Source organism: Monodon monoceros, unplaced genomic scaffold (assembly GCF_005190385.1).
Source record: "Monodon monoceros isolate NGI ecotype Baffin Bay Population unplaced genomic scaffold, NGI_Narwhal_1 Super_Scaffold_20, whole genome shotgun sequence".
Lineage (NCBI taxonomy): Eukaryota > Metazoa > Chordata > Mammalia > Artiodactyla > Monodontidae > Monodon > Monodon monoceros.
In genome coordinates this window covers 51,793,393-51,937,571 of record NW_021703777.1, presented here as the reverse complement: position 1 = coordinate 51,937,571, position 144,179 = coordinate 51,793,393, and the positions used below count along the sequence as shown (strand labels likewise).

Here is a 144,179-nt window from a genome sequence, read left to right as displayed (position 1 = left end):
TCAATGAAATCTGGAAAGTTTAGTGTCTAAACCAATGAACATTTCATTAAAGCATGTATATGTGTAGGGAGGTGGTGAGTAAAGGCTTAAAAAAAGTATTCTAGAAACCAGTCATTGAAGATTATTATAGAGCTAAAGAATTTGGATATTAGCCCAAAAGGCAAGTACATTTCCACAACCAACTTGGGTCATTTGTTAAAAACAGAGTTTCCTGAGCCCTATTCACAAATAAGTAAATCAGAATCTCTGCCAAATAAGCCTCCAGAATGCACACTTGCAGCTAGCTCCCCATGTATTGTTTGCCACACTAAAATTTGAGAACCACTACATAAGTGGTTGGAAACTATTAAATGGTCCTGAAAATTTTTGAGCAAGGGAATCACCAAATTATGTCTATACTTTAGGATGACTAATCTAATGACAAAAGGTGGTATACATATAATAAAGGAAACATTATAGACAAGGCAGGAGATAGGTTTAGGAGGCTGAATCAAGAAACAATGAAGGCTGGGATAAGGGTGGATATAAAGCGCTCTATCTTGTCATATAAAACACAGGACAGAAGTAGAAATCTAGGATTTTATAACAATAATATCTAAGAGGATGAAAGAAAGGACAGCTCTAGGAAGACTAGGGTTGTAAGCCTAAGTAGCTTAGGTACTTAGAGGTAAGGTAGTCATAAGGAAAATCTTGCTGGGCATTTAACAGTGGATTCAGACTGGGACATGTTGAGTTTGAGATCCTGGTAGGACACCCAGAGCAAGATATTCAACAGTTGGTCTGAACTATAGACTGGAGTCCAAGAGTGAAGTAAGAGCTCAAAACACAGATTCAATATTTTTCTGGATAGAGATGATGGTTGAAGCAATGTGGGTGGGTAACACTTGGCTGTTGTCTAGCCAACACAGGCCCTAGGGGAAAGTCACACAGAATCAGTGAACTTAATGAGAATATAGAAGTTAGAAATTGAAATTGTATTACTAATGATATCATTTCTTGTATTGTTAAGTTTATGATAGTTTATATTATGATCTGTAACTAAAATTACACCTCTGGGCCTTTTATATAGATTTGTTTTAAAACTAAAAACAAACAGCCCTTAAAATGTAATTATAATGAATACCATAATTTTCAGTGTAGAATCAAGTAGCATAACAGCCAAAGAAATGTGTGACTTGAGGCATATTGATCCTTACTATCCCCAGTATCTTCTGTGTTCATCTTTGCAATTTTTTTTTTCAGGAGTACATTCTCAGTTTTCTTCATATGATGTCCATTGCTCATAAACTTTTTGAGTGTTTTCATCTTGACAGTCTATCTTACCTTCACTTGATTGTGTGGCTGGATATAGATTTTAAGTTCAAAAATCCTTTTATCTCAGACTTGGAAGGAATTCCCTTTGTCTTACACTTCCCAGTATTGCTGATGAACTGTCTGAAGCTGATTCTTGTTCTTTTGTAAGGATCTTTTTTTATTTCTCTCTGAAAGCTTTTAGGATTTCCTTTTTATCCTTAAGAGTTCAGAAAGTGTTATCAAAATGTTCCTAGATGTTATCTTTAAAAATTTCTTTCTCCTTGGCTCTTAGAGGATTCTTTCAATCTGAAGACTCTTCAGCTCAAGAAAATTGTCTTTATTGTTGTTTTTCTCCTTTCCACTGGTCTGTTCCTTCCTTACGGAATTTCTATTAATGCTGTACTTTCTGAATCTATCTACTATGTCCCTTAACTTGTCAATCATATTTCTCATCTCTTTATTTTATTATTTATCTCTATCTTTCAAATTGCCAATTGCTTTTTCAACCATGTCCTTTCTAGTATTTATCACATCTACTGAATGTTTAAATTTCTAGTATCTGTCTTATCCTCTGATTGCTTCTTTTTTTTTTTTCTTTCACTGATAGCCATGCTTTTGTTTTATGGATTGAATTTCTTCTTTTGTACTTCTAAAGACACTAACTGGATTTTTTTTTTTAATTTTAAAAATATTTTCTTCTCTTATCTGAATTGTTTCTGTCTCTTCCAGGATGGTTGTTGTGTTAGTTCATCCTGATCTATCTTTTTCAGGCTATATTTTTTTCCTCCTTGTACAGGTTTCTTCTGCAGTTTGGTTCTTCTATCTCCCTAAAAATCCTTTCATTTGAAGATGAGGGTGGGTTTCACATAAGGGCATGGCATTTGTCAATAGGCAGGCTTCTCTGTAGGGTGGATATCCCGGGAACCAACCAACAGGGAGACAGGGCTGCCATTTGACAAAATAAGTACATAAAGTATTCTAGCATTTTATACCCATGGATGCAGCTGCCTGTCCTTTAAACTTTCCTCTGTATCTATTTTTGAGGACCCGAGCTCTGTTCTACTTCTTTCTCAGGGTACAATACCCAAACCAGGAACCTGTTCAAGAATTTGCTCCATAATATTGATATACTGTACCTGGCATTTAATAGAAACAATGAAATTACCTTGCTGATTATTATTACTATTATTATTACTATGACAATTTTTAGAGTAGTTATAGATTTACAGAAAAATGAAGTGGAAAGTACAGAGAATTCCCATATGCCCCCTTCCCTCCTAATACACCAGCGTTTCCTCTATTATTAACATTTTGCATTAGTATGGTATTTTTGTTACCATTGATGAACCATTACCTTGCTTTTCTTTCTTTTTTTATAAATTTATTTATTTTATTTATTTATTTTTGGCTGTGTTGGGTCTTCACTGCTGCATGCGGGCTTTCTCTAGTTGTGGTGAGCGGGGACTACTCTTCGTTGCAGTGCGTGGGCTTCTCATTGCAGTGGCTTCTCATTGCAGAGCACGGGCTCTAGGCACATGGGCTTCAGTAGTTGCGGCACGTGGGCTCAGTAGTTGTGGCTCACGGGCTCTAGAGCACAGGCTCAGTAGTTGCGGCGCACGGGCTTAGTTGCTCCGCAGCATGTAGGATCTTCCTGGACCAGGGATCAAACCTGTGTCCCCTGCATTGGCAGGCGGATTCTCAACCACTGCACCACCAGGGAAGCCCCAACCTTGCCTTTTTTTATTGAGGTATAATTGACATGTAACAATATATTAGTTTCAGGTGTACAATATAATGATTTGATATTTGTATATATTGCAAAATGATCTCCACGATAAGTCTGGTAAACATCTCTGTCACCATACATAGTTACAATTTTCTTTTCTTGTGTTGAGAACTTTAAGATTTACTCTCTTAGAAACTTTAAAATGTACAATACAGTATTATTAACTATAGTCACCATTCTGCACATTAGCTCCCCAGGACTTATTTATTTTATAACTGGAAGTTTTTACCTTTTGACCCCCTTCACCCATTTCACCCGCCCCCACACCCCCCACCTCTGGCAACTACCAATCTATTCTCTGTATCTATGGGCTTTGTTTTTGTTTTAGATTTGTTTTTGATTCCACATATTAATTATTCCCTGCTTTGCATATAGGCATCATGTCTTCTCTGATTCAGACCTTTCAATACATAATGATTATATATATTATAATATATACATAGAGATTATATCTATATTATATATTATGTATATTAGATTATATATTATATAGATACATACATTCTTTAAAAATAATAGATATATATACTGAATTTATTTTGCTTTATTATAAATTTAGCATAAAATAATATTGATATTATAACAATAATTAATAATGCGTCCTTGAGCTTACACATTCTAATGTCCTTTCCGCTCACAATAAAAGTTAGTAAATCATTAAGTCCTTTGGATCCAGGGGCCTGATAAGTACCAACTTAAGCCAAGAGAATGGGTCTAATAGGTCAAATCAAAGATAATTTTACTGAGAAAGTAGCTGTTGTGCACTTACTAGATGCCTAGGCATAAGATGGACATTATTGGAAGATACAAAGAATTGTAAAGAATCATCCTTATTTTGGCACATGTATGGGTTATTTTCCTAATCAAATGTAAGCTTCTTATAGGAGGTTACTGGGTCTTATATATCATTTGTATTTCACAGTTCTAAGCATTAGGCAATAAACCACTCAGCACCTGTTTGTACACAGTTTTCCATTAGAAATGGCATATTCTACCAGTCCTTAGAATGGCTTTCCTTAGTTGTGAATCAACTGCAAATAATCACAAAACATTTGAAATTTAAACCAATTAGAACTACTAATTAGGAAAGAAAGTAAACTGAAAGAACATTTGGATTGCACTTTATAATGTGCAAAATTCAAATCAAAGTAAGTAGAAAAAAAGAATCTGTTACTTTTTTGACATTGTCTTGGCAATGACTTCTTGGATATGACACCAAAAGCATACATAATAAAAGCAAAAATAAACAAGTTGGACTACCTCAAACTAAAAATCTTCTGCATAGCGAACAAAACAATCAACAGAATGAAAAGGTAATCTACAGAATGGGAGAAAATATTTTCAAACCATATGCCTGATAAGAGGTTAAGATTCAAAATATATAAAGAACTCATACAACTCAATAGCAAAAAAAAGGGCAAAGGACTTGAGAAGACAAATGGCCAACAAGTATATGAAGATGCTCAATGTCACTTAATCATCAGGAAAATACAAATCAAAATCACAATGAACTAGCACCTCTTACCTCTTAGAATGGCTGTTATCAAAAAACAAAAGACAACAAGTGTTGACAACAACGTGGAGAAATTGGAACCCTTCTACACTATTGGTAGGAATGTAAGAAGGTGCAGCTGCTATGGAAAATGATATAAACTCTCCTCTCATCCAAATTAACCTGGAGTGTCCTATCAACTTATGGTGGTTTAAACATAAGAAGCAAGGCACTGCAACACCTGATAAGTCATAGGTATTTTAAAGAGGCTCAGATTAATGAATTTATCTAATCTATTGTTATGTGGCAGAAAAAAATGCTGAGGAAAAAGAGAATAATAAATGTAAAAGGCTGTAAAGGATGTAAAAGACAGAGCCAAAGGAGAATATATTTCGCATGGGTTGCCAATAGTAAAAGCAACATTGAGACAAAGGGGTTGAGAAAATAAAGGGAAAAATAAGGGCAAGTTGTTTTTACATTGCGAACTAGGGAATGGTTTTATAAAACAGCATTTGGCAGTTTTACAAAGTAAGCATAGTTATACCATACAACCCTGGCATCACATTCCTAGGTATTTGACCAACTGAGTTGAAAACTTATGTTCACACAAAACCTGCACACAAATGTTTATATTAGCTTTATTCATAATTGCCAAAAACAGCAACCAAATGCCCTTCAGTATGTGAATGGATAAACAAACATAGATGCATCCATACAATGGAGTTTTGTTTACAAGTAAAACAATGTATCTATCAAGCCACCAAAAGGCATGTAGGAATCTTAAATGCCTATTTCTAAGTGAAATGAGCCAGTCTAAAAAGGTTACATACTATATGATTCCAACTACATGACATTCTGAAAAAAGCAAAACTATAGAGAACATAAAAATATCATTTTTTGCCAGGGGTTCAGGCAAAGGAGGAGGTGGTTAAATAGGCAAAACACAGGGAATTTTTAGGAAAGTGAGGCTATTCTGCATGATATTGTAATGGTAGGTACATGACACTACACATTTATAAAAACCTATAGGAATTCACGGTACAAATAGTTAAATTATACGTATGCAAACTTTTACAGAACTATTTAGGTCAGAGTATCTCCGGGTGGAATGCAGAATGTGACAAAACAATCTAACTATATTAGAAATGCATCAAACAACCTCACTGAAGGGGGTGAGAGAGATATGGGTGCTGACCCAAGAATGAGTGGAGTCTATAAGACTAAAGGCAAAAGAAACGGTATATAAGCAGTGTACTCTAGCTGATTGTTTCCTATGAGGATATAAATTAACAACTCTGAAAATGCTATACGTGTTTACTGGAACTGAACAATTGGTGACAGCCAGGCTCTTCATTGTCCTAATGAGAGCTTATAGATAAACAAAGGGAGAAGGCTAGAATGATCCATGTGGTAATGGATTAGAGTTGGAGACATCAGTATGAACTCATGTTTAGCTTAATACCATACAAATGGTTATGTATAGAAATATTTGTAGACATGTGTATGTACACAGGTTAGTATACATACATATATTATACTGCTCTATAAGCTGAGAGGGCTTATAAGGAGCAACATCTGGTAGTAATGAGTACCTCTAGCACCCAGATTTTGTCTTCTACTACCATTCTCTAATAAGAGGAACCAGGGTTCCTTGGAGAAATGGCTAATACTAGGACTAGGACAATACAAGATGAGCCTGGAGCATCTCACAGTGCCAGAAAGTAATAAAGTGCTAAAAAATAAAAACCAACAACAAAAAAACCCATAAAATAAAACTCACAAAGATGTCAAAGAGACACAGGAACAACCTGAAGGACCTCCAAGAGCTGAAGCTAGAGTAATTTGAGCAATAAAATAAAGTAATATTTGGTTATAACCTAAAGTATAAAGTAAATATCCATTGAGTCCATACAGATATATTTGAATAAATGAATAAACATGAGAGAAGGGACAAATCTCCCATGAAGAGGAATTCCTAGTAATTTATGTAGGTATTCCACCCTCAAGGAAGGGAGCATTAACTCCCCACTTCTTAAGTACGGGCAGCCTAGTTACATCACTCCAGAGACTACAGTATGGAAAGGGAAAAAAGGAACTTCATCTCAGAGAAACACGACATAGGCTACCTCAGCCTGGTGATTAGGTCAACATCAACAGTGGTAAGTCATGTTGAGAGTATGACTTGAAATTATATGATGAAAATGGCATTTTACCTCTGTGTTCTTCCTCCCAAAAACCCATAACTTCAGTATAACCATGAGAAAAATATCAGAGAAACTTCAAGAGGCATTCTACAAAATGTCTTACTAGTACTCCTCAAAACTGTCAGGTTCATCAAAAACAAGGAATGTCTGAGAAACTATCACTGTCATGAGGAGCTTTAAGAAAATCTTACAACTAAATGTAATGTGATAACCTAGAAGGGGCCTTTGAAAACAAAAAGGACATTAGGTTAAAATTAAGGAAATCTTAATAAAATTTAGATATTAGTTAATAATAATGCATCAACATTGTTTTATTAATTGTAACAAATACACCAAAATAATAAAGGAAACTCAGTGTGAAGTGAGCACAGAGAACTCTCTGTACTATCTTCATAACTTTCCTGTAAACCGAAAACTTCTAAAATTTTAAAAGTTTATTGAAAAACAGTTAATAAAAGACTATTTCAAATTCCATTGGGCTGTAATACAAAGGGCTCACATTCTTCTCACATGGAAGTTTGATTCCTTACACTAAACAAAGAACTCTCAGCTTTTGAGACACTGGAGGCAAAGGGAATATGGAATGTCTATTGGAGGAGGAAAGTCAAAAAAAATCAGTCATATCCTAATCTCCAGTTGCAGAATCAAGGACAGAATATTTCTTCCTTAATGTATCATTCATGAATTTCATATTAACTGTCATCCCCTCTCTCTGCACTCTTTACCTTCAAAGTACATATATTTGATGCCCTGTTGGTAATTAACATTACCACTTAATCCTTGAATTGCAGAATATTGAGATAGGGTCACTATAGCACTGAAGGAAGAATTGAGATCACCTAATTAGACTGTGTTCCTTTGGAGAGGAAGAGTGTACTTATATTATGAACAATTACATTGATTGGAATAATTTTGGAAGTTTACATCTAGGAAGGTGGATATACTTGCCTATTAGGCAGCCGAAAATTAGGTTGTAGTGCACATATATTTGAGTTTTAGCTATTTCCTTGATTTCCAAAAGCCCAAATAATTGTGGTCTCTCTGCCACTGGGTGTGGTCTTGGCAGTTTTGAGCATTCAATGGAAGCTTATGAGAGAGTTGAAGGTAAGATGGATGGAGTAGCAGCAATGGTGGCAGTGGTGGTGGGAGCAGTAGAAGCATCAGTAGTGGAAGAGATTTTATTTAGCTCCATGCTTAGTCCAGGTATTATCCTTTACTGACCCTAGTTCACCAACTCTATTATTTCCAAGCACTATCATCTACCCGCTACCCTTCTAATCAATTCCTCTTCTGTTTTATGAGAGTTTCCATTTCTTTTTTTTATTATTATTATTATTTTTTTTTTTTGGCTGCGTCGGATCTTAGTTATGGCACGCGGGCTCTTTGTCGCCGCGCACAGGCTTCTCTCTAGTTGTGGCATACAGGCTTCTCTCTAGTGTGGCATGTGGGTTTCCTCTCCTCTAGTTGTGGCGCATGGGCTCCAGAGCACATGGGCTCTGTAGTTTGCGGCACACGGGCTCTCTAGTTGAGGTGTGCAAGCTCAGTAGTTGTGCTGCACAGGCTAAGATGCCCTGTGGCATGTGGGATCTTAGTTCCCCGACCAGGGATCAAACCTGTGACCCCTGCATTGGAAGGCGGATTCTTTACCACTAGACCACCAGCAAAGTCCCTCCATTTCTTTTAACAAAAAATATATTTTCTATGTTGTTGTAAAATAAATAAAGATGAATGATATATATAGATGTAATTATATATACATCATATACACATGTATGAATATATATGGAAAAAAAGAAGGCACAAGAAACATCAAGGAAAGTTATTTAGCTGCAATATGAGTTTCGCATGCGAGTATATTGCATTTTTTTCTAAACCCTAAATATATGTGCTTGTTATATAGCAGATCCTTCTTCTTTTTCTCTTTATCCATCCAGTATCACTTGTCTGTCTGGATTGTGTGCCAGTGTTCCACAGCCCATCCCTGCCAGAAAGGCATTTGCAGAGATATAAGTTGTCAGCTCTGGGTGCCTCTAAGTATGTGCCTTTCCTCTAAAAATTCTATTTTCAGTTGACAGTATAGCACTTTCATCTTGTTTCCTGTCTGAATTAAAGGGGAAAAGAAGACCTAGATAATCTCAGTTGACATAACCTGTGCTGCTTAACAAATTAGTTCTCAGGAAAATTAATGATGCATCCAGCCATAGGCAAGCTATTTGGATTCCTCCTTTTCCTACAGTGATAAAATAAATGAACAATGGATGTTTTCTAAGCAGCAGCTGACAAATTTATTTGTTTGCAGAAAACAGACTTTAAAACACTTACTCATGAGGTCCCATTTCCAACATTAGTACTCATATCAACATAGGTTGGTCAAGGTCCAACTAAGTTTAATATTCAGAAGAGATGGCTCATTCACACACATCCATGATAGCTGTTAACACCAAGGAACTAGTTACAATCTTATGTCTAAAACTAGCATAATGTCCTCTCAAGTAAAGCACTGGTGGTAATGTCTTTCATAGACTGATCCAATAAAAATAGAAGAAAAAAAAAAAGTTAAAATCAAGAATCAGAATTCTTTTCTAATATTTCTTTCCTTTTCTTTCTACTTTATGTTATAGTTAAGGTACTGCATTTTAAAATTATGTATATTATAGACTATATTATTAATTTTGTTTCAAGGTATTAAAGGAGCAAAACAAAATATTTGTTATGGAAATGGGGCTTTCGGTCTTATACAGTTTTTTTTCAGATTTACTGAGGTATAATTGACAAATAAAAATTGTATACATTTAAAATATACAACTTGATGTTTTGATAGACTTAATACATTGTGAAATGATCTCTGTAATTAACTAATAAACATATCTATCATCTCATATAGTTACCATTATCTTTTTTGTGAGAACACTTAAAATCTACCCGCTTAGCAAATTTCCAGTATACAATACAGTATTGTTAACTACAGTCACCATACTGTACATTATCTCTTTAGAAGGAAGGAGGAGGGATGGAGAGAGGCTGGGAGAGGGGAAGAGAAGTGACAGAGACTGTGTGTGCCCCACAAAGCCTAAAATATTTACCATCTGACCCTTTACAGAAAAAGTCTGCCTATACTGTCCTTGTTATAAAGTTTCTGATTTCCTTCAATAAAGTTGTTTCTAGACTACCTCATTTACTCCTACTCAGCAGTTTCAATTTACAATCCTGGAATTTCTTGAAGCTATTTATTTTCATTAATTTGGTTCATATCATAAAAATTATGAGTAAGAATTGCTAGAACATACTCTAACATCAGAGAGGTGATACTTTTACTAATGTAAAATTCTCTTAAAGAGAAGAAAAAGCTAAATGTTGAAGAAATAAAGAACAGAACACGTGTAAAAAATAACATCATTACCAGTTGCTCAAAAAAATGAAATGCTTACATGAAAATCTAACACAACATGTACATGACTTGTATGCTGAACATACACAATGCTAATGAAATAAATAAAAAACATCTAAATAGATGGAGATACAGTGTTCATGGATTGAAAGACTCAACATAGTAAAGATGTCATATTTCCCCAAAACAATGTAAGGTTTAATACAATTTGTATCAAAATCTCAGAAAAATTATTTGTTGATATAGACAATTTTATTCCAAACATATATATGAAAAGGCAAAGGAACTAGAATAGCTAAAATCATTCTGAGAAAGAAGAACAAAATGGGAAGAGCCACTCTATCTGATTTCAAGACTTATTATGTAGATATACCAACAAAGACCATGTGGTATTAACAGAGGGGTAGATACAATGGATCAATGACACAGAATACAGAACCCAGATCCATACAAATATGCTGAACTGATCTTTGACAAAGGTGCAAAAGCAATCCAATGGAAGAAAGATAGCCCTTTCAAAAATGGTGCTGGAGCAACTGGATATCTACAGTCAAAAAAATGAATTTTGACCTAAACCTTAAACGTAAAATGTAAAACTATAAAACTTTTAGAAGATAACATAGGAGAAAATCTTTCGGAGCTAAGGATTGGTCAAGAGTTTGTGTGAGGAGTGACATTAGCATACAGTGTGATAAAATAGGAAGTCCCCATTCATAGTCTCTCTCAGCAACAATATTTTGGCAGCCATCCATAGGAAAAAATAAGTGGCTTTGTGGGAGCTTTGAGATCTGGGTAGGAGATTATGAAACCCCAATGGAATCCAAGACCAAAGACGGCTGTCTTGCGAAGTCACACCCAGGTCCAGGTGGTAGACTTGCTCACCATGGTCCTGGCTACAGGCAAAACTGCCCTGCCCCCTGCAGACCCAGCTACAGCCCTGTTTGGACTTGTTCCTGACACCAACCCATGCCCACGATAAGAGGCCCACCAATCTTGGTCCCGGCTGTGGACCCTGAAGCAAGTGGACACTGAAACAGTCAGTGACCAGGCTCCAGCGCCTCTTAGCCATGGTCCTGCCTAGGGACCAAGTGGGAGACAAGAGTATCAATGCCCCAAGGCAGGTCCTCCAACACTGGTTCAACTGAAAATCCTGAAACAGCCCTGTAACTCAGCTTCAGCCTTTCTCAGCCACAGGACTAAAGAAATTGAGGAAGACACAAATAAATGGAAAGATATCCCTTCTTCATGGATTGGAAGAATTAATATTGTTAAGATGTCCATACTACCCAAAGCTATCGACAGATACAATGAAATCCCTTTCAAAATTTCAATGGCATTTTTCACAGAAATAGAAAAAACGCTAAAATTCATATGAAACCACAGAAGTCCCCAAGTACCCAAAACAATCTGGAAAAAGATGATCAAATCTGGAGGCATCATACTTCCTGATTTTAAACTGTCTTACAAAGCTATACTAATCAAAAGAGTATGGTATTGGCATAAAATAGACACATAATCCAATACAACAGAATAGAGAGCCATGCATATACACTAAACTAATCTTTAACAAGGACCCCAAAAATGCACAATGGGAAAAAAGTAGTCTGTCCAATAAAGGGTGTTGGGAAAGCTGGATATCCATATGCAGAAGAATGAAGTTGGAACCTTATCTTACATCATACACAAACATTAATTCAAAATGAATTAAAGACTTAAGTGTAAGACCTGAAACTCTAAACTTTTAGAAGAAACACAGGGGAAAAGCTCCTTGACATTGGTTTTAGTAATGATTTTTTTGGATTTGACAGCAAAAGCACAGGAAAAAAGCAAAAATAATTAAGCGTGATTACACCAACTTAAAAAGCTTCTGTACCATAGAGGAAAAATTCAACAAAATAAAAAGGTAACCTATGGAAAGGGAAAAAATAAATCTTATACTTGAAAAGAGATTTATGTCCAAAATATATAAAGCATTCATACAATTCAATAGCAAAACAAAAAGAAAAGAAAATTTAAATTAAAAAATAACCCAATTAAAAAATGGGCAAAGCACCACAATGGACATCTTTCCAAAGAAGACATACAAATGGCCAACAGATATATGAAAATGTTTTCAACATCACTAATCATCTGGGAAATGCAAATCAAAACCACATGAGTTATTACCTCACATCTGTTAGGAGAGCTATTATCAAAATGATAAAAGGTAACAAGTGTTGGCAAGGGTGTGGAGAAAAGGCAATCCTTGTGCACTGTTGGCGGGAATGTGAAGAGGTACTGCCTTTATGGAAAACAGAATGGAGCGTTCAAATAATTAAAAATAGAATTACCATATGATCCAGCAATCCCTCTTCTGAGTATATATCCAAAGGAAATGAAATCAGGATCTCAAAGTGAAATCTGCATTCCGATGGTCTTTGCAGCATATTTCCCAATAACCAAGATAATTATAAATTGAGAAATAAATATATATATGTGTGTGTATATATATAAATGTATATATATATATATATATATATGAATATTATTCAGCCATAAAAAAGAATAAAATCCTGCTATCTGCAACAACATGAATGAACCTTGGGGACATTATGCTAAGAGAAGTAAACCAGACACAGAAAGACAAATACTGTATGATCTCAGTTACATGTTGAATCTTTAAAAAAAAAAAAAGTTAAATTCATAAAACTATAGAATGGTGGTTGCCAGGAGCTGGGGTGGGGTAAAGAGGGGGATGATGGTCAAAGTGTTACAAACTGTCAGTAATAAGATGAGTAAATTCTGGGGATCTAATGTATAGCATGGTGATTATAGCTAATAATATGGTATTGTATACTTGAAATTTGCTAAGAGAGTAGATCTTAAGTGTTCTCACCACATACACGCAGAATATTAACTGTGTGAGGTAATGGATGTGTTAATTAACTTAATTGTGGTAATCATTTCACAATGTATGCTTATATTAAATTATCATCTTGTATACCTTAAAAAATAAAATAGTTTGCTTGACACTGAAAGCATGATCTATAAAGAAAAAAATCCATAAATCAGACTTTATCAAGATTTAAAACTGTGCTCTTCAAAAGACCCTGTTAGATGATGAAAAAGCATGCCAGAGACTAGGAGAAAATATTTGCAAACCATATATCCAAAAATGATTCATATCCAAAATAAATTTTTTTATTCTTTTCCAGTTTTATTGAGATATAATTGACATACAACATTGTATTAGTTTTAGGTGGATATATTTTTTAAATAATCAAAATTTAACATTTAAAAAAATCCAGGGCTTCCCTGGTGGCGCAGTGGTTGGGAGTCCGCCTGACGTAGCAGAGGACACAGGTTCGTGCCCCGGTTCGGGAAGATCCCACATGCCGCGGAGCGGCTGGGCCCGTGAGCCATGAGTCTGAGTCTGTGCGTCCGGAGCCTGTGCTCCGCAACGGGAGAGGCCACAACAGTGAGAGGCCCGCGTACCGCAAAAAAAAAAAAAAATAATAATCCAAATAGAAAATGGTCAAAAGAAGAGACATTTCACTGAAAAGGATACATGGGTGGCAAACAACATATGAAAAGATTTTCAACATCACTAGTGAAATGCAAATAAAGATTATGATGAGATATCCCCACTTATCTATTAGAAGAACTGAAAAAAAACTGACAATAGCAAATGCTGGTAAGGATGCGAAGAAATGGATATTTCATATGTTGATTGTGAGAAAGTAAAACAGTACAACCAATCTAGAAAACAGTTTAGCAGATTGACGTGGTAGAAATACCATATGTATTTCTGTGCATTTACCCCAAAGAAATGAAAACCTACATTTACAGAACAACCTATACACAATGTTCATATTATCTTTATTTGTGGTACATCCATACCAAGGAATACTACTAAGCAATAAAAAGAAATGAGCTAATGATATACACAACTTGAATGGATTTCAAGGGCATTATGCTAAGTAAGAAAAAGCCAAAGGTCATATACTATATGATTCCATTGATATAACGGTCTCTAAGTGACAAAATTGTAGAGATGGAGAATAAAGTAGTGCAGGAGGTTAAGATTAGGGGAGTGAAGGGAAGGGGAATCTATGTGATTTTAAAGAGGCAGTATGCAGGAAAGCTTTGTGGTGATAGTTCTATATCTTGACTGCAGTGGTGCTTACACAAAGTTACACATGATAAAATGACATGCAACCACACACATACACATTATACCCAGGCAAATTTCCTATTTTGGGCATTGTACTATAGTTACATAATATGTAACCATTGAGGGAAACTGGATGAAAGGTACATCCATTCATCAAGTAAATGGATAAAACTTGGAATACTACTTGACAATTAAAATGAACTATTACAAGCATCATGAAACTTTTGTGGTGATTGCCATGATGGATGTCTATTGAATTTGCTCTCCCTCACCAACTATAAACTAGCGAAATATAAAAAGTAACTATGTGCGGGCCTTGGAGAACAGTGCAGGGCTGTGATTCTTGAAAGGCATAAGGTTAGCTCCAAAGTTTTATGCGCTTTTCAAAACTGGATACAGGATAGAGTTCAAACAGAGCAGAAGTCTCGCTGGGCAGAAAAAACAGATTATAATTTGGGGCTGTTGAGACAGCTGGAATTGTGGAGCAGGATATCAGAGAAGAGAAACCTGTATTGAAAACAGAGCTCCAGAAATATGCATGGGGTACCCAAGAGCAATGCTGTGCAATAGAACTTTCTGCAATGATGGAAATATATATATCTGTGCTGTCCACTATGGTAGCCACCAGCACTGTGTGGCTATTGAGCCACTGTAATGTGGCAAGTGCAACTAAGGAACTAAATATTTTATTTTGTTTAAATTTAAATGTCTACAGCATGTAGTTTCTGGCTATTGTATTAGCCATCACAGACCCAGAGTTTGGATGAGTAACTGGCTGCAAATGTGCAGAGCAAAGTTCTGTGAGGCCTTTCTGTGCCTGGCTTATTTTACTTAGCATAACATAGTCCAGGTTCACCTATATTATCACAAATGGCAGCATTTTCTTTTTAAAGACTGAGTAATATTCTATTGTATATACTGTATAGGACATCTCTTTGTCAGAAGAGATCTGATTAATATGTCCATTCATTAAAAAATCTTTTCTAAATATTAGAGTCACTAATCAAAATAATTCAACAGAGAACTATGGTAAAAGGTACATCTATATTACTTTCCTTGGGCTATGGTAACAAAATAGTACAAACTAAGTGGCTTAAAACAAGAAAAATGTATTGTCTCACAATTCTGGAGGCTAACAGTCTGCAGTCAAAGTGTAGGCAGGGCCATGCCCTCTCTGAAACCTGTAGGTTTCACAGTAATGCTTCTGCTTAGAACACATCATTCTTAAAAGGAGAGTCAGTGTGAAAGATCATTAGAAAATAACTAAGGCTTTCTTCTTAATGTTACCAGATGTACTAAAAATATGTAGAAAACTAAAGAGTTTTAGGGGAGAAAATAGTTAAATATCAGAAACGAACTGCTGGCAGCTATTCCTGAAGTTATTTTAAATATCCTCATATGAACCAGAAAATCTTCATTCCATTTGTCAGAATTATAATTCAACAGTGTGCTTTAAATTTTGCTCTTATTTTAAAAATCAATGCAAATGTATTACTTTTCATGTGAAACTTCCTAGGCCATTTTCCACTATATTCCTCAATGTCTCCAAAAGAAGTTATAGAGCTTGGTATATGAATAAATTTTTTAATCATTAGAGAAACTGGTATACTTACTTTCCCAAGAGTTATATGACTGGATGTATTTCCATCTTTACTTAGACTGGCCAGAATTTTGTTCAGTCATCTGCAATGGCTTGATATTTTTTTAAGTGAAGCATTTATTTTATTGATGTAATTTACAGTCAAATGCATAAGTACAGTTCAATGAGTTTTGGACAAGTACATCTTACACCTAAGTAACCCACAGAATTTTTGTCACTCCTATTCTGTTCAAGTCTTTTCCTATCAACCCCACTTCCATCCCTTGGGCCACTATTCTATTTATCGCTGTAGATAGGTTTTATTTGTTCTAGAACTTTATACATATGGACTCATAAAATCTTGCACTCAGCACAATGGCTAATATTCAGGCACCATGGTATGTCTATCAGTTGTTCATTCATGTTTTATTGCTGAGTGGTATTCCATATGAATATATCACTTTATTTTCCTCTGGATGGACATTTGGGTTGTTTTCTGTTTTGAGCTATTATGAATAGTTGCTACGAATACTCTTGTCAAGTTTATAAATGGACATATGCTTTTATTTCTCTTGGTTGATACCAATGATGGAATCGCTAGGTTAAAGTATATGGTTAACGTTATGATAAACTGCCAAACACTTTTCCAAAGTCATTTCATCATTTTACACTCCCACCAGCAAATTATGTGAATTGCATTTGCTTCACACCCTTGTTGACATTTGGTGTTATCAGTCTTTAATTTTAGCCATTCCAAGTAGGTTTGAAATATCTGTTTATGAAGATAAGCTTTATTTTATGTTATGTTTAGCTCTTTTGTTTTATGTTATATGATCCATCTCGAATTAGTTTCTTTTGTATAGTGTCAGGTTGGGGTCAAGATCAATTTTTATCCTATATGGACATCCAGTTGTCTTTATTAAAAAGACTCTGTGAGTCTTCTAATTTTGTTCAAGATTTTCAAGACTGTTTTGCCAATTGTATTGTAGGTTCTTTAAATTTGCATATAAATTTTAGAATTAGCTTCTCAATATCTACTATATAAATAGCCTGCTGGGATGTTGATTGGGATTGCATTGATCTTTAGGTCAATTTAGGAAGAATTCTCATCTAAACCAGCATTATGTACACTTCAGTGAACATGATATATCTCTTCATTTATTTAGGTCTTATATTTCTCTTGGTCTTATTTTATAATTTCAAAATAGAGATGTTGTTCATCTTTTGTTAAATTTATTGGTAAGCACTGCATGTTTTTTGATGCTATGGTAAATTATATTATTTCTCTAATTTCATTTTTCAAGGTTTTTTTTTTGCTGATATCTAGAAGTACAAGTGATTTTTATATATTTAACTTTTATTCTATGACCTTGCTAAATTCACTAGTTATCACTTTTTTTTAAGATTGCTTAAGATTTTCTATGAATGTATTCTATATATACCATCACACCTGTGAATACAGACATTTCGACTTTTCCTTTCAATCTTTATGCTTTATATTTCTTTTTCTTGACTTATTGTACTGGCTAGGACATCCAGCAAAGTATTGAATAGAAACAGTGAGAATAGCCATCCTGCTTTGTGGCCGTTAATGGCATTCATTTCACCTTAAAGTACAATGTCGGCTGTAAACTTTAAAAAAAATTCCTTTATTAGACTGAGGAAGTTCTTTGCATTTCTAGTTTGCTGAGTTCTCTTTTTAAAATCAAGAATCAATTTATCTGTGTCTATTAAAATGATCATATGGTTTTCTCACTTATAATTCACCACTTGGTGAAGTACATTTTTTTCAAATTTTGATCTCCCTTGCATTTCTGGAATAAAGCCCACTTTGTCATGATGTACTATTCTATTTATATATTGCTGTATTCAATCTCTTGATATTTTAAGGATTTTTTGTGTATCTAGGTCCCTGAGGGAATATTTATCTGTGGTTTTCTTTTTTTATTACAACATTGTCAAGTGGTGGTATCAAGGTATACAGGCCTTACAAAATGAGTTCAAAACTATCCATTCTTCTGGTAATCTCTGGAAGAGTTTATAAAAGATTGATAGTACTTCCTTCTCAAACGGTAGAAAGACATACCAGTAACATCATCCAGGCCTGGAGTTTGCTTTATGGGAAGATTTTTAATTATGGTTTTAACTTCTTTAATAAGTATCACAGTATTCAGATTTCTTATCTCTTTAGTTTTGATAAATTTAGTTTTGAATTTGCCTATAAGTAAATGTTCAACTTGATTTGCATAAAGTTTATAATATTTTCTCCTTCAACAATTTTCTTGAGATTTGACATAAAACATGCTTAATACAAAAATGTTTAATACAGTATCTGGAGCACAAATTATGCTATATAATTATTTTTCTTTTTTTCTTGTTCATTCTTGCTAAGCTTTTATCAGTTTTGTTGTTCTTTCAAAATGATTAACTTTTGGTTTCACTTATTTTTCTCTATTGTCTTTTTGTTTCTAATATTTCACTGATTTTTGATCTGGTCTTTATAATTTTCTCTGTTCTGCATACTTTGGTGTTATTTGCTCTTCTTTATCTAGCTTCTTAAGCTGGATGCTTAGATTATTGTAAAATTTCTTCCTTTCTAATTCAACCATTTAAAGCTGCACCTTAATAAACCATTTTTGTTTTTGCTTAATTTAAGCCATTTTCTAATGTCTTAAATAACCCATTGGTTATTTTGAAGTGTCTCATAAACTCCAACTATTTGAGAGTTCCCCAAATTTGTTTCTCTGTGTTGATTACTAATTCAGAGATTTGCTAAGTTTTTCCACAATTTTAGCCTTTGACAGCCATGTGGTTTCTATTGCAATTTCTCAGTTCTGCTGTTGAAACATGAAAGTAGCCATAGACAATAGGTAAATGAATAAGTGTGGTTATGTTTCAGTAAAACTTTATATACAAAATGCAGTGAGCTGGATTCAGCCTGTAGGTGTTTTTTGCCATCCCCTGATGTGGACACTTTGTACACTTCAATACTTTAACATTTATCTAGATTGTTTGATAATCCACAGTATGATCTTGGAGAATGTTCCATGTGTATTAGAAACAAATATGTTGTCTGTTGTTGGGTAGAATATTCTGTATGTGTATTAGAAACAAATATGTTGTCTGTTGTTGGGCAGAATATTCTATATCTATTAGAAAGAGCTGGTTGACTGTATTGTTTAAGTCTTCTATATTCTTACTGATTTTCTGTGTAGTTTTTCTTTCCATTATTGATAGAAATATTGATAACTCATTCTGATGAATATCTATTTCTTTTTTAAATCTGCCAATTTTGACTTCATGTATTTTGAGACTGTATTGTTAGGTTCATATTCATTTACTGTTGTTATATTTTATTGCTGTATTGACCCTTTTATCATTATGAAATATCACTTTGTAATATTTTCATATTAATGTCTATTTCTCTGATATTACTATAGCCACTTAAGCTGTCTTTTATTTACTGTTTGTCTGGTACAGGCATACCTCAGAGATATGGTAGGTTCAGTTCCAGACCACCACAATGAAGCAAATTTACAATAAAGCGAGAATGTAAGTCACATGAAATTTTTGGTTTCCCAGTGCATATAAAAGTCATGTTTTCACCATGCTATAGTATATTAAGTGTGCAATAGCATTATGTTTTTTAAAAATGTACATACCTTAGTTTAAAAACAACCCTGTTGGGAAAATAATGCTGATAGACTTACTCAACAAAAGGTTGTCACGAACCTTCAATTTGTAAAAAAAATGTAACATGCAAAGCACAGTAAAGTGAAGTGCAATAAAACATGGTATACCAGTAGATCTTTTTCTGTCATGTTACATTCAACCTATTGTGTCTTTGAATTAAAAATGGCTCTTATACATACTTGGATCTTGAATTTTAAAAATCCAGTCTAACAATCATTGCCTTTTGATTGGAGTGTTTAATCCATTCACATTTAATGTAAATATTGGTAAGATTGGATTCATATCTCCCATTTTCCTTTTTCTTTTCTATATCTCTCATGGGGTTTTGCTGTTATTCCTTTATTCTTCCCTGCATTATTTTGGGTTAGACAATCTTTTTAGTGTACCATTTTAAATATACTGAATTTGTATCTTTTTCTTCCTGTTACATCATTTTTTTAATTTTAAGAAATATTATTCTAAAAAAAATTAATAGTAGGTCTATTCCAAGGTTTCTTAATATCTTCTGTGACAACCCACTCAGAAGGCAGAAAACCACAAAGTTCTTCACGAAGAAATGGTGCAAATGGAATGTAATATTGCATTACTGCACTGTCTAGAATACAAAATGAAAACAAGGAAACTCAATTCTTTCATTCCTCCCCAGATCACTTTTACTGAAGAACTGCTCACTTAACATCCTAGGTGTTCTTGTGTTGAGATCTGCTCCTATTATCTTGGAGCGATGAACCTTCTCAGGGAGCATAATGAACATGCCATGCCTAGAGCTGTCCTGTGGGAGAGCTGAAAGGACAAGCCCTCAGCATCACACATCAGTCCACTAGAGAAATCATGCACAAAACTATTTTTCTGCAAGATTCTCCGACTTAACAATTTTAAAAACAGCTACAATATAATTGAGATCACATGGGCACTGCACCTAGTAGACCTATACACAAACATTCCCTGTTCACACACATTCAGCTTCAGAGCGACAACACCCTGGACAGTCAAAGGCACAATCACATTTTTAAAAATTAAGAATGAGAAGTAAGCACAACAGGCATATGCACAATGGCAGAGAATCCTGTTCTTGGTAGGATACTTGAAGGAACCATAGCTATCTCAACAATCTAACATTTTACATTAGTAGTTTCCCATACAACAGTTAAAAAAAACAAAAACCCTACCAAAAAACAATCCAAACATTATTTCTTTTTTCTTTAATTAACCATAGTACTCTAAGTTTGGTTGGTGATATCATGAGACTTTCTAGCTAATGTTCTTGAGAAATTTTTCTAGTTGCAAGATGCCTCACTATGGAGTCATTAATTAGTAAGCTCAAAGTAAACCCTGAAATGGATATAGAAATTTGTGAGACAATCACATAGTTCCCACAATTTGAAAAACAGATTTAAGGCAGATGGTAACACCAAAAAGAGCCAGTCAAGTATTAAAAGGCACTCTGGAAATGGTTCATAGCAAAACCTAATTTTCTATTGGTTTTCATCATATGGGTGAAACTATTCAGTTAGTAGGCAACAGATAGGGTGCAGCATGATTAGGCCTCACCAAGGCAATACCCCTCTGATGTGGCCACAGAAGGAAAATGACTTCTGGTGCCATGTGGCTTGTACTCATCCACAGCAAGACAGACTAGTCCCTCAAACCACTTGTGTACCTGGGAAAAGATAGTAACAGTACTTCCATAAAAGGTAAAGACTAACAGGAACCTATAAGCTCACTCTGGAAAAATGGGAAAATGTAATGGAAAAGGAGCACCATATGCTGATTTTTACTGGAGGAATTTATTGGTCATGTACACACCATAGGAAAATTACACTACCCCAAAGGTAATGCAGAAAAATTAAATTCATAAGTATACATTCGAAGTAGGCAAATATATGGTACATGTTTTAAAAACAGAAAATACAAAAATAATTTCACTATGAAATATGCTTTGATTTGCATGTGACTTGGTACTTCATATTAACCAGGTCCAACTGCTCTAATAAATCTCTATTATACATATTTTAGAATACCTATTTTTAAAAAATATCTTTTTAAGCCAAAACATAAAATCTACATTTGTGCATCCATATATGTTATCCTCCTTAGTATCTTCATAGATCCAAGATGCTAAAAGATTAATAACATAATTTTTTTTAAAAAATTTCAAGCCACAGATTAACAAATATACTTCAAGTTTTCTGGATTACACTACTAAAAGCAACTTATATTAATGTACACTGGATTTTCAGATATAAATACCAGTCAATGGTATTTACACGAATTTACAGAATGCCTTAACTTTTCTTAGTTCAAACCCTGTAATTTGACCCTAAAATTCATAAGCATAACCCTTTCTGTGCTTTAAGCTGACACACTGACTTTGTAGTCTACACTTTGTAAGACAGCAGGTAACTCTAGCACAGAAGAAACTATATAATGTGGCATGGGGGATGACTTCAATGGCTCCATTCCATTTTTATCTTTCCAGACTGTTGCCTTCAGCCCTGCATTGAGGCCTTCTTGAATATCGGTTTCTAGTGTGTCACCAACCATCACATAGTCCCCAAGCTCTACTCCGAGGAGATCACAGGAGTAATAAAATATGGAAGGTGCTGGTTTCTCCACTTTCTGCTCTCCATCTACAACATTAGCATCAAAATAGGACAGACAGGCACAAGCCTCGATCTCCTTCTGGGTCTGTCTTTCTCCATTTGTTAATAAAAGTAGGCAGACATCCTTTTGAAGTTCAGTAAACATGGCTTTGACATCTGCTAGTGTCATATGCTGTAAATATGTAGATTTCCACAGAAAATAACATCCTTCAGTCAGTTTCCTATTGGCTGCACCACCTTTGGTTTCCTGGATTGCTTCCACCCAGTGTAAAGTCCTGAGGTCAGTAATGCATGTATTAGAAGGATGAAAACATTCCTTGCTGAGTTTAATTTGAACTTGGCACAGATGACTTCAGCCTCTTCTTCGAAATGGTATTTTGATTGTAAGAGCTTTATCACCTCCAACATGCCCTTCCGACTCACCCTGGGCATGTTGATGAGTATGCTGTCCAGGTCAAAGAAGACAGCCCACACCTGGCTCAGCCCCATGCCACTGTTGCCTGCATGGTGCACTTTGTATCTTTTGAGTTATTACTTTAATGGCTGCTGTAGATATTTCTATATTCATGTTAAATTTATCCTAGTCTCTGTCAGGTCACCGCTAACTTCATTTTGGTAAAAATATAGCAACTTTGCATCTGTGTAGCTTCATTTCTTTTCCCCTTTTAATCTGTGCTATCGTTGTGTAGATTATAATATGCATATATTTGATTGTGGATTTATATATCCCAACAAGTTGGTGTTACAATTATTGCTTTGAATTATCTTCTTTTCAATTAAGAGAAAACATATAACCAATCTTTTATATTTAATACCTTTGGTACTCTTCATTCCACCCTGTGTATCTAACTTATCATCGGGTGTGTTTCTTTTCAGCCTTAAGAACTTCAGTGTTTCTTACAGGTTAGGTCTATTAGCAACAAATTCTTTCAATTTTTTTTATACCTGAGAATATTTTCATTTTAACTTCATTTCTGAATGAATGTTCCACTTGATATACAATTCTGGGTTTAGTTTCTTTTGTTCCAGCACTTTGTGTCATTCCGTTATCTTCTGTCCTCCACCATTTCTGATAAGAAGCCCATTGTTAAACATATTATTGTTCCCTTCTATGTGATGAGTCATTTTCTCTGGCTCCTTTGAGGGGTTGTCTCTTATCATTTTGACTATGTTGTTTCTAGTTATGGTGCTCTTTTTACTTACCCTACTAGTGATTTGGTGAGCTATTTGCATCTAAATGTTAATGTTTTTAATCAACTTTCAGAAGTTTGGAGCTATTGTTCAAAAATTTTGTCTCCTCTTCTCTTTCTCTCCTCTCCTTTGCCAACTCCCTTTATACATGTTGGAATGCTTGTCATTGTATCACAGGTCTTTAGGGTTCTTCTGCTCATTTTTTCAATCTTTTAAAATTCTTTGTATACTTTCTATTGATATATCTTCAAATAAATGATCTCTGCTACCTCAAATTTGCTGTTAAGTCCATCTAATAATTTTTATTTTTAATTCAGTCACACTTTTTAACTCTAGAATTCAAATTTGGTTATTTTTTATAGTCTATATTTCTCTATAGATTATACATATATTTTTTTTTTCTGTTGACTCATTTTTAACGTTTTTACCTTTAATTCTTTGAGCTTGTCTATTAATTCCTGGCTGAAGTCTTTGCTAATCTAACATCTAGGCCCATACAGACTCAGTTTCCATTAGCTGCTTATTTTTTCCTTAGTACATTTCACACTTTTCTATTTCTTTGCATGTCTAATAATTTTTGGCTGAAAACTGGACATTTCAGGTAATTTATTATAGCAACTCTAGACTGTGTTTTACATCTAAGGAGTGTTATTTTATCATCTTGCCCATACTCAAACTGTGGAATCTATTGGCCTGTGATGTAGAGCTATTGGCTGTCTCTGCTCATTTTTTCAAATTCTTTATTTCAATTTTTATCCTGGCTCCCCAGGGGTAGCCTGTCTCTGAACAGCTTAATAGTCAGCTAATGATTTGGACAGAAGTTAACATCACACACTTTGAGTCTGTAAGACTTCTACCCTCTGCTAACTGTTCTCTGTGTGAGATGGGAGATATATTCAACATTGCAGCCAGTTCTCAAGTCCCCCTTGGCTTTCACTTTTTGCCATGCTCTCTCAAGTCCACCCTGTGCATGCATCATTTCTGAGTTAGACTGAGATGCTTGGTGTACAGCATGTTTTGATATACTTAGTGGAATGATTACTACAGTCAAGCTAATTAGCATACCCATCTCCTCACAGTTTTCCGTGTGTGTTGTATGTGGTGCAAGCACTTGAAATCTACTCTTAGCAAATTCCAGTATACACTAGAGTATTAACTATAGTCATCATGTTGTACATTAGGACTCTAGAACTTACTCATTCTATATAACTACAACTTTCTACCCTCTGAGCAACCATCTCCCCATTTTCTCCACCCCCCCCACCCCCCCGCGCCTGGTAACCACTGCTCTATTCTCTGCTTCTATGAATGTAATTTTAGACTTCATATATAACTGAGATCATTTTCCAAAAAAGACATACAAAGGGCCAGCAGGTAAATGAAAAGATGCTCATCATCACTAATCATCAAGGAAATGCAAATCAAAACCACAATGGCTTATCACCTCAAATCTGTTAGAAAGGCTAGTATCAAAAGGGTAAAAGATAACAAGTGCTAGTGAAGATGTGAAGAAATGGAAACTTTTACACTGTTGGTGGAAATATAAAGTGGTACAGCCTTAATAGAAAACAGTATGGAAGTTCCTCAAAAAATTAAAAATAGAACTACCATACAATTCAGTAATCCCTCTTTTGCATATATATCCAAAGGAAATGAAATCAGTACCTAGAAGAGATATCTGCACTCCTATGTTCATTACAGCATAACTCACAAGAGCCAAGATAAGGAAAAATTCTTGAAGGCAATTAAAAGTGCTACTCTGGTGAACATATGAATGATAAGAAAGTAAAAGAGCCTTACTGACATGGAAAAAGTTTTAGTGTTCTGGACGGAAGATCAAACCAGCCACAGCATCCTCTTAAGACAAAGCCCAAACCAGAGCAAGGCTCTAACACTCTTCAATTCTATGAAGGCTGAGAGAGGTAAGGAAGCTGCAGAAGTCTGAAGCCAGCAGAGGTTGATTCATGAAGTTTAAGGAAAGAAACTGCCTCCATAACATAAAAGTGCAAGGTGAAGCAAGTACTGATGTAGAAGCTGCAGCAAGTTATCCAGAAGATCTAGCTAATTCATGAAGGTGGCTACATTAAGCCAACAGATTTTCAGTGTAGACAAAAGAGACTTATGTTGAGAAAAATGCCATCTAAGACTCATACCTAGAGAGGAGAAGTCAATGTCTAGCTTTAGTTTCAGAGGACAGGCTGACTCTCTTTAGGGGGCAAGACAGCTGGTGACTTTAAGTTGAAGCCAATGCTCATTTACCATTCCAAAAATCCTAGGGCCCTTAAGAATTATGCTAAATTTACTCTGCTTGTACTCTATATATAAATAGAACAACAAAGCCTGGATGACAGCACATCTCTTTACAACATGGTTTTCTGAGTATTTTAAGCCCACTGTTGAGAACTACTGCTCAGAAAAAAATGATTCCTTTCAAAATATCACAGCTCACTGACAACACACCTGGTCACCCAAGAGCTCTGCTGGACATGCACAATGAGATTAATGTTGTTTTCATGCCTTCTAACACAACATCCATTCTGAAGCCTATGGATCAAGGAGTAATTTTGACTTTCAAGTCTATTAGTTAAGAAATATAGTTCAGGAGGCTATAGCTGCCATAGATAGTGATTCCTCTGATGGATCTGAGGAAAGTAATTCAAAAACCTTCTGGAAAGGATTCAACATTCTAGATGCCATTAAGAACATTATTTGTGGGAAGAAGTCAAAATATCGACATGAACACAGGAGTCTGGAAGAAGTTGATTACAACCCTAATGGATGACTTTGAGTGGTTCAAGACTACAGTGGAGGAAGGAACTTAAGATGTGGCAGAAATAATAAGAGAACTAGAATCAGAAGTGGAGTCTGAAGATGTGACAATTGCTACAATACCCTAAGAAAATTTTAACAGATCAGGCGTTGCTTCTTAAGGATGAACAAAGAAAGCTGTTTCTTGAAATGGAATTTATACCTGGTGAAGATGCTGGAATGACTGTAGAAATGACAAGACTGTTGAAATGATGACAAAGGATTTAGAATTTTATAGTTGATAAAGCAGCAGCAGGGTTTGAGAGGGCTGACTCCAATTTTGAAAGAAGTTCTACTGTACTTAAAATGCTATCAAACAGCAATGCATGCTACAGAGAAATCATTTGTGAAAGGAAGTCAATAGATGCAGCAGTTGATCATTATTATTATTATTATTTTTTTAATGGTGGCAGTATGGTTTATTAAGCTGTACCTTAGTATAGGTGCTGGGGCTGGCCCATGGTGCTCTTAATGTACAAAGCCTGTACATTCTGCCAATTTTTCTTGAGCAATGACACCAGGAAGTTAACAGCTAAGTGGATGTTGTACACAAGCTCATCATCTGTCATCTTCATGTGGGCAACAGCCTCTGTCAGATACAGCACTCCTTCATCTGGAACTTGATCATGGACTTCACCTCATCAACTCTGGCCACCATGTTCTCACTGGGGGTCAGCAAGGGAACTTGCCAGCATTATTAAGGCCTGGGCCCAGGATTCATGGGATCTGCTTGATCACAGACTCTGGAGCCAAAAAGGCATCATACTTCTTGGCCATCTTCTTGACAAGCTTCTTATTTTTGTTGAGTTTCTTCAACACCTCAATGCCCATGTGGGAGATTATCCACAGCCTTGGCCTCATCACAATGCTGCTGGTCCCCCGAAACATATATGGAGAACTTGGGGCGGAGAGTGGACTTAAGCCTGACGGTGCTGAGAAGGGTTTGTCCTTCTGAGGTCATAGTTCTTCAGGCTGATCTTTAGCTCCACCATCTCCAAAACCTTCTGGCGCTTGCACTGGTTCCCGTGTAGGACTTTCCACACTGCTTCGTACAGGGTGGCACGGGAGACTTTGCTGCTCATGGTGCCTCACACCGCAATAACCAGAAAAAAGCTATTGTCTTATTTTTTTTAATTGCCATAGCCACCCCGATCTTCAGCAACCTCCACCCTGATCAGTCAGCAGCCATCAACCTCAAGGCAAGACCCTCCACCAGCAAAAAGATTATGACTCACTGAAGGTATCAATGATGGTTAGCATTTTTTAGCAATAAAGTATTTCTTAAATGAAGCTATATGCATTAATTTTTAGACATAAAGCTACTGCACACCTAACAGATGACAGTATAGTGTAAACGTAACTTTTATATGCACTGGGAAATCAAAAACTTCGTGACTCACTTTATTGCAATATTCACTTTATTGTGGTGGTCTGGAATCAAACCCACAACCTCTCCAAAGTATGCCTGTATATCACTGGGAGCAGTGATTTTGGTGTTCTTTTCATGTTATTAAAATACTATGAATATGGGTATCACTACAGGCTATGTGTATATTCGTGGAAAAATTAGAAGATACATATGGAAGTTTGAAATGTTTATTGAAACAAGTACACAACACTGAATATTTTAAAACATTACAAATAATCACAACATCTCACTACACAATGTGTTTTATATGTATGTATGTAAATATATATATACACACATATTTAAACTTTGCTTCATCTTTCAACTTTTTATCTGCGTAAAAAGAAGAACACTTTCCTCATTCAGGAGATTTCTGATGTTGTAATAATTACCTAGAAATAAAGTGATAAGAAAATTAAAAATTATTTCCATAGGAATCATTCCCTTTTGATTAAATGTTTAGTCATCACTAAGACCTATTACAGTATATAGAGGCAAATTTTTTAAAAAAATCATGTAACAACAAATAACTCTTATTTAATTCCATGAACTGAAAAATCCAAGGACCATCTGTGATCCAGATAAAGCTTATTAAGCTTACATCATTTTGATAATGAGTGCAAAAACAAATTAGACAAGGGTGCAGATAGGAAAAAAAAAATCTCCCTCTGAACCCAATCATGTTTTGGGGTGTTTTTTTTGGTTTTTTTAATTGAAGTATAGGTGATTTACAATGTTATATTAGTTTCAGGTATACAACAGTGATTCAATTATTTTTATAGATTATACTCCATTTAAAGTTATTGTAAAATATTTTCTATATTCCCTGTGCTATACATTACATCCTTGTATCTTATTTATTTTATACCTTGTAGTCTGTACCTCTATTCCTCTTCCCCTATCTTGCCCCTTCCCTCTACCCCTCTCCCCACTGGTAACCACTAGTTTGCTCTCTGTATCTATGAGTCTGATTCTGTTTTTTATATTCATTTGTTTGTGTTCACAACAGTGTTGGCACATACAAAGGACTATATAAATATAGCTATTATTATTGTCTCCTTTCATTAGAATGTAAGCTCCATGAGGGCAGGGATTTTTTTATGTATCCCACACCCTTAGAGCAATGCTTGGTAGACTCTCAATCACATTTGTTGAATGAATGAATGAATGAATGAACAAATTAAAATTCCTATCTCCAAAGACTTGTGCTCCAATAGCTGATGAAGCACACTATTCTGTATGTTTAAAATAACCAACTAAAAACTGTTTGACTACATAATGTCTTTGAGATAACATAGGGGAATAATTTTCTTTCTACTCTGGATACAACGTATCTTCTATTTTTATATTCAGCAATTAGCAACTCATTCAATTTTCATGTACCGAAACACTGATATACTTATCTAATAAAAAAAATTAAAAGAAAATATGCACCAAATTTCTTTGGCATCAATCACATCATGCTTCATTTTGACCACTGTGGCTTCCATTTTCATGGTGCTCATGAGCAACTATATAAGTATTCAACTATACAAAAGAAAAGGTTTTTAATTATTCTTACCTGAAGGAACATAGAATGAATCCCCAGTTGTTATTACATAAGGTGTTTCGTGTAAGGTACATAAAAGGTCACCAAAGTTAACATAAAAAATCTGTAAAATTAAAAATTATAATCTCATTTCAAATTGTAACACCACAACAAATACACTCCAAAGAAACTTAAAAGTAAATGTGGTAGGCAGAATAACAGCCCTCCAAAGATATCAATGCTCTAATCTCCAGAATTTGTTATGTCACATGGCAAAGGAGACCTCGAGATGGTGAGATTATCCTGGATTACCTAAATGGGCCCAATCTAATTACATAAACCTTACTTGAAAGTGGGCAATTTTCCTACTGGAAGCAGACGAGAGATGAAGCAGAGGAGAAGTCAGAGAAATTTGAAGCATGAAAAGGGCTTTCACTGTTGCTAGCACTGAAGTTAAGAGAGCCATAAGCCAAGGAGTATAGACTATTTCTAGACACCCCAGCCAACAGCCAGTGAGGAAACAGGAACCTCAGCCCTACAGCCACGTGAAACTGAATTCTGCCAACAACCTGAATGAATTTGAAACACTCATTCTAAAAGCCTTCAGAGAGGAATACAGATCTCACAACACCTTGATTCCAGCCTAGTGATACTCTAAACAGAGTACTCAGCCAAGCCCACCTGATTTCTAACCTACGTAACTGTGAGATAATAAATGAGAGTTGTTTAAATTTGTGGTAATTTGTTAAAGCAGTAATAGAAAACTAGTACAGGAAAACATTTCTTTTGTTCTTCCTTACTATTTACCAGTTTATGAAAATTCAGAACCACTGTAAAGAATATCACTTAGCTATACTAGAAAAATAGCTAGGTTTTATGTACACCTCTTTAAAGGTTACATGCTTGGTATATGTAACTTAATCTGACTGACGAATCAAAGAGAGAACAAAAAGCAAAAAAAAAAAAAAGTACATTTAAACAAGCATCAACATTAAGTAAGAGGATAAATATAGTGCTCAGTCATACAGGCTTCCATATTCAAACACAGCAAATTTTACATTTTAAATATAGACAGCACCTGGCAATGACCTATTTTTTTGACAACTAAATACAAAATGTAGGGCCTTCAAACTCTGAGATTCAAATTCTGAGATTCAGCCATCAAGAATATTTTGCCTCAGAGAAATATGCCTTCTCCTTTTCTTCTTACCACTTTTGTAAAATGGGCCTAAAATACCAGAAAAATGAGAGCAGCTAGCACTTATCCAGCACTTACCCCATGCCAGCCACTGTTCTAAGCACTTCATTTTTACTCATTTAATGTATGCATCTACCAATGAGACAGTACTATTTTAATAGCTTTTCACAGATGAAGAAAATGAGGCACAGAGAAGTGTAACTTTCCAAGGTCACAATGTAAATGGAAGAGCTGGAATTTGAACTCAGGTACTTTGATTCCAGAATCCATGTTCTTAGCCACTACAATATACTCTCTCAATGGAACACTCTTAAAGGGTTCTAAAGGTATTTTTATAATTTAATAAAAGAAATATATTTATTACATCCAAAAAAATTTGCCTAAAAAAAGGAACACACACACTACCCAGAAAGTCAAGCAGGTATTTATAGATGTTTTTTCCTTATCTATTCAATTTGGCTCTCTATGCACACCTCTCCCCATTTCTGCAAACATTTTACTAAGAATGCTTTTGAAATACACAAAAATAGAATGATGACCTCCCATAAATAAATATTGAACCGTGATACCCTGTTCTTTTCAAAGTCTGATTCCCCCATTCCATATTATTTTGAAATAAATGCCCAGCATCATAAACCATCTGTAAATATTTCAATGTGTACTGAAAGACCAAAGTCCTTTTTTAAAACGACAACACTGTTGTCACACATAAAAATAAATGAATATTTAGTGTTAAACGCCCAGTCAATATTCAAATTTCCAGTTGTCTCTTCAATGTCTTACTTTTAAGGGTTTGTTTGAATTGGGTTCCAAGTAAGAGTCACATATGGTCAGTGCTTGATCTATCTTTTAAAGCACTCAATCTATTGAGTGGTTGTCAATTTGGGGGTGATTTTGTTCCCTCAGGGGACAATTGGCAATGTCTGGGAACATTTGTAATTCTCACAACTAGAGGGGTACTACTGGAATCTAGTGCGTAGAGGCCAGGGTTGCTTCTAAACCTCTTACAATGCACAGGATAGCCTCCCTACAACAAAGAATTATTGAGTCCAAAATGTCAATAGTGCCACAGGTGAAGACCCTGATCTCTATACATTCCACGTGGTTGTCTTTTTTATTCCTTGCACCTTATTAAAGAAATCAAGCAGCAAAATTTGTTTTAAAAATCTTTACACAGCTGGATTTTGCTTATTACTACGCCAGGTTGTCATCTGAAAAGTCTGCCATTCTTTATTTCCTGTAAATTGGTGGTTAGATCTAAGGACTTAACTTCAGGTGGTTGTGTGTGGGTTTTGTTTTTTTTTAAAGAAGGTGGGGAAGGCAAGACTACTTCATAGACAGTGTTGTATTCTTCCATCAGGAGACACATAATGTCTGGTTGTGCTCTTTTTAGATGTTAGTAGACAATGATGCTAGAACCAATAGTTTATTGGGTGTTGTAAAATGGTAATAGTCCATTCTAACATTCATTCTTCATTTATTAATTGGACTATTTCTAAAAAGGATAAACTTCCCCATATCTATTATTTGATTACCTAGTAGTACAGTTTATATGAGAACAGCAGAATAAATGTTTAATTATTTTCCTTTACTTACCATATTTGTCAAAGTGAGTTGGCTTCCTAGAATTCTCCGACAGTGATGAATTTTTTCTTTTTGTAGTAGCCTTACAAATTCATGGATTTAGATATAATTGATGTGTATCAATCCAATGAAGTTATTCTTATTGATACTCAAGTTTTCATATCTTTGTCCAGAGACAGCATCTTCAAGTTGGATCCTGAGACCTTATGACCCAATCCTAATGGTCTTTGATAGTCTGCTATCAGGTATGATAAATATTCCAAGCTCAGTCCCAGGCCTGGAATCAGACATTTCTCTAAGGAACTCTGGTTCCTTTAAGTGTGTTGCTGTCACTTTTTTGATTTTTTACCTCTGGAACAATTATTGTCTAGTTTTTCATATAGTTCTACCTTTTGATTTATTTGGGTTTTTTCTCTCTTCTGGTTTTTGACTGGTCTTCCACATCACTTAACTTTAATATTTTCCATTTCTTTTTTTTCTAAAAACATTAATTAATTTATTTATTTGGCTGCATTGGGTCTTAGTTGCAGCATGTGGGATCTTTCACTGCAGTGCGCAGGCTCTTTGTTGCAATGCGTGGGCTTCTCTCTAGCTGTGGCGCATGGGCTTAGTTGCCCCACGGCATGTGGGATCTTAGGTCCCCAACCAGGGATTGAACCTGCATCTGCTGCATTGGAATGCAGATTCTTAACCACTGGACCACCAGGGAAGTCCCAATATTTCCCATTTCTTAATACCCTTTTGTTTTCTAGGAGAGCTCCACAACAAACTCCCATAGTTAATTTGTTCATTCTTCTGTGGTTTGAATTTAACAAATCTACCACTGCTACTTTCTCTCTTACTCATTATCTAGACCTGAGTTTGAAAGAAAGAGTTAATGGCTTATGCTGGTTCTCCACCTTGCCCTTTTGTTTCTCAAAAGCATATATTTAAAAGTGTGCTTCATTTTGTAAAAATGTAAAAATACTCCCCTTGTTATTTAAAAAGAACCTTTAAGTCTAGTTTTCATTATAAAAACTTAAAGGCAATATTTAGAAGAAACAAAACTAAACTATAATCACCTACTGACATGTTATTTTCTATAGTTCCTTCAAGGTTCTGTCATTTTCATTTTTAATTTCTACTCAGAAAAATATAAAAAGAATTTTCTACTTTTCAGTTTCCTTAAATATTTATCCTAAAGGTGTTCCTATATGGCTATTCTGCAAAATAATATACTTAAATTAATATAAAAATGTTTAGTATAGCACCTGGAACATGTAAGTGCTATATAACTGATTATCATATATAATGGTTTATCTCATTACTAAGTCAAAATATAATATAACCATTTTTTTCCTGCAGCACACATTTCAGTGATTTCCAATTTTGCAATTACTGTCTATGTTAAAATAAAGAGCTACATATGTTCAAACACTTCCAAACATTTACTATTCAATATTCCTTTTTTAAAGGAATAAAGGCATTATAGCTTAATGGGTAACTACAGTTAGTTCAATGATGACATTTCATAATGCTTATTTTCATTATTAATTGTTCCTTAATGATTACACAGGGATTATCTATTACTTTAGTTAGTTTAATATGTTATATTTACTCTTTTAATACCACCTGGAGATCTATGACATTTTAAGATTGGATTAAAGAATATTTTTAAATACTTTAGATCTGGATTCTACATACTATACTGATGTAGCAATAAATTATTCTTTTACTCTTATGTGTATCTTTTCCTTTCCCTGCCTTGATTTGCCCTTCTTAGTTAATAAAACTGAAGGGTCCTGATGCTCTTTCTGTTTCTCCTTTGTGGGCTTTCATTTTATCAGTAAAAAGAACTGTTTTGAACCATGATTTCACAGGTTCCTGAAATGTTACTTACTGAAAGATGTACCTCAGATGTGACATGTTTTAAATGCTGGTATATTAAATATTCTTTAAATCTAGTGATTTTCAAAATCTTTCATTTTCAAATTCAAAATGCAAAAATTATCTGATATAAATACAATGTTATAGGGGTGTGTGTCTCCAGTGAGAAAGAGACAGAGAGACAGACTCAGAGAAGAGAGACTCACCTTGAGTCTATTTATAACTTCAGCCAATAATACTGCTATATACAGTAATATATTCTTTAATACTTATTGAAGCAACTAGCTCCCAGTCCTCAATCTGCTGTTACACTTAATCTCAATAATCCCCTCCAGCTCTAAAATTCTAATGATTTGTTTGCAAAACTAATTTGAAGGATTCTTTTTTTTTTTTTTTTTTTTAATTTTGCGGTACGCGGGCCTCACTGTTGTGGCCTCTCCCTTTGTGGAGCACAGGCTCTGGACGCGCAGGCTCAGCGGCCATGGCTCACGGGCCTAGCCGATCCGCGGTATGTGGGATCTTCCCGGACCGGGGCACGAACCCGTGTCCCCTGCATCAGCAGGCGGACTCTCAACCACTGCGCCACCAGGGAAGCCCTCAAGGATTCTTTTAAGTAAAGACAATTCCCTAAACTTCTGAATCTCAAGCCTACACTGCTATGCACAAAACAAGTACTTTTAAACAGCCATTGGTTGACTGAATTTAAACAGATGAAAAAAACTAAAAAAATTATCTGTGCACTATAGTAATCATATATCATTTCTGAGGAAATAGCATTTTTAACGCTTCATCAAGTCCAACAAATCAGAGTTGTGCCAAGAGCAAAACATAAATATATGGAAAAATACACTCACCAATGTGTCTAGGCCTACATGCTGCTTTCCCTTTTCTTGATGTGGTCCTAATATCAATTTTCCAGTAGAAAAAAATGGTGTATCCAATGTTTTATATACTTTCAACTCACCATGTTCAACACAAAATTGGTATGTATCTCGTGGCCTTACAAGATCTAAGGGAAAAAAAATAATATAAGTACAAAGTAATAGCAATGACATTTCTCTGACACAGCATATACACACATATATAGACATAAACCTGCCTTAGAAAGATAGATGTGATTAATATCACTGACTCTGGAGCTAGAATGCCACAGGTCAGATCCTATCTCTGTCTTACAAGCTGTGTGAACTTAGCCAAGTTGCTTATCCTCTCTATTTGTGCCTACATTTTCTTTTCTATAAAATGGGGTAATAATACCTCATCTATGTTAGAGCTGTGAATATCAAATGACTTAAAGTGTGTAAAGTATTTAAAACACTGGCACAAAGTAAGCATTAGGTAAGTCTTGGCTATTAATAATAACAATGGTAGTATTACTATTTTTCCCATAATAGCTCAGACAGAAAACAAAATCAGCTAAGAGATAAGAAAGGATTCCTATCTTTAAAAAGTTTAACATAGCCACAATACAAATGTATCATCATCATGTCAATAAATTCCTTCGTGCTTGCTTGACTGATTATTAAATAACAAGATTTTAATTTATTTATCAGGTAAAGCCTGTAAGTAACCGGAGTTCTAACTGTAGCTCACAAATTACTATATCACTTTTTTTTTTTTTTTTTCGGTACGTGGGCCTCTCACTGTTGTGGCCTCTCCCGCTGGCGGAGCACAGGCTCCGGACGCGCAGGCTCAGCGGCCATGGCTCACGGGCCTAGCCGCTCTGCGGCATGTGGGATCTTCCCAAACCGGGGCATGAACCCATGTCCCCTGCATCGGCAGGTGGACTCTCAACCACTGCGCCACCAGGGAAGCCCTACTTAGGAAGCCCTAAGCACTTTTTAATTTCCCTTTTACTTACAACCTTTTCCAGACCTGTAATTAATATATTTTTCTATCATCAGCTTCTGACTGTACTCCCACAGACTACAGGATATAGAAAATACATAGGCTCAAGAAACAAAAACATGAATTCTTGACAACACACAACTTTTTTAACCTGATACAGTATAGCAATGTTTTTAGTTAAGACACTTCACTAAACAAAATTCTCTGTGCTTCTACCTCTGTTGCCAAATAAACAATCTGGAATATAGAAATAACTTTGCTACTTAAGATATCAAATGGAACTTATGCCATAGTCAAAATGTTAAGTGTAAATACTGCCTCTCTGGTTTGAGATATCTGTCCTCTGACTTGGGATAAATAGTCCCAAGTACTCACTGGTACAGTCATAACAGTTGTTAAAATATTTAAATATTTCCTGTATGTATATATTCCCTGGTTGGTAAATAGCTGAGTGTCCCCTACTTAACCCCACCACTCTATAGCCCATCCCTTGGGACCTCCCATGTTGTCCTAGACACTAAATGTTTAATGCCTATTAAGTACAGAAGGCGGCTTCTAGGACCCTGTACCAGCCTTAAGGTTCAGCATGGCATTTGTTTGGCTGACTGATGCCCTTGCTAGTCATCTCCAGAAAGGTTTTATACCCCAGATACCAATATTGGCATCTCACAGCACCAAAGGCTGTCTAAATCCTGCCACAATCCCCATCTGGTCTCACAGTAAGAGTGTATCCAGGAGTCTGCCAGTTAACTTGCTAGATTTCCCCATGAACAGCCCCAGTAAGAGTGTATCCGGGAGTCTGCCAGTTAACTTGCTAGAGTTCCCCATGAACAGCCCCTGTCCGCTTGTGTCCTCATGGTCAAAGAAGTCCTGGACCCTAATGGCGGAGACAACACTCCTGATGGTAGCACTTGTATCACAGAGGACAAATGCATGGTACTATATGTACCCTGGAGGTTGTCTGCCATCAGTTCCCCTAGTGTAGTCCTCATACAGGCTGCTTAGTTGAATTAGACTCTCTACTAGACTTTGGCTCTGAAAGATCTGGGGAGAGAAAGGGAAAGCAGACAAGCCAGACTTCAGTTTGTCCTTATTAGTTGTTAAATTAAGTATTCTCAATATCAACCCTGATCTTACCCATAAGAATAATCTCTCGTGTTTCTGGGTCCTTTACCCTCGTTGGCTGCAAAGGATCTCCCAGAGGTACATTCAGATTTTCCACGAATTTATTCTCTGCAAAAGAAATACCACTGAAATCTTACTTAAAATTCTTTTCCATTAAAAAAAATCTAGTATGAAATACAGCTATGGACAAGTTGTAAATGAAAATTGCCAGAGGCGTATCTTTTTCCTGTTTATCAATGACCGCTTTGATAAACAAAAATTCAAAAATCACAATGATTTACCACAGAAGCAAACATCCTAAACTTATTTTCTGACAACTTTTGAATTCTTGCATCATCAAGAAGTTAAATGGTGTTTTGCATATTCTCTAAGAGAGCTGAAGTATACAATACACTTTAAAAAGAATTCTTTAACATGTTTATTTTAACCATAATTCGAGCACAGAAAAGATAAGCTTCATTTGACAGGTCAATTTACTCAGGTGGAAATGTTTTACACTCTGCTATTAATGATTTTTTTAAAAGAATAAAATTAGTTTACTTTCAAAATCTGAAAAAAAGTGGACATTAAAAAGATAATTTACCCTGAAGTAGTAGTATATCTGAAGCTTTTAGAGATATATTTCAAAATTTGCAAAGAGCTACTTCTCAAAGCACTGTTATAAAATAAGGAATAAGTTCATACTTCTTTCATCATTATCAAGACAGATCCTTTTCCTATTAACTATTGTATTGACTCTTCCCAAGTTTCCTTTTGCTTTCCTTTTAGATGATACTTTGTCTGGGGACAGTATTCCACCAATCACAAATCCTCCTGAAATTTAACCAAAAAAAAAAAAAGGTAAATTATCATACCTGGCAGAGTGAAAATCTTGAAACAAAACTCATTAAATTAATACAGCACGTTTCCTTTCAAAGTATCAAAGAATACATTAGTTTTACCACACTCTACAGTTAAAAATTCAAACAACATTTGAATAGAGACAATTTCAGTTGTCTCTATCCTAAATCTAGAAGCACTGATGAGACATGACTGAATGATCTCTGTTGCTTGAAATCAAGTCATCAGTGGAAGTGTAAAAAACAAAGAACACAAACATCAGCAATGAACTATTTATAGTAATCCACATGTCAGTTTAGTCCTTTGACTCAGAAATATACACCAAAAGAAAGGAAATAACTTCATGATAACACTCACTATACTTTCTTTCCCACCCTCTACAATTTTTGTAGAAAAATATAAGAAAATAGAATGAGAATAATAATGGGGAATACTTAATCTTTGACAGTTATAATTTTCTCATGTTCTGATCTAATGCTTCATTTTATGCAATTAAAAACCTTGCTAGGTAGTATAAAAATAATAACACTCTATCAAGCCACATGCTCACCTCAAATTGCTACCAAAAAGAAAACAAATCAGCATCTCTATAGTAATCAGAGAAATCTGGACTTGAATCTATTGTCACATTTTTGGAGGATGATGATTAAATAAGGTAATGTATGTAAATACATAAGACAGCACTTGGCATGTAATGTACCTAAATAAATTGTAGCGATTATCATTATTATTGAGACACTAAAGCATAAATTTTACCAGATGGCCTTCCTTGATAATCTATTCGCTCCCCTCTCCAATATTCCAAAGGTTTTGATCGTGTTCTCATGGTCCTGCGAACATGTGGTGTGTTGGAGGGCAATACTGTAAAAAGACATCAGATAAAAAATGCACATATATGTTTAGTTGGATGATACTCTGCAGTGAAAAGATTGATATTACTTTCTAGAACACAAATGCTTTTAGACAAAACACTAGAAAAACAAATTTTAAGACATATTTGTGTTATTAAAGAAATGCTAAGCTACTAGATTGGAAAAGGTTTAAAAACATGGTAACATTCACGGTTAATGATGTTAAAGGTACACCGGAATTCTCATATATTGTAGGTAGAAATGTAAACTGATTGATGACAATTTGACAATACCTATAATTGTAATACTGTTTGACGTAGAAATTTCATCTTTAGAAAATGAGTTTGCAAAATATTCACAAAAATGGGCAAAGATATAGGTGTTAAGTACATTCATGGTAGTACTGTTCATAATAGAAACAGAAAAGAAAAAGCAAAAAGCAAACTGAAAACCACCTAAATGCTCCACAATAGGAAGTTTATAAATCAGGGGTGGTTATGTATACATGTGTTTGTGTGTATACACACATATCTATTCGTTTTATGTGAACAAGGCAAAGTTCTATATACTAAGTTTGTTGGCTACATAATCAACTTCCTATGTTCTTACTTACTTCTGGTTTGCTGGAGTTGTCCAATTCTGAAAGTGGTTTAACAAAATCTCCCAGTCTAACTGTATTGTTTAAATTAAAATCTCCTTGCTTTTCCTTAGTTTTTTTCCTTTACACATTTTAGTTGCTAGGTTGTTTGGTACATAGTAGTTTATGATTTTTCTATCTTCTTCATAAAGTGCTAATTTTATTATTACAAGTCCTTCATCCTGTTCAGCACTTTTAACCTTAAATTTCAATTCACCTAATATTAAAAAATATACTTTCTTTCTGTTTATATTAGCCTACTTAATTCTTTGATAATCTTCTATTTTAAAACCTGTTTTAAGTATTTCTTATAAACACATAGGTAAGTTTGTTTTGTTTAACCAAATCTGATAGTCTCTATCTTACTAGAGGAATTCAATCCATTCACACTTATTTAGTATAACAAGTAATACACATCTATTTATTTCTTCCATTTTACTTTATATTTACAGGTTATTTTACATCAGTGATTCTTTTTTTCCCTCATTCTCACTGGTTTGGTCAGAATACCATTTCTTCCTCCATACCCCAAACCTTGGTCATTTCAAAGTTTACTGTGCTTTTTCACTCTAATATTGGTTACCTTCCCATTCCTGACACTCAACAGTCATACTCATTTCTCCATCATTATATTAAAAACTATATCCCCGGGGCTTCCCTGGTGGTGCAGTGGTTGAGGGTCCGCCTGCCGATGCAGGGGAGACGGGTTCGTGCCCCGGTCCAGGAAGATCTCACATGCCGCGAAACGGCTGGACCCGTGAGCCATGGCTGCTGAGCCTGCGTGTCTGGAGCCTGTGCTCCGCAACGGGAGAGGCCACAACAGTGAGAGGCCTGCATACAGCAAAAAAACAAACAAAAAAAACTATATCCCCTACCAAGATGTTATCATCTCCTTTTTCTCATTTAGTAAAACGAAACTTTTAGACTACTTTTATTACCCCTCTTCCACTCCTACTCTCCTCCCCACCACACCAAGTTTTGTTAAGATAGTGTGGATTTCAAGCTATCACTGCAAAAATCCTTACTTAGTACTTATAAATCCCCAATCATATTAGCATTTAGTAGTAGACACATCCTAAGGTGTGAGCAATGAGACACACCTTTATATAATCCCCTTCCCTGGGATACATGTGGAACCTATGACACACCCAACACAATATGGCAAAAGCAATGGGAAGTCACTTCTGTGATTACATCATGATCATACATATAAGACACTACCAGAAGGAGAGAAAAATTCTTCCTTGCTCACTTTGGAGAAGCAAGCTGCCATACTGTGAAGGGTCTATGAAAAGGGTCATGCGACAAGGAACTGCAGGTGACCCCTAGAAATCGAGACTAGTGGCCCATGGCTCACAGACACCAAGGAAACATGTACCTCAGTCCTACAATTCCAAGGAACTGAATTCTGCTAACAACTACATGAGCTTGTGGTGGTTAACAGGACCTCGAGCCTCAGGTAAGATCATGGCCCAGGCTGAGACGTTGGACTGCAGCCTGTGAAACCCTTGAACAGAGGACCCAGCTAATTTGTGCCTGAGCTCCTGACCCACAGAAACCAAGGGATAATAATGTGTGTTGTCTAAACAACTAAATTTGTAGTAATTTGGTACACAGCAACAGAAAACAAATATACATTGTTTAAGTTTAACCACATATATTCAGAATCATTCCTCAGCACTGTTTCCTCTCTTTGAACTCATTTTTTACTTACATGATAGTTGGTTAGATTACCTTACATGGATATTTTACATAGCGGAAGCTAAACTTAATCTTGCGCTATCTGCAAAATAAATTCACTTATCAGAAAGAAAGATATCGTGGCTAGTTAAAACAAAGGACTGTAATGCATTTCTTTTTTTTTTTTTACCATCTTTATTGGAGTATAACTGCTTTACAATGTTGTGTTAGTACCTACTGTATAACAAGGTGAATAAGCTATATGTATACATATATCTCCATATCCCCTCCCTCTTGCGCCTCCCTCCCGTCCTCGCTATCCCACCCATCGAGGTGGTCGCAAAGCACTGAGCTGATCTCCCTGTGCTATGCAGCTGCTTCCCACTAGCTATCTATTTTATATTTCGTAGTGTATATATGTCAATGTTACTCTCTCACTTCGTCCCAGCTTACCCTTCTCCCTCCCCGTGACCTCAAGTCCATTCTCTACATCTGCATCATTATTCTTGTCCTGCCCCTAGGTTCATCAGAATCTTTTTTTTTTTTTTTTAGATTCCATATGTGTGTTAGCATACGGTATTTGTTTTTCTTTCTGACTTACTTCACTCTGTATGACAGACTCTAAGTCCATCCAACTCACTACAAGTAACTCAATTTCATTTCTTTTTATGGCTGAGTAATATTCCATTGTGTGTATATGTGTGTGTGTGTGTGTGTGTGTGTATATATATATATATATATGCCACGTCTTCTTTATCCATTCATCTCTTTATGGACACTTAGGTTGCAGTCATGTCCTGGCTATTGTAAACAGTGCAGCAATGAACACTGTGGTACATGACTCTTTTTGAATTGTGGTTTTCTCAGGTATGTGACCAGTAGTGGGACTGATGGGTCATATGGTAGTTATATTTTTAGTTTTTTAAGGAACCTCCATTCTGTTCTCCATAGTGGCTGTATCAATTTACATTCCCACCAACAGTGCAAGAGGGTTCCCTTTTCTCCACAACCTCTCCAGCATTTATTGTTTGTAGATTTTATGATGATGGCCATTCTGGCTGGTGTGAAGTGATACCTTATTGTAGTTTTGATTTGCATTTCTCTAATGATTAGTGATGTTGGGCATATTTCCATGTGTTTGTTGGCAATCTGTATATCTTCTTTGGAGAAATATCCATTTAGGTGTTCTGCCCACTTTTGGACTGGGTTTTTTATTGATATTGAGCTACATGACCTGCTTGTATATTTTGGAGATTAATCCTTTGTCAGTTGCTTCATTTGCACATATTTTCTCCCATGCTTAGCACTGTCTTTTCGTCTGGTTTATGGTTTCCTTTGCTGTGCAAAAGTTTTAAAGTTACATTAGGTCCAATTGTTTATTTTTGTTTTCATTCCCTTTACTCTAGGAGGTGGGTCAAAAAGGATCTTGCTGTGATTTATCCCATGGAGTGTTCTGCCTATGTTTTCCTCTAAGAGTTTTACAGTGTCTGGCCTTACATTTAGGCCTTTAATCCATTTTGAGTTTATTTTTGGGTATGGTGTTAGGGAGTGTTCTAATGTCATTCTTTTACTTGTAGCTATCCAGTTTTCCCAGCACCACTTATTGAAGAGGCTGTCTTTTCTCCATTGTATATTCTTGCCTCCTTTATCAAAGATAAGGTGACCATATGCGCATGGCTTTATCTCTGGGCTTTCTATCCTGTTCCATTGATCTATATTTCTGTTTTTTTTGCCAGTACCATACCGCCTTGATTACTGTAGCTTTGTAGTACAGTCTGAAGTCCAGGAGCCTGATTCCTCCAGCTCTGTTTTTCTTTCTCAAGATTGCTTTAGCTATTCGGGGTCTTTTGTGTTTCCATACAAATTGTGAAATATTTTGTTCTGGTTCTGTGAAAAATGCCATTGGTAGTTTCACAGGGATTGCACTTAATCTGTAGATTGCTTTGGGTAGTATAGTCATTTTCACAATGTTGATTCTTCCAACCCAAGAACATGATATATCTCTCCATCTGTTTGTATCATCTTTAATTTCTTTCATTAGTGTCTAATATTTTTCTCTATACAGGTCTTTTGTATCCTTAGGTAGGTTGATACCTAGATATTTTATTCTTTTTGTTGCAATGGTAAATTGGAGTGTTGCCTTAACTTCTCTTTCAGATTTTTCATCATTAGTGTTTAGGAATACAGGAGATTTCTGTGCATTAGTATTGTATCTTGCTACTCTACCAAATACATTGATTAGCTCTAGTAGTTTTCTGGTAGCATCTTTAGGATTCTCTATGGATAGTATATCATCTGCAAACAGTGACAGTTTTACTACTTCTTTTCCGCTTTGGATTCCTTTTATTTCTTTTTCTTCTCTGATGGCTGTGGCTAAGGCTTCGAAAACTATGTTGAATACTAGCGGTGAGAGTGGGCAACCTTGTCTTGTTCCTGATCTTAGAGGACATGGTTTCAGTTTTTCACCATTGAGAACGATGTTGACTGTGGATTTGTCATATATAGCTTTTACTATGTTGAGGTAGGTTCCCTCTATGCCGACTTTCTGGAGAGTTTTTTCATAAATGGGTGTTGAATTTTGTCAAAAGCATTTTCTGCATCTATTGAGATTATTATATGGTTTTTAATCCCTCAATTTGTTAATATGGTGTATCATTATTAATTGATTTGCGTATACTTAAGAATCCTTGCATTCCTGGGGTAAACCCCACTTGATCATGGTGTATGAACCTTTTAATGTGCTGTTGGATTCTGTTTGCTAGTATTTTGTTGAGGATTTTTGCATCTATGTTCATCAGAGATACTGGCCTGTAGTTTTCTTTTTTTGTGACATCTTTGTCTGGGTTTGGCTTCAGGGTGATGGTAGCTTTGTAGAATGAGTTTGGGAGTATTCCTCCTTCTGCTGTATTTTCGAAGAGTCTGAGAAGGATGGGTGTTAGCTCTTATCTAAATGTTTGACAGAATTTGCCTGTGAATCCATCTGGTCCTGGGCTGTTTATTGGAAGATTGTTAATCACAGTTTCAATTTTAGTGTTTGTGATTGGTCTGTTTATATTTTCTATTTCTTCCTGGTTCATTCTCGGAAGGTTGTACTTTTCTAAGAATGTGTCCATTTCTTCCAAGCTGTCCATTTTATTGGCATAGAGTTGCTTGTAGTCTAATCTCTCATGATCCTTTGTATTTCTGCACTGTCAGTTGTTACTTCTCCGTTTTCATTCCTAATTCTGTTGATTTGAGTCTTCTCCCTTTTTTCTTTATAAGTCTGGCTAATGGTTTATCTATTTTGTTTATCTTCTCAAAGAACCAGCTTTTAGTTTTACTGATCTTTGCTATTGTTTTCTTCATTTCTTTTTCACTTATTTCTGATCTTATCTTTATGAATCGTTTCCTACTGCTAACTTTGGGTTTTCTTGTCCTTCTTTCTCTAATTGCTTTAGGTGTAAGGTTAGGTTGTTTATTTGAGATTTTTCTTGTTTCTTAAGGTAGGATTGTTTTGCTATAAACTTCCCTCGTAGAACTGCTTTTACTGCATCCCACAGGTTTTGGGTCATCGTGTTTCTGTTGTCATTTGTTTCTAGGTATTTTTTGATTTCCTCTTTGATTTCTTCAGTGACCTCTTGGTTATTCAGTAGCGTATTGTTTAGCCTCCATGTGTTTGTATATTTTACAGTCTTTTTCCTGTAAATGATATCTAGTCTCATAGCATTGTGATCAGAAAAGATACTTGATACAATTTCAGTTTTCTTAAATTTACCAAGGCTTGATTTGTGACGCAACATATGGTCTATCCTGCAGAATGTTCCATGAGCACTTGAGAAGAAAGTGTATTCTGTTGTTTATGGATGGAATGTCCTATAAATATCAATTAAGTCCATCTTGTTTAATGTGTCATTTAAAGCTTGTGTTTCCTTATTTATTTTCATTTTGGATGATCTATTGGTGAAAGTGGGGTGTTAAAGTCCCCTACTATGATTGTGTTACTGTCAATTTCCCCTTTTATGGCTGTTAACATTTGCCTTATGTATTGAGGAGCTCCTATGTTGGGTGCATATATTGTTACAATTGTTGTATCTTCTTCTTGGATTGATCCCTTGATCATTCTGTAGTGTCCTTCTTTGTCTCCTGTAATAGTCTTTATTTTGTCTGATAGAAGAATTGCTACTCCAGCTATCTTTTGATTTCCATTTGCATGGAATATCTTTTTCTATCCCCTCACTTTCAGTCTGTATGTGTCCCTAGGTCTGAAGTGGGTATCTTGTAGACAGCATATATACGGGTCTTCTTTTTATATCCATTCAGCCAGTCTGTGTCTTTTGGTGGGAGCATTTAGTCCATTTACATTTAAGATAATTATCAATATGTACGTTCCTATGACCATTTTCTTAATTGTTGTGGGTTTGTTTTTGTAGTTCTTTTCCTTCTCTTGTGTTTCCTGCCTAGAGAAGTTCCTTTAGCATTTGCTGTAAATCTGGTTTGGTGGTGCTGAATTCCCATAACTTTTGCTTATCTGTAAAGGTTTTAATTTCTCCATCGAATCAATTAGATCCTTGCTGGGTAGAGTAATCTTGGTTGCAGGTTTTTCCCTTTCATCACTTTAAATATGTCCTGCCACTCCCTTCAGGCTTGCACAGTTTCTGCTGAAAGATCAGCTGTTAACCTTATGTGGATTCCCTTGTATGTTACCTGTTGCTTTTCCCTTGCTGCTTTTAATACTTTTTTTTTGTATTTAATTTTTGATAGTTTGATTAATATGTGTCTTGGTGTGTTTCTCTTTGGGTTTATCTTGTATGGTACTCTCTGTGCTTCCTGGACTTGATTGTCTATTTCCTTTCCCATGTTTAGGAAGTTTTCAGCTATAATCTCTTCAAATATTTTCTCAGACCCTTTTTCTTTCTCTTCTTCTTCTGGGACCCCTATAATTTGAATGTTGGTGCGTTTAATGTTGTCCCAGAGGTCTCTGACTGTCCTCAATTCTTTTCATTCTTTTTTCTTTATTATGCTCCCTGACAGTTATTTCCACCATTTTATTTTCTAGCTCACTTGTCTGTTCTTCTGCCTCAGTTATTCCGCTATTGATTCCTTCTACAGTATTTTTAATTTCAGTAATTGTGTTGTTCATCACTGTTTGTTTGCTTTTTAGTTCTTCCAGATCCTTGTTAAATGTTTCTTGTATTTTCTCCATTCTGTTTCCAAGATTTTGGATCATCTTTACTATCATTACTCTGAATTCTTTTTCAGGTAGACTGCCTATTTCCTCTTCATTTGTTTGGTTTGGTGGGTTTTTACCTTGCTCCTTCATCTGTAACATATTTTTTTGTCCTTTTTTTTTTTTTTTTTGATGGGTGGTGCTGTATTTCTGTCTTACTGGTTGTTTGGCCTGAGACGTCCAGCACTGGAGTTTGCAGGCACTTGGATAGAGCCAGGTCTTGGTCCTGAGATGAGGACCTCCAGGAGGCCTCATTCCGACTGATATTCTGTGGGGGCTGAGGTTCTCTGTTAGTCCAGCGGTTTGGACTCGCAGCTCCCACCACAGGAGCTCAGGCACGACCTTTGGCCTGATGACTAAGATCCCACAAGCCTCGTGGCGCATAAAAAAAAAAAAGAAAGAGAAAAGGAGCAGTACAATATCAAAGAATAAAAAACAAAATAGGTCTTCCCTGGTGTCGCAGTGGTTGAGAGTCCGCCTGCCAATGCAGGGGACATGGGTTCGTGCCCCGGTCCGGGAACATCCCACATGCCACGGAGCAGCTTGGCCCATGAGCCATGGCCGCTGGGCCTGTGCATCCGGAGCCTGTGCTCCGCAACGGGAGAGGCCACAACAGTGGGAGGCCCACATACCGCAAAATAAATAAATAAATAAAAAATAAAATTAGAAAGATAAAAAATATATCAGGAAAAATAAAAGTATAATAGAAACAACCAGTCACTGGGGGTTCATCCTGTCCCCTTAGGTGTCCGTGGTCCCCCACCAGTGCCTGGTAGGTGCCCTAGTTGTGAGGAGACATGAATTCCACATGCTCCTAGTATGCCATCTTGACTATGCCTGCCTCTGTAATACATTTCTGAAAGGCTATATATATTATTTTATTCTTCCAGAGTTACATACGTGAGTCGTGGTAGTCAGGTTTTGTTGGGTTTTTTTTTCTCCTTTATATGTAACTTTTCTGTCTGGAAGCTTTCTTCTATCCTTGAAATTCAGGAATTTTATTCACTTATGTCTAGAGATGTATCTTTTTCATTAATTCTCTCTGGCAGTTGGTAAACTTTCTCAAATTGCAGATCAAGCCTATCTTTACTCCAGGGAAGTTTTAATTGTTTTTTTTTTTTTGTTTGTTTTTTGTTTGTTTTTTGCGGTATGCGGGCCTCTCACTGTTGTGGCCTCTCCCGTTGCGGAGCACAGGCTCCGGACACCCAGGCTCAGCGGTCATGGCTCACGGACCCAGCCGCTCTGCGGCATGTGGGATCTTCCTGGACTGGGGCACAAACCCACGTCCTCTGCGTCGGCAGGCGGACTCCCAACCACTGCACCACCAGGGAAGCCCAGAGAAGTTTTAACTAGTACTTTCTTTAACTGTTTTCATTCCTCCATCTGTTTCTTTTTTCCGGAAATCCTGTTATTTGCATGTTTTATCTGCTGTCTCCATGTTATTTCCACTGCATATTTTTTTTTTCATTGTTTCCATCTTTTTTTATATTTCTGTTCTGATGAATTTCTTCAATGTCAATACCAGCTACTAATTCAGCTCTCAACAGAAAATATATTTACTTTCAGTTCATGTACTGACTCTTTAAACTGAAAAATTATGCTTTAGCAACCAGAAAGCCTTCTATGATATAACTAGATCTCTGACAGTACTCATATTTCCTTCATTGTTAAAATTGTTATCCATCTACTACAATGGTTCTAGCACACCAGAAGCTGCCTACTGTTGCTAGGCATAATTCTTGATTTTCCTCTCTTGGGTTGCTGGAGGCCCTGCTCAGGGACACTTTTATTTCTCTTTGCCTACTCTGACTCTAGGCATATTCCACTCCAAGACAAGCATTAAGCACCGAGAAGTATAGCAGCCTCTCTTCACATGGGCCTACAAAATACTAACTGACAAGATGTGAGGTTCTGGTTGAAGCAATTAGAAAAAGCTTCATTCCTACAGGTTCTCTTCAGGTACAAGTGTAGAAGCCTCAAGTATAGGGGGAGAGATAAAAAGCCACTCCAGTTCCACAAAGGTGAGAGGTCCCATGAATCTTGACCAGCAAATATCTCTTTGAAAAGCATAGTTTTAATCCTCATGTGAGCCTCTCCATGGATTCCTTAGCTCCCAGCTTACTTATCCTAGTTACTGCTTTGTTTAGGTGTGAACTGGAAAAAACGGGAGAAGTTGTCAGGGATGCCATCTACCTAGCAGTTACATTTTATAGAATTCTCCACCCTAGCTTCTTAGCTTATCAGCTCCCTACTATAGAGCAATGAGTGAGAGGATTACAGGCTTCATAAATGGACGATAAAGAAACTCAGTGGCCTGTGATGATTACCATGAAATTCATGAAAACTAAATACAAGTTTTACTTTCTCTGACAATTAATCCAAATAATATTTTCCCCCTGCCTGAGAAAAAATTAAGTTATATTTAGAAATAAAGGTTTTATAATATGAAAATATTAAAAGAAAAGTAATCTTACCTAATTTGTGATGCACCTTGTTCTCTGGTGTTGAGTCACACCTTTTTACTCTTGAATCATCTGCAAATTGCAGAAGCAATATCATGAGCAATGGCCACTAATTTCATGTTGAGTTAAAGTGTGCTACTCAGTCAACTTCAGTATAAATATTTTAAAATAAAATTCAACCTGAAAATACATTTTTTTTCTTAGAAAATAACAGTTCTTTACTTGGATGCATACTCCTTTTTTTTTTATAACATCTTTATTGCAGTATAATTTCTTTACAATATTGTGTTAGTTTCTGGTATATAACGAAGTGAATCAGCTATATGCATACATATATCCCCATATCCCCTCCCTCTTGTGTCTGCCTCCCACCCTCCTTATCCCACCCATCTAGGTGGTCGCAAAGCACTGAGCTGATCTCCCTGTGCTATGCAGCTGCTTCCCACTAGCTATCTATTTTACATTTTGTAGTGTATATATGTCAGTGTTACTCTCTCATTTCATCCCAGCTTACCCTTCTCCCTCCCCGTGTCCTCAAGTCCATTCTCTACGTCTGTGTCTTTATTCCTGTCCTGCCCCTAGGTTTATCAGAACAATTTTTTTTTTTTTTTTTTAGATTCCATGTATATGTGTTAGCATACGGTATTTCTCTCCTTCTGACTTACTTCACTCTGTAGGACAGACTCTAGGTCCATCCACCTCACTACAAATAACTCAATTTCGTTTCTTTTTATGGCTGAGTAATATTCCATTGTATACATGTGCCACATCTTCTTTATCCATTCATCTGTCAACCTGACAATACATTTTATTACTCCCTTTGCTTTTCACTGCTGAGAAATGAAGGCTAGTGAAAATCAGTATAATATGTCTCTAGATTTTGCTACAGTGAATATATCTTAAGACGATAACAGTTACAAGTAACAAAAAACAAACAGGTTTTCTATTGCTTGTGGACTTTAAGTGAAATAAGCCACTGGGTGGATAAAAATGCAAGGAGTGATAATGAATAATTACTGTGTTAATAAAGTAATCTATGATTCTTAAAGTTGTAAATAGTGCAACCATACTGAATTTACTTAGCAGTGTGACAATCAGGTCAAGAGTTCTAAACTTTAGTGTGATAAATAGCATCTAAACATAACAACCATCAATTATTTCCCTTCCTATGCACAAACGCTGTTCTTTATCAAGAGGCAAAGTTTAATTGCCTTCTCCTTGAATCACCACTGGCCTTAGTGAGTTGCTTGACTAATGGAATGCACAGAAATGACATTCTGGGACTTCGAAAGCTAATTCCTCAGAAGACATGCAGGTGCCACCTGGATCTCTTGGAACTTCAGTCTGAGGAAAGACAGCCATCATTATGAAGACTGATTACCCCAAGACTGCCATGCTGTGAGGAAACCCAAGATAACCAAGTGGAAAGGCCATGTGGAGAAAAAGAGATGCTTGGCCAGCCCCCAATTATTTCAGCCACCCTGGCAAGGTACCAAATATATGAGTAAATAAGTCACCATGGATTTCCAGTCCAGCTGATATTTCAAGTGACTCCAGCCCCAGCAGCTTGCATCTAACTACAAATGCATGAGAGCCAAAATGAGAATTGCCCAGCTAATAAACTAAGTCAACCCACAGAACCATAAGAGCTAAATCGACTGTTGTATTAAGCCACTAAGTTTGGGATGTTAAGTTATGCAGCAATATGAAACTAGAATACTTTATATCCATGAACCATCTTAGATTTTTAATACAATTTTGTGTGTAATATACATTTCCTGAAAAGCAGGTCTAAGTTTTCATTACATTCTCAGCTAAAGAGTAGGTTTCTTTTTTGGGATCATGAAAGTGTTCTAAAATTTACTGTGGTGATAATTATAAACTACTGAATTATATACTATAAATGCGTTAATTGTATGGTATGTGAAGTACATCCCAATAAAGCTATTCCAAAAAATAAATATATATATATACAATTTCCCTTGTACTTCCCACTATAACAAGTAGAGGATTAATCGTTCTTGGAAATTTTCCTATAGCAGTGGGCTCTGGAGGCAACTGTGGGAGACAAGAGAAGGAACAAAGCAAATGAATAAATATACTGAGGATAATGGGAGCCAGGCTTCTCACTATCCTTGAGAAAGGATTTATTAAAATGGAAAAGGGAGGGCTTCCCTGGTGGTGCAGTGGTTGAGAGTCTGCCTGCTGATGCAGGGGACACAGGTTCGTGTCCCGGTCCGGGAAGATCCCACGTGCCGCGGAGCGGCTGGGCGCATGAGCCATGGCTGCTGAGCCTACGCGTCTGGAGCCTGTGCTCCGCAACGGGAGAGGCCACAGCAGTGAGAAGCCTGCGTACCACAAAAACAAAACAAAACAAAAATGGAAAAGGGAAAGTCGAACATGCTGGACTGGAGTTGGAGGTACTGATGTGAACTCATGGTTTCTAAATACAGAAACACCTCAGAGATATTGAGAGTTTGGTTCCAGACCACTGCAATAAAACAAATTTGGCAATAAAGTGAGTCACATGAATATTTTTGTTTCCCAATACATATAAAAGTTATTTTACACTATAATGTAGTCTATTGTGTGCAAAAGAATTATGCCTAAAAATCAATGTATCTTAAATACTTTATTGCTAAAAAGTGCTACATATCATCTGTGCCTTCTGCAAGTCACAATGTTTTTTTACAATAGTAACAAAGATCACTGATCACAGATTACCATAATATAATAATAATGAAATATTGTGTTAACTACCAAAATGTGACACAGAGATACTAAGTGAGCAAATGCCATTGGAAAATGGTGCCAATTGACTTGTTTGATCAGGGCTGCCTGCCGCAAAACTTCAATTTGTAACAAATGCAAAATCTGTGACACACATTAAAGCAAAGAGCAATAAAGCAAGGGATGCCTGAATAAATACAGAAAGAAGATACAGATGCTTGTGTATGTACAGTGTACATATATATGTATGTGTGTGTTTATCTATTTCCTATCTCAGTCCACTGAGAGAACCTAAAAGCCGTGATATCCCAGTAACAATGAGTACACCAAACACCCGGATCTAAGTTTCTAAATGTCATCCCTCCACTAGGTTCCTTTGGAGAAATAACTGATTCCAGAGTAGAGGCAAGGGAAGGAGCCTGGAACATCTTCTGCCAAAAAATAAGACAGTATTCAAAAAATGACAGGAACATGACAACAGGTCTCAGGAACCAGTTGAAAGGATGTCTCCTCCTGGCCAAATTTGGCACAATTTGAGTACCAGAATAAATGATAAAGATTATAACCCACTGAATAGAATAGGAACCCAGTAGTAGTCCATAATAATATAAATAAATGAATAATGAATAAATAAATGGGGAAGGAGTAAGTAAAACTATTTCTTATAGGATGCCAACTAATTAACAGAGAAGAAATTAGGGAAATAGAAAATAGTAATTTGGTACCACCATTAGCGGATTCAGGTGGGAATATTCAAAAGATGCTAATACTGGTGCAGAGGTTTGAAAAGGGACAAGTTACTAAAATAGAATATCGTTCCACAAAATACTTATCAATTACCAAAGAGAAAAACCCTGAGTCGAGAAACCTGGCAGACAATAACTTGAACAGGTGATGAAGATTAAAATCACTAGTAGAGGGGTTCCCCGGTGATGCAGTGGTTAAGAATCCACCTGCCAATGCAGGGGACACCGGCTTGAGCCCTGGTCTGGGAAGATCCCATATGCTGCGAGGCAACTAAGCCTGTGTGCCACAACTACTGAAGCCCGCACACCTAGAGCCCGTGCTCTGCAACAAGAGAAGCCACTTCAATGAGAGGCCTGCACACCACAATGAACAGTAGCTTCCACTCGCTGCAACTAGAGAAAGCTAGCACGCAGCAACAAAGACCCAACACAGCCAAAAATAAATAAATAAAATAAATTTATTTTAAAATTAAATAAATAAGTAAAATCACTAGTAGAAGATGAGTCAGCACTGTTTGCCTCCTAATGTGATGCACAAAGAACGCAGCCATTTCTGTAGTATTTCTGTTAAATATGCATGGCTCATATCTGATCATGAGGAAATATTAGAGACACCCAGGTTGAAGGTCATTCTAAAGAATGAAAAGCTCTTTAAAAAAGTGTCAAGGTCAGAAAAGTTAAAAGAAGACTAAAGAACTATTCCTTATTGAAAGAAACTGACATGAGACCCAAACACAGTCCATGATCCTAGATTGGATCCTGAACCAGAGAGAAAAAGGAACACTGATGGAACTGCTGGTGAAATCTGCATGGAGTCAGTGAAGGAAGACTAGTGTTATATTAATGCTGATTTCCTGATGTGGATGGATGAAGAGTGATTATGTTCTTGTCTTGCATCATGTCTGCACATACTCACACAATAATATGTATGCGACTTGCACTCGAACAGTCCAAAAAAAAAGACTAATAAACATGTATAAACATTTATGTAGAGATGGCAGGGAGGGAAATGAAACAAATATTGTAAAATGTTGGAAATTATGGGAACTGGATGAAGGGGATATGGTATTTGAGTAAATTTAAAATTATTTCCCAGAAGAGTATAAAACAAAACAAAGCCAAACACAGAGACAACTCCAGAATTTCAAAGACTAACAAAGCCTAATAAGCATGAAAATGGAAGAAACAGGTTATTTACAAAAAATAAGTAAGGCTGGCTTACAATATCTACTCATAAGCATTAGCTATCATGAGATAAAAGAGCAGTAGCCAAATAGTTTAAAGGACAAAAAGATTGTGACTCAAAAGACTTTTACTATTTGACTAGTTGTTCATTGTGATAAAAAAGAAAGTTCCTGAGTCCTTGCTAGCATGTGTGAGACTTATCTACCAACTTTACAAAGAAGTAACAAAGCGTATCTGTTAAACATTTATTAAAGGAAAAATACACTGACAGAGCAAGTCAAAAATAAAAATTCAATCATGCTGTTTGAAGCCACTCTGCTTTAGTTTGGTAAAAAAAAAAAAAAGGTTAAGCAAAAGGAAGAAAAGAAATATAAGAAACAAAAACAAACCAAAAGAAAGCAGGGAGTCACAATGTTAATATTAGACAAAAAAAGACTACAAAGTAAAAGCATTGTAACATGATCAAGAAGGTAAATTTGACCAAAACAGGTACATTCCATATGCAAACTTACATGCTCAGTAAGAGCGCTGAAATGTACATAGTAAAGACTGCAGGAAATAGGAGAGACAGACCACTGCAAAGCAAACACTTTACCGTCAACTCTGGCGATACTTAACAGACCTCACAAATGATAAGGATACAAAGGATAAGAATAATATGAAATACAGAATGTCCAAATCTAAGATCCTGTTCTTTTCCCCCAAATCTGCCCTTCTCTAGTAGTTTCCAAATCAAGAAATGACAACGCCATTCTTCCAGGTGCTCAGGCCAAAAACTTTAAAGTCCATTATCCTTGACACCTCACTTTCTTTTACACCTTACATCCCATCCATCAGGAAATCATGTTGACTCTACCATCAAAAACACCTAAAATCCTACTACTGCTCTCCACCTTCCACTGCTAACCCCCTAGTCCAAGCTACCACCTCACAAGGGGATTACTAATGTCTCACCAACTGGTCTCCCTGCTTCCAACCTTACACTTGCCCCCTTCAAACTTATCAGTCCACCCCTAATGTGTATTCTACAGCAGCCGCAATTATTCTGTTTATAGGTTAGTCATGTCTCTCTTCTGCTCAAAATCCTCCAATGGCTTCCCATCTCTCTCAGTAAAGCCCGAAATCCTTATAGTAGCCTTTAACATGCTATATGATCTTTCATTCTTGTTAGCTCTGTGACATCATCTCCTACTACCCTCTCCCTCTCTTCCTCAACTCCAGCCTTCCCAGCCTCCTTGGTGTTTCTTGATCAAAACCTTTGCCCTTATCTTCTCTCTGCATGAGGCACTATTTCTCCATAGAGCTGCATGATTTGATTTCTCACCTTTCTCATATCTTTGCTCAAATTATCACTTCAGTAAGACCTTTTCTGCCCATCTATCTAAAAATGTAACTCGCATTTCCCACCCTAAAAATCACTGCTTTATTTTTCTACTCTCAACATCCAACAAATCACAAGTTTTGATATCTTTTTCCCTTAGAAGAATGCATAGTAAGTATTCCATAAATATTTAAGAATTTCATAAATATTCAAAGTATATTAAAAATATATATCCATTTACATTAACAAAATAATGAGTGTATATATATTTTTAATCCATATCTGTACACAAAAAGTAATATTCTCTTTTTCAAGCATCCATGGAAGAATTACAAAATTCTTCCATGAATTTTATGTGTTCTAAGCATACTCTAGAACACAAAGAAAATTCAAAGAATTAATAATACAGGGCAAAGTTATCAAGAACAATGAAATGAAACTATAAATTATTAACAAAAGAACAAAACAAAACACAACTTCTTAGGATTACAGCCAACACTGCATAACGAACATATACCAGGTATTAAAACTAAGCAAAGAATGTGTATTCATCTTTGTATCAATCTATGCGATTAGAATTGATATCGCCAGTTTACAAATAAGGAAGTTGAAGCTAAGAACACTGAAATTTCTTACTCAAGATAACAGAGCTAATAAGTGGTAAAGCTAGATTCAATCCCAGGTTCCTGACTCTGGAGACCAAACTCTTGACTAATGTACTCTTTTAAATAACACCTGGGTCAAAGAAAAATCACCACTATAATTCAGAGTGTACAACAATAAGAACGCTCTATTGAAAAAAAAAAAACCTTTCATTTTAAACTAAAACTATACTCCAGAAAATTCAGCTTTTTCTTTACCAAATAAAAAGCAGAAAAATAAATATAAAAAGCATTCCACTTAGAGAAAAATAATAAAGTAAATCTAAACAAAAGGGGAAGAAACAACTTAAATGGAAAAAGAATTAGTGAATTAGGAAAGGGAAAAACAGTATAAGAGATTATATTTCAAGCACATTCTTCAGGGACATAAAAAATTATAAAACTCTCTATTAAGAGGCATTTTAAAAACTTCAACACTTAGCTTCAGTAATCATCAATATATGTCTAATCTTGCTTCATTTATACCCTTATCAGCTTTAAAATACTGCAGTATGTGTCTTAAGTGCCAATTATATTATTATGTCCTACTTCAAAGAAAGGACTGTCATTCATCTCTCTCATTCTTTCTCCCTCTCTCTCTTCTCCCTCCCTCCCTCTCTCACCCAGGTATAAGGTCTTAGAAATCTCTAACCATAAAGTAAGGTTCTTAAGGGTAGGTACTCAATACATATTTGCCACAAAAATGTCACTGGTGATAATTTAAATAAAACATAGCACACCTTACTTCACATGCATAACACTATAAAAATCAAGACAGTAGAAAATAAATCATAACTTACTCAAACTTTCCTGAACTTCATTATCATCCACATCTGAATTATTCATTCCAGACGTTAAATAATTCTTGAGCCTAGAAGGTCCACTTAAGAAAAAAAGGTAAACCACAAAATTTGTGCATTTATATCTAATATATCTACCTTAATGGTCATTTTTATCCTAAAACTGCCAAAGGTTTTTTTCTTATAAAATATTAATAGTATACTTATTTGCTGCATAAAACAAAAAATCCACAATTTAATACCACATTTGACTTGTCCAACATGGTAATACTGAATTTTATAACCTTTTAAACTAACTCATGAATCAGAGTTACAAATTTAAGTCAACTCAAATAACACTCTTTGATAAAAATCAAATCATAAGAAATAAAATTACAAATAAATCAGCTTATCTTAATTTTTTTTTAAACTACAGGCAAAAACAAGCAATTTAAATATAGTTCAGAAGCTGTTCAGAGATGATTCAGTTTATCCCAGTCCTAGATCCTCTTCCTCCTATTATGAGCCCAAGACAGGCCTAGTGGTCACAGGCTCCCAAAGAGTAAAGAAATCTTAGCCATCCCTTCAAAGTCTGAAAATCTGATATAATTTACCATTCTTTCATTTTGAAAAAGGGTGTATGACTTCAGATATTAGGAGACTAGGTTAATTTTGCTCACTGAGTATGCTCTCTTTAAACTTACATCCACAAATTCTTAGATGACACCCCTTTCAAAAGGTACAGCCTAATTCTAACTCCCCTCTTCTGAGTGTGGTATGGACTTAGTGACTTGTTTCTAGTGAACAGAATAAAGTGGAAGACTTCAAAGACTAGGTCATCAAAAGACACTATGGCCTCCATGATAGTCACACTTTCTCTTGGATCACCTGCTTTGTGGGAAGCCAGCTAGCTACCATACTGAATACCCTTATGGAGAGAGCCAAATGACAAGAAACTGTGGCCTCTAGCTACCTTATAAGTGGATCCTCCAAGTTCTAGTCAAGCCTTCATAGGACTGCAAATCAGATAGATATCTTGACTGCTATACCTCATGAGATTCCCTGAGCCAGAACTAGCCAGCTAATTCTCTCCCAGATTTCCACCCACAAAAACTGTGAAATAATGCTTGCAAGGCACTAACAAAATTAATATTAAGCTTTGAGAGTAATTTGTTACACAGCAATTGGTAACAAATACAGTGAGTAAATCCTATTATCCTTAGAACACATGCATACCTTCCTTCCAAAACTGAAGTCCCAGGCTCTCTAGAATCCAAGTTTGACTCTGCTCGTGTCTTGCGTGTATATCCGCTGATCTGAGACTTTTGATGAACATTTTGTGCAGCCATACTATCTTGATTCTTTGAGCTTCCTGTACCTCTATGAAAATGAAAAGTTTGTAATTTTTTACATTTCTTCAAAAAATATTTCTTCTAGAAACATTACACAAGGTGGGTAGACAATATAACATTGGCTATAACAAATATCAGATAACCTTGTTCAGGTCCTAAAACTTACAACTAGTCCAGGAAGGAAATTTGACTTTAGAACCTACCAAGAGTTCTAATTTGAAAAATTCTGATAAAAGAAATGGTACAGACCTGGCCTGAGACAGACATGATGATAGAAGGGCACTGGGAGACATTAACTACAGGCAGCTCATGATGTATACTACACAGTTAAATCTATCACAGTTTTTGTTAAAAATCCACAAACAACTGAAATTGTTTTATATGATACCTCTACTCAGCCTACTAAGGAACAGCAGAGTGCTCAGAGGGACCTAGGCTCATCTCTTTGGTAGCTGCCAGCTAACTAGCTTACCCCAAATATATGCAAACAAGATACATTATTCCTAGACTGCATAATTCTCTCTCCACTCTCACATCTTACAAGTCCTATGTTTTAATTTGTTTCTTGACTCAGTCTACCAGCCTATTCTTATCATTTGTGAAAAAAAAGTCTTTAGTTATGTTTGCAACATAACTAAAGAGCATCCAAACTTCTGAGTATTCTTTGATAGTTTATTTCTGGAGTTTCTAGTCTCCCTCTAGGTCCTACCTTCAGAGTCAAAAGAAAAAAAAAAAAAGGATTATTAGAGAATACTATAAACAACTGTATGCCAACAAATTAGATAACCTAGATGGAATGGACAAATTCCTAGAAACACACAAATTACCAAAACTGATTCAAGAGAAAAATAAACAACTTCAAAAGACTTACAACAAGAGAATAAATCAGTAATCAAAAAACTACCCAGAAAGAAAAGCCCAGGCCCAGATGGTTTCACCACTGAATTCTACCGTCATTCAAAGACTTAATACAAATTCTTCACAAACTCTTCCAAAAAAGAAAGGAGCACTTTCCAACTCATTTTATGAAGTCAGTGTTACCCTGATAACAAAACTAGACAAAGACATCACAAGAAAACTACAGCCAAAAAAAAAAAAAACCGAAACAAAACAAAAAACCCTCAGAAAAACTAGCAACATTTTATCAACAACAAAAAAAATGTATCACACAATCACCTCAGTAGATGCAAAAAAAAAAAAGCATTTGACAAAATGTATCTTTTCACTACAAAAACACTCAACAAACTAGGAATAAAAAGTAACTTCCTCAACCTGATAAAAGGACATCTATGAAAAACCCACAGCTAATAACATACTGAATGGTGAAAGACTCAATGCTTTCCCCCTAAGATTAAGGACAAGATAAGGAAGTCTGCTACTGTCACTTCTACTTAGCATAGTACTAAAGATTTCAGCCAGGACAATAGTGCAAGAAAAAGAAAGAAAAAGCATCCAGATTGGAAAGGGAGAAATAAAATTATCACTATTCACAAATGACATGATCTTGTACTTAGAAAGTCTCACAAAATCTACTAAAAAGCTCTCAGAACTAATACATGAGTTCAACAAGATTGCAGGATAAAGATCAAAATACAAAGATCAATTGTATGTCTATACATTTGCAATGATCAATCCAAAAATAAAATTTAAAAAGCAATTCCATTCACAACAGCATCAAAAGGGGTACTTAGGGGGGATGAACTTAACAAAAGAAGTGTAAAACATATTCTGAAAATACTGCTGAGAAAAATTAAAGATCTAAATAATAGGACAAACACCCCTGTTCAAGGATCAATAGACACTGAAAAGATGGAAATATTCCTCAAACCAATAGATTCAACGCAATCCATTTCAGAATTCTGACATCTTCGCAGAAATTGACATACTGATTCTAAAACTTATATGGAATTGCAAGGGACTTAGAATAGCCAAAATATTCGTGAAAAAGAAAAATCACACTTCCTGACTTCAAAACTTACCTCTAAGCAATGGTAATCAAGACAGTGTGGTTCTAGAACAACAACTGATATATAGACAACAAGAAAATTGAGAATCCAGAAATAAGCCTATACATCTATGGTCAGCTGATTTTCAAAAATGGTGCTAAGACCATTTGACAAACAGTTATGGGAAAACTGGATAGTCACATGCAAAAGAATGAAGTTGGACTTTTCAAGCATATACAAAAATTAACTCAAAATGGATCAAAGAATTAAATTTAAGAGCTAAAACTACAAAACGCTTAGGAAAAAAACATGGGAGTAAATCTTCCTGAACTTGGACTGGGCAAAGGATTCTTAGATATGACACCAAAAGTACAAGCAACAATGGACAAAACAGATCAATGGAACTTTATCAAAATTAAAAACTTTTGTGCTTCAAAGGACACCATCAAGAAAATGAGACAATCCAAAGAATGAGACAGAAGATTATCAAATATCATTTATTTGATGAGACTTGTATCTAGAATATATTAAAACCTCATACAATTCAATTTAAAAAAAAGACAATCCCAAAAAAATCAGGCAAAGGATCTGAGTAAATCTTTCTCTAAAGATTGGCAAATGGCCAATAAGCACATGAAAAGATGCTCAACATCATTAGTCTTCACAGAAATGAAAATCAAAACCACAATGAGATGCTATTTCATACCAACTAGGATGGCTAGAATCAAAAAATCAGATAATAACAAATGCTGACAAGGATGTGGAGACACTGGAAACCTTAAACACTGCTGGTAGGAATATAAAATGGTGCAGATGCTTTGGAAAACAGTCTTGCAGCTCCTCAAAGGATTAATGTAAAGTTACCATATGACTCAGCAATTCCATTTGTACACAAATGTTTATACCAGCATTATTCATAATGGCCAAAAGGTAGAAACAACCCAAATGTCCAGCAATGGATGAATGATAAACAAAACATAATGTAACAAAATGAAATAGCACTCGATCATAAAAAGGGATGTATTACTGATACATGGTACAACATGGATAAAACTTGAAAATACACAAACTAAAAGAAGTCAATGCAAATAAACTCATACTATATGATTTCACTCATACGAAAGTCTAGGATAGAGAAATCTGTAGACAGTAGGTTAGTGGTTCTGTAGAGTTGCTGGGGAGGGGAACAGGGAGATGATAGCTAAAGGACCCTAATGATGAAAATGTTCTAAAATTGACTATTTTGATGGTTTGCACTATCAGTGAATACAATAAAAACCAATGAATTCTACACGTCATGAGTGAACTATATATGAGTTATACCTCAATAAAGCTGTTAAAAAATCTAATGTAGTAAACTTCTGTTCCAAATGGCTATAGAAATAATACAAAAATTAAGTGCTTATACAAATTTAAAAAAGCTTAGAGAAATTCAAAGATTTCTAGAGGGTAATTGCTTCTTACACTTTAAATGCACTAGCTCTTTAAGATTTTTTTTTTTCCTAAACGCTTTCAGAGGGGAATAAGGGTGTTAGCTTGTAGTTTAATTAATGACCATAGTTACTAGGTTATAAGAAGCAAAAAATATCACTTTATTCAAGTTAAAATTTTAATATCTGTTACTTGTATAAAGGAGAAGTTCATGTAATATTTTTTCCACGTAATATTTCTAATCAGGAAGACTCCTTAGACAAATTAGACATATTCATATTTTAATGTAATAATGTCTCTTTTTTTTTGCCTTTCCTAAATACAGAACAATAATACTGTTAACATGCTTTTTAAATCTAAATTATCTTTGAGGTTTCCATGAGAGCCACTGAGTAACCACAAAGATTTATCTTCCCACCTTATGGCAAGTAGAATACCAAAATAATTACATATTTGATCTTTTATTTATAGTAAGTAGCTTAATGACTATACAGGTTAACTAAACAAATGTCTCAAAGATCTTCCTTTCTATGAATCCAGATACCCAACAGGCTTTCTTAAGTAGATACTGTAGCAACTATCAACTTTGTATATTTCTCATTAGACTAACTCCTTCTCACTGTGCATAAGATAAGATTTGTTTTAGGGGTACTAGCTCAAATTCAGAAACTCAACATAAAAACTCAATTTTTATACCTTAGTATTTCTCTCAACCCATAGCTAAGGCTTATCTGCTTTGTTTAATAAAACAGTTATTTATCATTATTAATACATTCAAGTAAAAACAGTTAGACTAATAAAAGACCTACATATCCAATGACACACTATTTAACCTAAGTGTACCTTATTCATATGTAAAAAGAGAGCTAACACCTGTCCTATCGACCTCTTAAGATTCTTAATGAAAATCAAATGATATTAAGGAACAAGCTAATATAAATATGGAAGTCTGATATAAGACAGAGAGGGCATTACAAATCAGTGGGGGGAAATTCACTACTCAATGAACTGTTTAGATAGTATGCACTATAATGACATACACTAATGTATTTTAGAGCACTCTATCATTTATTTCAATACATCCCCACCACCTGCAGTTTCTCACACATAATATGTATTATTTTTTTAATGAATGAATGAGTGAATGCTCTATCAAAAAGCAAAAATGCATAAGAACAATACTTACCTCAGTACATTGTCAGGACTGATGAGAATTTATTGAAAGCATCTAGTGAATATTTGATACAAAGTAAGCACTAAAATATGTTAACTAATCATCTTATGGGGATAGAATTAAGATGTATTCCTGATTATTGTAATTACATTAACCTCATTTACAAGAAAGCAACTCAATGATACACTTAAAAGTGATTAAGAGGGCTTCCCTGGTGGCGCAGTGGTTGAGAGTCCGCCTGCCTGATGCAGGGGACACGGGTTCGTGCCCCGGTCCGGGAAGATCCCACATGCCGCGGAGCGGGTGGGCCCATGAGCCATGGCCGCTGAGCCTGCGTGTCTGGAGCCTGTGCTCCGCAATGGGAGAGGCCACAACAGTGAGAGGCCCGCATACCGCAAAAAAAAAAAAAAAAAAAAAAAAAGTGATTAACATGATAAATTTTATGTTATATGTTTTTATCACAATTTTAAAAAAGGGATTGTTAGGCGACAATAATGCTTACCTTATTAAATTTATCACTCACACCCCATGTGCTATATATTATTCCCCATTTTAATATGAGGAAACATTCAGAGTACTATTTTGCCTGGGGTGTCACCCAGCTAATGGCAGAGCGTGGATTTACCAGCAGGTCTGTCAGACTGCAGACTCCTTTATGCTAACAATGATTAAATAACATAGACAAATTATTAAATCCCAAACAAAAATAACTGCATTGTACACATAAGAGACATTACCTAGAAGGATTAAGGTTTTTCTTCTCAGCTGGGTCTGCCTCACCACTTTCCAATGACTCATTCTGAGAACCACCGGAATCTTTAGCATTTAAAACCTTCTGTGTTCTTGAGCTGCCTTCATCAGCTCTCTTCTGCCTTTTAAACGGAATAGTTTTTTTCCCAGTATTCTTAGATGATTGGTTTGTTTTTTCAGCAGGTTTTTGTTTACTGTTATGATACAATGACAATTCACTTCTTACTGAAGAATTGCTAGAAAAAGGACCTAAAGGATTAAATGATAACCTAAAGTTAGTATAATGTTTGATTATTTGGCTCACTAAAATACCAACATGATTTATATTTTACATGTAAACACATACATACCCCAATCTCATAGGCTGTATTTGTTTTCTTTTTTTTTAAGATTTTTTTTGATGTGGACCATTTTTAAAGTCTTTATTGAATTTGTTATAATATTGCTTCTGTTTTATGTTTTGTTTTTTTTGGCCCCGAGGCATGTGGAATCTTAGCTCCCCGACCAGGGATCGAACCCGCACCCCCTACGCTGGAAGGCAAAGTCTCAACCACTGGACTGCCAGGGAAGTCCCTCATAGGCTATATTTGTTTTCAAGTTAAATTCATAAACTATGCAGCTCCTCAATTTATAGATACACGTACCAAACCTTTTAAATTTATCACGAGTTTCCAAAACCACCCTCTCTGGCTCTGCCCACTACTCTTCTAGTCATCCTTAAGATCCTGGTATTTCCCCAAGGTCCCAGCTTCATCTTCTCACTCTATGTACCTTCTCTGAGGGACCTATCAACCCATAACTTTAATTACTATCTACATGCTGATATCTATAATATTCACCTATCACTCTCCCCCAAATCTGCCACTCTGGTTTTATTTCCTATCTTAGTGAAAAGTATAACTAACTACCCAGATGCCTAAATCAGAAATCTGAGTCATCCAAGACTCCTGTCCCTATCCACAAGCAATCCCTAAATCCTGTCATTTTACTGTTTTTTTTTTTAATGTCTCTCAAATCCTCTTCTTTTAAGCTCTGCTGCCTGTCATTAGCAGGGCCTTCCCCACCCCCCCACACAGTACGCAGGCCTCTCACTGTTGTGGCCTCTCCCGCTGCGGAGCACAGGCTCCGGACGCACAGGCTCAGCGGCCACGGCTAACGGGCCCAGCCGCTCCGCGGCATGTGGGATCTTCCCGGACCGGGGCACGAACCTGTGTCCCCTGCATCGGCAGGCGGACACTCAACTACTGCGCCACCAGGGAAGCCCTAGCAGGGACTTTTATCATTTCTTATCTGGATCATTAAAACAGCCTCTTAACTGATCTCCTTTCTCTAGGCTTGCCATTCTTCAATCCATCCTTCACACTGCTTCAAGGATCATCCTTGGAAAACACAAACTGAATTATTACAATCCTGGTTAATATCTTTTTGTGATTACCTATAGCTTAAGGATCAAGTCTAAATATTTTCAATTCTAATTTATTACTATATCTAGAGTGCTTATTTCATTAATCGTAACTCTCAGCACTCTCCTCCAAACAGACAAATCAAAAAAAAAGGCAGTAGTCACTTAGCTGACTCCTAATCCAATCTTCAGGAAGCCTTCTCTAATTCCCAAGGCTAAATTAGGTAGTTTTCTCTCAGTCCTTTGACAATGTTTATCATACATCTGATTGTTTACTTATCATTCTCTTCCAGCAGACTGGCCTTAAGACCAAGATTGATGTTTTACCTATCTTTATATTCCTCATGCCTAACAGCAAGGGCAGGATTATGGTGAAGCAAGAGTAGCCTAGGGTAGAAAAAAATTTTTTCCCAGTTTTACTGGGAAAAAATTGACATATTAACACTGTACAAGTTTAAGGTACAGAATACAATAATTAATATATGTATATATTGCAAAATGTTTATCAGAGAGTATATCTTAAAAGTTCTAAGGAAAAAATAAAAATTCTAACTAGGGTGGAAAATTTAAAAAGGTGTTTACTCCAAGTCACTCACACAACCCTAAGACCAAGTGTCTCCTTAAATTTCCCATTCTAGGTTGCTCATTTGCCTCATCTAGACCTGGCCCAGCCTAACACCATTCCTGCCTCACAGTGGAAACTCAATAAATGTTTCTCGACATATATGAAAAAGCAGGAGGGTCACATGTACACTACAGGCCGTAGATCAAGAGTCAAGAAATCTGGGTCCCATTATTTTCCAATTCTAGCACAAAGGTCTATAACCTTAGGAGGAACGTATGTTGCTTTTCTATGCTTCAGACTTAGTTTCTTCTTCCATCAGATGAAGGAGTTTGGTGATCTGTAAGCATTCCTCCACTTCTGTGACTCCCTACTTGATCAGCAACCCAACATGTCTCAGGACTGATACGTTTCAGGTCTTTTTTTGGTAAATTTTGGAGTTCCAGCATGCTTATCCAAGCTCTGTAAGATTTTTATTAATCCATATATTTACATGTTCATTGACCATAGTAGTTTCCAGCAACATGGGGCAAAAAGATGAGTTCTCCATAGGAGTAACGGTAGTAGTTAACATTTTAATACTAAGTATATGCCATTTAATACTTATAACAACTTAATGAGGTGGAAGTATTGGTAATCACATTTTACAGAGTGAGAAACTGAAAAAAGTAATCTCAAAGAGGAGGAATCATAATTTGAACTCAGATCTAACTCAAAAATCCAAGAAGAGCTGCAACAGAATAAACATTTCTTACTGGATTACAATTCAGTAATTCGTAGCAACAAGACCTCACAGATACAGTGCCACACATGTACTAGTCTCTCACTTACTGATTTAAATGCCCCACTCGATAGTATCTACATATGTAAATGTTACCTTACCATATACCAATCTTTCCATGATCATCTCCTTTAAAAAATTCTACCGAAACAATAAATGTTTCATATTATACAGAAAAGAGCTGGCATAGCAGGCCTAAGAATGCTATCCTTTGAAAGGCCTGCTTGCAAAGTTAGCCCTTAGCCCTTGGGTAGCATGTAGGCACTTGAATTTCAGGAGGGCTCCCATCATTTCATAACTGGTAAATGTGGTTTAGTGTGCCTAAACTGCTTGTGCAAAAAATATGGTTTATGACGAATACTTGCTTTTCCTTCAGGGAGCCTGTAATTTTAGGACATGCTAGACAGAGGGTGCCTAGGCGACCATCGCCAATAAAATCTTGGGCACTAAATCTCTAATGAGCTTCCTTGATAAACACTTTACAAACTTGTCAAAACTAGCTAGAGGAACTAAGTGCCTCCTGTATGAATGCACTGGGAGAAGACTCTTGGAAGCTTGTACACGAGTTCCTTCAGACTTTGTCCATGTAACTTTTCTCTGCTGATTTTGCTTTGTATCCTATCACTACAAGGTAACTTCAGACATCCATTATCACCTTTCCCACTTCACTTTTACCTGATGACCCTGCTTACTATTCCACTGAGAAAACAAAAATGTTCAGAAGAGTACATCTTCACTGTGTGGCTGAACTACACTGACTCCATTTTGTCAGTTCCTTCTTAGTCCCACAGTACCATCCCCTTCCCCTCAGTGTGACTGAGCTTTAGCCTCCTCAAAAGGAATATGCCCAAGCCAGATATGTTCCCTATCAACTTTTATCCTTGCCTTAATCTGATATGAAAACTGGAAGAATGCCTTTACTGACTCAGATGGTTAAATGAGACCCTCGGAGGGGAGGAAAAGCCCTGGTTCCTATCTGTGCAGATGTGCTTCTCGCTAGTAGTCAGAATCTATTTTTAGCTCTGGCCCCTTTAAATCTCCCTGTACCCCTTTTGGCTGTGCGGAGTGCAGCTGCGAATGCCTCTAGATCATCAACCACCTGATCCTGCCTTTACAACCAAAATAAACTTCATAATTGTACTTTATGGAGTTGCCTGGTTTTTCAGTCTCAAAGTTCCTTCTCAGTTTGGAGGATATTATTCGATGTCTCCACTGCCCAACATTTACCTTCGCACCATCAACTCTACAAACCTATTTCTAAGTGTTGCCATATACCCTCCCTTTCCTCTTTTATATGATATACTGTCCTTGCTCCTGTCTAGAGCTAACCCTTTTACTATGGACTGGACCACACCCTACTCCTTGCCTACACAAGGATTGTGATCCTATATTTATCCTCTACCTTTCTACAAGGTCGTTTTAATGAGTAGATAAGCTGATGTAGTAGTATCTTGCATATTAAAAGAGAGAGAGACACCTTCCCTTGACCCCACATCTGCTATGTCCCTTTATCTTACTCTCTTTCCTACCTCACTTCCTACACTCCCTTGAACCCCACCTCCAATCAGGCTTTTGGTCTCATCATTCTACAGAAACAATTTTTATCAAGGTGACCAACAACCTCCATGTTGCCAAATCCATATTGTCAATTCTTAGCTCTCATCTAATTCAGGCCATGAGCAGTATTTAAAATAGTTCATCACCCAATACTTAAAATGCTTTCATTACTTCACTTCCATAACCCTAAGTTCTCCTCATTTTCCTTTAACCTCACTAACTGCTCCTTTTCAGTCCTTTTGATGGATCTTCCTTTCTCTTCCCTACTCCTAACATTGGAGTCTCCCAGGACTCAATTATTAGCTTTCTTTCTTCTCCAAGTATAGTCTATTACTAGATGATTTCAAGTAGTCCTGAAGTTTTAATGATCACCTCTATATTGATAACTCCCTAATTATATGTCCTCCCAGATCTTTCCCCCCAACTTTAGACTCATTTTATCAAGCTATCTCCTCAATATATCTACTTCGATATCTAATTAACATATTACAACGTAAAATCTTGATATCCTTCCCAAATCTGCTTCTCTCCTATCTTTCCTCATCTCAGTAAACCTTTCCTCACCTCAGCAAACAGTAGATCCATTCTTCTGCTTGTCCAGGCAGAAAAATCTGAATCATCCTTGAAGCCAGCTCTCACTCCAATTCATCAGTACTTTCTGTGACTTACCTTCAAAAATATCCTGAATCCAAACATTTCCATTCTCTTCCCTCCAACCACCTCCTAACTACTCTCCATGCTTCCATTTTTGCCCAGTCCTAGTTCCCTCCCTACATTGCAGTAATAATAATCCCTTTAAAAGATAAGTCAATCAGGTCACTTTATTGCTTAAAATTGTCCAGCAGCTTCCCAATACACTTTGTCTAAACTCATTATCACAGCCTGCTTCTCTGACTTCATCTGCCCTGGCTTACTCTCTTCTTCAGCCATGCTGACTTTTTGACATTCCTCAAGCTTTTCCAGCATGGTCCATCAGTACTTTTATTATACTAATACTGTTACCTTGGTCTGGAATGCTCCACACCAAATTATTTACATGGCTCCCTCCTTCACTTTATTCATATATGTGCTCTGAAAGATCCTAATCAACTCTTACTGCTACCTTTTACAAAAACAATATTCTGCTCCATTCTCCTATCTACTCCCAGCTCTGCCATTTACTTCCCAACTCTAATCTTTATGTGCCTTGTTTTTCTCAATTACCCATCACTGAATGAATTATATATCTATATTGTTGATCTTCCTCCAGTAGAATGTAAGTCCTAAAAGAGCAGCAATTTTTCATTTTTGGTTTTATTCTTCCACAGCTGTATCCCTATATCTAGAATACTGTATATGATAAAGCCTCATAAATATCTTTATAATTAATTGATTTAATATTTCTATTGATAATCCAATTTAAAGTTTTCCTCATGAGATTTTTCTCAAGAGAATGGGAGTATAAATCAAACATAGAGGCTCTTATGGAATGAACATAATTTAAATAAAAATACTTACTCTGCTCTGATTTTACCACCCACCAATTAGATGGACGTCTGGAAATTCTCCGACTTCTTGTGACAGTTGAAGTCAATTCTTCAGGTACAATTTTGTTCTTCTTGGACCCATCTGAAAAACGCTTCTTTTTGTGTTCCTTATCTTTTTTCTGATTCTCTGCATGAGGAACATTGGTGCTACCTTTCTTGCTTCCTAAAATAAAGAATAAAAACAATTCAAAATCTACTGCACCAAAGAATATTCAGAAAACCAGAGCAGATTATAAAAAAGAACCTCTCAATTACAGGAACTTCTTAAATTTATTCTGTGGGCTTCTTTTCATCTCTATTTTTTAAAAGTCACATGTTCTCAATAAAATCTACAACTTTCTCTCAGTTAAATGCAAACTTTTCACATCTCTTGATAACTAACATATACTCCTGAATCAAAAAAAAAAAAGTATACTCTGAAAAGGAAAAATGAAATATATGACTCCTTCTACTACTAAAGTCCCCTGTAAAAAAAGGTTAACTACTGCTTTTCTTTTTTAAAATAATTCATGATTTTTGTCAATCTAATTTATGGAAGAGAATATTTTAAGGAAGTTTTCAGTAAAGAGATCTTTCCTATATGAAGGAAAAAAGATTGTTTCTTTAAACAGAATTTAAAGAGGAAAAATAATTTTTAAAACAATGAATATGGCAAGCAATAAAAAGCTAATGAAAAGGTTTGGCATCAATAGTAACTTCATTTTACTACACAAGCAGGTAGATAAGAAAAGATCTAAGAAAAGGGACAGATAAATTCTAGTTTTGTTTTTGAGACTGACAACCAGGAAGAAGGGGAAATCAGAGAAATAGAAGCTATTTTAATACAAATATTACATCTAAAAGATGTACAACCACCAAAATGAGTTTAAAAATGGAAATTTTCTTTTTTTCAGAAGATTTAAAACATTAGATGTTAGTAGATGTAATGAAAAATTTTCTTGACCGATGAGTAGATCAAGAAACTAGGATTTTTGAGTTTCTGACACAAAGATTTCTATGAGATCCAAAGAAGGAGTTAAAATCACAGCAAGTAGGAAACTCATAGAGTAAATGAACTGCATAAAAGTATATAAGACCAGGGGCAGTGGCCAAGATGGTGGAGTAGGAAGACCCTGAGCTCACCTCCTCCCACAGGCACACTAAAATTACAACTATTTACAGAGCAACTATTGATGAGAACAATGTGAAGGCTAGCAGAAAAGACCTCCCACAACAAAAGATATAAAGAAGGAACCACAAGAAGACAGGTAGAGATAAGGCAGTCAAGACCCAGGGTGGGCAACCTACAAACAGGAGGATAATTACAATTGCATGGTTCTTTCCAGGTAGCCACAGGTCTGAGCCCCACACTGGGCTCCCCTGACTAGGGTTCCTGTACCAGGAAGACAAGCCCCCCAAAATGTTTGGCTTTGAAGGCCAGTGAGGCTTACTTTCACAAGAACCTGAGGGCTACAGGAAATACATACTCCACTCTTAACAGGCAAAGGCACTGTAATTAAAATGGCAAAATCTCAAATACTCCAAGGCCCAGGGCAGAAGCAGTAATTTGAAAGAAGCCTGTGTCAGAATCACCCGCTGATCTTGGAGACCCTCCCAGAGAGGCAGGAGGCAACTGGAGCTCACCCTGGGGACACAGATTTTGGAACCTGGCAAGCACAATTTTGGAATCCTCTCTCTAGCTTATTAGTGCCAGAACCCAGATCCTCCCACCCGCTGGTTGGCACCGGTCCTGGGACGCCCGAGGCCAAGAAGCTAGCCTAGTGGGGACCCAGCCTTACTCACCAGTGAGCCAGCACTATCCCCTGGACTCCTGGGACCCCACAGCCAACCACCAGGATTCAGCTCTACCCACCATCAGGCTGACACCAGCTCAAGGAATACCAGGGCTCTACAGCCAAATATCCCAGGACCCAGCTCTGCTCACCAGTGAATGTACACCAGCTCCAGGATACCCTGGGCCTCATAGCCACCCATGTCAGGAACAGGTCCCGCCCACCAGCAGACAACATCAACCCCAGGAACCACCTCCCCAGGCCACAGCCCCATACACCAGCAGGCCAACAGTAGCTCCAAGACCGCCAGCACCACACCCAGCCACCCCAGGACCTGGCTCCGCCCACCAGCAGCCAGCAGCCTCCACATTATGCAGGGCCAGAAAACCAACCAGATGGGGGCAAGCCTGCCTACCAGTGCACCCACAGTAATCAATCTGCCACAACTGAAGGGCCAACTCAGCCCACACAGGGCACCCCTAGAGCATACAGCTTTGATGACCAGAGGACAGGTCATTGCTGGGCACCCACTGGACATCTCATAAGGAAGGCCACTTCCCCAAGAACTGTAACCAACCTACTAAACACATAGAAATAAAAAGAGAATTAGGCAAAATGAGGTGACAGAGGAATATGTTCCAAACAAAGGAACAAGATAAAGCCCTAGAAGAAATGAAGTTAACCCATTTACCCAATAAAAAGTTCAAGATAATGATCTTAATAAAGATGCTCAAAGAACTAGGGAGAATGGATGAACACAGTGAGAAATTGGAAGTTTCTAACAAAGACTTAGAAATTATAAAGAAGAACTGAACAGAGCTGAAGAAATACAATAACTAAAACTAAAAATACACTGGAAGGAATCAACAGCAGATTAGATGCTACAGAGGTATGGATCAGTGAACTGGAAGACAGAATAGTGGAAATCATTCAAGCTGAAGAGAAAAAATAAAAAGAAATGAGGACAGTTTAAGAGATATGTGGAACAACAACATCAAGTGTACTACCACTCACATTATAAAGGTCCCAGGAAAAGAGAGAGAAAAGGGGCGGAGAACATATTTGAAGACATAATAACTGAAGAGTTCCCTAATGAGGTAAAAGAAACAAACGGTCAGGTTCAGGAAGCACAGAGAGTCCCAAACAAGATCAACCCAAAGAGGACCACAGTAACACACAATGAAATTAAAATGGCATATGACCCAGCAATCCCACTCCTGGGCATATACCCAAACAATTATAGTTTAATTAGAAAAGATGCATGAACCCCTATGTTCATAGCAGCACTATTTACAATAGCCAAGGCATGGAAACAACCTAAATGTTCACTGAAAGATGAATGGATAAAGAACATGTTATATGTATACAAAATAGAATATTAGTCATAAAAAAGAATGAAATAATGCCATCTGCAGCAACATGGATGGACCTAGAGATTATCATACTAAGTGAAGTCAGAAAGAGAAAGACAAATACCATATGATATCACTTCTATGTGAATCTAAAATACAACACAAATGAACATATCTATGAAACAGAAACAGACTCACAGACATAGAGAACAGACTTGTGGCTGACAAGAGGGAGGGGGAGTGGGGAGGGAAGGACTGGGAGCTTGGGATTAGCAGATACAAACTATTACACATAGGATGGATAAACAAGGTCCTACTGTATAGCACAGGGAACCTATATTCAATATCCTGTGATAAACCATAATAGAAAAGAATATGAAAAGAATGTATATATGTATAACTGAGTCACTTTGCTGTACAGCAGAAATTAACACAACACTGTAAATCAACTATACGTCAATAAATTTTTTAAAAAAACAAGTTAAAATGGCCCCCCAAAAAAAAGATTAAAAAGAGAATATTAAGAGCAGCAAGGGAAAAGCAACTAGTTACATACAAGAGCACTTCCATAAGGCTACTGGCTGACTTTTCAGCAGAAATTCTGCAGGCCAGAAGGGAGTAGCACAATATATTTAAAGTGACAAAAGGGAAAAAACCTACAAACAAGATTATCCGGCAAGGCTATCATTCAGATTTGAAAGAGAGATCAAAAGTTTTATCGACAAGCAAAATCTAAAAGAGTTCAGCACCATGAAACCAGGTTTATAAAAAGTGTTAAAGGGACTTTAAGTAGAAAAGGCCACAACTAGGAATATAAAAATCATGAAAGGAAAAATCTCATTGGTAAAGGCAAATATACAGGAAAGGTAGTAGATCAACCACTTACAAACTTAGTAGAAAGGTTAAAGGACAAAAGTAGTAAGTCGTCTATATCCATAACGTAGTTATGGGATAGTAGTTAAGGGATAAATAAAACATGATGTATATACGATGTCAAAAAATTTTAAGCACGGTAAATACGGGGTAAAATGCAGGGTTGTTAAAATGCGTTCAAACTTAAGAGATCAGCAACTTAAAATAATCATGTAATACATATAGATTGCTATATATAAATTCCATGTTAACCACAAGCCAAAAAGCCATAACAGACATATACACAAAAAGGAAAAAAGAAGCCAAACATATCACTAAAGGTAGACATCAAATCACAAGGGAAGAGAGCAAAAGAAGGAACAAAAAATAACTACAAAACTATTAACAAAATGGCAATAAATAAATAACTATTAATAATTAAGTGTAAATAGACTAAATGCTCCAGTCAAAAGAAATAAGAGTGACTGAAAAATAAGACCCATATAGATGCTACCTACAAGAGACTCACTTCAGATCGAAAGACACACACAGACTGAAAGTGAGGGAATGGAAAAAGGTGTTCCATGCAAATCAAAAGGAAGCTGGGGTAGCAATACTTATTTCAGACAAAACAGACTTTAAAACAAAAACTCTAACAAGAAACAAAGAAGGACATTATATAATGGTTAAGGGATCAATCCAAGGAGAAGATATAACAATTGTAAATATATATGCATCCAACATTGAAGCACTTAAATATATAAAGCAAATACTAACAGATATAAAGGGAGAAACTGATAGTAAAAATAATAGTAGGGAACTGTAAACCCCACTTACATCAATGGACAGATCATCCAGACAGAAAATCAACAAGAAAACACTGGCCTTAAACGACATTAAATTGGATGGAATTAAAAGATATATACAGAACATTCCATCCAAATTTTGTGTGTCCATGGAACATTCTGCAGGTTGGATCACATGGTAGGCCACAAAACAAGTCTCAGTAAACGTAAGAAGACTGCAATCATATTAAGCAACATTTCTGACCACAGCGCTATGAGACTAGAAAACAAGTATAAAAACACAAACATGTGGAGGGGATATGGAAGAAAAGAAATAGGGGAGGGAAACTAAGAGGTACAAAGTTCCAGCTGCAAATAAATGAGTCATGGGTATGAAACATACGGTGTTGGAATATAATCAATAACTATGTAACATCTTTGTATGGTGACAGATCTTAACTAGATGTGTCATGGCAATCAGCTTGAAATGTATAGAAATACTGAATCACTATGTTGTGTGACAAGAACTAACACAGTGTTGTAGTCAATTATACTTCAAAAACAAATAATCTCATAGAAAAATACATCAGATCTGTGGTTATCAGAGGTTGTGGGGGTGGAAGGAGAATTGTATGAAGGCAATCAAAAGGTACAAACTTCCAATTATAACAAATAATTACTAGAAATGTAATGTACAACATGATAAATATAATTAATACTGCTGTACATTATGTATTACAGTTGTTAAGAGAATAAATCCAAAGAGTTCTCATCACAAGGAAAATAATTTTTTTCCACTTCCTTAATTCTGTATCTGTATGAAATGACAGATGTTCACTAAGCTTACTGTGGTAATCATTTCATGATGTATGTAAGTGAAATCATTATGCTGTATACTTTAAACTTATATAGTGTTGTATGTCAATGATATCTCAATAAAACTGGAAGGAAAAAACAAACAGAAAATAGTATATAAGGCCAACAGAGTAGGCATATATAACCACATAATTAAGTATTAAATTATACAGAATAAAAAGAAGACAGGACAGCATAATAGGGGTTGAAATCTGGACATACAAGACTAGAGCTATCACTAAGAAGGTAAATTTGGGGAACTAATTCAGACAGAGTTGATATCTAACGCAAAGAAAAAATGTTCTCAAGGTATGAATGTAAAGGAAGAACAGAAGGAAAACTATTGAACTTGGGAAATATAGAGACCGTCATCAAAATTTATAGATGAAATGAGAAAAAGTAATCAATAAAAAGATACAGAAGGAAATCAAACACAGAACATGGAGAACCAGAATATTACAGTACCAGAAGTTAGCTGGTGCTTAATTAGGCTAGAATGAAAACTACATCTTAGTCATCTTTATTACCTATAACATATAACATTATGTTTGGTACACAGGCTCTCAATAAATACGCATCAAAATAATGAATTCAGGTTGAAGCCTATATTTCACTAGGCAGTGATACTGGCCAAACTGCTACCCAGCATGAGCTATTTTAGATACTATCTAAATTTTGATACTCAAAATGTGGTTCACACAAAAAAAATGTGGTTCACAAACCAGCTATACCAGCATCACCTGGAATAGACTGTTTACAAATACAGAATCTTGGGTCCCACCCCAGACCTACTAAATCAGTTTATTAATCAGTATTTTAACAAGACCCTCAGTGAATTCAAATGCACATGCAAATATGAAAAGCACTGTTCTAGGTGCTTTAGTCATTCTCCCAGTTAAATTTGACTGGGGAGTAGAGGGATAAAGGATAAAATGAGCCAAATTCTGTCATGAATTTGAATCTCTAAGGAGAGCAGTATCACTCTCTGATTCTACTTTAAGAATAAGTTACAGGATTTGGCAGTACTTTAAATTTGGGATAAAATACTGATAAAAGAGAACTGATTCATGCTTATAAGGTATATTCACCTTAATTATACTGAACCAGGCACAGAAATTTTAATTAAAAAAAGAAAATAATCTATTTTACCAATATTATGCTTAATAGTATCAACCAATACTTTCGAAGTGATGATAATGGAAGACATTAGAAGAGTTACCACAAAGTAAACCTTGTCAGTAAATAAGATCTTTTAGGGAGTAGATACAGAAAATAATAAAGAGTCAATTTACAAAACACTAAAGCAAGAATGAGAACTTTCAACATGGTTGACAGTGATTAGTAGTTTAAGGAATTATTTGTACAACAGCAAAAATCCTCACTGATGAGCATCATTTTCCAGCCCCTCTCCAATCTCATCTCTCTTCTCCAACTTCTTTTCTTCTATTTCTTCCCTTCTTGTTCCTCCCTTACGCTTCTCAAAAATATCCTCAGGAACTGCTCTAACAAGTGAGAGGTGCTTATGATGACAGAGATTATTGTCCATGTTCATGAATTGACTCAAACACTAATGTGAATAATGATTTAAAGCAAAAGAATGTGAGGGGGAAAATGTTATCATCAAAGATTTATTCAGACAGTAATATAGGGAAAAAAAAATCTTACAAAGTAAAAAACAAACCAATTAAGAACATCATTTCAGAATCCAGTTCCAGATCAGGAAAGGTTAAAAACTGAATGACAACAAATTTAGAAAACTAATAAAAAAGGAACATATACAGAAAATAAAGCTGATATATGAAACAGCTGGTAATGTGAAGAGAGGTGACTTAGAACTGAGGAGACATATGTCATAAGCAGGGAAACAACCAGAAAAGAGGTGACTACTGTAGAAAATTTTGTATATTTATATGTACAGGAATAGGATTCTGAAGGTGGGCATTTTTAAATAAACACCGCAAAAATATTCATTCAAAATAGAGTAATACTTCTGTCACTGTTGATAATATATTCCAGTGACCCACAGAAATGCTAAGGCTAATATACAGGGGCTATTTTAGGAATAGGACAGATATAGTCCCTGTTCTCATGGAACTCTCAGTCCAGACTCTAGAGTACAAGACAAATTCAGCAAGTAATTATATGTCTGAAAATGAAGAGTGCTATTAGAGCAAATATAGGAACATACCAGGTTGAGGGATAATTATCAAGTAAAGTGATATTTAAATTGAGTACAAAGTTTGGTAAGGAACCCAGAGTATATTTAGGAAAAATTTTCTAAGTAAAAGGAAGAGGGCTTCCCTGGTGGCGCAGTGGTTAAGAATCCGCCTGCCAATGCAAGGGACACGGGTTCGAGCCCTGGTCTGGGAAGATCCCACATGCCACGGAGCAACAAAGCCCGTGCACCAGCACTACTGAGCCTGCGCTCTAGACCCCGCGAGCCACAACTACTGAAGCCCATGCACCTAGAGCCCGTGCTCCGCAACAAGAAGCCACGGCAGTGAGAAACCCATGCACCGCAACAAAGAGTAGCCCCCGTTCGCCGCAACTAGGGAAAGCGCGTGCGCAGCAACAAAGACCCAGTGCAGCCAAAAATAAATAAATTAATTAATTAAAAAAAAAAAAAGGAAGGGCATATTTAAAGGCCCACTTGTGAAAGTGGTCTGTTCATGAAACTGGAAAAATTTCATTATAAAGCAACCCAGGAGATGAATCTGAAGAGGAAGAGAAAAGTGAGAGGGTATGTGCATAAACTGCTACAATACTCTAAGAAATAAATTACTCTAGTTTCGCTAAAGGGAGTAGCAGGAGGAATGGAGAGAAATAACAGATTTGAAAGCTACTTAGGAAGAAGTCAAAAGACTTACTGACTTATATGGTTTGCTAGGTAAAGAAAACAGGAGCTAAAGATGAATCAGATTTCTTTCTTGAGCTAACAGATTTATTATGGCTCCATTTATGAAGATACTGAAAACGAGAGGAGGAAGAAGTTTGGAGGAATTTAGTTTCCAGCATGTTCAGCTTGAGAAGCCTGTGAGACAACAAAAGTAGAAAAGTTAATTTGCTCAATCCAGGTCATCAGTTTAGGCATTACAAGAGTATGTCAAGTGCTTGTGAACTAAAGGAAAATTATCCTCAGAGTAAAATATCTTTGGAATTAAATTATCTCAATATTTTTAGTCTTTGAAAACTGATGTGGTTGGCAGAATAACAGCCTCCTAAAGATGCACCCACCCTAATCACAAAATCTGTGAAAACATTATCTTACGTGGCAAGAGACTTCAGAGATATGATTAAGGTTATAAACCTTAAAATAGTGAGATTATCCTGGATTATCCAGGTTGGCCCAATCTAATGACATGTATCCCTAAAAGCTGTGGTAAGAGGGAGAGAGATGGGATGATGGAAGAGAGGCAAGAGAAATTTGAAACAATAAAAAGGCTGGCATTGCGGGTTTTGAGGATGTAAAAGGGGAGCCATGATTTAAGGAACATAGGTGATTTCAAGAAGATAGAAAAAGCAAGGAAATAGATCCTCTCCTAGAACCACCAAAAAGGAACAAAAAACCTTGTCAACACCTGGATTTTGCCCCAGTAAATTCCATTTCAGACTCCTGACTCACAGAACGGTAAGATAATAAATGTGTGCTGTTTTAAGCCACTAAGTATGTAGTAAGTTGTTATGAGAGCAAAAGAAAATTAATACAGAATGCTATATTCACTAATGAACCTAGATAAGAAAAATTTAATATACATGAAAATTAGTGTACAATATATAGCAAGTACTCAATAAGTCTTTAACAATAGTTTCAGAGAGTATCTTGCAAGTACACTTTCTTGATGTAATGTTTTTTCCTAAGAAATTATAGATAAATCAAAATTTTGTACCTTCAAATTTTGTGAATTCATATTGTACTTAAAGAACTAGTAAGAAAAATGCTTTCTTGTAATGTTAACTATCACCTTCAGTTTAGTCAGATTCTCCATGTTGTATTTCCTTAAAATGAACAACTGCTAACAAGAAACTGAAATAAGCAAAAAAATAAAGAATAATTCCAATAAAAAAGATGTGGTACATGTCTGACATTTATAAGAGGGCCACAAAATAGGTCACTTTTCCTTCTATTCTAAGCAGAATTTTTCAAATATGCAAAGGCACATACAGGCAAAATTGAAGTCTGACAACTATTATTTCAGGTGATATAAAGTCTATGTTATAGACTATACAAAAAGAAAGCTAAAATAACTGAGTGGTAACTATATTAAAGTGGAATTTTTTAAATTAAAAACTAGCTTAAATATTGTGCTTTAATATACTCTCTCTTCCCTCTATATCCACAATAGAGTATAGTATATTTAGAACCTGCAGGCGCAAAAATATTTTTGGTCAAGAAAATTTCCCCATTAAGTAACAGTTTTTCCATCTGAACATCAAAAACGTTTTCACTTATTTCAAAACTTCTTGATACAGCTGAGAAAATATGGGCTCTATGTTGGGACAGATCCTGGACCAATATTTAACTTCTTTTGAGTGTTATCTCCTACCATATAGGATTGTTGAGAAGGATTAAATTATATTATGCACACATGAAGTGCAATTACATTTGGTGTTTTCTATTCCATTAACTATTCTGGAGAAAATTCTTTCTGTAAAAAATACCTTTTCTATTACTTAAAAAGTGATATATTTCAACACACATTTATGATAAAAACTCTCCAAAAAGTGGGCACAGAGGGAACATTCCTCAACATAACAAAAGCCATATATGACAAACCCACAGCCAACACCATACTCAACAGTGAAAAGCTGAAAGCACTTCCTCTAAAATCAGGAACGAGACAAGGATGCCAATTCTCACCACTTTTATTCAACATAGCTTTGGAAGTCTTAGCCACAGCAATCAGGAAACAAAAAGAAATAAAAGGAATCCAAATTAGAAAGAAAGAAAGAAAACTGTCACTGTCTGCAGATGACATGATACTATATATAGAAAATCCTAAAGATGCTACCAGAAAACTACTAGAGCCAATCAATGAATTCAGTAAAGTTGCAGAATACAAAATTAAAACACAAATCTGTTGCATTTCTATACATTAACAACAAAAGATCAGAAAGAGAAATTAAGGAAACTATCCCATTTACCATTGCATCAAAAAGAATAAAATACCTAGGAATAAACCACCTAAGGAGGCAGAAGACCTGTACTCCAAAAACTGTAAGATGCTGACGAAAGAAATCGAAGATGACACAAACAGATGGAAAGATATAACATGTTCTTGGATTGCAAGAATCAGTATTGTCAAAATGACTATCCTACCCAAGGCAATCTACAGAGTCAATGCAATCCCTATCAAATTACCAATGGCATTTTTCACAGAACCAGAATAAAAAATTTTACAATTTGTATGGAAACACAGAAGACCCCGAATAGCCAAAGCAACCTTGAGAAAGAAAAACAGAGCTGGAGGAATCAGGCTCCTTGACTTCAGACTATACTACAAAGCTATAGTAATCAAAACAGTATGGTACTGGAACAAAAACAGACATACAGACCAATGGAACAAGACAAAAATCCCAGAAATAAACCCACGCACCTATGGTCAATTAATTTTACAAAGGAGGCAAGGATATACAATAGAGAAAAGACAATCTCTTCAATAAGTGGTGCTGGGAAAACTTGTCAGCCACAGATAGAGAATGTTCTAATTTCATTCTTTTAACACTATACACAAAAATAAACTCAAATGGATTACAGACCTAAATGTAAGACTGGATACTATGAAACTCCTAGAGGAAAACATAGGCAGGACACTCTTTGACATAAATCACAGCAATATCTTTCTGGATCCACCTCCTAGAGTAATGAAAATAAAAACAAAAATAAACAAATAGGACCTAATTAAACTTAAAATCTTTTGCACAGTAAAGGAAACCATAAACAAAACAAAAAGACAACCCAAAGAATGGGAGAAAATATTTCCCCATTGGAAATATTCGGTTGGAAACGAAGCACCCAACAGGAGATTAATCTCCAAAATATACAAACACTTCATGAAGCTCAGTATCAAAAAAACAAACAACTTCAATCAAAAAATGGGCAGAAGATCTAAACAGACGTTTCTCCAAGGAAGATATACAGATGGCCAAGAGGCACATGAAAAGATGTTCAACACTGTTAATTATTAGAGAAATGCAAATCAAAACTACAATGAGGTATCACCTCACACCAGTCTGAATGGCCATCATCAAAAAGTCTACAAATAGCAAATGCTGGAGAGGGTGTGGAGGAAAAGGAACCCTCCTACCCTGTTGGTGAGAATGTAAATTGGTTCAGCCACTGTGGAGTACAGTATGGAAGTTCCTTAAAAAACTAAAGAGAGCAATTATACTCTGATAAAGATGCTAAAAAAAAACTAAAGATAGCGTTACCATATGATCTGCAATCCCACTCTTGGGCATATATCCAGAGAAAACTGTAATTGGAAAAGATACATGCACCCCAATGTTCACTGCAGCACTATTTACTATAGCCAAGACATGGAAGCAACCTAAATGTCCATCCACAGATGAATGGATAAAGAAGGTGTGATGTATAATGTGTGTGTGTGTATATACACACACACACACACACACACACACACACACACACTATGGAATATTACTCAGCCATAAAAAAGAATGAAACAATGCCATTTGCAGCAACATGGATGGACCTAGAGAATATTATACTAAGCGAAGTAAGCCAGACAAAGACAAATATCATAAAACGTCCCTTATATGTGGATCTACCAAAAAAAAAAAAAAAAAGATACAAATGAACTTATTTTCAAAACAGAAATAGACTCACAGACATACAAAACAAACTTATGGTTACCAAAGGGGAAAGGTGGGGGGAAGGGCAGATAAATTAGGAGTTTGGAATTAACATATACACACTACTATATATGAACTAGATAACCAACAAGTACCTATTATATAGCACAGGGAACTATACTCAGTATTTTGTAATAACCTATAAGGGAAAAGAACATGAAAAAGAATATATGTGTGTGTGTGTGTGTGTGTGTGTGTGTGTGCATGTATAACTGATTCACTTTGCTGTACCTCTGAAACACAACTATACTTCAATTAAAAAAAGTGATACAAAAAGCACAAATTGATCTTTTCTTCATGATAGTGTCACCATTACAAATCTCAATCACTATACAGTGATGATAAGGAGAGTGGCCATATTTCAGGTTTGACAGGACAATCCCAGTTTATGCTTACTGTCCTGACATCCTCTCCCATTCTCAAATGTCCCAGTTTGGATAATAAATAAATAATGAGTAAATAATGGAATAGAAGAGTATTAATTTTTATCTACAAGAACTAGCCCCACTAGCTTAATTTTTTCCCAATTTATATTTTAATAAGCCTCAAGAATATATGATGCTGTCTTATTTGTGTTCTGGTAACTACCTGGTTTACTAAGCCTTTACCTTTTACTTTTCCCTTTATATATGCTGCCATTTTAGAAGCTACACAAAAGTCAAGTGACCTGGAGTTGACCTGGAGTTGAATTATATGTAAAATAAAGAGATTCTAGAAAAGAGTTTGTAGGGTTTTGAGGCTCTGTATAGATTTAAGTTTACTTTGCCTACTTCCCAAAGCTAAAAAGGAGTATCACAAAAACACAAAGTGGTAGAATAATATTCTACCACTTTACATTACATATAAATACTCATGTTATAAGTATTTATACATATAAATATAAATACTTACCCAGAGGTAGCAACTGTTTTTTGGAAGTGTGAACACTTATCTCTTCACCCTCGTCCATATTTCGGTCTGAATTTCTTTGGAACCTGTCTTGGGCAATATGTGATATATTTATATTTTTACCTTTAGATTGTTCCATGTCAACTTGTTCTTCAACTACACTGGCCTTAAATTTTGTTCCCCGTTTTTGTTTTATAGTCCTTTTGTTTCCAGATGATTTTTTTGCATTCTCAGAATACATTTCATATTTTGAAGATTTACAATTATTTTCCATTTCATCTGTCAAAGCACAACTCCCACCCAGTATTTTTTGTTCAGAGGACTGAGATTTCTCTACTGGGTGAGCTTTACCAGGATGTTTGCCACTTTTCAAACTTGTAGATGATACACTGTCATGTTTTTCTCTTGACTTCTTCCTTTGAAGGAGTACAGTGCTCTCAGCAGGAGATACTGTGCATTGTTTCAGAGGCCCAGTCTTTCTTGGTATAGTAATCCATGGTTGATTGGCAAAACTTTTATCTGATTCATCAATTATAAATTCATCTTCTAATAACTTCATATTATTTGCAGGAGATAAATGAGGTGGAGCAGTTGCTATATGCCTAACAACAGAACTAAAACAGAATGTTACAATAAATAATAGCTCAAAAAGTAAAGCTTTTACCTTTGCTTTAAAGAGCAGTTCACATGTCCCCTCAATTTTTCCTTCCCCATTAAAATCCTTCCTGGGACTTCCCTGGTGGTCCAGTGGTTAAGGATCCGCCTTTCAACACAGGGGATGTGGGTTCGATCCCTGGTGAGGAAACTAACATCTCACATGCCATGGGGCAACTAAGCCTGCAGGCCACAACTACTGAGCCCATGTGCTGCAACTACTGAGCCCGCACGCCACAACTAGAGAGAAGCCCATGCACCACAATGAGGAGCCCGTGCACCACAACGAAAGATCCCGTGTGCCGCAACTAAGACCCAACGCAGCCAAATATAAGTAAATAAATATTTTTTTAAAAAACCCTTCCCCCCTTTTACATTTCTATAATATCTGAGCATACTCATTTATTACACTAATGGGATCATAGAAATTTAGAGCTGGAAGGAATCTCTACTGCATCAACTAATTTGACATTCCCCTATTCATTACATAGATTAAACAGATAAAACCCAGAGATGTATAAATATAGCCCAGATACACTGACTTACAGTACAAAAATGCATGCCATTATTATATATAATGTTATATTACATTTTGTTTATATAGATGTTTCTTGGGGCCTGAATCCCTTAACATCCCTTAACAAGATTATTTCTGAGATACCTTCTAGTCTAATAGTCTAAGAAAACACTACAAAATTACAGACTAAATTATATTATGTAAAAATTCACTCCAAGTTGGATAATTCATACATTTTCATACGTGTTTTAATACTGTAAGCAGAGTATAGAAATAAATGAAGTGTATCTAGAAAGGTAAGCACACTGGGATTACACAGCATCTCTTCCAATTAGTTGGAAAAATTTTCTAAAGAAGGATGGAATTATTCAAAAGATGGTAATCTGATGGAGTCATTTTGCATTTCCTTCCTTTTTATGACAACAGCTTTGAGCAAACCACATATTGGAGTGAATATGCAAAAATAAACACCTAGGGTAAACATCCAAATTCCAAAGCCAGCATATACACTCCTGTTTCTGCCTTTTTCACCTGAGTAAGGATGCTTAACTATTTTTATACACAGTAGAAGAAAAGGAAGAATGGAAGAACTGGATTATCATGTCTAGTTTTTTTCTCATTTTTAAGATATAAAAAAAGATTATAAAATGAAAATGCCTTCTCTACTTCTCTAATCTCAAACCCGATAAAACCTTATAATGTAAAAAATTTATACACATATATGCTAAGAAATATACTGTCTTCTAATAGGTAGACTTACAAGTTTATATAATTAGAAAACTCTAGAAAATCTAATAAAAAAGCAAAGTCAATATAAATAGACCACATAATATATAAATAGAAGACCATGTTTAAACAGAAATATTATTTTTCAGCACTTAAAGAAAAAGCCAATCTGATATAAATGTTTAATTTGCTTTATTGTATGTTATCTGTAATATCTATTAATTCTATATATTAAAGAAGTAATTCTAAGTATTTAAAAATAAAGCCTTCCGAAACCAGCCAACAAGAACTCTCTAAATCCACTCCTCTATTAAAGAGACTTCCATAACTTCAAGGTTATTCAAACCAAAGGTATCCTTAGGAAACAACTTTGACACTTACTATAGATCAAATGTTTATATCCTTCAAAAATTCATAAATTGAAACCTAATCCCCAACGTGATGGTATTTGAGGGTGGGGACTTTAGGAAGTGATTAGGTCATTAGGGTGGAATGGCTCATGAATGAATTAGTATCTTTATAAAAGAGACCCCAGAAAGCCCCCTCACTACCTTCTACCATTTGAGGTTATAGCAATAAGATAGACATCCATGAACCAGGAAGCAAGCCTCACCAGACAGTGAATCTACCTGAGCCTTGATCTTGGACTTCCCACCCTCCAGCACTGTGAAATGTAAATTTCTGGGCTAGGTGGAAAAAATCAAGAAAGACTCTGTGGCATTTGAGTTGGATCTTGAAGAATGGATATGATTTGGTCATGAGGAAATACAAGAAAGACAATCATAAGGAAGAGCATAAGCACAGAAACGGAGCAGGAAAGCACAAGTAATAGTGAGTAGTTACATCTGGCTACAGCAATTAAACATACACTTTACTCACTAGTTTTTCAAAAAAAAACACAGCACATTAAAAAATACTTAATTACTTTTTTGGACATAGATATAATTAGCCCCTAAGTGTAACATATTTCTATCAGATTATGGGGACAGCATCCATACAAGGGATAAAAGATGCCATATATATATATATATATATATATATATATATATGTATATATATATACTGTATATATACACACACACACACAGAAAGGCGAGGGGAGAGGGAGGAAGACTGGAGGGGTGGGGGGAGGGAGAAGTCAACTATGGAACACAGACTGAACCAAAGAGGAATTTCATTCACTCAATATGTTTTTTATAAAACCTTCCTAATATATTCACTAGCATTCTGATAGATCTCACAGAAAATACAAAAGAAACTAAACTCCTGGAAAGAAGGGCTTATGTCTTAACCTACTAAGAAAGATATATAAAATAGCTAAACTATAATACAAGGCAAGGAACTATTTTAAAAAACACTGGAGTGGGACTTGGAAAAAATCAGAAGCCTACAACCATGGACCTTAGAATAAAATATAAATTGGCATACGACAAGGGGAAAAGGTACGCCAAAGCCAGGACAACTGCAAATATGTATGACAAGTTGGTAGAAACAGTTCACTAGTGACAGTGAAGGCCTTAAATACTAGCTGACAAATCTCAAGTTATTCTATAGACCAGTGCTTCTCAACCCTAGCTGCTATTAATTCTAGTGAACTCTAATGTGCAGCCAGTTAAGAATCACTGTATGGATATTGTAGAACCACTGAAGGTTTTTAAGTAGGCAAAAACAGATTAAAACTTATTTTAGGACTATCCTTTTACTAACACAATCAAAAGAAATAGAAAAAATATTTAAAACACTTAACAGTGAAATACAGGCACCATGACATAATTTTATTTCTAAATACTGTCTTTATTCTTTGATCTCATACGTACTAGAAAGTGCTGATGAACAGAAGCAATGAAAGCTGAATAAACTTTTCTTTCACATCTAATTTAATATCCCTTAAATGATGGCTTTGGGATTAATTTACTGGTAAGAAACTACTCTCTCCTTATGGGTTAGACATAATTTCAATTAAAAATTGTGTCAATTAAGATTAACTTCTAGTTAAATATCACTAAGAATCCTTAGATACTGTTCAAAGAATGTGAAAGAAAAATGTGGACCATTTCTTAATAACTCACCTGGATTCACCTTTTCTTTTTACAGTTTCTAAAAACAATGTTGAAAAACTCTTTCTAGCTTGTGGTTGATCTTCACATTCTGAATCTTGTATTCTTTTTTGAGATGTTCCTAACTGTTTCCTCTCTTGTGGTCCTTCTGAAACTTTATCCTCTATTTCTGATACTTTATTCGTTACTTCTACTTTCTTCAAATCATCTTTATCTTCAAAGTTTAACCTAAAAGGTTAAAAGGAAGACATGATGAATGTTCCCACCATTTGTTGAGTTATAAGTATTCCTGAACTCCCTTACAGTAACAATACAACTGCTTACAAAATTTTCCAGTGGGCCTTTATTTAAAAATTATAAATGCTGATGTGTTTCTCTTACACAACATACACAAGGCAAACTGCTCAGAAAAATTAAATTTTGTATTTGTTGATAGAAAAAAATAAGAGAGAAAAAGAATGGCTAAATCATATAACAAAGAAATGTGTAGCTTAGAACACTAGTTCTCAAACATTTAATATGAATTTGAATCATCTGGAGAATCTTATTAAAATGTAGATTCTGATTCAGTAGGTCTAGCATAGGGTTTGAGATTCTATATTTCTAACAGGCTTCCAGATAATGCCACTGCTCTCGATCCTGAGCTGCAGATCACACTGTGAATAGCAAAATCTTAGAATGTACTTAACTCCTCAGCTCCAAGAATCATACAAGACCCTAGAAAGATATTACACTCATGGCAGAGGTTCCCAATACCAAAGGACCTTGAACAATCTATTTTGCTTCTTCAAGGCCAAAGGGAAAGCCCCAAGAAATGGATGTGGGTTTGCCACAACTCATCCTCAACAAAACTTACTCTTTGCTACCCTGAGATGACCTGATATATACCTACCCTTATAATTAAAAATAACATAGAGAAAATACAAATTGTTTCTCTTAGGAAGTTATAGAAAACTTATTATAAGGAAAAAAAAACATCCTGTGATAAACCATAAAGGAAAAGAATATGAAAAAGAACGTATATATATATGTATAACTGAGTCGCTATGCTGTACAGCAGTAATTAACGCAACATTGTAATTCAACTATACTTCAATAAAAAACTTTTTTTAAAAAAGAAAAAGATCTGAATATAACAAAATATTCACATATGTCAAATCTGAATATGTGAGTGCCTATTGTTATCTTCTGTATGTCTACAGTATTTTAAAATAAAAATCTTAAAGAAAAAAGAAAAAAACATGCTTTTCCATAGACCATAGAAAAGTTTATCCCCAAACGTCTCTGAAGAACACTTTAAGGCCTTCCATATTAAATATAAACTGAATATATACTGAATGTATATTATGTTCTTCTCAAAACATGTTAATATTCCTCAATACTTACTATAAAATACCTAAAAGACTAAATTACTCACTTTTTAACATAAGATAAAATAGTTATAGTAAGATTAATATCTTTTAAATAAACAAAAATTCACCTTTTTTTGGTTTTATGAGAAATCTCTGTACTTGAAGGCAGCATATTTACTGAATTTTCAGAAGTATAGGTCTCTCTCTTTTGGGCAACAGATGGAATAGTCTTTTGCAATGAAGATGCTTTTGCATCCAGAAGATCAGAAGGTAAGCCAATAGATAAGTAAAATTCCTCATCAGCTTCACTGTGATGATCTTTTAGTTTTTTACTTGACATTTTTCTCGAGTCAGATGTATTGTTAGAATGAACATCAGTTGCCAAAATTTCCTGATGAACCTCATGGGCCTGAACTAGAAGCAAATTACATGAAGATATTAAAAACTCTTTAAATAATAATACTAGAACAAAATGTGCTTTTTAAAATATGGCAACAATTTCATTAGAAAGTTTCCAGAAGACTCACAGGTCATTAAGTTTATAATCAAAGATCTAGGATTAAAATACACAAGTACTTTAAGAGTTCTAATTTATGAAATTAATAAACTGAAAGGTGTATTTGGTTCATGCTCCACAGTTCTAAAATGAATAAAATCCTCAAACAGAGAAAATTCACAGTTAATATTATTGATATAGTAAATTTATTCAAGATTTGAATATAGTCAATCTCAGAGAAGGAGAGATTTGAATAATGGTTGCCAGTGACTGGGAGAAGGGAGAAATTCGGACTTGTTAAATAACAGGTGTAAAGTTTCAGTTATTCAAGATAAATAAGTTTTAGAGATCTAGAGTACAACATTGTGCCTATACATAACAATACTCTATTGTACACTTAAAAATCTGTTGAGAGGGAAGATCTCATGTAAAAATGTTCTTACTGGGACTTCCCAGGTGGTGCAGTGATTAAGAGTCCACCTGCCAATGCAGGGGACACAGGTTCGAGCCCTGGTCTAGGAAGATCCCACATGCCGCAGAGCAACTAAGCCCATGTGCCACAACTACTGAGCCTGCACTCTAGAGCCCACGAGCCACTATTGAGGCCATGTGCCACAACTCCTGACCCTGCGTGCTGCAACTACTGAAGCCCGTGTGCTCTAGGGCCCATGCACCACAACTACTGAACCAACGTGCTGCAACTACTGAAGCCCACATGCCTAGAGCCCATGCTCTGCAACAAAAGAAGCCACCGCAATGAGCACACTGCAATGAAGAGTAGCCCCCGCCTGCTGCAACTAGAGAAAGCCCGTGCGCAGCAACAAAGACCCAATGCAGCCAAAAATAAATAAAATTTTAAAAAATAAATAAAATAAAATGTTCTTACCACAATAAAATAAAAATTCTTTTAAAGATTTAAATAAATCTTTACATAGCTAAAATAAGTAACAGGTAATCCTAAAGAAATTATGAGATTCAATTTTTAGGTTAAGATATGGGTAAACTAGGGCAGCTAGATGATCATACATATACATACAAATATACATATAGAACAGATACATATATAGTTATATAAAATATATGTATATATAGGGAGAATATTTATATACACATACATCTTTATATCTATACAAAGAGAATATATATTATACACATATATCTTTATAGCTATATAAAGAGAAATATATATTCTCTTAACACTTAACCTTCAAATATCAAAGAAAAAGTAGAATGGCTGGGTAGTACTCATACTGATTCATACTCTCAAAAAGAAAAGATTAAAAATTTAAAATAAGCCAAAATGGCTTTTGGTTCTGGAACAAAATTACATAGACTCACTTTCTCCTGCTTCTCCCTTTAAGTACAACTTAAACAAACAATAATAACAGAACTCTGAAAGCTGGAAGAAGGTATATTTGCTAGGAACCTCAAGCCTTAAGCAACAACGGATAATATGGTGAATCCCCTGTAGCATCAGAAAATGAAACAAACCAAAATACCACTGCTAGAACTCTAAACACTTAAATGTCATTGGAAATAAACTCCACAAAAATAGGCAAGAGCCTTCACATTAAACCAAAACAGGGCAACTATAACAAGACTGAAATACAATGAAGAGTCCCTTAACATAATAACCAAAATGTTGAGGATACAATCAAAATGATTCATCATAATAAAAATTTTAAAAAAAGAAAAAACACTATCTGAAGAAGAAAATACGATCAATGGATGCAAATGGACAATATGAATCAGATGCTGGAATTATTTAACAAGAATTTATTTAAACCAACCACCATAAAAATGTCTTAATGTTCAATTATAAATTCTCTTGAAACAAATGAAAAGACAGAAACTCTCAAAGAAACAGAAGTTACAAAAGAGACCCAGCTTTTGGATCTTAGCCATTATAGCTGTGTAGTGGTATCTAACTGCTGTTTTAATTTAAAATTCCCTAATGACGATAATGATGAACAAATCCACAATGAGATACTACTTCACACCCATTAGGATGGGAAGGGAGGGAGGGAGGGAGGGAAGGAGAAAATAACAAGTTAACAAGTGTTGGTGAGTATATAGAAAAACTGGAACCCTTGCGCACAGCTGGTGGGAATGTAAAATGATGCAGCCACTATGGAAGATAGCTTGGTCGCTCCTCAAGAAATTAAAAATGCAATTACCATATGATCTAATAATTCCTTTTTTGCCTATATATCCAAAAAGACTGAAAGCAGGGGCTGCAAGAGGTACTTGTACATCTGTGCTCACAGCAACATTATTCACAAAAGACAAAAGGTGGAAACCACCTAAATGTCCATCAATGGATAAATGGACAAAACAAAATATGGTATACATACAGTGAAATATTATTCAGCTTTATAAAGGAAATCCTGACACACGCTACAACCTGGCTGACACTTGAGGACATTATGCTAAGTGAAATAAGCCAGTTGCAAAAGGACAAAAGCTGAACAATTCCACTCATATGAGGTATTTAGAGTAGTCAAATTCAGAAACAGAATGTAGAAGTGTGGTTACCAGAGGCTGGGGGGTAGGGGGAGATTGTTTAATGGGTTCAGTTTTGCAAGATGAATAAGTTCTGTGGATGGATGGTGGTGACAGTTGGACAACCTGACTGTCCTTAATGCCAAAGAACTGTACACTTAAAAATGTTTAAAATTTTGTTATATTATTTTACCGTAATTTTTTAAAATCATTTTTAAAAAGGAATAAAGAGCACAAACAGTGATGTATGTGTAAATAAAAACACTGACTGATTAAAACAAAAATAAAGTCTTATAGAGATAAAAGATATCAAAATACATAGCAGAATTAAAATAGAGGATAACAGGAATAAAATATATGACAACAGTACGTCAGTTGGGAATTAGGGAGTTGTTCTAGTTACTCTGTCTGCATAATAAGTAACTCCATGCCTTGGCTGCATAAAACAACCATATATTATGTTCACTTATTCTGTGGGGCCAGAATTTGGCAGGGCACAAGCAGGGATGACTTGTCTCTACTCCATGAAGTCTGGGGCCTGGAACGATTTGAAAGCTTGCTTACTCACATGTCTAACATCTGAGGCTGGCAGGAGGCCGAAGAAATATCGCTGTCTATGTATGTCTGCAAGTAGGCTAGTTTGGGCTTCCTCACAGCATGATGTCTGGGTTATAAGGTAGAGTGTATCCTAAGAGGGAAATAAGGAGAAAGGGAGGGAGCCAAGCAGAAGCCCTTTATGTCCTAACCTTGGAAGTCACACAGTATCACATATACCACATTCTATGATATATGATGTGATATGATATATGATATGATATATGATATGATACATACAAACAACCTCACTTACGGGGGTGAGGAAAAATGCTGACCTAAGTAAGGTTAGAAATGGAGTCTGTAAAACTAAAAGCTAAAGAAATTGTACATAACATTGTCATACTAAGTGAAGTAAGTCATACAGACAAAGACAAATATTATATGATATCACTTATATGTGAAATCTGAAAAATAAAACAAAACACAAACAGACTCACAGACACAAAACAAACTTATGGTTACCGAAGAGGAAGGAGGGAGAAGGATAAATTAGGAGTACGGGATTAACAGATACACATTGTCATATATAAAATAAACAACAAGGATTTATTGTGTAGCACAGGGACTATATTCAGTATCTTATAATAACCTATAATGGAAAAGAATCAAGAAAAAAGTATATGTATGTATACACACACATATATATATATAACCAAATCACTTTTGTTGTACACCTGAAACTAACACAATATTGTAAATTAAGTACAATAAAGAAATTCTACATAAGCACTGTACTCCAGTAGATAAAATTGTTTTCCATGGGTTTAAGTCAACAATTCTGATACTGTTATACATGTATATAGGAATAAAAAGTTAAGTAGGTAGATGGTGAATGGTAAGTGCCAAGTTTCTTACACACAGAGTGGATGTTTACAGATAAGCAAGGCAAAGAAGCAAGAATAACCCATGTGGTAATAAATTACAGTTGGAAACATCAATATGAATTCATGTTTAACTTAATACAGATACAGTTACACAGAAAAATATTTATAGATATGTGTATATATACCAGTTACCATACACACATATATTTCCTTGCTCTGTCAGTTGAGACAGTCTTGAAGCATTAACGTCCCAGGAGAAACAGCACACCTAGCACCCAGATCTTGGTTCCTAATACCATTCTCCAGTAAAAGGAACCACTGGCTCCTTGGAGAAATGGCTGATTCTAGGGTAAGTTGGGCCTGGAGCATCCTGTAGTTCCAGAAGGTAAGGAAATGTTAAAAACAACAGCAATAACAACAAAAATGGGGTCCATCAAAGGGGCATAGGAGCCAGTGAAAGAGCTTTCTAATGGCCAAAGCTGGAACAGTTTGAGTAACAAATTTAATAAAATAGTACTGGATTATAAACTAAAGTATAAAATAAAGTTTCTACCTCAAAAACTAAAAAAAGGAGCAAAATAAACCCAAACCAAGGACAAGAATGGAGAAAATAAGAGCAGAAATCAATGAAACTAAAAACAGGAAAACACAAAAACTTACTGAAACAAGAAGCTAGTTCTTTTAAAACAGTGAATAAAAATGATAATCCTGTAACAAAATTAACAAAGGCAAAAAGACAAGACACAAATCAACAATATCCAGAATAAAACGGTATATCACAACAGATCCTGCAGCCATTAAAAGGATAACAAAGTGGGGCTTCCCTGGTGGGCAGTGGTTGAGAGTCCACCTGCCAAGGCAGGGGACACGGGTCCGTGCCCCGGTCCAGGAAGATCCCACATGCCGCGGAGTGGCTAGGCCCGTGAGCCATGGCCGCTGAGCCTGCGTGTCCAGAGCCTGTGCTTCGCAACGGGAGAGGCCACAACAGTGAGAAGCCCGTGTACCACAAAAAAAAAAAAAAAAAAGGATAACAAAGTAATACTATGTACAACTTTATGCTGATAAACTCAACAACTTAGAAGAAATGGACCAATTCTTCAAAAACCATAAACTATCAAAAATGTGCCAAGATAAAATAAATAACCTAAATAGTCCTATAACTATTAGAGAACTGAATTTGTAACTTAAAAGCTCTTGAAAAAGAAATGCCACAGACCAGATGATATCACTGGAGAATATTATACCAAAAAATCAGAGAATTAAAATTAATTTTACATAAGCCCTTCTAGGAATTAGAACGGGGAATAATTTCCAACTCATTTTATAAGGTTGGTGAGCATTACCTTGATACCAAAACCATACAAACACAGCATAAAAAAGAAAACTACAGACCACTATCTCTCATTAATTTAGATGCAAAAAATTCTCAAAATTTTAGCAAACTGCATCAAACAGTGTATAAAAATTAGTACTACAACATAACTGACATTTATGGTCAACTGCACTCAACAATGGAATACTTGTTTTTCAAGTGCCCATGAAGCATTCATAAAGGCAGACAATATCTTGGGTCATAAAACAAATAAAACAAATCTTCACAAATTTTAAAGAACTAAAATGAAATGACATAGTGTATATATGCTATGCCATAAAGAAATCAAGACTAGAAATCACTAAGGGAAAGACAACAGGAAAGTCCAGAAGTATATTCATTTAGCATAATGTTTCTAAGGTTCTTCCATGTTGTAGCATGTATCAGAACTTCATTCCTTTTTATGGTTAAATAATATTCCACTCTACACATGTATCACATGTTGTTTGTCCATTCACTCGTTCATGGGACAATTTGGTTGTTTCCACCTTTTGGGTATTATGAATCATACTGCTATGAACATTGGGGTGTAAGTATCTGTTTGAGTTCCTGTTTTCAATTCTTTTGAATATAAACCTAGAAGTAGAAATGCTACTTAATACCTAATTTTTTGAGGAACCACCAAACTTTTTCCACTGGCTGCATAATGCATGTGGGTTTCTATAAATTCCACATCCTCAACATCTTTTATTTTATTTAAAAAGTAATAATATCCATCCTAATATGTATAAAGTGGTATCTCTGTGGGGTTTTGATTTGCATTTCCCTAATGACTAACAATGTTGAACAACTTTTCATGTAGTTGTTATCAGCTTGCCAGATGCATAGCAAGCCAAAATGCTGAGACAACAAAGTTTGCAGCAAAGAGAGGGTTTATTTGCAAGGCAGCCAAGCAAGATGATCTGAGGCATGGGGAGCTTGGGGAAAGGTGACTGAAAAAAAGTTGCAATAATCATCACTCTGCACAGGCCTCTGCATGGTCAAAAGGTTACTGAAGTGGACCCTTAAGCATAACCAGTTGAAGGGTGGTCCTATTCAGTCTTAACCAGCTCAGCACAAACTAGATGCAGCTGACCTGAAGTTCCCAGAAAACAACTCAGGCAAATATCTTGTTCAGGTTATAAGCCACTTGAAGGACATGCAAGTCTGAAAGCAAACTCAATTAGTGAAGGCAGGTAAAACACATTCATTGGCCAACTGGACAAATGTCTATTCAAGTCCTCTTCTCTTTTCAGTTGGGATGTTTATTTTTGCTGTTGTTGAGTTACAGGAAGTCTTTATGTATTCTGGATATAAATCCCTTATTACAGGGGTCCCCAACCCCCAGGCCACGGACCAGTACTGGTCCATGGCCTGTTAGGAACTGGGCCACACAGCAGGAGGTGAGCAGTAGGTGAATGAGCAAAGCTTCACCTGTATTTACAGCTGCTCCCCATTGCTCGCATTACCACCTGAGCCCCACCTCCTGTCAGATCATCTGTGGCATTAGATTCTCATAGGAGCACGAACCCTACTGTGAACTGCACATGCAAGGGATCTAGCTTGCATGCTCCTTATGAGAATCTAATGTGAGGTAGAACAGAGGTGGTGACTCTAGCGCTGGGGAGCAGATGCAAATACAGATTATCATTAGCAGAGAGGTCTGACTGCACAGAGACCATAATAAATCAATTGCTTGCAGACTCATATCAAAACCCTATCAGTGACTGGCAAGTGAAAACAAGCTCAGGGCTCCCACTGATGCTGCATTATGGTGAGTTGTATAATTATTTCATTGGATCTTACAATGTAATAATAATAGAAATAAAGTGCACAATAAAGGTAATGTGCTTGAATCATACCAAAACCACCCGCCCCCCCCACCCCCAGTCCATGGAAAAATTGTCTTCCACAAAACCGCTCCATGGTGCCAAAAAGGTTGGAGACCACTGCCTTATGAGATATACTATATGCAATTATTTTCCCCCATTTTGTGGGTTATCCTTTCATGCTATTGATAGTACCCTTCACACACTTTTGAAGGACATAAATATATGACATATTTGTTCTTAAGTAGAAAACCTAAATGACGCAAAAATATGAATTTTCACAAAATTACTATACAAATTAAACGCAACTTTAGTTAAAATCACAACAAAATTTTATTGGAAACTGAATAAACAAAATTCATAGAAATTAAAAAGGTCTAAGAATGGCAGAAGAGTGGCATGTATCAGAAGTATATATATAAATAGATACCTTTATATCAGCATGTGCTATAAAACTACAATTAGTAAAACAGTATTGTGTTGACATTAAGAATAAACAAATGGACCAAAATTCAAAAGTATATTGAATGATATATGAGATTTAATACATGATAAAAGTAGCACATTCATATGAGAATGGATTATGTAATTAATAAAAGGAACTAGCACAACTGACCATAAGGAAGAAAATAAAATTATAACATTATGCCACATTATACACTAAAGCACATTCCAGATGGATTAAGAATTTAAATTAAAAAGAAAAAAAGATGTTAAGATGAAAATCTAAGATATTACATATACCATTAGGATAAAACAGACCTTTCAACCAAAACAAGAAACTCAAAAGCTATTGAAAAAAACAAACACACACACATTTGACAATTAAAATAAAAAACGTTATCCATCATATAAGATACTATAAACAAAATCTGTAATAGTCTAGGGATCATTTGGAAAAATATCTGATAAATAACAGATAAATTACACAAATTACAGATAAACAGTTACAGATATTCAATTTAAAGATCTCCCATAAACTAGAAAAAACAAATGGGCAAAGGATATGAAAAGATAAAAAGGTATTTCAAATAGCCAGTAAACTTATGAAAAGGTGTTCAAACTCAGTGGTAATCACTAAAGTAATATTGAGATCATTTAATAGTGATCAAATTGGCAAAAAGTTCAATAGAATAGTAAATACTCTATCAGGTGAAAGGTACTTTCTTACATTGCTTGTATAAAAGGAAATTGTAAAAGCCTCTTCTGAAAGCATGCGTGCACGCACACACACGTTTATATATGTGTTCGTTCAGGAGCACCAATGAAGATATGGAAGGATTCAAGGCTACCTCAGCAGGATGAGGGGAGTAATGATTAGTAGCTTTTTCTTTTAAATCTTTGACTCACCTCAAATGAAGGACTTTTCTAATTTGAAAAATGCAAATAAAACTTTAAAAACTGGCAGCACATATAAATGACTGAAGGAAATGCAACAGAGAGAAAAAGAACACTGACCACATATATTCAAATATCAAATCATTATGTTGTATTCCTGAAACTAATATTATGTAAATTATACCTTAGTTAAAAAAAAATGCTCAAGGAGCCCATGGAGAGGCCCACATGGGAGGAAATTAAGGCTTCCTGCCGGCAACCAGACCCACATGAGTGTCATCTTGGAAATTCATCCTTAGCCCCAGTCAAGCCTTCAGATGACTGCAACCCTGGCTATCATCCCGACTACCACCTCATGAGATTACAAGCCAGCACCACCTAACTAGCTGCTTCTGAATTCCTGACCCACAGAAACTGTATGATGATAAATATTTAAAAAAAAAAAAAAAAGAAGAAAAGAAAAAAAGAAAAATCTACTTGAAAACTCTTAAAGCTATGGTCCCTATAATAATTCTTAGTTAATGTCTCTTACCACATCCTATGAACAACGCTCCTACCACTAAAACAAAAACACACATAATAATCAGATAAAACTTATTATTCCGCAAATCAAAACAACAATGAGGTACCACCTCACACCGGTCGGAATGGCCATCATTAAAAAGTCTACAAATAATAAACGCTGGAGAGGGTGTGGAGAAAAGGGAACCCTCTTACACTGTTGGTAGGAATGTAAATTGGTGCAGCCACTATAGAAAACAGTATGAACACTAAAAATAGGGTTTCCCTGGTGGCGCAGTGGTTGAGAGTCCACCTGCCAATTCAGGGAACACGGGTTCGTGCCCCGGTCCAGGAAGATCCCACATGGCGCAGATCGGCTGGGCCCATGACCCATGGCCGCTGAGCCTACACATCCAGAGCCTGCGCCTCTGGAGCCTGTGCTCTGCAACAGGAGAGGCCACAACAGTGAGAGGCCCGTGTACCGCAAAAAAAAAAAAACAAAAAAACTAAAAACTAAAAACAGAGTTGCCAAATGATCCAGCAATCCCACTCCTGGTCATATACCCAGATAAAATGATAATTCGAAAAGATACTTGCACCCCTTTGTTCATAGCAGCACTATTTACAATAGCCAAGACATGGAAACAACCTAAATGTCCACAGTTGGATGAATGGATAAAGATGTGGCACATATATACAATGGAATATTACTCAGCCATTAAAAAGAAAGAAGTAATGCCACTTGCAGCAATATGGATAGACCTAGAGATTATCAGACTAAATGAAGTAAGTCAGAAAGACAAATACCATATATCACTTATATGTGGAATCTAAAATACAACACAAATGAACATATCTATGAAACAAAAATGAACTCACAGATATAAAGAACACACTTGTGGTTGCCGAGGGGAAGTGGGGAGGGAAGGATTGGGAGCTTGGGATTAGCAGATGCAAACTATTATATATAGGACGGATAAACAACAAGGTCCTACTATAGCACAGGGAACTATATTCAGTATCGTATGATAAACCATAATGGAAAAGAATATATATGTATAACTGAGTCACTCTGCTGTGTAGCAGAAATTAAACACAACATTGTAAATCAACTATATTTCAATAAAATTAAAAAAAAAACTTATTCATGTTTTTTAAAAAAAAAAAAATACACTGACAGTGGACTTACGAGGGACTCAGAAACAACTTCATCCATTTCACAATTCTGTCTAGGCTGACCCTGACCTTGTGACTCAAGCCAACATCTGTGCTACCTTCAGCATTTCTCTTTTCTTTTTTTCTGCGGTACGCGGGCCTCTCACTGTTGTGGCCTCTCCTGTTGCGGAGCACAGGCTCCGGACGCGCAGGCTCAGCGGCCATGGCTCACGGGCCCAGCCGCTCCGCGGCATGTGGGATCTTCCTGGACCGGGGCACGAACCCGTGTCCCCTGCATCAGCAGGCGGACTCTCAACCACTGCGCCAGCAGGGAAGCCCCTAACTCTTTAAATATATCTAGGCAAATATCACCCATGGGGATGCTACCAACCTGATTTGTTGACAGCTTCACTTGGTTCCACAATTAACTGCAGAGGGGCTTCTTTCTTCCTTGAAGAAACCGTACCTGACTTTGGATGTGATTTCTGGCACTGAGTCTAAAAGAGATACAACATTAGATCTATTCTATTAAATTACCAATTTTGATTAAACACATTTGTTCTTAAATTGAAAAAAGAAAGTATTTTTAAAAACAATAAACCAGCTGGTAAAGCTGCATACTTAACTCCTTAGAAACCAATTTCATAGTAAAGCTGAAATTTCATATAACCTATCACAGAAGCAATGTTGCTCTGAACAACTTTTAAAAACCTATTCTGCCAGAAGACTGGAAAAATAAATTACCGTATAGTCATATATCACAATATCACAAATACAACAGTGAAAGGAACAAACTACAGCATACATGAATGATTATGTTAAACAAAAAGAAAGTCACACAAGTATATAATCCCATTTATGTTAAGTTCAGAATAGATGCAAAAACATGTAAAACACTAAATATATATAGTATTTAGAAATTCACTCTATGCAGGAAAGAGTTAATGCACCAGGCCTGATCACTTAAAAACCTGCTTACAGGACTAGCCCTTGGCTGGCACACAGAGTCTTGGCTTTCAGAATGTTTCCTCCATTACCAACTGGAACCTGTTACGCCAGCCTGCCTAGACTGTTTGTATAAACAATGTGATTTATGGTGAACACCTTCCTTCTTTCCTTCAGAGAATACAGAATTTTGGTGGGCAGAAAGTACCAGTATAACCAGCTCCCAATAAAAACAGGCTAAATCTCAAAAGGCTTCCCAGGGCAGAAAGACTGTACATGTTTTATAGCATTTTACTGCTGGATGCAAAGAGTGCACTCTGTGTGGCCCCTTTGGAGAGCCTGACATGGATTCCACCATACTCTGCCTGATGCGTACTTTTCTCTTACTGATCTGGCTGTGTATCCTGACTGTATGCCTATAACAAATCTCAGTCATGAGTACAACTAACTACAAGTGGAGTCTCATGAGTCCTATCTAGTGAAGCACCCAACATGTGAATGGTAGCAGGACCTGTCTTAAGTAGTGAAAGAAATATTGACACAAATGTCAGCACACACGCACCTGTGGTAAAGCTATAAAGCAAAAGATGGGAATGATGAACATGAAATTCAACACAGTGGTTACCTCTGTGCAGGGAGGAGAGGCAAAAGAGTAAGATCACAAAGGGGCACACAGGTGCTTCAAAGGTACTGGTATTTCTAACATTGAGAAATGGGCACATGGGTGTTCATTTATGTTATTTTTAATACCTTATGTACATAACATGCTTTCTTTTGAAAATTTGAAATATATCAAGTCGTAAATTTTTTAATTCTAGAAAAGAGAAATCTCATTCACACATTACAAGTGGGAAAGTAAACTAATAGACCATTCTGAAGAAAAAATTGACAATACTTAACAATTTCGTTTTAAAAGTACATATCCTAGAGAAATTCAATTTACAAATGCAAACAAGGAGGCATAAACAAAGGTGTTCACTACATCATTATTATAATGAATAGAGGGAAAAAAATCTAAAACTCTACCAATAGGGAAATATGTAAATAATGGAGCCACTACATTGCTAGTTCAGCAGATACACTATGGAACTCAATTATGTAAAGTAACAAAAGCAAGTTTTCATTATATTCTACTCCCTTTTGAAACCTCACCAGGATTTTTTTTAATGCATTCTTTTTTTTTTAATTTATTTTATTTATTTATTTTTGTTGGCATTGGGTCTTTGCTGCTGTGCGCAGGCTTTCTCTAGTTGTGGCGAGTGGGGGCTACTCTTCGTTGCAGTGTGCAGGCTCCTCATTGAAATGGTTCTCCTGTTGTGGAGCACAGACTCTAGGCGCACAGGCTTCAGTAGTTGTGGCACATGGGCTCAATAGTTGTGGCTCGTGGGATCTAGAGTGCAGGTTCAGTAGCTGTGGCACACAGGCTTAGCTGCTCCACGGCATGCGGGATCTTCCCAGACCAGGGATCAAACTCGTGACCCCTGCATTGGCAGGCAGATTCTTAAGCAATGCATCACCAGGGAAGTCCCACTAAGGATTTTTTTAAATGTATAAACCCAGAAGGATGAAGAGAAAGAGAAGGGAGTAGATGAGAGACATCAATAAACTCTTTTAGGTTGGAAAGCAGATTAGTAGCAGCCCAGAAAGACCAGAAGCATGCTAACAATGAAGTAAGCCCAGAAGCCGACAGATTTATGTTTAAGGAGAAACCCATAAGCTCAGTTTTTCAAGGTACAATGCACCTCTAAAAGAGGGGCTCCAGGTAGGGCCTGCAAACAGAAGAGTTGTTAAAGGATGTATGGGGGGAGCAGAGTCAAGATGGCGGAGTAGGAGGACATGGAATTTGTGTCTCCACACAGCTAGAGCATCTACCAGGCACTAGTGGGGGACCTCAGACACCTATGGGGACAGGAGGAACCCCCAAGTGACCAGGTGGGACACGTGGGGAGGAAAAGTAGAGGCTATACGGGACCAGTGCCCCTGAGGGGTGGCTGGGGGAGGGGAGGAGTTCCCATGTTCAGGAGGGGCCCACCCATGGTGAGGGGATTGGCAGGACAGGGAGAGACTTTCAGGGGATTGGGGAATCAGAGGGGAACGTGGCCAGAGTTTCCCCCAAGCTCTCGGTCCCCAGTTAGTCTGCTGGGGTCCCAGGCCAAAACCCCTACACTCAAGGTCCCCTCAGGCACTTTTTTTTTTTTTTTTTTTGCGGTACGCGGGCCTCTCACTGTTGTGGCCTCTTCTGTTGCGGAGCACAGGCTCCGGATGTGCAGGCTCAGCGGTCATGGCTCACGGGCCTAGCCGCTCCGCGGCATGTGGGATCTTCCCGGACTGGGGCACAAACCCGTGTCCCCTGCATCGGCAGGCAGACCCTCAACCACTGTGCCACCGGGGAAGCCCCCCTCAGGGACTTTTCCAGCCCCATGGGTCTTGAATCTAGGTCCTGCCACCCCACAGCAAAGGCCTTCTCTGGTTTGTTTGGTTTTTTTTTTTTTTTTTCCTGTTCTGGTTCTGTTTTACCTTGTTGTTGTTTCAGTTATACATATATTTTCTAATAAATTTTTACTTTTCTAATTTTATTTTATTTTTTATTCTTTGTTATACTTTTGCCTTTTGTTTTTGTTTTGTTTTGTTTTTCTGCCACACGGTGCAGCTTGTAGGATCTTGGCTCCCAAGCTGGGGGTCAGGCATGAGCTCCTATTGTAGGAGCTTCCACCAGGAAGCCTACACAACCCACTGAACCAACCTTAGCCACTGGAGACAGACATCAAAAACAGCGGGTACTACGAACCTGCAGCCGGCAAAAAGGAGACCCCAAACACAGTAAGATAAGCAAAATGAGAAGACAGAAAAACACACAGCAGATAAAGGAGCAAGATAAAAATGCACCAGACCTAACAAATGAAGAGGAAATAGGCAGTCTACCTGAAAAAGAATTCAGAATAATGATAGTAAGGATGATCCGAAATCTTGGAAAAAGAATGGACAAAATGCAAGAAACAGTTAACAAAGACCTAGAAGAAATAAAGATGAAACAAGCAACGATGAACAACACAATAAATGAAATTAAAAGTACTCTAGATGGGATCAATAGCAGAATAACTGAGGCAGAAGAACAGATAAGTGACCTGGAAGATAAAATAGTGGAAATAACTACTGCAGAGCAGAATAAAGAAAAAAGAATGAAAAGAACTGAGGACAGTCTCAGAGACCTCTGGGACAACATTAAACGCACCGACATTCGAATTATAGGGGTTCCAGAAGAAGAAGAGAAAAAGAAAGGGACTGAGAAAATATTTGAAGAGATTATAGTTGAAAACTTCCCTAATATGGGAAAGGAAATAGTTAATCAAGTCCAGGAAGCACAAAGAGTCCCATACAGGATAAATACAAGGAGAAATACGCCAAGACACATATTAATCAAACTGTCAAAAATTAAATACAAAGAAAGCATATTAAAAGCAGCAAGGGAAAAACAACAAATAACACACAAGGGAATCCCCATAAGGTTAACAGCTGATCTCTCAGCAGAAACCCTACAAGCCAGAAGGGAGTGGCAGGACATACTGAAAGTGATGAAGGAGAAAAACCTGCAACCAAGACTACTCTACCCAGCAAGGATCTCATTCAGATTTGATGGAGAAATTAAAACCTTTACAGACAAGCAAAAGCTTAGAGAGTTCAGCACCACCAAACCAGCTTTACAACAAATGCTAAAGGAACTTCTCCAGACAAGAAACACAAGAGAAGGAAAAGACCTATAATAACGAACCCAAAACAATTTAGAAAATGGGAATAGGAACATACATATCGATAATTACCTTAAATGTAAATGGACTAAATGCTCCAACCAAAATACACAGATTGGCTGAATGGATACAAAAACAAGACCCATATATATGCTGTCTACAAGAAACCCACTTCAGATCTAGGGACACATACAGACTGAAAGTGAGGGGATGAAAAAAGACATTCCATGAATATGGAAGCCAAAAGAAAGCTGGAGTAGCAATACTCATGTAAGACAAAACAGACTTTAAAATGAAGACTGTTACAAGAGATAAGGAAGGACACTACATAATGATCAAGAGATCCAAGAAGAAGATATAACAATTATAAGTATTTATGTACCCAACATAAACATAAGGCAAATGCTAGCAGCCATAAAAGGGGAAAACAACAGTAACACAATAATAGTGGGGGACTTAAAACACCCCACTCGCACCAGAGGACAGATCGTCCAGACAGAAAATAAGTAATGAAATACCAGCTTTAAATGACACAATAGACCAGACAGGTTTAATTGAAATTTACAGGACATTCCACCCAAAAGCAGCAGAATACACTTTCTTCTCAAGTGCACATGGAACATTCTCCAGGATAGATCACATCTTGGGTCACAAATCAAGCCTCGCGTTATTTAAGAAAACTGAAATCGTATCAAGCATCTTTTCCGACCACACGGCTATGAGATTAGAAATCAATTACAGGAAAAAAACTGTAAAAATAAAAATACATATGGAAGCTAAACAGTGTGCTACTAAATAACCAAGAGATCACTGAAGAAATCAAAGAGGAAATAAAAAATACATAGAAACAAATGACAATGAAAACACAATGGCCCCAAACCTATGGGACACAGCAAAAGCAGTTCCAAGAGGGAAGTTTATACCAATTCAATGTCACCTCAAGAAACAAAAAAACTCTCAAATAAATGATCTAATCTTACACCTAAAGCAAAAAGAGAAAGAAGAACAAAGAAATCCCAAAATTAGTAGAAGGAAAGAAGTCATAAAGATCAGACCAGAAATAAATGAAACAGAAATGAAGAAAATAATAGCAAAGATCAATGAAACTAAAAGTTGGTTCTTTGAGAAGATAAACAAAATTGATAAACACTTAGCCAGGATCATCAAGAAAAAAAGGGAGAGAACTCAAATCAATAAAATTAGAAATGAGGGACTTCCCTGGTGGCACAGTGGTTAAGAATCATGCCTGCCAACGCAGGGGACACAGGTACAAGCCCTGGTGCAGGAAGATCCCACATGCCGCGGAGCAACTAAGCCCGTGTGCCATAACTACTGAGCCTGCACTCCAGAGCCCATGAGCCACAACTACTGAGCCCATGAATCACAACTACTGAAGCCACTCACTCTAGGGCCTGCGCTTCGCAACAAAAGAAGCCATAGCAATGAGAAGCATGCGCAGCACAACGAAGAGTAGCCCCCGCTCACCAAAACTAGAGAAAGCTCACGTGCAGCAACGAAGACCCAATGAAGACAAAAATAAATTAATTAAATAAATTTGTAAAAAAAAAAGTTAGAAATGAAAAAGGAGCAATTACAACTGACATCACAGAAATACAAAGAATTATAAGACACTACTACAAGCAACTATATGCCAATAAAATGGAAAACCCAGAAGAAATGGACAAATTCTTGGAAAGGTACAAACTTCCAAGACTGAACCAAGAAGAAATAGAAAATATAAACAGACCAATCACAAGTAATGAAATCTAAACTGTAACTAAAAATCTTCCAAAAAACAAAAGTCCAGGACCAGATGGCTTCACAGTTGAATTCTACCAAGCGTTTAGAGAAGAGTTAACACCTATCATTCTCAAACTCTTCCAAAAAATTGCAGAGATGAACACTCCCAAACTCATTCTGTGAGGCCACCATCACCCTGATACCAAAACCAGACAAAGATATCACAAGAAAAGAAAATTACAGACCAATATCACTGCTGAACATAGACGCAAACATACTAGCAAACAGAATCTAACAACACATTAAAAGGATCATACACCATGATCAAGTGGGATTTATCCCAGGGATGCAAGGATTCTTCAATAAATGCAAATTAATCAATGTGATACACCACATTAACAAACTGAAGAATAAAAACCATATGGTCATCTCAATAGATGAAGAAAAAGCTTTTGACAAAATTCAACACCCATTTATGATAAAAACTCTCCAGAAAGAGGGCTTAGATGGAACCTACCTCTACATAATAAAGGCCATATACAACAAACCCACAGCAAACATCATTCTTAGTGGGGAAAAACTGAAAGCATTTCCTCTAAGATCAGGAACAAGACAAGGATGTCCACTCTCACCACTATTATTCAACATAGTTTTGGAAGTTTTAGCCACAGCAATCAGAGAAGAAAAAGAAATAAAAGGAATCCAAATTGGAAAAGAAGAAGTAAAACTGCCACTGTTTGCAGATGACATGATGCTATACATAGAGAATCCTAAAGATGCCACCAGAAAACTACTAGAGCTAATCAATGGATATGGTAAAGTTGCAGGATACAAAATTAATGCACAGAAATCTCTTGCATTCCTATACACTAACAACGAAAGATCAGAAAGAGAAATTAAGGAAACAATCCCATTCAGCATTGCAACAAAAAGAATAAAATAAAATACCTAGGAATACCTCCCTAAGGAGGCAAAAGACCTGTACACAGAAAACTGTAAAACACTGATGAAAGAAATCAACTGTAAAACACTGATGAAAGAAATCAAAGATGACACAAACAGATGGAGAGATATACCATGTTCTTGGATGGGAAGAATCAATACTGTGAAAATGACTATACTACACAAAGCAATCTACAGATTGAATGCAATCCCTATCAAATTACCAATGTCATTTTTCACAGAACTAGAACAAAAAATTTTTTAATTTGTATGGAAGCACAAAAGACCCCAAATAGCCAAAGCAATCTTGCAAAAGAAAGATGGAGATGGAGGAATCAGGCTCCCTGACTTCAGACTGTACTACAAAGCTAGAGTCATCAAGACAGTATGGTACTGGCACAAAAACAGAAATACAGATCAATGGTACATGATAGAAAACCCAGAGATAAACTCACACACCTATGGTCAACGAACTTATGACAAAGGAGGCAAGAATATACAATGGAGAAAAGACAGCCTCTTCAATAAGTGGTGTTGGGAAAACTGGACAGCTACATATAAAAGAATGAAATTAGAACACTCCCTAACACCATACACAAAAATAAACTCAAAATGGATTACAGACCTAAACGTTAAGGCCAGACACTATAAAACTCTTAGAGGAAATCATAGGAAGAACATTCTATGACATAAATTACAGCAAGGTCCTTTTTGACCCACCTCCTAGAGTAATGAAAATAAAAACAAAAATAAACAAATGGGACCTAATTAAACGTAAAAGCTTTTACACAACAAAGGAAACCATAAACAAGATGAAAAGACAACCCTCAGAATGGGAGAAAATATTTGCAACGAAACAACAGACAAAGGATTAATCTCCAAATTATACAAACAGCTCGGCCAGCTCAATATAAAAAAAAACACAATCCAATCAAAAAATGAGTAGAAGACCTAAATAGACATTTCTCAGAACAAGTTATACAGATAGTCAACAAACAAATGAAAAGATGCTCAACATCACTAATCATTAGAGAAATGCACATCAAAACTATAATGAGGTATCATCTCACACTGGTCAGAATGGCCATCATCAAAAAATCTACAAACAATAAATGCTGGAAAGGGTGAGGAGAAAAGGGAACCCTCCTGCACTGCTGGTGGGAATGTAAACTGATACAGCCACTGTGGAGAACAGTATGGAGGTTCCTTAAAAAACTAAAAATAGAACTACCATATGACCCAGCAATCCCACTACTGGGCATATACCCTGAGAAACCGTAATTCAGAAAGACACATGTACCCCAATGTGCACTGCAGCAATATTTACAATAGCCAGGTCATGGAAACAACCTAAACGTCTACTGACAGATGAATGGATAAAAGAAGATGTGGTGTATATATATATATACATATATATATTTCATTCCATTTTATGTATATATATATGTATATGTATATATATACATATACATATATATGTACGTATACATATACATATATATGTACATATGTATATATATACATATATACGTTTCATTCCATTTCATTCCTTTTTATGGCTGAGTAATATTCCATTATATATATAATGGAATATTACTCAGCCATAAAAAGGAATGAAATTGGGTCATCTGTGGATATGTGGATGGACCTAGAGTCTGTCATACAGAGTGAAGTAAGTCAGAAAGAGAAAAACAAATTTCATATATTAATGGATATATGTGGAATCTAGAAAAATAGTACAGATGAACCTATTTCCAGGGCAGGAATAGAGACGCAGATGTAGTGGATGGACGTGTGAACATAGAGGCAGAAGGGGAGGGTGGGATGAACTGGGAGATTAGGTTTGATATAAAAACACTACCACGTGTAAAATAGATAGCTAGTGGGAACCTGCAGTATAGCACAGGGAGGACAGCTTGGTGCTCTGTGATGACCTAGAAGGGTGGGATGGTGGGGGATGCGACGGAGGTCCAAGAGGCAGGGAATACATGTAGACATATAGCTGATTCACTGTGTTGTACAGCAGAAACTAACACAACATTGTAAAGCAATTATACTCCAATAGGAACTTGCCTGGTGGTGCAGTGGTTAAGAATCTGCCTGCCAATGCAGGGGACACAGGTTCGAGCCCTGGTCCGGGAAAATTCCACATGCCGCAGAGCAACTAAGCCCATGCACCACAACTACTGAGCCTGAGCTCTAGAGCCTGCGAGCCACAACTACTGAAGCCCGCGCGCCTAAAGCCCATGCTCTGCAACAAGAAAAGCCACCGCAATGAGAAGCCTGCACACCGCAACCAAGAGTAGCCCCAGCTCGCCACAACAAGAGAAATCCCACACGCAGCAACGAAAACCCAACGCAGCCAAAAATAAAAATAATAAAATAAAATAAATAAAAATTTAAAAAATTATACTCCAATAAAAAAAATTTCTGTAATAAAATTTTTTTTAATTTTTAAATATAAGTATAGAAAGCAGTCAGTCACTGAGTCCCTCCTCTTCCTACCCAAACAGAAGATTAGATGTTTACTCCCTTGAGTTTTGAATCAGAGAGACTGTGAGCTCAAAGACATGAAATATAACTGAAGGTAAGAGTAACACATTGAAAACAGAAATATTAAGTGCAAGTATTCAAATTGCACCTTTCCCCTTGCTCACCTGGCTGAGAACATTCAGAATCAGACCCCTAAGCAGGAAAGAATTCTTTGTCAGAAAAACTTATCAAGTCAAGAGAAAAAAACCTGCAGATATTAACAACTGGACATCCACAATGATGTGGCCCAGACAAATCATACCATGGTGAAATCTACCAATGTACAACTCTAACTCTGCAAATACAGCTTCCAATCACCATTTTAGTTTTTCTTCCTTAAAAGTGAGACCGATAAGGATCACTGGACCACTGGACATTTGACAAAAAGCTCTAGTGTAAAAGGTAATGAGCAAAGTAAGCAAAAAAGGTACTTGTATGAAACAGGAACTCTTAGAAGAAATCTTAATTAAAAGAATTAGAAGAACCTAACATCGAGGAATATCATGAAATTTCAAATCAATAAAGACAGATGACAAGATTCTCAAAGTTTGCAAACATGAAAAAATAGTGGCTCACAAAGGATCAAGGAATCAGAGCAATATTCTCAACAACACAAGAAACTTTAAAAAAAATAGAGCATGTCTTTAGAAGTCTGAAAGAGAATCATTTCCAGCCTAGAATTCTATACACATAATTACCCATCATGAGGGTAAAGTCATGGTATTTTCAAACATTTAAGGTCTTAAATTCTCAGAACACTACTAAAGGATGAGCCCCACCAAAAAAAAAAAAACAGCAGAAGAAAGAGGGCAAGAAATATGAGCTACAGAACAGGACAAAAGAGAAGGGACTTCCCTGGATGATAAACGGAAATCACATTGACAACACTTATGTGACAGGCCTAAAGGTGGACAGAAACAAAAAATAGAGAAGAGAGATCTAGGAAGGGTAGCTCCAGAAAAAGATTGAAAATGATAAATTACTTGATGTGTCTATATACACTGAGAAAACATTTATAACTCTGTCACAGAAATTGGTGATAAATTAGTCAGAGGTGCACAGAATATCAACAAATTTAAAAACCAAGACAACTAAATCAAGAGAAAACTAAGAGATAAGCAAATGGCTAAGCAAACTGTGGTATATCCATACCACTCAGCAATAAAAAGAAACAAATTATTGATACACACAAAAACCTGGATGAATCGCCAGAGAATTATCCTGAGTGAAAAAGACAATTCCAAAAAGTTATATACTATATGACTCCATTTAAACAACATTCTTGAAATGACAAAACTGTAAAAATGAAGACTAGATTAGGGGTTTCAGGAGTTGAGGGAGTAAGGGTGAGAGAGAAGTAACTTGTTATAAAAGGATAAGAGGGATCCTATAGTGATGGAATTTTTCTGTATCCTGTCTGTATCAGTCAATATCCTGGTTGTAATGTTGTACTATAGTTTTGCAAGATGTTACCTTTAGAGGAAACTAGGTAAACCATACACAGTCCTGAACTCTACTATTTGTTACAACTGCTATAAATCTACAATTATCTCAAAACAAAAGGCTTGATTTAAAAAAAAAAAGTAGAAGCTCCCAGTAATGTCTCTCTATAGAGAAGGTTCTCCTTTTCTCCTTTTAAACAGATTGGATTGAAATGATTAGATCCTCACTCTCAAGGACTGAGCTGGGTCTGACATGACATTTTATTAAGACTCAGTCCACTCGTAACCTGCCCTGTTCTTCAGAATGCCCTCTCCTGGGTTACTGAGAGCCTAGTGAGCCTATTTCGCCCTTAAAGATTGTGAGATATTCAGTTCAGCCCTTTAGAGGTTTTTGCTCAACTTTTTAGCCTCTGGCCTCAATTTGTTCAAAATGTGTCAAATGCCTATTGGTGGTGGGCCACTTTCCTGCAGTAGGACTTTACCTTCTTAGCACAGCAAGACTACATGTTTCAGTCCACCATTCTGACCTAAAGTTCTTCACTACCTCAGAACTTACAAATGTTCTTTAAGGAAAAGTGGCTATCCATTTGAGGCACCTCCAGAATTCCAATTTGTCATGCCATCCCTGCACAAGTGACAAAATCTCTGCTTTCCCTCAGTGGACTCACACTGTCTGGACCAACCTAAAATCCTCAGCTTTTGCCCAAAATTAACAGATACTCTCAGGAAAGAAAATGACCAACAGTCATCAACTCATATTCTAAGGATTCCACCCTTTGAAATTTTACTTCATCTAGTCCTTGTTGCTTCCACAGCTCCACATGTCTCTAAAAACATGATTTGTTTGCATTTTATTATTATTTTTTTAACCAGCTCTTCAGCAGGAGTGTTGACTTACTGCAATCTGTTACATCCTTCCTAAAAGTGGAACCTCTACCATAACCTTGATACCAAAGTCCAACAAGAACATTTTGAGAAAAGAAAAGAAAAAAAAAAGACAATATTGTTCACGAACACCGATGAAAACATCTTAAATACTGGCAAACCTGGGACTTCCCTGGTGGCGCAGTGGTTGAGAATCTGCCTGCGAATGCAGGGGACACGGGTTCAAGACCTGGTCTGGGAAGATCCCACGTGCCACGGAGCAACTGGGCCCGTGAGCCATAACTACTGAGCCTGCGCGTCTGGAGCCTGTGCTCTGTAACAAGAGAGGCCGCGATAGTGAGAGGCCCGCGCACCACGATGAAGAGTGGCCCCCGCTCGCCGCAACTAGAGAAAGCCCTCGCACAGAAACGAAGACCCAACACAGCCAAAAATAAATAAATAAATAAAATTTAAAAATATTGGCAAACCAAATCAAAACAGGTTAATACTTTATGACCAAGTCAAGATTATCCCAGGAAACTTAGTTGATTTAACTTTCAAAAATCAATATAATTTATCACAATAAAGAAGGTCTCTCAATTCTGACAGAAATGAATGTCTTCATTTCTTGGAACCAAAAGGCTCTATGTGTTTATTTGTTTATTCAAGTTTCTAGTGAATGTTATTTCTATAACTACAGGTATTCCTCAGAGATATTGCAGGGTTAGTTCCAGACCACCCCAATAAAGCGAGTACTGCAATAAAGCAAGTCACATGAATTTTTTGATTTCCCAGTGCATATAAAAGTTATGTTTACACTATACTGTAGTATATTAAGTGTGCAATAGCATTATGTCTAAAAAAAAGTACATACCTTAATTAAAAAATATTTAATGTTAACCATCATCTGAGAGTTCTGGAAGTCATAATTTTTTTGCAATGGTAACATCAAAGATCTCTGATCACAGATCATCATAACAAATATAATTATAATGAAAATGTCTGAAATATTGTAAGAATTACCAAAATATGACATAGAGACATGAAGCGAGCAAATGCTGTCGGAATAATGGCGCTGACAGACTTGCTTGACACAGGGTTACCACAAACCTTCAATTTGTAAAAAATGCACTATCTGTGAAGGGCAATAAAGCAAAGCACAATAAAACAAGGTATGTCTATATACAATTCTTCTCTCTAATTAGTATTGTGCTTTTGAATAATTTGTCTTTAATCATTAGCTTCAAAAACTCTATTCCAAAGTCTGCTATTTTGTAGAGTTAGGTCAACCTATCCTAAGATATATAATCAATAAAAGATTGATTCCCCTGTTTAGCAAATTGCCTTCAGTTTTCAGAAAATAACCAAACTTGCCAACCTGGATTAGGAACTTCAGTAGTTGCCCACTTTCCTAAAAACCTAATTTAGGCATCATTTAAGTAAGAGTGAAAAATAATTGTGTTAAAATTTGATAATTCTAATTCTCAGACCTCCAATTTCAAACACAGGAAAGGTTAGACCAAAATTTTCACAAAATACCTCAATTTTATATAAACTCAATGGGAATATAGGGTTCCTTTTTAAGAGTAAGACTTACAAACAACTAAAATGTATCTAACTATATATTGTGTATTGTTCACTCACTAAACTATTAAATTTGTACCAGTTCTCCTTTTTGACTTACCTCTTTACTTGGTGACTGAACACAAATATCTTTTATTTTAGGTGTTGAATAAAGCACTGATTTTGTGGAATTTGTGCTAAAATCACTGGCAAGACCTAAAACAAGTTAAAACAAAACATGTATAAAATTTTTTGGTTACAATTAAAAGAAGCCCTACATGATATGTGAAGAAGTCTTTTGACACTTTTAAGCGCAATTAGTTTAACTTAAGTACAAACATCAATTCAATATTCAAATGTTCCTAGAAGGCATCAGGACTGAAAAAGACAAGCAAGATTCCTGAAGAAACATGTGCCAGTTCTTCTTTCAGAACTTGTAAAGAAAAGATACTTTTCCACTATCTGTGTTTTTCTTTAGTTGGCCTATTCTTTTATTCCAATACCTTCTGATGCTGATCAGCACTAGGAAAAGTTTTTGCCATTACACTCTTTAGAAAGGGGTGCAAATCACCAAACATTATCTCAAGCTCTCCAGTGATCCCAATAATTCTGCACATTTATTTCCATTAATGAAATACTTTCTCTTGTGTATGATAATTATTTATGGAATTCCAGACTATAGGAATTTAGTGTGAACTAAAGGGAATAACAAATTATTCTCATTTTTGCCAGTATTATCTTCAGTATACCAGAAGGTACATGAAGGACTGCATATGTACTCAAAATTCCTAGAAAGGGGCTTCCCTGGTGGCGCAGTGGTTGAGAGTCTGCCTGCCGATGCAGGGGACACGGGTTCGTGCCCCGGTCCAGGAAGATCCCACATGCCGCAGAGCAGCTGGGCCCGTGAGCCATGGCCGCTGAGCCTGCGCGTCCGGAGCCTGTGCTCCGCAACGGGAGAGGCCATGACAGTGAGAGGCCCGCGTACCGGAAAAAAAAAAAAATTCCTGGGAAAATATTTTATATATTGAAATGCTAGAACATATTTGCTGAATTTGGTATTAATGGACAAATTTACATTTTCATCCATCCCAACCCTCAAAGTCCATCTATAAATGAAACCTTACTTTTTTCTTCAAAACAGTCTAGTAAGATTTCCAGTATATTCTGGCCTTGCTCTGTATTAATGTCAGGTGCCCTAATAAGAAGGAAAGAAGGGAAAAGGTTAACATATCATCTCCAAAGGATATTTGCTACTTATTAACATCTACCTTGAAAATTCCATATCTCCTTATTATAAAATCTTAATTTTTACTTAATGGGAAAAATATCACCTTTATTATCTGAGGATAAAACAAGTATTTGACAGTCCAAGAGTTCCCAGAAAAGTATGTGAAGTAGTATGTCATTGTCTACATTAACAATTATATACCCTGACTAAATAGCCACGTCTAAAGCTGTTTTAGACTACTGCTCTATCTAAACAAGAACATAAACTTTTTTGAACATATTCAATCAATCCTGAAATGCTTCTTTAATAAAGACTCTATGGTCACAAGTCCTATCAGCTCCAAGTAACACAGTCTTCCCTCCAAGATCTCAAATGCACTTCTATTCAATACCTTTAATCTTAAGGAGCTAATGAATCAGTATAAATTTTTTAATTAAAATTTGTATTGAGACAATTGTAGATTCACATGCAGTTGTAAGAAATAATATAGAAGAGGTCCCTTGATCACTTTATCCAGTTTCCTGCAATGGTAACATTTCACAAAGCCATATAGTATACTATCACAACCAGGATACCGATGTTGACAGAATCCACCAATCTTATTCAGATTTCTCCAGTTCTACATGTACTCATATGCGTGTTTATGTATACAGTTAGTTCTATACACTTTATTACATTTGAAGGTTCAGATGTGACCACCATAGTCAAAATACTGAACAGTTCCATCACCACAAAGATCCTTCTATTGCCCTTTTAGAACCACACCCACCTTTTCTTTTAGCCCCATGGAATAAACTGCATCTTTCTATTATTTCCATTCAATCCACTCTAGAGTGCTTTCCCCATAGCTGTCATTTAGTCAGAATTGAAACTGCCTCTTCCTGGTCCATCATTTATCAGGCGAATTTCTTTTCTCACCTCCATTAAGTCATTGAACTGCCTGCATTAATATTTCTCTGTTAATATAAAATAACTAAGATGACTATACTTAACCAGTGGGTACATAAATCATTATTTTAGTCAGAGGTAATAGTTCTTCATTTAAAAATTCCACTTTCCAAAGATGCAAATAAAAATCATCTTAAAAGTTTAAGTACACAAATCACCTGGAAGGTCGGCAAAATCTTCTTCTATAGTCATTTTTGAGATGATCCTGAAAGAAAAGTAAATCATCAATCTGGTGAAAGTTTAAGTTCTTTATTCACTCATTCAGCAAGTAGTTGCTGACTGCCTATTATAATACTATAAAGAGGAATATCTTCTGGATCAAGTGAAAAAGAACTTGTCTCATATCCACTGTTTCCAAATGTTTGTTTATACTATTTCCTTACTTTGGATTTATTCCATCTTCTTCCTCCTCTTCTTCCTCCTCCTCCACCTCCCCCCATACCTCTTCCATCATCAAAATCATACTATCTGGGCTTCCAATAATTCAAGTTGGTTGACCAACAATATCTATTTATCTCCTTTTCCTGCAAGGAGATCCCTCTGAAGTAACAGTAAAGGACTAAACTGGCATAAAACGACAATGAAAAAAGAGAACGGGGGGCTTCCCTGGTGGCACAGTGGTTGAGAGTCCTCCTGCCGATGCAGGGGACACAGGTTTGTGCCCTGGTCCGGGAAGATCCCACATGCCGCGGAGCGGCTGGGCCCGTGAGCCATGGCCGCTGAGCCTGCGCATCCAGAGCCTGTGTTCCACAACGGGAGAGGCCACGACAGTGAGAGGCCCGCATACCGCAAAAATAAATAAATAAATAAATAAATAAGAGAATGGAAGAAAGGGCCATCTGTGGACAAACAAATATAACAGATTTCTGGAAGATGGAAAACAAATGAAACATGATAACTGATGAAACAGGAGAAAAGCAGCAGCCTAAAGTAAGCTCAGAGGATATTGTCCTGGATGAGGAGTGAATGGCCAGCATAAGATAAATACCTAGGAAGTTAAGAATGAAATATCAGAAAAACTGAGGATAAAAAGATGCTAGAATGTTTCCAGAAAGAGAAAAGAGGTAACCCCAACAAAGAAGCAGCCCCAATAAATGGAAGCAACAGGAAAAATAAAACACATAGACATGCTGAAATTGGCGGTGGAGAGCATATTTGTGATACTTTGGGTCCTATCTTTTAATTGTAAAATCGATAAAGTTAAATTTTCTAGTTGAAAATGTTGTGGTAATAGGAAGAATAGTATGCTTTTTAAAATAAATAAATTGCTACCAATACAAAATGTTTAGTAAGCTGCACTCTTCCTTGGCCCAATGGGATATAAATGACCCCACCCCATGTGAACACTCTCTTTACCCCACTCATGCTCTGACATCCTGAGCTGAGCCTCGCTCCTGACTCTACTAAGGCTCCTACACACAACTTTGGACCACTGTAGTTTCCCACCCACGGTGACTGCTGCCACCTTGCTTCACTTTTGAATTGAATTATTCAGAAAGATGAAGACCTCTATTAGATTTTAAGAAACTTGAGAGCAGAAACTTTGTTTTAAGCTAGCTTATATTCTTCCCAGAGCCTTGCCTAGTGCATTGTATACCACACAAACACCATTTTTTGTTATCTTTTTGATATGCCAAATAAATAAGACCAAAAATTTATGAGATAAAAGTGTCTTTCTTTAAAGAAGGTGAGAGTGTTTCACACAGCCTGTTATCTTCAGGAGGTACCTAAGGAGCAAAAGATTAAATCTATTTTATAGATAGCAAACTAAGGAACAAAGACATCTAACACATCTGCATTTTATCACAAGTCATTTGATGGAAAATTAACTCAAGCACTTAGGTCTCTAATCAGTACTCAGCATTCTGAAACACTTAAGTAAAACCCTGAGAATATTAGTTAACTCCCTTCCAAGGCCTCATTTAAGGTCACTCTTCTCCTAATTTAATAAATAAAATGATAGAGTCATCATATTTGCACACTAAATGTTTTTGAACATTAAATAACACCTGTAAAGTACTCTGTTCCTCTTTTAAATAGAAAAATTTTAAGGCTAAGACAGTTCTTTCCTTCAGCAAATATGAAATCGAGCACCTACTACAAGGCCAAATGCTATTTAGGCACACTAGAAAACAAGTGGTGAATAAGACAAAAGAGGTCTCTTAATTCTAAATTAAAAGTTAGAACACAAAATTTTTTGATTTTCAAAATAAATACACATTCAAAAACTTGCGATTTCAACTCATTTTTCACTCAATTTCAATTTTAGTTTCTTCCATTCACTGTGAGATTATTTTTCTCAAAGAAAATAATATACAATACAGCAGGGTTTCTCAACCCTAGCACTAATGACATTTGGGGCTGACTCTCTTTGTTGTGAGGGCCTGTCCTGTGCATTGGGAGGATGCTTGCAGCATCCCTGGCCTCCACCTAGATGCCCTTAGCACCCCCTCATCGATGCTTTCTCAGGAACCACAAATTTTTCCAGACAACACCAAACGTCTCCTACAGGGCAAAATCACATCCAGTTAGAAACCACTTAAGTACAGGAATGACTGAGGATAATCTTTCAACTCCCTTCTCCCCTTGTCTTTCAAATGAGTTATGATGCAAAGTCAGATGTTAGAACTAAAAGGCTCAAAACAATTCTAAGGTTATGATAGGTATTTTAAAAGTGGACTGTGGGAGTTTGCTCCTAGCCATGTCTTCTCACCAGACTTTAAGGATCAAGTGATTCCTGGCCAAGGAACAAAAGCAGAATCGTCCCATGCCCCAATGGATCTGAATGAAAACCTAATAAAATCAGGTACAACTCCAAGAGAAAACACCGGAGAAGAACCAAGCTGGGTCTATAAGGAGCCCTGCACATGAGGTGGCACACATATTTATGCTGTGTCAAGGGCACTTGCATCTTAACATATCACTCTGAAGAATCACTACTATCTGAACAGCTGGATGTGTTTTATCGGGAAAATGATTTTTCTCTTTGTGTCAGTGTGTCTGCACTAGTGCTCTGGTGAGAACTTTTGTTGTAAAATAAAAGTGAACTTTGGTCAAAAGAATGAGAACACAGCAGAGTGGACCATAAGCTGCTCTTCCAGCTTCAGTTTTGTCTATCTCTCTCCTCCTCAGTCTGAGAAGCCAAGTGCAATACCCCGGGAGAAGGAAAGAGAACTTTGAAATAAGGAGATACAAGGGCAATGATTACAGAAGGTTGACTGGAGGAATGAAAAGCAGGAAAAGCAGTCAATATGAGAACTAAGACAAGCTTCAACCAGTCTAAGCTTCCCATATTCTGAAGGGCATCATCTTAAAGATAGGAGAAATTCATAACAGAAAGGCAGAGATCACAGTGAGAAAATAAGTTGTTTATTAACAATATCATTATTATTATTAATCATAGAATTTAAACACATACCAACACTGATACAGATAAAACACAGATCACGGTTTAAAAAAAAAAGAGATAAAGAATGAGAAGACAAGCCACAGACCAGGAGAAGATAGTTGCAAAAGGCACATCTGATAAGGACTGTTATCCAAAATATAAAAAAACACTTTAAACTCAACAAAAAGAAAACCCAATTAAAAAATAACTGGTTCAAAGACCTTAACAGACACCTCATTTAAGAAGATATACAGATGACAAATAAGCATAAGAAAAGATGCTCCACATCACATGTCAAGCAGTAATGCAAGTTAAAACCAGATACCACTACCCATCTGGTTGTGTGACCAAACTTGGAACAATGACAACTGTAAAAGTGGAACAACGGGAACTCTCATTTTGGAAGGCAAAACAGTACAGCCACTTTGGAGGACCGCTTGGTGGTTTCTTACAAAAGTAAACGTACTCTTACCATATGACCCAGCAATCATGCATTTTTCTTTAGTCAACAGTATGAAAGGGTGGTATAGGAGTACTTTTTACTATGAGCACCTGCATTGTTTACATTATATATAACTGTCAACTGAAAAAAAATGGGCAACTTAAAATTTGCGAGTTAAGTTTTATTCGGGGACCTTACTGAGGACTACAGCCCAGTAGACAGGCTCTCAGCGAGCTCTGAGGAACTGCTCCAAAGAGGTAAGGGGGGGACCAGGATATATAGGAGTTTGGGCTGGGGAAAAAAAGGTAGTCAAACATCCAAATCAGACACCTCAAGTTAATGATTTTTAGTGCTTCTCTATAAATGGGAAGATCCAAGAGTCTGGGCTCATTGAAGTTATTTCTTATATAAGTCTCATAACTATCTAGGGCCAGCTTCCTGTTTTTCTCCATCCTGAATTCCCCTTAGGCACACCCTGCAGGCAGCTGCAGTTGCTGGTGGCTTGAAGGTGGGTAACATTCGTTATTTACTGAAATGGCAGGTAACAGTTTTTCTCCACAATACATCTTTTTATGCATACAAGCATCCATATATAACTTCATTATAAATGGGAATATCTTATTCATCCATGCTGAAGATCTTAAAAGGGGAGATAAAGTAGAAAACACAAGTTTAGGATAGGGGCTGCTAAGGGTTGTATAAAGTATGGTAACCATAAGCGAAGTCTGAAATATAGAACAGTGAATACCAAGGGAGTCCAGAAATAGGCCAAAAAAAGAATTCCCGCCCCCTTCAGCCATTCACAGCTTGCACTTTTTAACTAGTAGCTGCCTCACAGAAAACTATCTGTCAATAACAGACGCCTCTCTACACTAGCAACTCTGAAGCAAAGGCACACTTTCAAGGCTTTTCAATACTTCTAAGGACAGAAAATTATTTGGAGGACTAGGAACTGGAGATAGGCTAAAAAGTAGCAATCGCAAGATTCTCTGAAGAGAAAGACGCCGTCACGCCCGGGATTACAAAAAGACCTGAAACACGACAAGTAAATTAACTCTAGCTATCGGCACCCGATCACTCCCGAGCTCAAAAAACTCGCGCGGCTTCCCCACTGAAACCCCCCAGAAGCCACAACACCTGCCCAAAGCTTCACTCCCCCAGCCTCGCGGGGTCCGCGGCCTGCACTTACCAGCCCCCACGCGGCCATGTTCGGGCCCGGCTCAGCCCGCGCAGGGGTTGGGGGCGGAAGTTCACACGGGCCGCAGCTCCAGGCAGCCCAGCGAGGACGGAGTCACACGAAGAGCAGCCAGGCGGAAACCCAGTAACACCTTAAGCGAAAGAAGGCGGTAGATGGCGGAAACTAAGGAGCCGCGACCCAGCGAGCGCGCCCGGGAGCGCGCCCACTCGCGCGCATCCAACTACGCAATTTAAAACGAGCTGCACATGCGCAGAATGGGCCCTTCGACTCCAAACGAAGAAAGCCGTTAGGGGCCCGCCCCCTCACTGGTACTCTCCCACAGTCCGGCCTTCCTCCTCCCAAGAGCCCCGCCCCATCACGTCGTAGCCCTACCCCCATCTCACGTGTCTCCTAGTCCCTTACTCCCACAGCTTCATAGTCTCTCTCTCTCTCCCTCTCACCCCCCCCTCTCCCTCTCTCTCTCCCTCCCCCGTCTCTCTCTCCCTCCCTGCCACAGCTTCATTCTTTCCCTCTCCCTCTCTCTCTCTCTCTCCCTGTCTCTCTTTCCTTCCCACGCAGAGAAGGTGTAAAACTTCCTGACGGTTCTCTTATAAAGTAAAAAGTAATACTTGGAAGGATAAGAGGCAGAAGACGTTTGAAGAGTAATGTTTTACTGTGTAGGCTCGTCACCCACACCCCAGCCGGTTTATGCATCATCTCTGAAAGCAATAATGGTACAGTAAAAATGGTGATGGATGAGGTATTCTTTTTTCCAAATATGTGGGTAATGTGGGTAATATTTTTGTGAGGCATTGCCAACAAAATGATCTGTGTAAGTATATATCATTTAAGTGTGACGTCCTGAAAGGAGTCCTAAATCAGGAGTCTTGAAACCTGCTCAGTGGACTAGCTATGTCATGTAGGACAAGCTCTGGCACCGTTCTGGCAGTTTCCTTAATTACATAATAGGAAAGTTAAGTTAGATGCTCTGAAGACTAGACCTGACCATTTTATGATTCTAAGAAACTATGACCTATTTTTATGATTTAATAAAAATTTTCAAGGGAATTTACATCAGAAAACGGGTTACTTTCTTCTCGGGCAAGGGAGACAAAAGCAAAAATAAATAAATGGGACCAAATCAAGCTAAAAACTTTTGCACAGCGAAGGAAATTATAAACTAAATGAAAAGACCACCTACTGATTGGGAGAAGTTATTTACAAGTGATATATGCAATAAGGGGTAAATATCCAAAATGTACAAAGAACTCATACAACTCAACATCTAAGAAACAACCCAATTAAAAAATGAGCAGAGGAATTGAATACACATTTTTCCGAAGAAGCCATACAGGTGGCTAATAGGCACATTAAAAGATGCTCAACATTACTAATCATCAGGGAAGTGCAAATCAAAACCGTAAGGAGATATCACTCAAGATATCACTTGCAGACAAACTGCAAGCACATGTCAGAATGGCTGTTATCAGAAAGACAACAAAAATCATGTGTTGGCAAAGATGTGGAGAAAAGGGAACTCTTGTGCACTGTTGGTGGGACTGTAAATTGGTACAGCCACTATGGAAAACAGAATGGCTATTCCTCAAAAAATTAAAAATAGAACTATCATATGATCCAGCAATTCCACTCCTGGGTATTTAATCCAAGGAAAACAAAACCACTAATTCAAAAAGATTTATGCATCTCAATATTCATAGCAGCATTGTTTACAATAGCCAAGATATGGAAGCTGCCTAAGTGCCCATCGACAGAAGAATGAATGAAGAAGATGGCATATATATATATATTTATATATATTTATATACATATATAAATAATGGAATACTACTGGACCATAAAAAGGAATGAAATTTTACCATTTCCAACAACAGGGATGGACCTAGAGGGTATTATGCTATATGAAGTAAGTCAGACAAGAGAAAGACAAATGCTGTATGATTTCACTTATATGTGGAATCTAAGAAACAAAACAAATGAGCAAACTTAAGACATAAAAAGTTATAGATACAGAGAACAAAGAGGTGGTTGCCAGAGGGGAGAGGTGTGGGAGGAGGAGAGAAATAAGTGACGAAGATTAAGAGGTACAAACTTCCAGTTGCAAAGTAAATGTCACAGGTATGAAATGTACAGTGTAGGGAATATAGTCAATAACTAGGTAATAAAAATGCATTACTTATTGAATAAATTCATTAACCAAGAGTTGAGCAAATAAATTTTTTAAAACTTGCAATGCTTTAACAAATGTTATCACCTGCTAAGACCTTTTTTCTTTTTTTTTTTTTTTGTAGGAAAGAGGGATCGAGAATTAACTCTGAAATCAGACAAGCCCGAGTTCCACACTCCACTAATTCTGCCATAATGGGCAAGTTAATTAACCTATAAGTTTCTCAACTCTCTTGTCTGTAAAATGGGAACAACGTTAAAGTTGTTGAGATATGGATTAATTCCTTTTAAGATCTAGTTGAAATGCCTAGAACACAGTGAGAATTCAATAACTAATGCTATTGGTGTTATCAATATTATGGAGATTTTTATACTTGGTCTAGGAGAAGTTTTGCCAACCAGACTACATTATTTAATTTGGTCTCACATTTGGAATAGTTAATAATATACACTATCGTTTATTGAGTGCATACTGTATGGCAAGTTCTGTCATAAACGCTCTCCATGAAGTAACTTATTTAATTCTGAGAACATTCCTATGAGAAAAGACGACTAATATCCACATTTTACAGACAACAGAACTGGGACAGTCTTTAAGTAACTTGCCCAAGATCACACTACCATTAAACAGCAGAGCTGGGGATGAACCCCAGCATTCTGACTCCAGAACTGAGCACTTAATCACTATACTCTCAGTGAGAAATTTTAGCAAGCACAGTCATAGATGTAAAGTTCCACGTGTAAAATTATATCCCCCAGCTTCCACTGGAAACAGTAACTCTCAGAGGTATTTTGAGAAACTTGAAATGAAATGACATACTGGTATATAATGCAGGAGGGTGTAGGTAATGAACTGGTCTGTTCTAGAGAGAAATTGGAGCTGCACCCTTATGAAAATAAAAAGTTATGCGGATTCCACAGTTCCCAAACTTTTCAGTTCCCTCTGCATCTGTCTTAGTATTTACTAGCCCCTCCATAATTTTAGCATCCTAAAATAGGGTTGCTAGTTGATGGAGTAATGTTTATAAAACCCAGATTTGTCATTACAGGCCCCTCCCCTCCAAAAAAAACATTAAGATCAATCCCTCTGCATTGCCATGACAGCTGACTAAAATCTTGAAGTTTTCCATCACAACTACTTATCTATGTAAGGGGTGTGTGTGTGTGTGTGTGTGTGTGTGTGTGTGTGTTTATGTATCCATGGAACTATGTGTATTAGATGTGTATATGGAGAAAAAGGTATACAGAAATTTAGCTTGGAAGAGAAGTAGAAACTTTTAGTTACTTATGATTTTATGTTGCAGATAATTTCAAATTTGTAACTGTTAAAATTATCTTAAAGAATAGACCTTAAAAATGACACTCCAAAAATCAGTTTGTTCTAGAAATTATAACATAGTTGCAATTACAACTTAAAATTTTCTTTATTCATAATGGACCCAAACTGGTAACGTGCCCATCAACTGGTGAATGAATAAATAAATTGCAATGCATCCATTCTGTGGAATACTCCTCAGCAGTAAAAACAAACTACTGAGGCACACAACAACACAGATGAATCTCAGTACATACTGAGGGACTTCCTTGGTGGTCCAGTGGTTAAGACTGTGAGCTCCCAATGATAAAGAAAATGTGGTACATATATACAATGGAATATCACTCAGCCATAAAAAGGAACGAAATTGGGTCATTTGTAGAGACGTGGATGGATCTAGAGACTGTCATACAGAGTGAAGTGAGTCAGAAAGAGAAAAACAAATATCGTATATTAACGCACATATGTGGAACCTAGAAAAAGGGTATAGATGAACCAGTTTGCAGGGCAGAAATAGAGACACAGATGTAGAGGACAAACGTATGGACACCAAGGGGGGAAAGCAGCGGGTGGGGGTGGGGGTGTGATGAATTGGGAGATTGGGATTTACATGTATACACTGATGTGTATAAAATTGATAACTAATAAGAACCTGCTGTATAAAAAAAATTTTTTTAATTAAAAAAAAAAAAAAAGACTGCTCTCCTAATGCAGGGGACCCGGGTTTGATCCCTGGTCAGGGAACTAGATCCCGCATGCCAAAACCAAGAGCACGCATGCCACAACTGAGACCCAGTACAGCCAAATAAATAAATATTAAAAAAAAAAAAATCGGGCTTCCCTGGTGGCGCAGTGGTTGAGAGTCCGCCTGCCGATGCAGGGGATACGGGTTCGTCCCCTGGTCCGGGAAGATCCCACATGCCGCGGAGCGGCTGGGCGCGTGAGCCATGGCCGCTGGGCCTGCGCGTCCGGAGCCTGTGCTCCGCAATGGGAGAGGCCACAGCAGTGAGAGGCCCGCGTACCGCAAAAAAAAAAAAAAAAAAAAAAAAATCGTGCTAAGTGAAAGAAGCCAGACATCAAAGGCCATCTGCTGTATGAGTACCTGTACATGACTATATAAAACTATATGAACAGAAGTGAGATCACTGGTTACCAGAGGATGATGTCATGGCGGAAGAAGACCCTGACTGCAAAGAGCCAGGAGGGAACTTTCTGCAGTGGTGGAAATAACTTATATCTTGCTTATGGTGGTGGTTACCTGACTATATGTATTTGTCAAAACTCTTAGAACTGTGCTCCTCAAAAAATGGTAACTTTTGCTGTAAATTATACCTCAATTAACTTGACTTGAAAAATTAAGAACATGAGAGAGACAGAGAGAGAGAAAAACATAGCAACCAAATGCAATGTGTGAGTTTTGATCAGAGTCTGGTTCAGATCAAAGAAGCTATACAGAGCTTTAAGCAACAGTGGAAAACTAAAATATCGATTATCGCATGACAGGGAATTGTAAATTTTCTTAGATATTATAATGCTATTGTTGATGTAAGAGAATGACCTTACTCTTCATGTTCTTACTCCATCTGTTAAGTACAATCACTTTAGTAGCCCTTTCTGACAAAATTTTTCTCGGATTCAAAGGTTCTGCTGGACTGTAATTGGCAAGTTAATAAAGTATGCTTGCAATATGCAGATATGTGGCAGCAACGTTCACAAAAACAAACAAACAAACAAAACAAAAAACAATGTTATGCACAGGGTCTTAAAGGTCTGCACTGAGTTGGTAATTTTAAAGTGCTGTATAAACTGACCAGTGTTAAGTTTCCTAAGTTACCTTGGCACCAACCATTTGATTCTTAGTTGCAATTATACTTTATTATATATACATTGTTTCTCTTAACAGGAACACGGGGGACAACAAATCTCTATTCTTTAAGTCTCCATTCTGTAGCCTCTAGTTTACTTCTAGTCAATGTAATTCTTATCTCATAAAAAGGAGCTTTTGTAATTTAAAACATACTTACATTTTCAAAAGTTTGATATAGTTCTGCATTATAATTTTAACCTTGCAAAGACTTAAATTACTTTGATAGTACTGGGCAAAAATTTAAATAATGTACCTTCATACTTATTGACCTGGAAATGTGCTCTGGATACATTATTTGAAAAATGCAGTTTATCAAGTATCATTACAGTATTTACTTGATTACATAATATATACAAATAGAGAAAAAGTGCCAAAAAAGTGACTGGTACCCATCCAAACAGTGCTAATGGTATGGATGGTGAAATAACGTGATTTTCATTGTTTCTTTATATTGTCTGAGACGTATATAAGTTTTCCACTTATAATTAGAAAATAATAAATTATTTTAAGCTAAGTATGCATAGGAAATGATATATAAGATATTTGTAAATTCAAGTGCCTATAGAAATTTGTAAACAATAAAATGCCAAAACTGTAGCTTGCTGGCAATACCTAACAGAAAGAGATTTACAAGATGAAAGAAATAAGAAGACAAACTGCAAGCAAAGATGTGAGGCAGAAATGATGTGCTGTTGACACAGAGAAAATTTGTGAGATATTGAAAAGGTGCTTATGTTTGCAAAATGGAACTAGATTATGGAGCACCTCCAATGTTAGGATAACTTTTCACCTCTTCCTATAGACATTGGAAAACTGTATTGATCTGGGGTAAATTACATAAATTCATGATAGTTAATTTAGGCATTTATCTGCTTACATAATTGTTGGGGGGGGATGGAGAAATAATGTATTTGGGGCTTTCAGGAATGATTCCCAAAGATACACTGCAGAACTGACCCACCAAGAGCCAGCTGCATGAAGCAAACTGAAAACTGGGAAGTTGGTCCTAATGCTGGAGTCTGCAGAACCATATTGACACGGCATAATCAGAAAGCCACCATAATTACAAAACTGCCATGTCAAGAAAGCCACCACAGATAAGAAACCTCCTGAGCAAGAAGCCTTCTTACTGCTTCTGGCTTCAGAAGCACACTGTACTTCACACTGATCATTATCAGAAAACCACTGTTCCATGCCTTGACTACCAACACCCGTGAAACTAGTGATCAGACACTGGGACTTCTTATAACATTGCCACAGAAAAATCAGATGCCTACAGACCGTGATCGCCTATAGGAAAACCAAAGGCTGGGAAAGAATGAATTCTGTCTCTCCTCCGCCTTGCCAACATTGAATGCATGCCCTCTCTAACTGCAAAGAAGTCTGGAAAATGTAGTTTTTAGCTTTTCAGTCTTTGTGGTAAAGAATGACACACTAGAAGGGGTTGGAATGGAGGTAAGGCACCAACCTACAGTTAATAAGTTTAGCGAGTTAAACCACTCTGACAGCTACTAATGTCACTTTGCTTGCTAACAGTGATTCTTTACCTTTTTTTTTTTTCAGTCCCAAAAGACCTAGCAGAAACATTTTCTGAGTAATAATGACTCACTATGGCACAAAGTTTTCACATAATCATTAAAATTAAAGCTGTGTTTTCACTTATGGATTGTAAACATAAATGTATACAGTTCACATATCTTCAAAATTTACTGCAATGAATTGTGATGCAAATGACAATAAATCGTCAATAAACATTAAGTAAAACAAAGGTCAGAAATTTAGAAGTACTGGAAAGGGATTGGAGGCTCCTATTCATGTTTACTGATTGAATCAAATGGATAGTAAAGTATTTTAGAGATCCTTAAATAGTATTAAAAATGTGCATTCATTCACTTTAATTGTTTTATAACATAGATGGCTCAAAAGAGCACTGAGATTTTGATTTTATATGAGTTAATCCATTATACTTCACTCAAAGTTTTCAGTTATATTTTTCATATATCCTGATGTATAGCAAATTCCTGTGACACAGATGCTGATGATGGCTATAATAGTTGGATTTTGGTGTATTTTCAAGAATTTGATAATAACATGATTGTTATACATGGCAACAAAAGAATCATATGTCAACCAATGTTCACATATATCAGAAAAAAGAAACTCCTGTCACAGTGGAGGCTAAGAACTCTCCAAATTAGAATCATAAAACTTTTCAGCTGGAAGTTATTCATTTAATAAATGGTTACTGCAATCTACTTCTTATCAACCTTGACTTCAACACACCCCCTGTATTTGAAAAACTTCGTATCCTATTGATGCAGAGGCTATACCAATAACTAAAATACAATGGGGCAAACACTGTAATTAAAAATGCATAAAATGCTATGGGAATGCAGGGTGAGAGTGATAAACATTCCTCTTGGGGATGGGGAAGGCTTCAGGAAATCTTCATAGACAAGGATATATTCAATCTGGGTCTTCAAGGATAAGTAGGGAGTTGTATTAACAAGAAGAAGGAAGAGTACTGAAGCAAGGTGTACAGTGATTGGAAAGGTATGAGGTGATGGGAAAGACCATGAGGTATTAAGACAACTGGGAGTAACCAAATTTACTAGAAGAGAGAGTATTTTTAAGGAGTCTTGATTTAAAAGGGCCCTATTACAAATGACCTTGTGATGCTTGAGCACATTGTTAGTGCTCAATAAATATTTAGTGCTGATGAAAAAATAAAAGAATGAATCTGAAAGCACTGAGAATTCATTAAAATGTTTGAAACCGGGGAATAACTTGATTACATTGTAAATGATTCAGAGAGAAAAAGAGTGGAAAGTAAGAGGCTGCTTGGAAAGAAGCCTATTGCAGCTCTTCAGACAAGAAGTGACGAAGCTGTTGTCCCAGAGAAGTTAACTGGTTTGTTCAAGGTCTAGATCTGGTTACTAGCAAAATTGGCTTCCCTCCCTCTGCCCAAACACTTTTTCTGCTACATTTTCTTACCTATAAATTCATTATTCACCACCTAAAACTTGAGATCTCTATAAGAGGATTTCTATTATAATGGTGCAGTGGTACAATGATGTTGGAAGTTGTGGACAGGTCTAACTGGATAATAATATCTTAGCAGGATTTTTGCCATTTTGTAGGTTTGGGGCTGGGGGAGACATAATTTGAACATTGGTATATTACGGATTAATTGACTTGCAAATTGACAAACCAAAGCAACTTACAGTGGCTGTTGAACTGGTTTTCCGTTAATTTGGTTTATTTATTTGTATTTTTATTTATTTTTTGGCCATGCCATGTGACTTATCGGATCCTAGTTCCCTGACCAGGGATTAAATGCGTGCCCTCAGCAGTGAAAGCATGATCTCAAAAAACGCTAAATTCCACACAGGCAGAGATCTGTTTGTTAAACTCACCACTGTATACCCAGCACCTATATAGGAAAAGATTTTTTTCTTGAATTGGCATTGAAAGTGAGCCAAGGAAAGTCAACCAACAACTACAACATAAAGAGAATAACTTGCAACTGAATAAGATGTAGTTGGATTTAACCTTGAAAGCAGTGGTCATAAAGCTTTAGTGTACCAGGAATCACTTGTATGTAGGAAATATAAGGCCACATCCCCAAACCTGGGCCTCTGAATCTGCATTTTAAGCAAGCTCCCTGGATGATTCTGATGTGGTGATTTAAAGCACAGGATTGGAATCAAATGCCTAGATTTGAACTCTAGCTGTTTTATTTGTTAGTGTGTAATTGTAGACAATTTACTTACCCTCTTTATTGCCTTGGTTTCTTCACCCATAAGTCTTTACTCAGATGTAACCCTCTTACTGAGGCCTACCTAGACCACTTTATTAAAATTGCAACTCTTTTCCCCTCCCCAAACCCTTAATGGCATTCCCAATCTCTATTAACTCTTCTCTACATTTTCTCATTTATTTCCATCTGACACTATAACATTTACTCACTATTATGTTTATTATTTATTGCCCCTTGCTAGACCCTAAACCCTATGAGAATAAGTATTTTTGTTTTATTCTCTGATGTAAACCAGTACGTAGAATAGTGCCCAGAACTTAAAGACACTCAGTGAGTATCTGCTAAGTGAATAAATCTATAAAATGAAATTTTAAAAAGAGTACTTTTTGCAAAATTGTCATGATTAAATCAGCTAATATATGTGAAGCGCTTAGAACAGTAACACTTGTAAGCACTTAATAAATGTTGGCTGTATTAGTAATATTTAGAGCTAAGAATTGGAAGTTTTTAAGGTAACTTACTAACTACTAAGGTAATGGGAAGTAACTACATTGGTCCTACCTGGTTGCCTCAAACTTAAAGCCAGTTAGTGTTAAATACCAATGGTGGGGGGCTTCCCTGGTGGCGCAGTGGTTGAGAGTCCGCCTGCCGATGCAGGACGGGTTCGTGCCCTGGTCTGGGAGGATCCTACATGCCGCGGAGCGGCTGGGCCCGTGAGCCATGCCTGCTCGTCCGGAGCCTGTGCTCCGCAACGGGAGAGGCCACAACGGTGAGAGGTCCGCATACCGCAAAAAAAAAAGAAAAAGAAAAAAAATACCAATGGGGCGAGTAACCATGAATTGACATACTAAAGAAATAAGTGTGCTAACATTTAAATTTTTTCGAGCTAATATGTAAAATTTTACTTGTTTAATAAGCAAACAGATTAAAGCTATGTACTTCCTACAAAAGAAAATATTATTGAAATATTTCATAACAAATACACATTAATAATTCTAAGCACAAAGAAAAATGAATTATTTCTTCCTTTTAACTGATTGTAAGTGGTTTAAAAATACAATTGACTTTTTAAAACAATGTGCTTCAATAGAAGAATATGCATTTTGTCAATCTTGCCGGGTTTTGATGGCTTACACTATTTCGAGACTTATAAAACAATCATATGAAATTCTAAAGTTACTTGAAGTTAATAAAAGTATTAGTGTTCATAGTCATTCATGTCTTTTCTTTTTTTTGTCTTTATCTGTTTTTGTCTACATCTTTAGACAGAGAGCACAGAAAGTGGGGAAGAATGGAGAGGCTTCATTCTCACAATAACAGAGGTAGGAAGGACATTATTTTTTGTTTTTTTTGTTTTTGTTAACTACCATTATTTTAAATAACTACCATTATTTTAAATAAAACTACTGTAGCAACTGTCTAATAAACATGAAGTACTTTGATAACTAACCAGCTCCCTAAGGAGCACCATGTTTTCTAATACTCTTAGAGGACATGAAAACTTCCAATGTTTGTTAGGTTCAGTTAAATACAGACTTTATCCAAAGCTAGTTTCTAAGTAAAGGCCTTGCATTCACATGAAATAAGGACTGCACTTTACCAAGATGATGGATGCTGGTTCTTTCTCTCAGCCAAAAACAAGTAAAAGTTTGAGGGTCAACTACCATGTAGGAAAGTCATAGGAAGGTAGAAGAGTGGGCCCGTTAGATATGTGAAAGGCATATTGGCTTAAGGGGAGGGAGAAACACATTCCCTCCCTCTGTTGTGGAAAGGCATCATCGTGTGTTTGGCCTGGCACTTCTTACACTGGGATACAGACATACCAAGTGTATGTGATTAGGTGTCAAGGAATACACTAAAAGCACCGGAAAAAACTTGGGGTGCATCTTCCTAGAACACTAATTATACTTGACATTTTGGCCAAAAAGATTTGTTCTTAGTTTTTTCCTTGAGGTAAGGATAAAATGCATTATTTTTAAAATTATAATGTACATAGATATGGTACAGAATTAAAATAAAATTCATGTGAATTATCAAAAGATAACAATTTGCCTCTAATGTTGTGCTCTATAAATATTGTCTTTTACTATGTTCCCAGATCACTCTGTATATAAATTTATACCATGCTGTTGTTAGGGCAACTTTAGTAGAAGTTTGAGAAACACAGACTATAGTTCAAAGTGCAGAGACATTGCTTTTGAATTAATTAAACTGGAGTTTGAGTCCTGGTTCCACAACTTTCTAGCTATGTGACTCTGGACTAGTTATTTAATCTTTCTGAGCCTGTTTTTTAAATTTGTAAAGTAGGGATAACAATACCTATCTTGTAGCATTGCTGTGAGGATTTGCAATAGCATAATTCTTGGGACATAATAGGTAACTAATAAGGAACAGCTGCTTCATTAGTTTTTCCTCATTCTATTATTTTTTTCAGGATTGGTATATAAGGGAAATAGACTTACTGATTATTAGTTATGCAGAAGGATAGTCTCAAATTTCATATATATACACACATGTGATAAAATATAAACAATAATAGGAATTAATAAAATAATGTGTAAATAGAAAATGAAGTTCTAGTGTTTTCTTCCCAGACTCCAAAGGACTTTCTTATACACCCCCTGGAAAGCATGCACCCCACTCTGGAGATCAAGATGATATTCAGACACAGCTGCCTCAAAATATAGGCTAGGTTGTGTCACATGAAGAAAAATATTCTACCATTTAGATTATAACTTCTAAGAGTACATAGCTGGTCATAATGAAGTCTAAATTAGGGGTATGAATATAGATCAGGAGAATATAGGTGACTTAATCCAAACACATTTCTAGAAAAGATTTTTTAAAAATTTAATAGAGCAGTATCATAATCCTAATGTCTGAGTGAAAATTCAAAATACAAACACAAACACACGAAAATATAGACCTCTCATTGCTGATTCTCAGTCATTTAAAGAACAGTTCCATCTTGACCCCATGTTGCCATATGGTTGGTGGAGCTTATTCCAGGTTATCTGTGGGACAGCTGAGCAACTTGCAGGCGCTCCAGGACTTCCCTGGCAGTGAGATCCAGTGAGCTCAGAATAAAAAATGAGAGGTTTGATGTTACTTGAATCAGCTTGTGGTGCCAGGTGAGTATACTTAGCTTTGGACCAGATCAAAAGGAAAGTTTCTTTCTAGTCAGGCGCCCTGTGCAGGTTCTAGCTGGTTTAGAGGCAGTTCTAAAACACCAAGATCCTCTATTCATGATACTATCCATCCACCTCTGTCAGGTAACAGAAGCTCCTTAGGACCAGAACAGGCTCATCTTTGCTAAAACCAGTTACTCTGATGTCTTTCTTGTTTGCCTACGGCTTTAATTGGTTTCAGCTGTCAGTTCCCCTACATGTGTCACTCCTTCCTGGGCAAGTAATTAGACTGCATGAAGCCTTAGAGAAAAGAAAAGGAGAATTGAGACAGAGTGGACACTGAGTTCATTTCTGGAAAAAGGGAAGGAACCAAATGAAGATTATGTGGATGTACTGAACCCTATGCCAGCGTAAGTGCACCATGAACTTCAGTTTACTTATTAGATTGTTAAAATTAATTTCTAATTATCAAGGAGAGTTAGTCACTGGACTCGTTAAACCAGGGACAATAAGCTGTCTTGTGGATATACAGTATATCTATGAGTACATGTCACATTTCCTCTATGTCATATCACAAAATGCAAAATGCAGATTTGAACCAAGCCTCTTACCACACAGGAAATCTCCCTCCACCCACACCTTTAGACAAAATAGATTTTTTTCCAAAGAACAAACCTAAATAAAACTGCTATGTAGAAGGAAGGAAAGAGGCTTTTTCACCATGCAACTCTATGATTGACTGAGTTTCTACCAGGAAATTATACCAAAGATTTAAAATACCTGAATGCTTTATTCAATTGATCAATCAGTGATTAGTCTTGGGCTCGTACTTTGAGGAAGACATGTGTAAAGTGGTAAGGTGTTGTTGGAAATGAAGATGCACAGAACATCCTGAAGTCAGCAACAGCCTACATTTGTTTTTTAACTCTTATATTGTTGAAAACTGTGACTAAGACTGTGAACCCTGGAATCTTCATCTTCTTGTCAATGAAACTTGTCCCGGTACCATCTTTGACATCAGGTTCTGATGTGTATTCTTTCTGTACTATAATCAATGAAACCTGCTAGCCATCACTCAGCTGAAACCAGGGACAACTGATGGACTGATAGGTTAAAAGGCACCTAGACTGCTTTTTCTTTTTCTTTTTTTTCTCAATAAAAAAGTAATGCATATTTATTAGATAAATGAAAGAAAATTAAAATTATTCCTTGTCCCACCACTCAGAGATATTATCTTTCAGCATCTTGGTGTACTGTATATACTGCCAAATTTTTTTCTGCTGAAAAAATAGACTTTTCATTGACTATAATATTTACTATAAAATAAGAAGTGCAGGGGTTTCGCTGGTGGCGCAGTGGGTGGGAGTCCGCCTGCTGATGCAGGGGACACGGGATCGTGCCCCGGTTCGGGAAGATCCCACATGCCGCGGAGCGGCTGGGCCGGTGAGCCATGGCCACTGAGCCTGCGCGTCCGGAGCCTGTGCTCCGCAACGGGAGAGGCCACAACAGTGAGAGGCCCGTGTACCACAAAAAAAAAAAAAAAAAAATCATGTATATGATGATAAGGTCTATGGAAGTAATAAAGCAGGATGAGGGAGATGGGAACTCTCAGAGGTGATAATAGAGAGAAATTTTTTCTGGTTGCTCTTGTTGTTTATTTAATATAGAGTGGTCAAGGAAATCCTCCTTTGTTAACTGACATTTAGGCAGAGACCTGAAGGAAGTGAGGGAACAAACCATACCAATATGTAGGACAAGAGCATTCCAGGCAGCCAGTGCATAAGGCTAGAGGTAGGAGAAGGCTTGGGTTGTTCACAAACAAGAGGCCAGGGACTTCCCTTGTGGCACAGTGGTTAAGAACCCGCCTGCCAAGGCAGGGGACACGGGTTTGAGCCCTGGTCCTGGAGGATCCCACATGCCCGGAGCAGCTAAGCCCGTGTGCTACAACTACTGAGACTGTGCTCTGAGAAGCCCACACTCCGCAACGAAGAGTAGCACCCGCTCTCCGCAACTAGAGAATGCCCACACGCAGCAATGAAGACCCAACACAGCCAATAAATAAGTCAATAAATATTTTTTTAAAAATAAGAAAAAAAACACTTAGAGTTTAAAAAAAACCAACAACAACACAAGAGGCCACTGGGACTACAGTGGAGTGAGCAAGGAGAAAGGGTTAGGAGATGAGATTCCAGAGGTGGGGGTAGGGCTGACAGCTCTAAGCCCTACAGGTCATTGTAGGGAAAAGGGTTATACTGTGAATAATAATGAGAGGCCATTGGCCTCTGATGAATAAAGAAGTGACATAATCTGACTTTTCTATAAAAAGAATCACTTAGGAGCCTCTTGTTAAGGTTGATAATTTCTTTCTAGTGAAATGGTTTACCTTTGATAAAGTCAGTAACATTTACATGCAAAAGTTGATTTTTCTGTGTAGCATGGTGATTGTATCTTTTAAAGTCTACTCCTTCCCTCAGAGTCTATAAAAACTTGCATTTCAATAGGGACTCTGGCTTAGTTAACATTTTTACAACTGATAATATAATTGAAATATAGTGATTTTTGTCCTAAATGAAAATATTCAGTACATGATTATCTTTCATATAAGAGCTTAAACAGAACTTTGATTCTTGAATTTGCCATTCTTTCTGTGAATAATATTCTATTTTTTTTTTTAGCTATAACACATCTATCTAGGAATCTAGCTACTGATCCATATATAAATATCAATAATTCTAAATAGATTAAATATGAAGACACTGGCAAGTGAATAAAGGCAGTAAAAAGAAAATAGTCACTTATAGGACAAAATTAAAATTATGGCATGTGGCTGCAATGCTAGTATGAGCTACAACCCAAGAAGCTTCATTCACTTGCCAATTACTTCATATATACAGAGACTTTTCTTTATACACTAGCCATGTGGCAAGAATGTTAGATGGTAAATCAGATCCTGAGTCTGTGTGAAGTAAGAGAATCTGTGTGTGTGTTTGTGTGTGTGTATTTTTCCACAATGAATATCTATGTCAGCTTAATCATATTGTGGTTTCATTTTTTTTCTGTTTATTATAGGCTAACATTTGGAATTAAGGGTTTTTCAACTAATATGATAGAATACCATGGATTATTCATGATAATTTACTTGATTTATAATTTAATTGGCTACCTTGAAACAAATCCAAAATAAATAAAAGTTATGACTGGCATTAAATATCAGTGAGCTTATAAGAACTCCTGGGAGAAAAGTGAAATTTTCTATTTAGTATATCCTGGTAAAGGAGTCTGTCCTTTTTTGGGTTTAGGAAATTGAATATCACATAAAATACAGAATGTCTTTTAACTGTTTACTTCCACTTTAAAAAATAAGAGGTTACAAAACTGAATTCAAATTTATTCCACATACCATCCCATTTTACAATTCGAAAATGAAGGCTGTGGAGGGCAGCAGCCTGCCCAAAGTCATACAGCTGAACCCAGGTCCATGGCGAGGTGGCTCCTGGGCCCGCCTCTTACCTGCGGAGCATCTGATCAGGGCAGTGACTGGATGGAGCCGGTCTCAGCTAGGAGCTGGCTCGAGGGCGGCGGTAGGGGTTGGGGTGGGAGGCAGGTACCCTGAGCCTCTGGCCCTTCTCCACCAGCAGTCCACGAACTTGGCATAGAGCCTAGAGAAATTGTTAGCGTCAGATCTGAAGCTGAGACTGCCGTGTTTCAAATCCTCCCTGAGACAAGCCAAACACTCCATATCTGGCCACCTCCCGCCATACGCATTCCCCACCCCCAACCACTGTCCTGGGAAGGTACACACTTTGGGTTACTTTCTCCTTTTTTTACATATGTTTGTCCCACGGTTATTGTATAGCATTGTTTTATGTTTTTAAGTTTTATGGAAGTGATATATTGTACTCACCAACCCACAACTTCATGTTTACCCTGAGGACATGCTTTTGGATTAGTCCATATTGTTACCTGGAGATCTTGTCCTCTTGTGTGTCAATATTTAACTCTTCTTTAATGCCCTTCAATAACGTTTTACATATTTTTTAATAAAGTACTGCATATCTTTTGGGTTTTATTCTGAGCCACCTTAAGGTTTTGTAAATGAAATTTAAAAAGATTTTAATAATTCTTAATTAGCAAAAAAAATTATCTCACAAAATTTTTTTTTAAAGATCTTTATTGGAGTATAATTGCTTTACAATGGTGTGTTATCAGCTATACATATACATATATCCCCATATTTCCTCCCTCTTGCGTCTCCCACCGTCCCTATCCCACCCCTCTAGGTGGTCACAAAGCACGGAGCTGATCTCCCTGTGCTATGCAGCTCTCACAGATTTTTTAAAAAAGAAATTTAATCTAACTGATTGAAAGTTAAATTAGATCACACAAGGAAGTGACTTTTTTCTTTCATACTTTTCTTGGTTGGATTGAGTGTTTGATCCATTTGTATGTGAACCCTGTGCTACTGTTCTGCATGAAATAAACAAAGTCCTGAGATCTAATGGCTCTTTAAAGACTGTATATTTCCTGCACAATAGCAGCAAGATCTCTTTTAAGGTGGTCTAAATTAGTCCAACTTTTGATTTGCATTTTCCGCATGAGTGAGCTATGAGAAATAACAGCGTTTTCTGTTGTAAATATGGGTTGTGACCAAATGCAATGAGTTTCTATACTTAGGATATAGATCTAATGTCACAGTGTTTATTCGTATTGTATTTAAGTTATATTTAACCTCATTAGAGTCTGGCAAAGGAGTTCATATCAAAATTACATGTCTATTTTTAGTAAACATACTTCCAGTTTAAATTCACATAGAAATTCATGCTTGTACAGCTAATAGTCATAAAAGTTTATGACATTTCATAAAACTGATCATCCCTCCACTCTCAAGAAACATTTATATTTAGAAAGCAAGGAGTGAGGTAGAGTGGTCAAACTAGAGCATTCTAACACTGGAGTCAGTACGTGCTTATTTAGGCTTTGGGGAATAGTTTATATCTGAAAGTGGCTAGGAAAAACTTTAACTGTTTTTGCACAAATATTCCTTATGAGCCAGATATATCTATGATGTTAAGGATTATCATTATGTGTTCTCTAATGCCTTAAAATAGGTCTTTTGAAATGCCTGGATTTAATATATTCTGTTTAACAGGTCACAATTTTAAAGAATAGCAATTGTAGAGAGTAGTAGAAGTTTAGCTGGTTAGACTGTATTGCAGTAGTCTGTAAAGACTTTGGCAGAAATCTAGACTATTAGGAAGCACCTGTGTTACCCACAAAACCAATTCACTCTCTTACAGGTTGTAGGAGAAATGTTCAGCCATGCAAGTTTAGACCAGTGTGCCTGGTAAAACACTAGCTAAAAAGGACAAGTTGGTTTACAAAGCAGTACTTGAAAGTAAAATTATCTCCATCTGTTAACAAATCAACTGTGGGAGAAAAGATTTTAGTTTTCAGGAAGAAGCAAAAGTCCTTCAATGGCAAATTATCAGGTGACTCCTCTCTTGATGCAAAATATCATCCACTTTTACCCAGTCCAGTGGTGTGTGAATTCATAAGACATAAAGCTATTCTTACAACAAACTTCATAATTTGGTTTTGTTTTCTTAAAATTGTTATGAGTACGTAGCAAGCTAGAAGTATAAACACTTTGGAAAGCCATTAGCCAAGAAAGCGATAGAAAATATTTACCCAAAATTCATTCCTCTGCAAAAATTGGGGTCAGGAGTTAAGAACAGTATTTATAACCATATTTAAGGCCACATATATTTTTTTAAAGACAGGTTACTTCCTTTTTGAGGTTGTAATAGGAAACCTCAATATAGCAAATTTTATCAATCTAGTTTTTTCCCCCTCTTTATTCCTTTGGAAAAAATATATGAAAGAAAAACACAGGTCTGAAATGAGAGTCAAAACCTAAGTGACTTCAATGGAATTTTTTTCTACCTTATTTTCTGCCTTAGCACTTAGTCCTATTAGTCAAAAGTTCCAAGAGACTCTGTTAACTATTGCTGCTTTTCCTCCCACAGTTTTGCCATGGATGATGATGATGATATGATGGCTATTATTAACAATCACTGTCCCCACTTACGGGGTACATCTGTGGGTGCTCTGTTAAGTGCTTGACAAACATTTCCTTCAGGCACAATAAAAACTGAGACAGACAGTATTTTCCATGTTTTACAAGTGAATTAACTGAGAATTACAGAAACTACTAAGTTAAAAAAATGCATTTAAAAAGTAGTAAAAAATAGTTATAATTTACTGTCTACATGTGACAGACATTGTACAATAGTAAGGATTTTTCACACATTTATTCACAACAGCACTGTGAAACAGGCATCACCATTTCCATTTTATAGGTGAAGAAATGAGGCTCAGAGAGCTCATACAACAGAACCAGAATTTGAACCTAGATCTTTCTGGTTATAAAGGCCATGCCTTTCAAGCTTTCTATCAGTCTTCAAGGAATAATAATCACTTATGTCATAGGAATAAAAGAATTCTAATGGGAATTGGTGAGAGTTTTCAAGAGTATGATTATAAAGGTCTTTTCATGTAGAGATGAAGACAAGGCCAGAGCCAGCCACCCCAAAAGAGGGTACTTGTAGGATTTCCTCCATCCGAAGTTTTCCTTCACCAGCCGGTGGCTGATTCCTGAAGGTTCAGCACTAGGAAATAATTTTTGGTTTTCCTTAGGAGGGAAGAGGATTGGTTAGGTTTTATCCCACGTTTTGAGAATAAAGCTCTAAAGTGATTGGAAAAAATTATTAGCTGTTTTCCAATGTGACATCCAATTAAGAGATTTGGACATCACAGTAGATGATGAAAGAGTCCCTTAAGGAGAATTGTAGTTCAGTCCCAGAGGAATGTGACCTGGAAATGGAGAGAGGAGTGATGAAAAAGAACGTGGGAGGCCTTGTAGAAAAACTTAACCTGATAAACAATTTTCCTCAGGCAGCTTCTGTAAACTGGACAGATGTTGAATTAGTTCATCTTTCAAGCAATGGAGGCATAATAAATGCTATTAACTTTTCAACATTAGAAAAAGTCTTGGTCCTGACACTACTGCCATATGAATCAAGGCAAACATACTGATTTCTGCTCTCAGTATAAATTAGTTCTAGCAAACAGCACTATTAGATGGGTTCCTAATATTTTTTTTAAAAAATAAATTTATTTATTTATTTTGGCTGTGTTGGGTCTTTGTTGCTGCACACGGGCTTTCTCTAGTTTTGGCGAGTGGGGGCTACTCTTCGTTGCAGTGTGTAGGCTTCTCATTGTGGTGGCTTCTCTTGTTGCAGAGCGCGGGCTCTAAGCACGTGGGCTTCAGTAGTTGTGGCGTGTGGGCTTCAGTAGTTGTGGCTCACGGGCTCTAGAGCACAGGCCCAGTAGTTGTGGTGCACGGGCTTAGTTGCTCCGCAGCATGTGGGATCTTCCCGGACCAGGGCTTGAAGCTGTGTACCCTGCATTGGCAGGTGGATCTTTAACCACTGCGCCACCAGGGAAGTCCCCCAAATATCTTTTAAAATTCAGTTTTATAAATATTTACTGTGTGCCTAACGCTGGAGTACAAAAGTGAATTGAATGTGCTCCTTATTCTTAAGCAGTTCTAGTAAAAAAATACCATATCTCTAGGGTGGTAATAATTTAGTGCTATGTCACTACATAAGAGGAAGACATTAGGATTCATCTACTATACTTACATTCTCACCTACATGTTCGTATAATACTAAACACCTACCATTTCCATATCTCTAAGTCAGCCCTGAAGTTGGCAGATTATCTACGGTGGTATATGGCTAGCAGGAAGAACAGCTATTGAGGGCATTCTGATAGGAATAGTGATGAAGAAAGTAATTTGCTTTCAGTAATTCTTTCTACTTCCCTTTTAATATAGAGAATATAGATTTGATGTATATATACCTACATAGGATTTTATAATATTGTCTACTTTATAAATTACTGGCATTTAAAAAAATAGTTTCTGCCTGAAAGATTTTCAGTTCTTGATTCCTTTTTTCATCTCATTCTTTCTCATGCATCCACTCAATGACCCAGGTTTCCTATATCCCTAGTGTATAAACCCCCAAAAAGAGACATAGAAAACTAGAGTAATGGGAACATAGTTATATTGTACAGGTGATATTTTATACTCACTTTATTTTGATTTGACCCAATAGTATACTTAAATGAAGATGAACTTTCTTTTTTTTTAGCCTGCCAAGAATCAAGCACTACAAACTGATGAGTATAGGAAAAAACTACACTATTGAATTGGAAAAACCTGTAAGTAACTATTTCCTTTTTGTTGATTAATTTTCTCCTGCTTCCTCCCAAACCTACCTTATAGAATTCAAAGTAAGTTGGGAAAGCAGACTCCTTGCCTAGGAACATAGTGCTGGTGAAAAACAGCCATGTTAACGGGCCCTGAAGGTAGCAGACATCCAGGGTGAGAAATGAGATGCAGGAGCAGGTGGGGGAGGCAGAGTAGAAGATCATCTGCTATCAATTCTTTCCACTTCTTTCTTTCTCTGAAGATCTTTATCAATATAATTATCTCAGGGAGAGAAAAATATTTTTGTTAAGCATCTATTTTACATCTTCTAATTAGAAGTATGTAAGTATTCCAATGTGCTTATTTATAAATTTATTTATTTATTTTTGGCTGCGTTGGGTCTTCGTTGTTGTGCGTGGGCTTTCTCGAGTTGCAGAGAGCGGGGGCCACTTTTCGTTGCGGTGCACAGGCTTCTCATTGTGGTGGCTTCTCTTGTTGCGGAGCATGGGCTCTAGGAGCGCTGGCTTCAGTAGTTGTGGCTCACAGGCTCTAGAGCGCAGGCTCAGTAGTTGTGGCACACGGGTTTAGTTGCTCCGTGGCATGTGGGATCTTCCCGGACCAGGGCTCAAACCCGTGTCCCCTGCATTGGCAGGCGGATTCCTAACCACCAGGGAAGCCCCCAATGTTCTTATTTCTAATGGGAAAAAAAAATCTTTAAATGCCTGGTCCTTTAATACCCACCATGCAGAAGTTCAGAAATTCCCCTCTTAATAGTACCAAGTAGTGAAGAAAGGATTTCTTCCTTGTATTCAACCCCTCTCCTACCCCAACTGACTTGTAGTCATAACCATTCGATACTATGTTAGGCACAGAGCCAAATACTTCACACACGCCATCTAATTTAATCTTTATCATTACCCTGAGGTAACATCTATTATACAGGTGGAAAAACTGGTATTTACACTGGTTTCAGCCAATGACAATGAAGTAATGTGGCCTGTGGTCCAGGATGCTGGGGAAAGGAAGCATCTGTAATGTCAGGCTGCAGTGGTGGGAAGACTGAGTCAGGAAAGTGCTATCACTTAAATGGATTCGATAGGTCTTGAAGATGTTTATGGTATCTTCTCTAAAATTGAGCTCCTAGTTCCTCTGCCTCTCCAGGCCCATTGTATTGATCAGAGAAAGGGAGTGTAGTGTTGAATTTCTTATGTTCTGGCCATAACCCTTAGAGCGCAGACCTTTACCAAGAGCAAGACAGCAGCTGCTTCATATACCCCACTTACATCTTTGCCATAAATGCCTCCCAGAGATTGTCAGTTCTCATGTCCACGCCTGACTGGGCTTTTTCAGAAATTCTAATGACGGAAACAGAGAATTAGATTGCTGAAGGATAATCCAAATAACCAAGTGACTGGAAACAATGGTTGGGGAGGAAGAATGTGCCTCTGCAACAGGTGAACTGGGGCTCATTTATCTGTCATTAGCCCCAACAGTCCCCAGTGTACACAAAGTGAACAGCCTGGATTATTCTTTCACCTTTCATACTCCTCAATCCTACCCTTCAACCAGGTTGTCATTTTGTGAATTCTTTTTCCTCTTTAAGTTTACCAGGGATATTCAGGTTTAACCTGGTTTTACTTGTCAAAAAATATTGGCTTAGGGGGTAGCAAGACATTTTAGTTACTCCTAGCCAAGTAAATTAGCCTGTTACAATGAGATATTAAAACGCTAAGTTCTCTGGCTTTAAAGGGGTCTTTAGTTTCAAGCAGAAGAAAGCAATTATGGCTAACAAGCAAAAAAAAGAACTTAAGAACATAGGAAGCCCATAGAATGACTGGAAGGCTAGAAAACCTTCAGGGACTAGGAAGCAGTTACTTGTACTAAGCATCGTCTGATTAGGAATCTGCTTTCTTGATCCTCTACTCAAGTTCAAATTTCAGGAAGGGAGCTTTTTTGGGCCTAACTTGAATCACATTCTCATACAGTAACTGGGAAAGAGCAGAGTGAGTAATTATTGTCCACCAAGCTGTATACAATAGGAAAGGGGTAATTTCTTTATAGGGAATTAGATACGGTTATAAAGGAGAAAGAAAATGCATGGGTAGGTAAAACCCTGGCCATTCAGTAAGCTATTGAAGTGAGGAATTGACACGATTTTCTGGAGGATAGGAAATACACGGTAATCTCCATTAAATTTCATTTGAGCTTTCTCTTACTCTATCCTTACACAGGTGACACTGACCTTCTCTTATTCTCTGTATACAGGTAACACTCCCAAATCTTTTCAGCGTCATTGATTATTTCGTGAAGGAGACTCGAGGAAATTTACGACCATTTATATATTCAACTGATGAAACCCTTGGTATGTTCTTCACTTCATTGCTATATTAAGAAAAGGAAAACAAAACAACAACAAAGAAACCTACATATGATTTGTAATACCAACCAGGTAGGATTATATAGTTCAGCCTTTAAATTTATCCATTTGGAAATCATTTTGTCACTGACCCTGTGAAAATAAGGGAAGTACCAATAAATCCTGGTGGATAGAGTATAGGCCCACTCTAGAGAAAAAAATCCTGAGGCATGTATTGTGACTATTAACTTCATTCCATCATTCCACTCAACTTTATCAAACAAATTTGATGAGAAGAAAGCCATACAGAGTCACAGAAACCAAACAGGGAATTTAAAGGTATGGTCTGTCAACAATGTCAGATGCTGGAGATATGAAAATGGATGAGGATTAAGGGGACACTATGGGGATTGGCTAGTAGGCAATAGATGACTTGAGAGTGCGGTCTTATTCCACTGTAAAGGCAGAAGGCAGAGTGCAAGATAACAAGTAGTGGGTGGGTAGTGAGGAACTACAGATGAAGATCGTAGTTAGGATTGGCTATGGGGCCCCTTGTTCATAAGTTATTAAGAATTTCAAAACAGTGGTAGCAGACCATTAAACCAAGCATGAGACCCAGTGCAAGTACACAGTTCACATGACCACAAAGCTGGCCCTGTTTGTAGTCCAGTTTTTGGCAAAGCAGGGCAGGCTGGATGTGACAGTCTTTCCATCCTTTGAAACAATCCCTGGTGCACATGGTCACTTGACAAGCTGTAAGCAGGAGAGAAAAAATATCTACAGATTATGAGGCAAAACAACTTGGTTTGGTTACCGCATCAGGGCATATCTGGCAAGTCTCACTAATTAAAAGGACGGCAAGCTTTAAAGGTCCAAGTTTTAAAACATGGGTACGACTCTTGTGATGCCAAATAATTTCAATAAACTTAGAGTCTGAAGGAACTTTAGAAAATTATCCAGTATAGTGTCCCATTCTGTATAGGAATCACCTGCACACTCAATACAGAAAACGTCTCTAAGATGTGACCAGTTTGTAAATTCTTAATGACAGTCACCCCACTGATTTTTAATGCAGCATAGTTCACTTTTGGTCAGCTCTCATTTTAGATAATTATTTCTACTATTGAGTCTGAAACATTCTTCCTTTAACTTATACATGTTAATACAACTTTTGGCTTTAAAACAACACATGGTTTTAAAAAGCCCATCAAATATTTAAAAACTGCCACCATGTCCCCCCTTAGTCTCACTTTGTCAACTACAGATTATTGGTCCCGTCAGCTCTCTCCCTCTCATCTTTGACCTTCTCTACCTTAAAATATAACCACAAAGGATGAACATGTTATTATAGATATGTCAGCATAATACATTGCCTGGGCTTTATGCAGGAAAATACCACCTAATAGAAATCTCTGGGAATGTGCTATTAATATGCTTCTTTTTTTCCCCCAGAGATGAAAGGATTTCCTGTAACATCTCTAAAATAATTTTTAAAAAAAGGGGTGAGGGCTCCAATATAATTTGCCTCCTCTATGGATGATATTGTGTCAGTTATCTAATGCTGTGTAACAAACCGCCCCTAAAGCATGGTGGTTAAATCAACAACCGTTTTATTTGCTCACGACTCTGCACATCAGCAGTTTGGATTGGATTCAGTTGGGCAGTTCTTCTGCTAGTCTCACTTGGCGTCATTCACAGGACTATAACCAGCTGGTGGCTTGACTGGAGCTGCATGGTCCAAGTTGGGCTCATTCGCACATCTGGTGCTGGTGGTCAGCTGGGGCTGGCTGAACCACTCTCTTCATGGTCTCTAATCCTGGAGGAGGTTAGCCCATGTTCTCTCACATGAGAACTCGGAGTAGTTAAGGAGGGAAGGGTAGCTGCATGTACTTGGGTTAGGAATTCTTAGTGTTGAGAACAAAGTATGGCCCTTTTGGAGCTTTTCATATAGAAGAAACTGTGAACTGAATGATTCCAAGTGTGATATATGTTATGTACAGGGGTTATTTTTCTTCCTTTCTTTTAAAAAATTACCTAATTTGTATAAATAAAATTCTCTTTTTGGTGTATAGTTCTATGAGTTTTGACAACTATCACCACAATCAAGACACAGAAAGTTGCATCATCTCAAAAAAAGCCCTATGTTCTTCCGTTTTAGTCAACCCTTCTTCTCACACACAATCCCTGGCAACCACTGATCTGTTTCCATTCCTATAGTTTAACATTTTTCCAGAATATCATATAAATGGAATCACAGTATGGAACCTTCTGAGACTGATTTCTTTCACTCATTATAATGTATAAATTCACACAAGTGTTGTGTATTAGAGCTCACTCTTTTTTATTTATGAATAGTCTTTTTCTGTAGGGAGGTACCAGTTTGTTTATCCATTCACCAATTTAAATATATTAGGGTTGTTTCCAGTTTTGTGAAATTATTAAGCTATATAAATATTCATGTGAGATTTTTGTGTGAAAATAAGTGTTCATTTAACTTTGGTAAAATATCTAGGAATGAGATTACTGGGTCATATAAGTATGTGTCTAACTTTTTATAAGAAACTGTAAAACTCTTCTCATAGGTGGTCCCACCTTTTTACATCTCTACCATCAATGTCTGAGAGCTCTGGTTGCATCCTTGCCAGCACTTCATATTATCTTTAAAAAAGTTATTCTGGATGCAGACATAGAGAATGGACTTGAGGACATGGGGAGGGGGAAGGGTAAGCTGGGACGGAGTGAGAGAATGGCATAG

The 144,179-nt window shown here is 36.6% G+C and overlaps 2 protein-coding genes and 3 pseudogenes across 4 annotated transcripts; 2 read left to right on the top strand and 3 right to left on the bottom strand.

Moving 5' to 3' along the window:
* Positions 1–21,759: 21,759 nt before the first annotated feature.
* LOC114902998 lies at positions 21,760–24,065 on the bottom strand (annotated as a pseudogene).
* Positions 24,066–26,624: 2,559 nt separating this feature from the next.
* On the bottom strand, positions 26,625–27,348 carry LOC114903258 (annotated as a pseudogene).
* A 242-nt stretch (positions 27,349–27,590) lies between these two features.
* CENPC (centromere protein C) lies at positions 27,591–118,791 on the bottom strand. 3 transcript variants are annotated; one of them, XM_029236073.1, is made up of 19 exons: positions 118,552–118,789; positions 113,691–113,737; positions 112,481–112,551; positions 111,478–111,572; positions 97,974–98,079; positions 87,118–87,403; positions 85,650–85,865; positions 81,687–82,297; positions 68,278–68,469; positions 62,466–62,727; positions 57,062–57,205; positions 55,847–55,929; positions 48,436–48,495; positions 38,344–38,448; positions 37,432–37,560; positions 36,760–36,855; positions 34,629–34,783; positions 29,160–29,250; positions 27,591–27,990 (listed from the first exon to the last, which is right to left on the bottom strand). In XM_029236073.1, the coding sequence occupies exons 1-19, from the start codon at positions 118,567–118,569 to the stop codon at positions 27,920–27,922; spliced, it is 2,838 nt and encodes a 945-aa protein (XP_029091906.1). In that variant the 5' UTR covers positions 118,570–118,789; the 3' UTR covers positions 27,591–27,919. The 3 variants fall into 3 exon arrangements, 2 of the variants coding, with proteins under 2 accessions (XP_029091906.1, XP_029091907.1); XM_029236074.1 differs by having other exon boundaries at positions 27,620–27,990; positions 81,807–82,297; XR_003795662.1 differs by lacking the exons at positions 27,591–27,990; positions 29,160–29,250 and having other exon boundaries at positions 34,657–34,783; positions 37,331–37,560; positions 118,552–118,791.
* On the top strand, positions 116,234–116,897 carry LOC114903229 (annotated as a pseudogene).
* A 493-nt stretch (positions 118,792–119,284) lies between the features above and the next one.
* On the top strand, positions 119,285–142,911 carry STAP1 (signal transducing adaptor family member 1). Its single transcript, XM_029234702.1, is given in 7 exon segments — positions 119,285–119,299; positions 128,931–128,987; positions 131,035–131,092; positions 131,095–131,203; positions 139,010–139,079; positions 141,334–141,430; positions 142,877–142,911. Coding segments are annotated over 7 exon segments (441 nt in total).
* The last annotated feature ends 1,268 nt before the right edge of the window (positions 142,912–144,179 follow it).

What these genes read in the sequence shown, in the direction of transcription:
- CENPC (XM_029236073.1), bottom strand. An exon ending in TCTCATAAAACCAAAAAAAG is followed by an intron (nt 85,866 to 87,117) that starts GTGAATTTTTGT and finishes TTAACCTTTTAG; the next exon opens with GTTAAACTTTGAAGATAAAG. An exon ending in ACTTCAGTTTTGGAAGGAAG is followed by an intron (nt 55,930 to 57,061) that starts GTATGCATGTGT and finishes TTTTTTCTTAAG; the next exon opens with TGGACCTTCTAGGCTCAAGA.